General features: G+C 37.2%; 2 protein-coding genes across 11 annotated transcripts in view; both read right to left on the reverse strand.

The window, feature by feature from the left end:
• Positions 1–1,010: 1,010 nt before the first annotated feature.
• Positions 1,011–74,152, reverse strand: MON2 (MON2 homolog, regulator of endosome-to-Golgi trafficking). Of its 4 annotated transcripts, none has more exons than XM_071802648.1 (35): positions 73,908–74,152; positions 59,492–59,555; positions 55,180–55,307; positions 54,239–54,370; positions 51,260–51,389; positions 50,607–50,704; positions 49,814–49,939; positions 48,861–49,055; positions 48,017–48,141; positions 47,484–47,623; positions 44,735–44,888; positions 41,139–41,371; positions 39,996–40,104; positions 39,112–39,293; positions 38,183–38,295; positions 37,482–37,586; positions 35,150–35,230; positions 34,988–35,061; positions 34,819–34,909; positions 33,402–33,503; positions 31,143–31,253; positions 29,970–30,145; positions 27,575–27,737; positions 26,773–27,066; positions 25,804–26,002; positions 23,376–24,004; positions 18,371–18,514; positions 17,830–17,847; positions 17,435–17,563; positions 15,251–15,441; positions 6,773–6,833; positions 5,474–5,597; positions 4,443–4,650; positions 3,558–3,640; positions 1,011–1,695 (listed from the first exon to the last, which is right to left on the reverse strand). In XM_071802648.1, the coding sequence occupies exons 1-35, from the start codon at positions 74,016–74,018 to the stop codon at positions 1,532–1,534; spliced, it is 5,187 nt and encodes a 1,728-aa protein (XP_071658749.1). In that variant the 5' UTR covers positions 74,019–74,152; the 3' UTR covers positions 1,011–1,531. The 4 variants fall into 4 exon arrangements, with proteins under 4 accessions (XP_071658749.1, XP_065691888.1, XP_071658751.1 ...); XM_065835816.2 differs by having other exon boundaries at positions 39,996–40,077; positions 73,908–74,151; XM_071802650.1 differs by lacking the exon at positions 17,830–17,847.
• Positions 74,153–86,332: 12,180 nt separating this feature from the next.
• USP15 (ubiquitin specific peptidase 15) overlaps positions 86,333–144,179 on the reverse strand; it is a 70,198-nt gene continuing 12,351 nt past the window's right edge. Inside the window, exons 2-22 of one of the 7 annotated variants that reach the window (XM_065838704.2) lie at positions 139,673–139,800; positions 134,894–135,024; positions 132,105–132,231; positions 125,103–125,248; positions 122,663–122,724; positions 114,394–114,477; positions 107,804–107,948; positions 98,647–98,820; positions 98,167–98,325; positions 97,258–97,482; positions 95,528–95,611; positions 95,344–95,438; positions 95,008–95,196; positions 94,028–94,143; positions 93,628–93,903; positions 93,243–93,313; positions 92,762–92,877; positions 90,860–91,009; positions 90,310–90,413; positions 88,522–88,610; positions 86,333–88,226 (exon numbers count right to left, since the gene is read on the reverse strand). In XM_065838704.2, the coding sequence (XP_065694776.1) occupies positions 88,041–88,226; positions 88,522–88,610; positions 90,310–90,413; positions 90,860–91,009; positions 92,762–92,877; positions 93,243–93,313; positions 93,628–93,903; positions 94,028–94,143; positions 95,008–95,196; positions 95,344–95,438; positions 95,528–95,611; positions 97,258–97,482; positions 98,167–98,325; positions 98,647–98,820; positions 107,804–107,948; positions 114,394–114,477; positions 122,663–122,724; positions 125,103–125,248; positions 132,105–132,231; positions 134,894–135,024; positions 139,673–139,800 (2,857 nt within the window). In that variant the 3' untranslated portion in view covers positions 86,333–88,040. The other 6 variants (XM_071802679.1, XM_071802683.1, XR_011736696.1 and 3 more) reach the window with 6 other exon arrangements.

Genomic DNA, 144,179 nt, shown 5'->3' on the forward strand with positions numbered 1-144,179 from the left:
TAAAATGCCATTTCTTATACATGATAATCTCTTTTAATATCTACAAAAGTCTTTAAGGAACAAAAACCTAAAGGAAAGCTCCGAAATTCTCAAATCCATAGAAAGGCACCTGTCTCTCTTTTTTTTCATTTGTTTCTTTGTTTGCTTACATTTAGCCTTTGTGCTTTCACATCACAGGTTAAAAAGTATGTGAATACAGGTGAAACATTATTGAAATCATAATTAAGTAAATAAGAGTTTAAGTGCTAAGTCACAACTTTTAAAACAATACAATTAAAGTGTTTTGCTTCAATTGTGTATTATGTGAAAGTGAAACAAATTCACATTTTGTTAATGACAAATTTTACTGCACTTCTAAATGAGTAGCTATCTTCAAAAATACACTTCTCATGGTTTTATATCAGACAGAGTCGATAATTAAAAGATTAGAACAATTTGTTTGGGTTGTAAAGACATTACAAAACAAAGCACTTAAAATTATTGAACAAAATATTACAGCCAAATATTTCAGGTATTTGAAATCACCTTTCTTGAGTCATGATTCAAAGACTGTGATACTTATCAAGGAGGTCAAAAAAGGCTCACAACCCTCAAATACGTATTTTTTTAAAGCAAGGCTGCAACTACAAAAATTGATAGAGATGAGTAGAACAAGCATCTGAAACAAATCTTTTATAAAGTGAGGTATGGTAGTGTTGAAGTGCTACAGTGGATTTCTGCATATTCAAACTTATTTCAGGTCAACTACTTTGAAGTTGGAGATCAGCAGACTCCTGACTGCTTCTGCAATCCTTTGTCATATGACCTTTTGTTCGATGTTCAATGGCCACAGAAAAGATACATTCAATTAAGCAAAAACAACATGATCAGATATGAATGAGCATACCTGGCAGTTTAGAAGGCAAAGTGTAAGTAAAAATGCAAGCATACAACTTATTCATAATAAATACATTTTCAAGCATTTAACATTATCAATATTTTAAAAAGAATTTAAATAATAAATGCAACTATTTTATACAGAACTGTACCATTTATTATACACACAAGTGTATCAGTTCCCTTTGTTTACAAAGGCTGGTTACAGATATATGGAATGTTACAGTACCATCTTGCATAAAATTTTAGTACAATTCGTACTTCAAAAAAAGGGTGCAAAACACCAGCCTAATAAATCTGACTGAATTGAAATATTTTTAATTACATCATTAACACATACACAACAAGCTGTACATAAGCCCACTTTTCAATCACCACTTCAAGATACTGTAGCAAGTACATTAGATTATAAATGATTCCAACTATTCAGTTAAATGTATTAAAAGTCTGCACTGCTACTCACTCTGGAACTTTTGAGATATCGCCTGTATTCATGAATTACTGAGCTCTTGTTAGTACAGTTAAAAGGCGGTCAGCACTGGTTGCCAAAGTACTAGTCACAAGAGATTTCCTCAGAGAAACTTCACCCAGAAACAAACATTTTTGGATACTTTTTCTCCTTCAAAACTGAAAAAAACCCACAAGTCTTACGGGGTCAAGACTCTCCATTCTGTACCTTGGGTGCTGGTGGATGCATGAAGTCCTTGAAGGGAACCAGTGCCTCCTTCAGAGCAGAGCACACTTCCGAGGAGGAGCAGGTGATACATTCTACTAAAGTTGGGTACAAGGCAATAACTTGTGCCCATGTGTTAGCATCAACTGCAATGAAGAACAGATTCAATCACTTAGAACTGTCCAAACTCCTACAATAGATTTTTTAAAATACTTATATAAATAAGGGCACAGTCAGGTGCCTAAACACAAGTACCTAGTGCTACACAGACACTATGACATCTGTACAGGGCTCTCAGATATGATGGAGGATTTTTACAGGAGAGCCATACGCTTTTTTTGCAGCAGCAGCTGGAAGCCAGATGGGTTATCCATAAAATGGTGCTACACACCTGTGTTTCTACATGTGAGTCATTCACTGTGTCTTCTGGATGAAGAACTGACAAATTTAAGATACTACTTTTATTAAATCCAAAACCCACACACATTTTTTGCCCACTTTTCTCAGTTATTGACAGAAAATGGAATCGGACGCACATTTAACTTTTGGAAACTTGTCAGCAACGAGGCCTTCTGTGAATCTCAAATCAATGCAGATTACAAGAGCTACAGAAAGCAGAGGGAGAAACACTGGACCAAGACACAAAAATATCCACAGTAAAGTCTGTTAGTCCAACAAATGAAATTAAATATTGTGGCATGAATCCTAGTTATTATGTCACTTCCTTTCTTATATCTGTTTTAGCTCTGTTTTCAAAAGGGAACAAAACCCAAATATTTCAGACAATGTTAATAATCTTAAAGAAATAAAATTACTGAAAGCTAGAAGTGGGAGTAAAGTGATTCTTTAATTTTTCCAGTGGTTGTCTTCATAGGAAAGTACACAGCAAGTCTGGCAATCACTGCCACAGATGGACCAGGTGAAGAATTTCTCCCATTGCAGGAAGAGGGATGTGGGGAACAGTCCACCTGAGTTGGCTACTCTACCCTCTAAGAGAAAGGCCCACCGAAGTGACATTTCGGTTGTCTTCAGGGCTCACCAAAAAGCTTTATGTATCCTGGCACAGCTCTGCCCTCAGCCTTGGAAACCACTTTATCTGAAATGCGGCTGCTCACAGATGCTGCCAGCGAGGCATGGCCTCTTTCAGGAAACCCACCTGCCTGGGTTTTGCTGGAAATGCTCGTTTAGTTGTTTGTTTCAGGACTGAAAAGGTTTTTCTGATCCTCATAATATCAAAAGCAAGGAGGCAGAGGGAAACGTTGCACAGGCAATTCTGTCAGAGTTTCAGAGTCCAATACAGCTGGTTTAATTAAGACTCCTAAGTCTTCTGGTGGGAACTCCCTATGCATATACAGTAGGTGCAGCTTACAGGAGGAACAGGGTGCATGATTATAAATGAAGTTAAGGTTTTCAATTTAATTCAGACCTTTAAATACATCTGTCAATCGTTTACTTGGGCATCAATGAGCCAAGACATCTTTCCCAATACAGGAGACAGGAGGTACTAGAGCAGAAAGGGAGGGAAAGCAAGACCGCAAGGGTAGGTATCAAACAGCCTGGCCCTTCGTTTAACTTGTACAGCCCTGGAAGTGCAGAAAGCACCTACATGAGCCTGATCCACAGTGACCTACACAGGCATTATGAGAAGAAAAAGGATCTAGTTGAGACTACCTATATCGCAGAATTCTATTAACATTTTATGGAAGTTTTTTGTTTGTTTTTAGAAGACACCAAGCTGTATCTAATAAAAGACACCATAAATTGAAGTTTTCTATTTTATTAAACACATCTTAGGACGTTATAATTTTGGGTATATTGGAAAAACGCTGTCTTTTTTTTTCAGCTTATCTGTCACCTACATATACACAGAACTACAAAATACTGAATCTTACAGATTACACTTTTCTTTCAAATTTGCGTGAAAATTACTACAGGAAAGAATAAGTATGTCTCTGTGGCAGATAAAATGTTACCTTGTTTAGAACCCTGTTGTTTAACAATAACTTACCATTTTCTGGTTGAGTTTTTTTAAGTGAATCTATGAGAGTACTGACAGCTTTTAAAACAAAGATGATTTCTGTTACTTGTTGCCTACAGAGGGAAAAATGCAAACAGTCAACTACTCATTTTTGTCTCAAGAATATACATTTTCTATGAAACTTACACATCATTTAAAAAAACCCTCCACATAATGGAAACAGCTGCAGTGAAGACTACAAAAAAAGGATATTTAGGCATTAAGGATATCATGTGTTTTTAACTTTCCTACCATCATTGCTGTTGTCTCAGCCAGGATAGCTTTAAATTTGATATTGGAAACAGTAAGAGCATACACATCTCAATCTGAAAATACTCACGTACATTATTAACTGTAACATGAAAATAATCAGTTTCATCATTCATAATCAAAACCTTCAAAAGTTAAGTAAAATTTAAAGAAGTTCCTATTTTAAAGAATTTCCTGGTATTTTGGTCAACTTTACTGTTTCAAAATCAATTACTTGAGTAATGATTAAAAATGTTGCCATTTGGATATTTTATCTTGTTTTTGAGGAGACTCCCCCTCTCAATTTATAAACTATACAAGGCTCTATTGGGAATAAAGGGAAATCAGATTTCAGAAATATTACGTTATAGATATCAGAAACATTGTTTCGGTAACTGAAAATGTTAGTTACTGAGTCACATTCCTATTTCTATGTAACAGCACTTTTTCAACAAAAACTTGGTACCAGTATTTTATTTGAAATGTCTCACCCATAAACATTCCCCTGCCTTTTAATTTCCACAGACACACACACAGTATTTTTTTAATGACCGAGTGATATTTTGAATGCAGCCTTCTCATAAAATACTGGCAACACATTCCATTTCCTAAAGACAATGTACTTACCGTGGAAGAGGACATTTGCCACTCAGTCTCTCGTCTTCTATGTAGCGATGCAACACATCCTGTGACCTTTTCAAGAGCACAGAAAGTGCCATTCTAGAGATGTAGCCTTCCTGAGGAGTTGTGACTTTATTACTGAATGAAAACTGGAGCAGTGTCTCAAAACACACCTTAGAAAACTCCTCTCTCATTCGAATATCTATTTCAGCCTCTGTCAAATAAAATGACATATTTAATTGTGTAGTGTGCATGCCAATATGCTAAATGCTGCATTGCGATTAGTTCATTATATTTTGCAAAAACGTTATCACTTCTCTAGTATTAAAAAATAGTAACAGTAATATGAATGAATATGAAGAATACATTCTAAGAAAAAGTGACTGCAACAATCACAATTGTTCCAAAAATAAAAGATAAAATATGCAACACATTCAGTAACAGGTCACCTACGTGACATTGCTTTAATAACAAAATATTTGAAATCAATTAAGAAAAACCCAGCAACTGCAGTCCTACATCGTAAGTACTAATATTTGGTACTGTACAACCCAAATATTTTTCCCTGTAATGGCTTATATGTTCATTTTTTTCACCTTTCTCCAAAAAACTGTAGATTTTTTTTTTTCTTAAAGGCAAAGAAGATACTGGTTAGATACACCATATAGTTATGCTGAGGTCATTTAGTTTTCAAGAATGGGATATTATGCCTGTCTTACAGCTATCTGAAATTGTTAGAACTATATCTGCTGGCACAGAGCAAAACAAACTATGTAGAAAGTATAAAGTAACACAAGTACAATATTATATATAATACTGACCAAGAAGGAGATAATTTTTTTAAAATTTGCAAGGAATGCTCGGCAACTTCCATGAAATTAAATAGAGTTTATAAAAACAAGCTGGATAAACAGTCTATAATAAATACATGCCATGGAACTTCAAGTCTTTATCAGAGTAAGTACTCTCATCACTTAATTACTGTCTAGTAGATTTAAACCCCATTTTCTGTATATTTTGTCATTCAGGTACCATACCTGTAAAGGAGGAGGACTGTGAATGTATTGAGCCTTTATTGAGCATAGTCATTATTTGACCAACAAAATCCTTGGGAATAAAATTAGCATATGGCAGTATCTCTGTGCTGATAAGCTGTACCACCTAAAATACATTAAATATATTTATATTGGTTTTCTGAATATTAAAGTTGTAATTCTAGTATGAAGACGACAAACATTAAACAAAAGAGACATGCTTAATGAAACTTCACAAAATCCTCCAATGCTAGCTTTTAAAATTTGCAGATATGTCCAAAAATTGGGTGTAACATTAAGCTTGACATAATAAACTTCCCCCCCCACTTTTATCAGTTTCTGAAAGCAGTTATCATTCACATTTCCACTGACATTTGAAGTATATTGTTCAAATTGAATTTATGGTTTTGAAAAGAAAAGATCTAAAATTAGGAGTCTCCCTCTCCCTCCACCCAATTCAATATTCTCACTATGACATTAACACATATATCACATGCTTACAATGTGGCATCTGCAAGGCAGAACAAGTGAGTTAATTATCTAAACAAGCTTAAGGCAATGCACATTAACTCAAATGCTTTCTATCCTTGGTTTCGATGCTTGCATTCAGGAACAAAGTGGGTTGAGATCTCCATAAATTAATGCATTAGGTCTCAGAGTTCTGCTCGCTGCACACAGAGCCGCTCCTGCTTTTCATCCAGCAGTCTTTGTGTCCCAGCTGCCACTCTGGAGCGATGACAGGAGATCAAACCCACAGATACTGCCATGCCTTCTCTGCAACCCCCTTTCCTTTGTACCCCTAATCCCTGGTCTGCCACATCTCTTTGTCTTGGTGTGAAAGGGGACCGGTCCCTCTTCCTTCCAAGTATCATCTTCTCTTAATTTTGTTCAGCCTTATCCAACCAACCATCATCTCTTTTACACTTACAGCCTCTCTGTACTGCACAAGCAATACGTAATTTCTCCATTTACACACAAGGTTTTAGAAATTGAGAACACATCTGGAGGGCAACAAGGTCATTGCTTACTTAATGTCCACCCTCCACACAGAAAGCACTCACTTAGGTTTAATTGTCGGCTTCCTCCACGGTTTACAATTACCTGTGTAATCGCCTGGCAATAACATAATAAGTAAGAGTCAGATAATGGATTCGAGGGAGAAACACTTTCTGGTGTAGCTGCTCTGCGCTGGTGGGAACTTGAGTGGATAAGAAGTAAACTACTTCAGAACCAAACACAATCTGTGAATGTCACTTTCACATTATATTCAACAGTCTAATATATTTTTCACAGTCTCCTTACCTCAACATCAATACTCTCATTCTTCTGAAATTCTTGAATTGAGAGATTATCAGGAGGTGTACTAAAAATAAACATACTACATTATACTTTTAAATTCACAACATGTGTAAGGAGATAAGTATGGGAAAATGCATTCCATAAAAAGTTATACACATGAAGTTGGTACTACGATATGGTAATGATTAACATCCTTGAAGAAAATATAATGGATAATGAACGTAAGTATGGTTTAAAGGAAAAAAAGTAGTAAACCACAACAATTGAAGAGTTACAGCTGATGGACCTGATTAAGGACTTGCATCACCAACACCATTTTTCATATGCATCTCAAAGTAATCTTTCTTGTCTTATATTTGCAAAAGTCACAATATCTCTTCAGATGAGTCTGTGAAGGTATTATCAGGGGTTCACGGTTTATTACTTTTTACTTTTAATCTCTCTAAGCAAGAGACTTTTGATTTTCAGCAGTACATTTGTAAAAAAACTCCATTTTTATTTCACGTTTTCTTTTGCATTAATGAAATATAGTTTTCATTAATAGGACATTAATTTGTCTCTTTTCTTGATAACTGAAATGATGTATTTGTTCTCATTCTTAATTAATTTTATGAAGAGGCAAACCTATTTTACAACCAATGATTTTGAAGAAATTCAGAATTGTATATAAAGAATTATTTACAGATTGAATGTCCAGAAGTGATTCAACCATGAAGATTGCCCAATGCTTTATAAGATCTTACCTTACCTGTTTCTAAATTTGGAAAACTTGTATAATTTCACCGGAAATTTTATGCCAACCATTAGTCATGCAGTTTTCTCTGCTGAGGTTTTATCTAATTCACTGGGTCGTTCCTTGTATTTACTGGTCTACCTGTTAAGTGGATTCAAATTCCCTTTCCTTTACTTGATTATGCTTCTGCCGAATTCCTCAGCAAGACAGAAAGGGTAAAGGTCTCCTACTTAGAGAACAATCAACTACTTCAGCTGATGTGCCTCCATCAGTGTTTTAGTTTGCAGACATGGGTTTTCAAGTTAATCCTTTAGACATCTCTGTTTATAAACTCTGGTTCACATCTGGTCTTAGAACGCACAGAACTGGATTCCTTTTTTGATGAAACTAAACCAAAAGATGCACTCCAAGCATCTACAGTCTAGCTCTTGTGGATGCTTGGAGGACAGGGATCCAGACCAGAACTCCTCGGAATTAAAACACCTAAAGTGAGCACTCTGTGGGTGATGGGTCCTCATCATTAAATGTTTTGCTTTACAGATCTCCTCCTACTCTACTAACAGGAATGAAGTACCTTCGGTCCTGGGTATAATTCCTGCCTATGAATAAGGATTTGAAGGCAGGGAAACAAGCAGCAGGTTCAAAGAAAAAATAATAATTACAAAAAAAAAAAAATCTAATAAGGTAATTCATATGATAATCTTTTAAATACCTTGCTTGTAATCCCATATCATAAGGTTGCCTGATACAATCCACAGCGATTCAACATACAGTTGGCCAAATGATTAAAACAAACAGTGGATTACGAGCAAATGACAAACTGTGGTACAGGAACTTTCTAAGTTACATAAATTGGGAGCATATAATGAAAATAGCACTAGGTGTTCACCTTGCACCCTTCCTTGGGTACACTAGTGATCCAACAGAAATCAGCAGATTAGGTTGAGCTATGTGTCGGTTCTGACCTAGTTACATTGTCCTTGTTTTTCTGACACAGAGCAGAAGTTGCAATACTCATACCTATGTTCTTCTGAAATTCAAAGACAGTTGCAAAACCCACTGGATGGTGGGTTCAGTTTCTCCATACTGTCTGATTTACATAGAAGGTAACATCTTATTACAGCTAATGGAGTAACTAGCAGCACTAACAACAAAAATCAGAAACAAGGCACTATAAAAGGTCAATATAATCTCACATAGTAAATTCTCTCTTCATAATTTTACTTTTTTGTCTTTTTAAAATAATTGAGGAACCGTTTGGAAATCTGACCACTTGAAAGGAATGGTTAGAAATGCTGGAATTTGGTAATTCAACTCACTGTTCCTGTGTATGTTTGTGTGTTATGATGCAGTTTAAATGAGACAATACTTTATTTTCTCCAGAGAAACCATCTGATTAAGTACACAGGATGGCCACTACAGAGAAGGAAGGAAAATGACTGGGTCAATCTGCCACATTCCCTGCCTAATTTATGGCAGAATAGGCAGATGCGTGGAAAACAGGGCTCTTGACTGAACAAAGACCCAAGCTGTTCTGTAAGCAGAGGAATCGGTGCAGCATTGCAGTGACAAGCAGACTGGCATCCTGTGGCTTATTTCCAAACTCCCTCTCCAGCCCTAAGCTTCTTCCTGCACCCCCATGTCCCTCCCCGGGAAACAAGAGACCTGGTGGGTAGTTCAAGCTCAGCACGTGCTCACTGGCAGGGCAGCTGCCAAAGATGCGATCATGGACCTGTGCCAGCCTTGTCCTCCTAAGGGTACTCATCTGGGCCTGTCTTCTCCATCCCACTGCCCTTTTTCATTATAATGAAAAGTCTAAGAACTTTGGAGGCTTCTAAAGCTCATTCAAATCTGGCTAGTTCGGCTAACAGTGTTGATTTCTTCCCCCTCCCCCCACCCCCATGCGCCTACATGATGCTGACCAAGTCAAATAATACATTTTTCCAAGATAAACGTTTGTTGCTTTTTTTTTCTCCCATCTTGTAGGTGCTATGCATGAGTTACCAGTTGTTCAGTCTTTACAGCTACAGATAATTTTCAGTTTTGACAATTATGACAGTAGGTACCAATGTTCTTGCTTGAAAAAAATAAATGTATCTCCCTTCCTCAAAAGGATTTTATGTAGGTAACTTCACCACCATCTCTAAAACTTTCAAATGTTACGTGTATGACTACAGACGTAAAAGATGGAGTTATATGTTGAAAACCAAGAATAAAATAATATATTAAGTAGTTGTTCAGTCAGTACTGTTTGTAACATATAAAGAAGTTAACTATGCAGAACCTTTAAACAGTAATGTAAACTGTTGTGATGCACACATATGCATGTCATAATACATGAGAAGCCTTTGTTCTGACACTTCCTAATTTATGACTGGTGTGCTCAGACGAGATTTACTTTAAAGAGGTTTTGAGACCTTTCTCTCCAGTTGTCCATATCCAGTCTCTCATATATGCTACAGATTCTGCTACACACTTGTTCACGTTAGCCAATTACTCCCAAATAAATTTTTGCAAGTAAGGTGCATCTATCCAGGGGCCAAAAGCTTTACGGGTAGGATGTAACACAGTCAAACTGCAGCAGGAGGGTGCAGAGCTGGGGAAGAGAAGAGGCAGCGTGATGCTGCGTGTGGCTGTGCGGTTGCGGAGCTCCCGACACCCAGCAAACAGTCACCGCAGCAGCACTCTGCTCTCAAGCAGCTTTTTGGAGAGTATTGATTTAATTCCCTCACGTAAGCACAGCCTTCTGCTCTAGTAAATTATAGATATGTACACGCATTTGTTGAATTTTATTTTATATAATGGCTTGACATGCTTCCATAAAGCCTCTGGGAAAGAAGAATGATATGAAATAATAAACAGACCAGCCTCTTACCAGAAGACAATTTTGTGTAAATTAAGTTACATGAAATGTATTAATTTTTAAATGTCATTTTGATTTATAATAAAAATCAAAACTATTGAGCCTCCTCAGCTACAGCTTGCTTATAGAAAAAAAAGCTGAAGCTTATTGCTCAGAAGCTGTTAATTCTCTCTGACAGTAACATTTTCCTATTTCATTTACCTGGGCTCTTTTCGCCATATTTGAAATTTCTTGATGTACAAAGCTGCAGAGACCATTTCTGCTGTGCTTTGTACTTTTGAAACATCAATAAATGTCTCCTCTCATTCAGCCCCACAGCTGCCTTGAAAACTGGTTCCCATCCAAAAGACAAAGGCAAGACCATGCAGAGGAGGGGCAACATTTTAAACACAGAGGTTCACAGAGCTTTAATTGCTTTAATTTAGGCGTTTTAACCACACTGACCTCTTGCTTAACCAATGCCAACTCAGTTTCACTGGCAGAAGCAATATTACGTTATCTACACATGTGATTTCTAGCACTACAGTGATAATAAGAATTGCGAGTTAGATTAGAAAAATGTTTAAAATGTTGATTAAAAATTTAGAACATCAGTGAAACAGAAAGAGCTTTATCTTTCTACTCTACCCTCAGCCAGGTGGAGACTTGGAGAAAAATGAGACAATATGCACTGAGATATTTTAGTGAACAAAGATAAAGGGAAAAACTAGCCAGATCTGTTTTTCTAGGAGGACTGACTGCAGTAAGACATTTTTGAGTTTTACAGCAATGCAGGTATTTCATATTTAGAACCACCCCAGCAGTGCTAGGTCAGCTTTGAAGAATAAAGGTTTGAAGGGCTTGTATAAAGGAAGAGATTTACCTAGCTTTGCATGAAACCTGGACAGATGATAGCATGGAACATGTACGAGTAAATAAATGTAGGAGTAGTTACATTTACACAGTCCTGAAATTATATTCGGCCCTTTGAAGGCAACCATGAGGCTGTTGTCGCCCCTGGTGAAAATGAGTTTGACACCCCTGATGTAGAACAGTCAATAGTGGAAAGTGTGGAGTATTTAAAGGTATGCAGGAGTGAAGGAAGAGAAGTAGGTTTCTTTGTGACAAAACACTTTATTTTCCTTGAAGTGGAGAACTTAGGAGAAATTATAGAATGCTGGCACAAGGAAGTAAACTTTCAGTTCTAACTGTATTCAGGACTAACCATATATCTAAATATATTGCTGTCACAAGGGCTGACATGTTGGATAATGGTAAAAATCCAGATAACGCAGTAGTGCTGTTACTCTGTCTCACTGATAGCCTCTTGGGATGTCTACCTGAATTGTATTTTCCAAATTCTTTGTGCTCCAGAACCTTTTCAAGCCATACTGGCCTTCAGCAGCACAGCCAGATTTGTCACTTCTGCACCTGACTTGGACCCCTGTCCTGCACGGTATATTTACAAGCTGGAAAGCCACCAGGGACGCCTGACTCACGGCTGCAGTAAGGCACAGTTATGGTCAGCAGGGTCACTCAAACCAAGTTTACAAGTCACTAATCTATTTAAGAGCACAGGGCACTCTCATCTTTTCATCTGTTGCTTGGTTAGTTGATTTTAGTGATGCAGACAAAAATCCAAGTACTACCAAAAGTTTTTTAAAAAACACAACTCACTGTTAATATAAATAAATCAGGAACGCACCGAGAAACAGCTTTTTACCACCTATCTGGCCTAAAATAATGGACTGACATGGACAGTTGGAAAGGAAAGTACATTCCCATTGCCTTCTCCTATAATCAGAAGGCTGAAATGTAACTCAACTCAGCAATAAATTTTAGCTATTACATTCAAAACAGTGAATAGGTTCTCCCACATTACTCTGGAATAAGATACCACTATGATTTGTATTTATTTTCTATTAGAACTGTAACAAATAATTGAAAGAACACAGTAAATTTGAAAATTCTGAATTCAATTTACTTAGAAATGGAACAACTACAAATATAAGGGACTGACTATACTCGAATTACAATCCACCAAAAGACACAACTTAGAAAATTCTAACATGAAAGGGATTGGTTGCCATATTTGCCAAGGCTTGTTTCACAGCATCTTGCACAGAAATGTGCAAGGACTTAACCAAAGGAAATCAGAAGAGAATTACCTCAACATGAGGAACTTCCACAGCTACCTCTAGAGCCCTCCTTGCATCACAGGGAGAGAGGTACGCTTCAGGAGCATTGTGGGGAAGAGGATGAAGAGAAGGAGAAATGACTGCTATTACTAACTGTCCTGACTACTGGCATGAGACAGATGTAGTCCCTTCTTAGCTTTAACCTTTTTTAGGACCACAAGGCTCAGGCTGATAGAGGGAACAGAAAAACTCTACCTTAAAGTTACTAAGGGACAGGGATCTAACTGCAAGTAGAAGAACCATCCACTTAGGAAGACAAACTGCTATTTAGAAAAAGATGGACATTAAGGGGGCAAAAAACCCCAACCCAAACCAGAGGTTCAACAGCCATACAACACACAACTACATAAGCAAAAATCATCTACTCATAATAAGTCAGAAGAGTAATGATAATTGCCATTAATCATAATAACAGGCCAAATTATCCTGCTGTAGTCATACGGTTCTATAAACCACCAGCCTATTTTTAGTATTTAAAATTCTTTCAAATTTTAAAGCTTCTAAGTGAGAGAACAGAAAAGTTTCATCAAACTTCTCTGAGAACATTTTAATTCTGTTGAAAATGCTGATCCCTAAATCACATTTGCCTTTAAAGAGGTAAAACCAGATTAAAGTGAAGACAGACAAGTTTTAGGGGCATCACAAATATTCATAGAAGTACTATTTTTCCTTTACCTCCAGAGAATATTTCCTATGTATGACACCTATTAGAACTAATGCCATTGGTGACTGTTTCTAGCAAGCATCATATTAAGATGGAATTTCTATGGTTGGAACAACTTTCAAGAAAAGTATAAATCGCTTGCTGTAAATTAGGAAAAACAGGCAACATATTTGGCCCAAATGTCATGCAAATGATAGTGGATTATCTTGAACTACACTGAAGATCTGTGATAATCATTCATAAATCCGGAGAAGTAAGATTAATACCCTAAAACTGTAACAGTGCCAGTCTGGGTCAGCTAACAACACACAAAATGGCTAATGTTTCATCTGTTTTGCAGATATTTAGGAATAATTCATTTACAGCAAATAGTAGTACATATTCCCAAAGTAACTTCTACAACTCTCCATTCTAATTTTCTGAGCCCAACATTGGTATTGGTTACAGGGTGTTAACTGGTCTGGAGTGCCTGGCTCAGAATGGAAGCATGACTACTAACCACAGTTCAAAACAAAACCGAACAAGATACCGCAAAGATTATTTTAAATTAAAGAAATGGTGAAGAATCAAAACAAAATTTGAATGATTAAAATCTCTTATGGAGTCTTGATGAGCTTTTTTATTTTAAGGTCCTCCTATTTAATAATATTGCTCTGAAGTAAATGCAAAACCAAAAGTTTTTCATTCAATTGTCACATAACCCTATTCATGAAATTCCAAACCTATTCATTATTTACAAACATTTTCACTAACGGATGTGTCTCTAAAATTAATTTTCATTGGTGTTTATTTTTTGTCTGGTTTGGGCAAACTGCTATTTACTCATCATTAGTAAGTACAGCTGTGTTTGGTTTCTGATTTTTGTGTGTTTGAAAACTGTACACACAAAAATACACAGCATATTAGTCTTAGGTACAGAAGAACACAACTGTTTTCTGTTGAAAAGATTAACTTGTTACTGAAATCAGCATACACACAGAAATCAGGGAATTAAAATTTTCATATTCAACATTGTCCTTCAATCTGAGATACTATTAGACATACTCAAACTACTCCTAAAAGATGCTTATCCACAGAAGATGCAAATTCCACACTGCTCCAAAGTGACCTTCTACAATACCTACCCTTCCTTATAGGGAAAGGTTTCCTTGATTGCAAACCTAGATAATCTTTGTTGTACTGAAATCTATTGTTACCCATTCTCAAGGGACAATTAAAATTCTTGTCTGGAGCAATCTTTTACCATATTCTGAAGATTTATCACGTCTTCCTAATGAAATATTCTTTTGATTGAACAAACTAATAGATCAGACTAAGTCTTTGCTCATTACGATTCTTCACTTCTGGACTTTCTCAGTATGGTCACAACTACAGTGTCCCATTCTTGAGAGATTATGCATGTACTTATACATCTGCCTATCTGTCTAGTTATAAATCCAACTATCTAGCTACACTTTCCACAAAGTGTTCTAAATAAAGTGTGGTTAATTATTAAGGTGCAGTCAATTTATCTCGGGTAGAAACAAATGCAAGATAACTATGGGCTTCTAAGTGAACAGCAGTGTAAGAAATAATTCTACAGAATTTGTAGTAAGTTGAATATTTCAAGATGGAACTCAAGAGAAATACAGTTAATGGTGCTCACTTTCACAAAAAAAAAAAAATATTGCAATTCTGTTCAAAGTGAAAAAAGGAACAAATTGAGTACACATCATTAACTCTTCATCAAATCTACCCTTGAGAATCAACGCAGAATTCCTTGGACTGGTCATAAAGGTTATGCCTTATATTCAGAGGTCAGTTGAGCTCACTCTTGCTCTGACATTTCACCTTTTAACTGAAGTTTTTTCAACTACTTTATTTTGTGAAGCAGACAGGCTGGTTATCTTTTATCCTTCAATCATTAAAGTAAATTTCAGATTTCAAATATCTCTAAAAATAGGGCGATTTTTACAGAACTCTACTGACACATTTACTGAACAAATTACTGAAAAAGATTCTCCAGTTATAAAAAGAAAAACAGAAAAAAGGAAATTGTGTTTACCTTTTGGTGAATAAAAAGTCCTCAAAAGTATTTGCTAGCTCTGGCCACATACTGTCAAATTTTCCAGAAGACGCATGTTGCCTTGCAACAGGTAGTCCAATGGAGAGAACTTTGAGAAGAGAGGAAACAGCGAGCTTCCATGTGCTTTCAGAAGGGCAGGAATATTTCAGACTAAGAGGTATTCTTAGTGTCTGCAAAATGAAAGTTAAAACAAAATCTATAGTTGCTCAGACAAATCTAAGAATATGACTAATTTCTGCAGAAGATCTTGTCAAACGCTGTCATAGATGACAGCACACATCCCCCTTTTCTGCTGGTATATGAGATGCTCTTTTAAAACATAATAATAAAGATGATTTACCATATAGCAGCTGGGTAAAGCACCAGTCTGTTGCCAAGTACAAGGTTAGAAGTCAGAGATGATCCATTACCAATTACACTACAAAATTACATACTAACTTTCGTTTTCTGTATTGCCATCCACCATTTCTGCTAAGCCTCACAAATCGGCTTCCCTAACATCGAATCATAGAATCGTTCAGGTTGGAAAAGCCCTTTAAGATCGGCAAGTCCAACCATTAGCCTAGCACTGCCAAGTCCACCACTAAACCATGTCCCTAAGTGCCACATCTAACAGATTGCAGGCAGTTTGTTATCATGAGTGTATTCTGGAGAGTTTAGTCCCATTCCTAAAAAGCTATTCCAGGTGCTTCCACAGTAAAAGAAAAAAGTCTAATTCAATTTAAACTTTTCCTAATATGCAAAAGTCAAACTGTGTACATAACCACTGCAAGACATCTGCTCATTGCTGACTGTTAAACCACATGAAGTTGAAAAGCAAAAAGAGTTAATTAAATTCTAAGATACAGGCTGCATTACAATTCAAATGTATAGTAGATGAAAACACAGCAAAATATAAGTCTGTTAGAAAGACAGTTTCACTACCTAGAAAATAAAGTAATTAATGGGTTTAAAAACGTTAAGCATATGTACTATTTACACTATAGGTATTCCTTTTAACATTGTTAGTCAAACTACCTACAACCTGATACCAAGTTATCTTGGAAAACTAATTATTTGATTTACATTCACATACATAACGACTAAATTTGGGTATTACGCATATGTTTCCAATGCTTTCAGTGAAGCGTCTGATTTGATGAAAGCAAAGGGAGGAAAGAGGAAAGACTCACTCTTGCTCAAGAGTGAGTTTACTGTTGAAAATTAAGAGAACTAGGATCTAACCCTGGAGGTAAACAGAATATTGTCTTCTGCTGCTATTCTTCATAGGGGTCAAATCTAATTCCAATATCAACATGGGCTTTAGAAACATTAAAAATAATTTAAAACCCATTATCATCTATTACAATAGATCACATTATTATCAATCGAGAACATTAATGAAAAGTGGTGCTTATATCAGTTTCACTTATCCCATTAATACAGAAGTGGAAAACAACTTCATTAACTTCAAAATACAAATATTTAATTTGTAACAGATGCCAAATAATACCACATAACTATTTTAAACACATTCAGGTTTCTAAATTTCTATACAGGAACAATCTGATGTCAGTCAAGTCATTACAAACAAACCTAGGTCGCATACATTTCTTTTCCAGACATTTACTACTACTTCTATTATTTACCAAAATTATTCGTCAAAATGGAAACAAGATTAAAAAAATATTGGAAGTTTGACAATTTCACCTTAAAGGCACAACTAAGCAGCTGTAACTATTCATAGCTACATCAGCAACACACAAAGTCTTTAAAAACAAATGTAAGCAACAGGTAAAGCATGCACCACCCAGGTATATATGCCAGTCTACAGGGATTGGTCTTTGGCCTTCATTGCCATATTTACTAAGAGGCCTGCTTATTAGAATCAGCTGCATAATACTTTCAAAGATCAATATTTTATGGCCTGATACATTTGTTAGTTTTTATCTTAACACTGAAACACTGAGGCTGACATTACCCAGCTAAAGAACAACACATATAGCCTAGTCAACAGATTGCAGCTTCAAAATAAATTAGTACCTGCTGCTCACCTTCATAACAATTTCTTTACTAAAGCTTTAAGCTTCCCAGAAAGTGCTTATCAACACTAGCGCAAAATAAAACTCATGATTTTCAATATAAGCTCATCAAATTCAGAGCATACACAAGACAAACTTTTACCTTAATAATGTTCTGAAGAACCTTCTCTGTTACCACAGCTTTATGGCAAGCTGTCTTTTGGTATAAGTCCACAACAACTTCCAATGATCTCTCAGCAAATGGTACGTAATTCAATGCTACCCATTCCGCCTAGGAAAAGAAATCAGTAAATTACTGAACTATATGTGAAAACATATTAATTAAGGAACGGAAAATGTATATTTTGCATTGAACTCTCAGTTTAATGCATGCAAAGTTTGCTAAAAATATGGTCCGAGCAACAAAACTGTAAATACAACATAGTCTGACTATGAATATGTACTCTACACTGAAATAAAGTACATTCAAGTAGGAGAAATGTTGCAGTCTAGGCAAGACAACTACATTAGGACAATCTTTAAGGAAATTTAACTCACCGGTGCAAATAGTTGTATCTAGTGATTCCATTGTGTTGCAGGACAAATAGAATAAGAAAAATTAATACATACATAATAGTTACCTCTTCGATTACACTGATTCAGATGTTCATGCTTAGTGAACAGCAGAGCACACAGATAAAAAGAATTATTGAACATGTCCTATTTCTCTACAGCGCGTGCAATTAAAAAATTTGCAGCTTGAGGGAATTTTCTCCGTTCAAAATTATTGTGTCTTCCCCTTAAATTTATTATCACATGTAGGACAAGTTATTTGACATCAGTGGCTGGACACATTCACTATGTCTGGTGTCCAGACAAGACCTTTCCTACATGGAAAAATAGAAAATATAAAAGCAAAGCAGAATTCAAAGGGAGCAAATAAAGAAAAGCATGTAAAAAAAATACTAATAAATTATTATACAACATGCCGAGTGAAGCTTTTACAGATGGAATAATCACACCTTGCTAAACAACCTATACCTGAAGCTGAATTGGGTTCACGTGCCAAGTGAAACAAGTGAGATTTCTAATTAATTACCTGATTATACTTTGCATTTGCAATGTGCTTCGTTTCCAGCTGTCCATACTGTGGAGGTTTGCAGGAAAATTCTACAAAGGCCAACAGCTGGTCAAAGATTGCAGGATACATTATCTGCATACTTTCTGAACCCACACATATAGCCTATATCAAAAGAAAATACAAAAGCTTACTAGCTATCTTGAGCTTCCACATTCAAAAATGTGCAGCAGTACAAGGAGGTCCCAAAGAAAAAGTGTCTGATAAGACTATGCAAAAGTCATACTGTACAAAAAACTGTGTATAGTCCAAACAGTTTAAGGAAAGTAAGTTTTGTTATTTTATTAAAGTAAGTTAAGTGCCAACATACCTGGGCATATATAGTTCAGTAAATACTGCTATCTTATTTCGTCTAATAAAATATATATATTCTTTACAAACTCTGCTCTGACATGACAGCAAAATATAAGTCCTGTAAGTCTCGTCTGTTGATCTCAGCCACAATTTCTTTAAGTTCTACTTCAAGGAACACTTAAATCTCAGAAGTAATTCATACAAGGTCTTCATAAGCAGTTATATTTGTGTCTTACAGAAAGGAACATAAATGAGAATGATATGATTTTGGTATAGCTGAAACTCATAACCTTGTTTTAAAATGGAAAACATTTCAGGGAGGGTATACTTAGAAGATGTCGATGAAATATCATGTTGTCATAGGCTAATGATTTCCTGTTGCAATATAAATCCCAAGGCAATCTTAGGGCATTTCTTTTCAAATCCAGACACAATGATTCTGTGAAGATACTCCAATTATTTTCTGTCATTTTATATGTCTTAATTTTCCTCCCAAAGTCTCTCCTCTCAAGGCTTCATGAAACAGTCTTATTTATTGCTCCACAAAAAGACCTTGTGCTTGAATTGTCATTTTTCTCTGGGGAGGAATCAAATCCACTTTTCATTAACCACAGATCACCCATGATGAGTTGCGGTTGAAGACACTCAAGGTGCCAGCAGCTTCAAAGCTGTTGGAATGCAGCCTCCATGCTGGGGCTGTGTTGTGAGCCGTGGCAGTCAATGGGTTTGCAAATGCCCTGAGAGGGAGCAAGCCAACCGGGGCCACAGGTGCTGCCGTCACTAGGTCACCCTAAGACCTGGCTGCACTTTCAGGCAACCTACAGCAGAGCAGTTCATGAACCATCAATGGCCTTTCCCCGTCCCTCAGCTTCCTGCAATTCAAAAAGCACATCTAATGTTCAAAAGGCTTAGTCAACACTATGAATATATTGCAGCGTTCCTAAAGAGCTGTACTGCTTTTCTGGTGCTCAAGTTCAAGACTGTACTGAACCCTGAAAAAGATGCTTTGATGCTAGATACTCACCTGTGTGACAGAAGACTAAAAGGTTAATTGCTGATCTGAAAGTATTCAACATCCCGTAAAACAATTTCAGCTGATATGCTGCTGCACTACATTTTAACAGGTTAATGCAAGATTACATACCTATTAGAAAAGGTTTAAAAAAATATTTCGTGTACCAACACATGGATTAGAAAGAGAGCATCCACAACCTCCTGGATAAGGTTTGTACAGATGGAACTTACTTGCATAGATGCAGCTTACATCGCCTACATAAGACTACTTTAACATCTATAATGGCAAAACTTCAAAATACGTTAGTCATTCACTCCACATTGTTATATTTCTATTATAATTCTTCATTTCAGAATCAGTGGAAAATAACTTCAGATGCTACTTTTTCTGTATTGGTGAACAAAAGCAATAACTACATCCTATTTGAAGTTCATAAATTAGTAGCTTCTTATCCTCCATTTGTGAAACTTTTGTAGAACTTTTATTTTACAAATAGAAAAGTTTTCTATCCAAGCTACTGGGCTATTTTCAGCTCTAAAAATTGTCCATATAATATTAAGAAAAAGGAGGTTTAGGTCACTTAGTTTTGAAAAGTCATCTAAGTAGACTTGCATTTCAAAGAGGTTTATGCTTCTGACTGACACCAGGTAACTTCTATCTAAGCATATAAAAAAATCAAAAATAGTCTAGCAAGTGTGTGGTGAAGGATGTTGAAAGTATCTTTAAGATCTGCTTATAAAACAGAGTAGTAACTACTGTGATAAGTGCACTTATTTACGTTCTTAAGTAAAGGAGACACATAAATCAAGATGTAATGGTCAGGGAACGACGAAACACAATCAAACCCTAAAATAAAATACTCTGAGGATCACTGTTGTAAAAATTGACACAGTATTTCAGTTTCAGAAATTTACCCTTTAAAGCATTCTGCTAGTAACCTTCATATTTTTTTTAATAGTTCAGATTTATTTAGCAACTCCTATTGCAACTACTGTCATGGACTCCCATTTTTTGTTTTCGGCTCTCTGTAGTTAAATCTCTACCATCTCTGGCAGTGTATGTAAATACAGCCTTGAATTTACCACGCCCACAGCTCAAGAGGTTTGCCTCCACGCTGCCTGCAGAGGCAGAATTCAAATGTATCTGATCCCAAGTATGTATCTATGTTCCTCTGATGAGCCAGCTGGCTCAATGTAGAGTTGACCCAGAGCGAATGCAGGGAGGCAGTGAGAATAATCAGTGAATTTGGGCTTGTGTACAAACGTCAGCTGAGCTACAGTGATGAAGCAGGCACTTATACTACAGCAATGAAAGACTGAAAAACAAGTTCTAATAAGGAATAAAAAGGAAATGAAGAACAAAACAAAGGGCTCAACACATGGAAGTCTGAAAGAACCAAGGTTCCTTTCCAATCCTATGTTCTCGTGTTGCAATGTCCTTTGTTAGTGCAACCACATCATAAAATAGCTTTATTAAACAAGTCAAGGGTTCAGTCTTAAACATGTCAGGGTTTATTCATGCTATTCCAACTGCAAAGTGGTTTCGGAACTTCTCAGAAAATCAGAACTGACCCAAATCTTCCTCTATCAGCAAAGAACAGAACTTAATCTGACCCCACATGCAAAAATGTAAGAAACATGTTGTTTAAAAGGCAGCAGCAAATATTTACATACTATTCTTTAACTGTTCCGCTAACTCCTGTGAGTAGGCCTAAGAGTATTAATCCATTTCAACAGAGGAAGAATATTCTGTGGCCTCCAGTAAAACCATCTGACAGGTGGCCTTTGGCCCACATAGCGCTGGCCAGCTGTCATGTCATGTGAATGGTACTGTCTTACATAGCCAAGAGAAGCGATCACACAACTTCTCAGAACTTACTAATGTCCAAATATACCTTATATTTTTTTAGTGATTTCAGTGCTGTTCCGTTAGTAATATAAATATAGATGGAGTGGAAGGTACTGTATAAATTGAGGTATCTTCCTATGTAAGCCTGTATTTGCAAAGGCTTGTAACTGCCATGCTAACTATGTAGATTGGGAGGGGGAAGGCGGGATGTCTGTTTCTCAAGGGGAGTTATTGCTTTTGTTATTGTTTAAGAAAACTTCAGCTAAAATACTTTAACGAGAACAAGGCTATAAAAAACACATGTGCAGCTTTTCCTCATGTTAAAAACTCTGGTAACTCTTCTTTTGAAACACGCTCACGCCTGCAGCCTTTGGGAGCTAAGAACATCTGGATAAGGGAACCAGCAAAGAAACAGAAAAATCTGACAGATGAATATATGGAGTGATTAAGTGGGAAAAACAGAACTTGGGCAGGGCTGAGCTGCTGCAAATGGAAGGGTATAAAAGGGTCAAGCCTGACTGGAAAAGGATTAAAGTGCAGTAGATATGACTGATGTTAAAACTTCATGTTATTTGTACCCTCACATACAAAACTGACATTTAATACCAACTTCTAATCTCATACCTCTGTTCTCAAAATACATTCATGGATATTTGTTCAACTCATAAACTAAAGTAATGACTGCAAGACGATGATACTGTCTTGCTTGTAGGGTTCAAATAAGTGTAAGTCAACACACACTAAACAGGAAAAAAGATACTAAATTGCTGCTCATTAGGCAGGCACTATGCATTCTATGAGCTAAATGAGGTAGGATCCCACCAGGAGGTAGTGTGAAAGGAGAGGTATGACTATGTTGTTAAGTAAAGCAGTCATAACGTGGAAGCCCAAAAGGAGTGAAATCAAGTCACATGGATAGTTTTAATTGTGACATAACCCAAGTAGGTTTCTGTGGCGTCTTAGGTTTTGAGTTGTTTTTAAAGGTGTACTTAATATAAATACATTATCTCATTCATTATGAGCTTTGCTTCTTTTGAATAAATAAGTCTTCTAAACGAACAATGTATTTTGCAAGGAGATTTTGTAGAACTCCAGCAAGAAAGAAGCAATACCTTCTTTTTCTTTTTTTTTTTTTTTCAAACTCTCCAGTAAAAGGGCACCCAAATTTGCTGTTTATGGATTCACTTGCATGAAGGGTGCAGTGAACTCTGAGTTCTACAGTAAGAATTTCTCAAGCAGAGATGCAGCATTGTCCTTAAACAACTAATTAACAAGAGGTAAGAAGGTGGTCTGCATGAACACAAAGTTTGCATAGTCACCATTCTAGACCTTGTTTATGGCAGCACCTGGGCAACATAAGGAATATCGTGTGGGGCTATTCCCCCAACTCTATGTACAGATCTTCGTAACAATATAATACTTTAATATTAGATGGACAAGTAAATCTTAGAATATCCTGAGTTGGAAGGGACCCACAAGGATCATGGAGTCCAACTCCTGCCCCTGCATATGACAACCCCAAAATTTCAACCATGTGTCTGAGGGCATTGTCCAATAGCTACAAAGACAGCACCACACTTAAAGTACTTCAGCAATTAAGCAAAAATGTGTTTCATAAAGATTACACCATTCCTTTCAATGCAGAGCACCTGGGATGCACTACGAATGGAGATCTGATTGTTCTAAGATAGTGCACTGTGCAATTATAATTTAAAAAATAATGTTTAAGTCAACACATTGTAGTTCTGAGAAGAACTGAGATAACAGTGTAGTTTACCTTTCACCATGTATTTGAAGTCACATTATTACCTTTTGTAAAACATCTAAAGCTGTGAGCACCGCTTCCTGTAAACTTGTCAAGACTGCTTCAGTGTAAGATGGAAGGATGAAAGGGGAAGCATCAGAACTGATTGGAACTGAGACAGCACCATGCAAAATAACACCCAGCTTTTGGAGATCATCCATGCTGAAACCAGTTTTGATGTGTTGATATAGAGCCGGGAATATTTGAATCAAAGCTGTAAGAAAAGGCTGGCTGGGAATGAAAGTCAATTTATCACAAGTAATTGGAGGCCTTGTACTTTCTGAACCAATCCTGTACCAGCTGTTCCAGGCTGCCCACCAAAGATTCAAATCTTCAATCTCATCTGTTATTACAGGTGGTTCAGATCCATTGTATCTTCCTATTCTTTCTCCTATGGAGTCAGTTCTCATGAACGATCTGCCCAGACTAGTGGCTGTTGTTGTCCCTACCACCACAGGTACAGAGACATTGATAGCGGGTGGTGTCTCAGGCTTCTCTGAGTCTCGGACAGGAGAAACAATTTGTAAGATCTCCTGGAAGCTTTTCAGAGCAGCCAAGGAAACTTCATTATTTTTGCTGAGTGCTGCTGATTGGATGTGATCAAGAAGAACATCCCAGGCTTGGGAAAAGTCTCCTATTTAAACAAAAAGAGAGAGGAAAAAGAAAAAATCAACTTGCAACTGACCTCCTATTCCCCTTCCCACCCAGACTGTCTCTAAAAGGCTGTTCATCTACTTGTTATGCTAATAAAGAGGAATTTCATGAGGTTAGGTGATGGCTTGAATAACTTTCAGAATGTACCAGTTCAACCGTAACCAGAAAGAATGAATGTGATAGAGAAACAAACAAATATGAAGAACAAAACAATATATCAATGTTTATGTCAAATTTGCTACTGAAAAATTACATACCACATCCCATACCAGAAAAATATGCTTTCTTTGTTCAGGACAGCAAAACAGATTTGTTCTTACACATGTTGATTTCAAAAGCGTTAAGCACACACAAGGAATTAAGGGTCAAATCTATAGCAATGTGATGCATTTGTAAAGAACTTATTTTAAAATGCTCTGTTAATTGTACTGTGAGGAAAGATTTCATTTTTGGAGTTTGAATTTTTCATTAAACTTAGCCTTAATCTTCAGTTTTCTATGTTACTAATTACTGGGTTTGAATAATTAAAATAGCCTCGTAATGTTTTAAGTTTTAACTCAAGTTTAAGATAGTTTAAAATCCACTACCCTTAATAGCTATTAATATGTTGATATTCATATCACGAATAACCAAAATACTACAAAACACAACTTATTTCTAGATAGATTTATTAATTGCATGCTATGGGAGGGTGAAGATATATTAATGTTATGGGGAATTTTCTTTGCAAGGTATACACTCTTTAGGCTACATTTTAATTTTTTGAAGTAATATATTTAAGCAGTACTAATTAACCAAACTAGAAATAAAAGCTTTTTTGAAATGATATAAGAATATCTCTGTTTAGAAGCCTAAACTGAAACATTTTTTGCACAAAACAGGCACGAAAGCTGAATTATATTATCTAGTTCAACACATTTACATTGTTCAATTATATGTAGCCATATTTTATATTTTATGACAGCTTGGTAAATGACCTAATGTTTAACTTGTGTAAGGAGAAAGTGAAAAAGAACTAGGGAAATATCAGAGCCTAAATAAAAGGAAGAGAAAGAAATAAAGATGCCAAGAAGTTACAGAAGAAGACAAAAAAAACTTCAATGGGAAAGGTAAGATTTTTAAGGATGAAGGAGAAATGGGAAACTCACTTCAGTCAGCTGCACTAGGGACAACACTAAAGTAACTCAGACTGACACTTCTGTGTAAGACAAACAGTGGAGGAGTATCATGAGGGGAGAAAAAGAATCACTTGAATCAGTGCATAATCTCAGCATTTTTCATGTTATAAGTAGTCCAATCTTTTAATTAAAAAACCCTCTTCTTCTCTAAGCTATGTATTTCACTGACTTTACAAGCGAATTCTCTTTACATTGTAAGAGCACTGTTAGACTTGCTATACTGATGCCACAGCAGAGTTCTAGACAAGTGTTGGATAACCTTAAAAAGTCAAGAGGAAAAAAATGTTCTGACAACCAAAAGAACAGAAAAATTATTACTCTTATCAGGCTACTAAAAATTAAAGCTATTTATCACCCAGAACTGTGATGACTGAGATTTAATCTGAAGTACTGTGACATGGAATATGAAATTGGTACTTAAAATTCTTGGCTCTAAGGAGCATGAATTAAAAACTCCATAATTTTCATCACACTTGAGGTGAGATGCAACACGAGACACTTTTAAGCTAGGATTCTTGCCCAGTACTTTAATTTAAAAAAATACACAAAAGCATAAAGTTTATTACTGTATCTTTCGGTAATTTTAAACTACAAATTTTACCTAAAGGCTGCAGTAAGTATCTCCTGGTGTTAAATATTCTTGCAACTCCAGCCAGTGTCAATACCCATGTCTCAGCCCACTGTTTCTCAGCTGTATCCCTTGAATGATGGATGAGAATGTTGCCTCCTCCTGATTCAATCTTCTCTTTGTCGGCTGTGGTAGAAGATTCTCGAACCCTATCCAACAGGTGAAATAATACCTGTAATAGTCAGAAAAAGAGGAAAAAGAACAACTTTTCAAATAACATAGTTGTATCCATGGTAAAACAACACACAATAGTAATTTTTCCATTATCCTTTCTTGTGACTGTGTCACCTTGAGAATTTTCTTATTCTAAACAGTCTCTGCAACAGCTAAGGGTAAGAATCAGCCAACTGAGAAGGGTTAGAAACACCATGATCCAAAACCACTGAGAACAGTGTCGGCACTAACAGGAGGCTAAAACCGATGGACCTCGGATACCTCGTAGGTATAAGAGGCAACAGAGTCAGCTACAGCCTGACTTTTTCCATAAGGCTCAACCAACATCACTGTGATTTAGCCTGGGCATTTGACAGATCCTCTCAAATAAGAGAGCCAAAGCAGAGCGCAAAGTAAAGCTTGATTTAATATCAGATCCATCCAATTACGTGACCCTCAGACATCACCATATTTTTGCGCAAAGAAAGGAGTCAGTTATCTCCATAGGAAGGCAGCAGCTTTTTTATACAAGTCCTGAGTAAGAAAGGAATAGTCAAGATACAAACGTTACATTTATAAGAACTTTAAGGGCCAGAGAAAAGAAAGCATGAAAACAAACAAACAAAAAAAGCCAACACAGAACAAAAGATGATGTCAGACTTCTGCCACCATATCTGATCTTTAGAAAGTCCTAATAAACTAGTTAACAAATATTAAAATAGCATGTCAATGGTTACCAAAACGTGAATGCAATTTAAAAACCCTTCAGTGGAAGCTTACACATCGTACCTTCCATATTACTGTGTGCCATGTTGAATGTTGCAATAAAGTTCCATGAGCACCAATAGTGGAAAACAATGTCTGCCCAGCACTCTTTCTAACTGCAGGTCGGGGATCCACACACAGTTCTCCCAGTTTGGCATAAAGGCATAACCAAAGACAGTCAAACGGTGGTGCAGGATGAAAAGGTCTATTCAGCATCACTCCCTTTTCTTCTGCCTGTTTCTGCAACACTGCTTCTTCTTTGTTTAACTCCTTTTCAATAATTTCACCTCTTTGAAAAAAATAATCTGAAATGTTCCACTACAAAATAAATAAGACATATGTTGTTTTACAATAAAAGTATTATAATGTTCTTAATGATCATGAAATAAATAGTTTATCATTTTCATATTTAGAACTATTTTGCAAAGTACATCAAGATACTAATTTTCCTACACTGATGGAAGATCAGCACATAAATACAGCAAGGTGCAGAAAGCATTTTTCTTAGCCTCAGCTTTTAGGCCTAAGTTATACATGAAATACTACAAAGGGAAACAACATATTAAAAATAAGATACTGATGAACACGGTTACAACACAATACTATTTTTTTACCTAACCCTGGAGTCATGCAGGTTAACATAAATTGTGCTCCCTCAATCTATAAACGATTCCAAATGACAGCATGACATTTCAGTAAGAACTCAAAAAATAGGTTTTGGCTTTTATTTGTAAAACTGAGTACAGATTAATTTTCACGTTAAAAAAACAAAAAAAGGAAAATGAAAGGCAGAAGCAGCATTACTGTAGGTTAATATAAAACTCACCAACAAACCAATGGAAGTTAAGCTAATATTTAGCTCTTGATTATGAAGTCCAAAGCTTCCTGCAACTTCAACAACTATTTGAAGACAAGTACACGGCATTGTTGGAAGAAAGTCTGTCACAACCAACTGAAGACACTGGAACGCAGTCCGTATTAAGGACTCTCTTAAAAAAACCACAGAACAAAACACGCACATATTTCAAATTTCTTCAAAACCACAGGAATACTTTAAATACAATACCTCAGGAGATAGTACTATTAACAGAAAAAAAAAAAAAAAGCAAAAATACATTTAATGCTTTTGAGATGAATTTGCAACATTTAAAATGTTTCAGCTAAAGGGTTTTTTCTAAGATATGACATGAAGTTGAAGCTTCAAATTCTGATGAAGTATTTTAGTCCACGTTAGGTAGCTAGTGAAGCTGAAGTTTAGACTCCCCAGTGAATCTCAGCTAGTTTTATATAGTAAAGTCTACCTCTCTGTTCTAGAGTTCTAGGACTTGTTAGTTCAAATGTGTTAGCTAAAACATTCTAAAAAAGCCACAATGGACAAAACAAAGCTTAAGTTTAAGCATGATAATCTTCCAAAGAGTAAGCCATTCCAAACAATTTCTTATAGCAGCAGTTACAAATTACTTAAACTATGCCAAAGAGATAGGCAAAATGTATTTTTATTAGGAAAGATGCAGGTTAACATAGTGGTAGTACTACTTGCTTTAATAATATATTATGTTAGACAAAATCTTTTCAAAATATTTGCCATTAAAGCGACCTTTAATAAATACTTTGCCTTCCGAATTAAATTCTGAAAACAAACACAAAATAAAAAGGTAGTATGGAAAAGGTTTGTGAGAAGGAGGTCTCAGAAATAGCATGGTCATCTATAACTAAAACCTTGTTCAGTGAGAGACAAACTGAAGGAATCAAAAGGATAGGTGGAGTGTAGATAATATAAAACAGGAAAACTGCATTTAAATGTCACTATCGTGTTTTTGTTTGTTTTAATGCTTAATGTTTACCGTACAAAATTAAAAAGTCCAAAGGTTTGTAGCACAGAAACTTGGTTTCCTTCAGAATATATATCCCAGGAAAAAAATTCAGAATACAAATGTGTCAGTTACATATTTCGGAATCCCAAATAAAATAATGATTTTTTTTCAGTTAATTAAAAACTAAAATCAGAGGTTGGCCATTTTCTCTGTATCGCAACAGCCGACATAATACAGAGGCCAGAAGAATGGACAAGGAACTTCACATGGACAATAATAGTATAACTAATAATTCTCTACTATGATGCAGACAGACATCCATTCTACCACATAAGATCAAAGGATTTATCGTTGTTGTATTCATGGAGGAAATGCCTACACACGACTTTCCCTCATATTTGTTACAGGAGTTTATAAAATGAAAAACACCTAAAACTGCTGCAGTTCCCTCTCCACTACAAACTTTGAGAGGTATGTGACCTCTGAGGACTCTAAGAGAGAAGGAAAGGAGCCAGGAAAATATAGTTACACTACTCATTTTGAAGAGCTGAGTTAATCAGAAAGTAACCTCTCTTTCCAGTCTTCAAATGCAAGGCTGCTAGAACAAATTCAAAACAGCTCATTCCTCATCTAGTGCCTCACACTACTATGTGTTTGGAGAAGGGTTTCAAAGTCCTTCATGCAAGTGGCAACAGTAATACAGCTCTTCAAAAAGTAAAATTGTCCTTAATGTCAGAGGTGGCCACCAAAGAAGGTAAATATAAATGCAAGATATTTAAATGTAGCTCAAAAACTTAAGATCATACAGAGCTTTATCAATCCTCCAAATAAACAGGGGCATCCCATTGAAAAATTCTTCAGAGACAGACTTCCTTTTGTTTGGCAGGCTAGGACCGTACAATCAAGAAGTGACCAAGTATCAGTGGCTCTCAAAATATCATCCTCTGTACTTATAACAGCCTGGCAAGAAGTTCTCCTGGAAGGTAAATGGATTTCTGTCCTGGAATCCAGGATGTTCACTGACCAGAGGAAAGACACTGGAGAAGAAAGTCTCATGGTCAGCAACTATGATAGTATCGGCCACATCTTGTGCTCACAGCTAGAAGTGAGCTAAGAAATGTAGTTCCTTCCCAAGGAAAAGGAGGCTTGCTTAATGTTTTTTCTGCTCTAGTTGATATGATGTAGGCAAATAGCGCTATGTTGAAGAAAAGGAGATTATTCTATGTGCTTTGTAGGAGAAAACTAAGATATAACACAAGATTTTAGCAACACCTTGTTCATAAGATAAAAATAACAATTAAAATTATGGCTATTATCTAAGTGGCTATTAAAGTAGTTCTAACAAAAGTAGATTCTTTCTACTGTTCTTATCTTACATAATTTCAAAATTTTATTTCCACTACTTACCCCTGATCACTTCGGATTGCCCCCATGACTCCAAGCACCAATGGCCAACCAGGTCCTAAGATGTCACCCTGACTTTGCAAAATTTGTAGGACACACTCTAACTGCTTGATCCTGATATCAGGATGACTGATGTTTGACAGCTCCTTTAGTGGATTCAATAAAAGCAGCTGCAGTCTCTAAAAGTAAACAATAAAGTGTTTTAAGGATGCTAAAATTTAACTGCTCCTTAAATTTGAGAAAGAACTTCTTCTCAGTGAAGGTAACAGAGCACTGGAACAGGCTACCCAGGGGGGTTGTGAAGTCTCCTTCCCTGGAGACATTCAAACCCGCCTGGACACATTCCTGTGCGACCTCACCTAGGCGTTCCTGCTCCAGCAGGGGGATTGGACTGGATGATCTTTTGAGGTCCCTTCCAATCCCAAACATACTGTGATACTGTGATAATAAATGAAAACATACAGTACCAATTGAAGATTAATTTAATGAATTCCATAACTCTTTCATTAAATGCCCAAATTCCGTGTCAGACTGGCCTAAGAAACTGTCTATAAAGGATCTCAGCAGAAAATATGTACTTTTTTCTTCTCCCAAACCCCCACCCCCCTCATTCTCCAGGTCCCTCAGGAAGCAGCTACAACATGCTGTCATAGTTGCATTAAAAAAAATCATGCAACTTCATGTTCACCCTGCAAGGCAAGACTCAGCTTCCTACTAAACAGACCTTGAAAAAATTATCCATTGAGCCTCAGTAAAAATATCAGTGTGTTTTATTAAAAATTGATTGAGTAGCTGTGATTTAGGAGGTCAGGCAATGTATTTTTTACCTGCTACCACATCACATATATACTTCTAAACACTCTGGAATTGTTTTGCACTCATGAGGGTGATCCATAATTTGTTCCAACAAATGGACACAATATGCAAGCATCACCACTCTTTGTCATGCATTTGAAAAGGAAGGAGGATAGTTCATTAGAATTCATGAGGTGATTCTCATTAGTTACATCTGAATGTTATAGCTGTAGGCTTTATAAACTCGACAGTGAAGTTGCTTCAGTAAAGTACCCCCTGTTCAGTGACCTCTAGAAAACTTCCTCTAGGGAAGATTTTGATTTGATGTTCATTTTAAGTTCCAGAAAAGGAGGGAAGCAGCTGCTCTTAAACTTACTTTACCTGATTTTGAGATAATGGAGGATCATGGCTGAATGTCAGTCCTGCTTTAATGAGAGAAGTTAAAGCTTCTGCTCCCCATTCTCTCATTCTGGAGTTTGGATGCTGACAGACCTGAAAACACAGCAATATTGTGTTTAAAGTCACTTCTATTTAATCAAGATTTTAATATATGTAATATATGAAAATTGGATATTTTAATTATATTACAATTTACATACAATACTACAATATTTTTACAACAATACAGTAAAGTTCTAGATGATAAAGTCAGGTCTAAAAGTAAAAACAAATAATCTTTTGGACAGACATACCTTCTGAATTAGGAAGCAACAGGAAGCAGTGAAAGACAGAGAAGGAAACGTAATGAAAACCACAGCAGTTCAAGCCAAGACATTTTCCAAAATGAATATACTATTAATTCAGATAACGATTGATTAAAAAGCACCAAACTGCTCTTCAATTAATGCCTCAAACTCTCAGGTTTATCCTAGCCTTAAACTACGATAAAATTCAAAGTTTCATCTTTCACGCATAGGTTAACATAATCAAGTGAGGAAGCACGACAGTAGTCAACATAAGAAGTGTCTGCTCTTCTATAGTCTCAAATAAAACCAAAAACACCAACACCCTACATAGTGAATGTAAAATAAGCCTTATATTCCATTATTTCAAAAACTTGACAAAATTATAGTGAACACTATCTCAAGCTTAAGTTTCAAATGTGTCTTCATTCCTCTTTGTCTCTTAATTATCTAAACCTAACAGTTTTGCTACTTGCTTTTTTAGAACAGAAAAATTAAAAACATTGTGCAAATCCTTTGCATAGATACTTAGCATGAACTGTACTACCACATCTGATACATTACCCTGAAAGAAACAGGATGAGTCTACAATTTCATTAATGTCTGCATAATTATTTCCACCCACACTTCCAGCCATAGATCAGATGGTGTGAGAATCCAAAAGCAAAGTCCAAGGCAGGATCATAAGGAAGGCTGATGGTTGTATTTGGTGGACCATTCCCTTGTCAGCCACTAGCCAAATTGAAAAGGAGGATGATGTAGAAGAGCTAGTTTAATGTTAAAAAATGCAGACAAGAAATAGCTACTTTCCTGAATTACTGATATTTTTGTTACCATATATAAGAAAAGGAAATAACGTGAACTACTTCATGATGCTCTGAATCTGACCAGATAATCAGTTCCAGAGACAGGGAACGAATTCTTCCCTCAGGTTGTGTTTAACTGAATTTGCAACTGGTATATTCTCCTTCCTTATTGTACCTTAACAACTTTAGGAAATAAGGTAGTACTTTAAAAGAAGTTGAAATAGGCTCACAAAGTCTTAAGATATAGATGGTGAACCTTATTGTCTTGGAGGGGAAAAAAAAGACAAGAGAAAGAGATGCCTGTGCTTTAAGTCTTTAAAACCCTAAGTATCCAAATCTGTTCCCCTAGATAAAAGATTATGTGGAAAAGATCTCAATAAATAGGGTTAGAGACGACCAATCATTAACACTGTTTGAAATAATGCACTGGTTCTAAGGAAGCATCTGGTATTTCCCACAAAAGCTTTGTCCTTTACTCACTTTAAATCAAACCTGGTTTTTGAATTTCACTGTTCTACATATCTATGTAGAGAATTAAAACTTTACAATTACATTCCATCACCTGATTTTAGTTTCAAATTGAAAGCTTAAGATTTTTTTTTTTCCTGGATGGACCATTTTTTCATGTTGAAGTTAAAATGCGTAAGAAATTGAAACAGTGTTACGGACACCTATTTTTATATTTGTACAGTATAATCTTAAAGAGACCGTTCCAAATGTTAGTTTTGTTAGTAAATCTAAGGGCTTCAATCGATCTGGTAAGGACACAAAGACACATCTTAACATCTTCCTAGATATTCGTACTATGTGAATCCAGGGTGAAACCTGCTTGTGTTGCCTCAATTTTAACACATAAACAAAGCGCAATAAATTGATCATTTTAAACATCGCTGTGTTTAAAATATATAAAGACTGATGGCACCAAAAAGACAAAGTCAACAAGAGATATTAAACTACTGGAATTTAAATCTATGAATTCATTTTTAAACACAAATAATACTGTGTTCAAGCTGCAAAAATGAAGCGCATAAACCAAAACATGTAAATACAATTTAGATTTTTTTTTTAATTATGTTTTAAAAATGCATTTCCACAGATCATTTATTAATACAAAGTAAGTTCTAGTACAACTGATAAAAGCAATTAGTTACCTCCAGAAGATGACCGGTCAGAGGTCTCCAAAGAATCTCGATCCTGTGCATGTTAACTAGTCCTGTTTCCAGTAATTTAGCAACAGCAAAAAGCGATGGTTCCTTAATAAAATGGGATTTGAACACATGACAATGAGTTAACTCAGATAATTTCAGAGCCTTTTTCTACATTACAATGTCGAAATTGAAGTGCAATTAATCTCACTGAAGTACGTTTCATAGGCTGTGAACAGTAACACCAACTTAGATGGCTGGGAAGCTTCCACAGCATTTGCAGTACTTCAGGAGAAGCCACAAGGGGGTAGCACCAGCACACCATGAAGAACACTTCCTTCCGAATTTTTCATACAGTTTTCTCCAAGTTTGATAATAACCAGAGCACGGATATTCCTTTCAAAACTCTCATTTTTACACAGTCCTCCCTTCAACCAGTTTTATGACATTTTACTAGCAAAATAGCGTTTTTCCCCATCACAACTTTTAAAGTTCAAATTATATATGAACAAACAATATAGAATAATTCATTTAAGAATCCCCTTTAACTTCCTTCAGCTTCATAAATGCCCTGTAGGAACGTGATAAATTTTTCATTCACCAAATACACACACAAATATTTGTGATAGTTTTGTGGGTTTTTTCTTGTTTGTTTGTTTGTTTTTTTTAAAAATAAACATATATTCAAAATGACTGTTGTGCTCGAATTATTCTCTTTTCCCATTTCTGCTGATTTTTTTATTCTCATTTTCAACTGATTTTGAAGACAAACTTTGCCTATTTTAATTCACTCTTTGTTGCTGTAATTGTAATATAATATAAAGCATATTTTCTGTCATCATTATTTCTAGCATAATAGATCAAAGAAAACTTTGAGAAACTCTCCTCTGGGATTATAAGTAGGAGAATATATACTCAATCTTATTCAATCACAGGGCGTTTAACCTTTCTTGGCTAAAGGTTGCTTACTGAGGCTGACAGGAATACCATCATTTCCCCAAGTAAATATGAATTATCAGAGGGGGTTTTTTTTAATATCTAAATTGTCAGGCTTTTGCTGAGATATATTATTTTTTAAATAGCGAAATTAAAATAAGCACCTTGCAGAACATACTGTGCTATTCAGAATCCCTAATCTCTGAAATTACAAGGGCATTTAAAAGTTTTATCCACCCACAATCTTGACATTCCTCAGTTAGCAAAAAACACAGCAGGAACACAATGAGAATTTTCAGATAATTGACTAACCATATGAACTATTATAAATAAGACATTCTCTGGTTCATAATTTATTTTTTACTCTAAAGCACCAGATGTATTACTGCTTCAATATTAGAAATAGTTAGCCTAAAGGACAAATGTACAAGTCTTCTGCCTGTTTCACAAAAACACCTAAAAAGAAAATCAAGAACTCTTTTTATACCTTATTGTTTCCATAGGCCATATCCATTGCTTCCAAAGATAAGGAGCAAAGGGCGTTTATTAAGTGATGTAAAGACACATCGTCAAGGTATCTGAAAAATAACAGCTATCAAAACACTGCCAAGCTTGATATACACACATTATTTTAATTATAAGATAAGATTTCTTACTGTGAGCTTTCAAAAAGCCTTGAAAGTATGTTGGATATAACTGGCAGATCAGTCATAACTGCTGTAGTCAGAACCTTGAAAAAGAGACAGAAATGTGTCTTATATATTGCAAGAGAAAAATATCGCATAATCATGAACTGTAAAATGAACAATCACGCTTACTGTGCTGGGCCCTTCTGCAGCTCTTCCAGGTTTTAATGCACCCCCAACACCAGGCTTCAGCCCCAAAATCCACACAAGATGCTGAAATACAAAAGCATAATTTTCAGCAAAAAAGCTTTTAAGGCAGGAAGGAAACATTGTACTGGAAGGCCAAGGCCAGTCCAGTCTCACCTCTGTGCCCAGTAAGATCATGGAGAAAATCCTTCTGGAAACTGTGCTAAAGCACATGGAAAATAATAAGGCAATTGGTGACACCCAACATGGTTTCACTACGGGTAAATCACGTCTGACAAATGTGGTGGCCTTCTAGAGTGGGGTTACAGTGTTGGTGGACCTGGGGGTCCTGGTGGACAGAAGGACGACCATGAGACAGCACTGTGCCCTTGTGGCCAAGAAGGCCAATGGCATCCTGGGGTGTATTAGAAGGGAGGTGCTTAGTAGGTCGAGAGAGGTTCTCCTGCCCTTCTACTCTGCCCTGGTGAGACCACACCTGGAATATTGTATCCAGTTCTGGGCCCCTCAGTTCAAGAAGGACAGGGAATTGCTGGAGAGTGTCCAGTGCAGGGCAACAAAGATGATGAAGGGAGTGGAGCATCTCCCTTATGAGGAAAGGCTGAAGGAGCTGGGGCTCTTTAGTTTGGAGGAGACTGAGGGGTGATCTTCTTAATGCTTACAAATACATAAAGGGTGAATATGACAAGTACGGAGCCAGGCTCTTCTCAGTGACAACCAATGGTAGGACAAGGGCTAATGGGTGCAAACTGGAACACAAGAGGTTCCACTTAAATTTGAGAAGGAACTTCTCAGTAAGTGTAACAGAACACTGGAACAGGCTGCCCACAGGGGTTGTGGAGTCTCCTTCTCTGGAGACATTCAAAACCTGCCTGGACGCCTTCCTGTGTAACCTCATCTAGGTGTTCATGCTCTGGCAGGGTGCTTGGACTAGATGATCTTCTGAGGTCCCTTCCAATCCCTAACATCCTGTGATTCTGTGTGGATAAGGGAAGAGCAGCTAATGTCATCTACCTGGACCTGTGCAAAGCATGTGACACTGTCCCATGTGACATTTTTGTATCTAAATTGGAGACAGACGGACTTGATGGATGGACCACTCCGTGGATAAGGAATTGGCTGGGTGGTCACACTCAGAGTTGCAGTCAACAGCTTGATGTCCTAGTAGAAATCAGTGATGAGTGGTGTACCTCGGGGCTCAGTATCGGGACCAGCGCTGTTTCACACCTTTGTTGGCGACGTGGACAGTGGGACTGAGTGCACTTTCAGCAAGTCTGCCGATAACACCAGGCTCTGTGGTGCAGTCAACACAGTGGAGGGGATGCGATGCAGAGGGACTCTGACAGGCTTGAGAGGTGGGACTGTGCAAACCTCATGAAGTTCAACAAGAATCAAGTGGAAGGTCACACACGTTGGCAAGAGCAATCCCAAGCACAAATACAGGCTGGGTGGAGAATGGATTGAGCGCAGCCCTGAGGAGAAGGACTTGAGGGTGTTGGTGAATGAGAAACCCAATGTGACCCAGCTATGTGCACTCGCAGCCCAGAAAGCCAACTGGATCCTGGGATGCATCAAAAAAAGTGCAACTGGTAGGGCGAGGAAGATGACTCTCCCCATCTGCTGTGCTCTTGTGAGACCCCACCTGGACTACTGCATTCAGCTCTGGGGCCCCAACATAAGAAAGGCATGGACCTGTTGAAGCAAGTCCAGAGAAGGGCCACAAAGATGATCTGATGGCTGGAGCACCTCTCCTATGAAGACAGGCTAAGAGAGTTGGGGTTGTTCAGCCCGGTGTGGTTCAGACTTTATAGCAGCCTTCTAGTACCTAAAGGGGATCTACAAGAAAGCTGGAGAGGGACTTTTTACAAGCGCATGTAGCTATAGGACATGGGATAACTGCTTTAAACTGAAAGAGGGTAGATTTAGATTAGATAGAAGGAAGAAATTCTTCACCATGAGGGTGGTGAGGTGCTGGAACAGGCTGCCCAAAGAAGCTGTGGAGACCCCATTCCTGAAAGTGTTCAAGGCCAGGTTGGATGGGCCTGTGAGCAGCCCGGAGTAGTGGAAGGTGCCCCTGCCATGGCAGCCGGGGTGGAACTAGATGATCTTTAAAATCCCTTCCAACCCAAACCATTCCACGATAAACCTGAGCTAGCCAGTAGCCTTCCTGCCAAACAGAATCCAAAGGAAATGATGCAGTATTTACTCAAGGCAATTCAAAGTCTACCATGAGTAGAATCAAAGCTTCTTCTGTTGCTCACATAAAAACTCAGAACCAAATTATGTCAAAAAAGCAAGGCATAAACATTTCCTATTGTACCTGAAGAGTAGCCAGGACAAGTTGCCATGATGTACCAAGAACGGCCCCATGGCAGTGAGCTAAATTGAGTAATGTCCTCATACACTGGATATTTTTAGAAGTCAGCTGAAAAACAAACAAACAAATGACCACACATTTTTATTATTCTATAATAGGAGTGCTTCTAGGAAACTTGAAATTTTTTACTAAATAGCTTAAATATTACATTTTATTTGCACTGATGCAATGTATCTTTTTTAGAGTAGTAGTTCAGTATCTCTTCTTCTCTCAGTCTTATCTTGTTCAAGGTGAATACAATTTGATCACTGCCCTCTCCTCCCAGTTTCACGTTATTATCAAAGACACAAGTTCAAGTACTCCAGCTTTAAGGGCATCTTCTCCATAAAATCAGAGTCTATCTTAAAAAAAACAACAAGTGAACCTTCACATAGAGGCACATAACAGAGCTGAGACCAAGGGGTTTTCAAACAGAATGGATGGAAACTGCTGAGCTATAAGTCAGGTAAAAAACCAGGAGTAAGTCTTCTTTACAGTTAGAGAACTTTGCTGTCTAGGGCTGTTCCAAAATAAAAGCTTGGGATAATATTTCAGATAACAGATAAATAGCATTCTTACAAATACTGGTTGCTTGGTTTTGAGGCACACTGAGATACAGAAATAAGCAGTTAAGCAGGAGGAGGCCACTTACAAGTTGTACTTACCATTACTGTTCCCTGTGGCTGAAGAGCTAAGGGCTGCCCTACTGCTACAACTTGCTGATGAGACTCACTCGAGGGACTGATCATCTGCACATTCTGTCCCTGAATGGAATATGCTAGAGGAAAATTGAAAAGGAAAAAAAAAAAAAAACCACACCTAAATTTTAAACCCAGAACTTACTTGTAGTAACAACCACTTTCTGGCAAACACACTCCAGAGAAATTTTACTCCAGTGCACTGGAGTAAAGGTGCTAATCATTGTTCCCAGACTAAGGTATTTTTGTTTTTATTAAGAGGTCTAATGTCAGATCCATATGCATATTCCCCAGGCAGCTGCACTTCTTGGTACATAACAATTCATTTTCAAAATCAGAAACAGAATACATCTTCAACTGTTATATCCCATGAACTACAACATTCTCTAAGGATGTGGGAAGCAACTTGTTGTGCGCTGAAGAGCGCCCAAAACTTAAAACCTCCCGTTCACACAGTAAGTATTACCATTGCTAGAAAATTGTAGAAAAGACTGCAGTACACCAAAAATGCAGGATGTTCTAGCCAACTCTTGAATATTTGGGTTGCCCAGAGACCTTGTCAGAATTTGAATGCCTTAATTACATGTTCCAACAGACCCTTAGGATGATAGACAGACAGACAGACAGATCTCCCTAGAATATTAAATTCTGACATATGCTAAGCATTCAGGAAGTCTTAGATTTCCTAGAATGATACTCAGCAGATGCTGCAAGACTAAGCAGTTGTGGAAAGCAGGCCATCTAGATCCTTGCCTGAGGATTCTAATATAATTTAGTATAGCCAAATACTACAGTTGCATACTTCAGAATCATATTCTGAGAAATTCGGGCTAGAGGACAATACATGGAACAAATTTAAAAACACTTTAACAATTAAGGAAAACTTCTATACTTACATTTGCTGGACAGAGCTGCAGTTGTGCTGTTCAATACAGTAAGGGCATAGTGAGGAGGCAAGGATCCTTTGCAAATAGCAGTGATAAAGGCATCTCTTGATGTTACAAGACCCAGTCTTCCACAAAGTGCAGCCATGGTCAATTCTGCTTTCAGAATATTTTCAGTGGCAGCTTCATCAGTGCTGAAAGAGTACACGTTGTTTAGTAAGAATTAACCCATGGCAAAGAAGCAGGCAGCTAAGCAAAACTGAAAGCAATGAGAACATATACTTTAAGCCTGTCAACACTATAAATACTGAAGAGCAAGCACACCATTCAACAAAAGTCTTCAGAACCATTTCCTATAAAACTGGTCTTTAGTTCTCAATGATTGGGCAAAAGAAACTACCAGGAGGTATTTAACACTAATTTCAGAAAACGGTGTTTGACAACAAAAGTGTCTTTGAAAGAAACAATTAAGTAATCAAAGTTACTACCTAGTAAACAGCTTTTCCACTTCAAAGACTGCATAGTACTAACATGTACTGAGACATTAGTCTCTTATCAACAGTAATGAAGAGATGTGTAGAATCACTTCAATGTGTTGAATCACTGAGTCAAAGTAAAACGGAATATAATTAAACAGTTTAAATCCAAGCCTTTGAAAATGTAATTAATTGTTCTATACTGAAATACATTAAAGGTTGATGCTAGACTTCTGGAGACTTCTGTGTTGTTTATGCTTAACAGACCCTCACTCCATCTAGCCACTACAAACCTGTTTGCTGAGGTGCTATGAACAATACTCTTATTTAACTGTCAACCTGAGCAGTATCAAAAGTCAGTTCAAAATATAGTTGGGAATGTAATCGTCAAAAAGTCAAGAGAAACGAAAGACCAAATACCTTGCATCAAGTAGGAGGGATAAAGCAGCCAGAAGACCACACCAACAAGCATTCACCATCTCTTCCCAGACAGCTCTGCTAACTTGAAATAAATACATATACTTGTTTACTGCCAAAAGAAAATATTTTACTTCATGACTTTCAATTTTATCACAAACTAAATGCTTGCTACTGCAATACAATGCTTACTCTAAATTACATCAAAAATCATACAAAGGTACACACAACTATTTTTAGTCTTTGTCTGGAAAAATAAACTTTAAGAAGTGTGTAATTGTGAGACAAGAAACTCACTAAAGTTTTGCAGTGAAGGAAAAACACTCTCCCCCGGTATTTATAATTCTCCATATTTTTAAATTTATTTAATTTACTAGGAAAAATAAAAATATAGGTCTATAAGACCTATAATCTGCCCGTACGGTTTCCACACCTCCCACCCTGTGCCCTGCCACGTCAGGAGCCCGGGCCGGTCGGTGTTCCCTGCAGCACCATGGAGAGCTCCCGCTCCCTCGGCCGCCTGGCCCCGCCCCGCCCGGCACCACCGGCCCCGCTTCTCCCGTCCCCCGCACCGGCCACAATCACCACCGAGAGCAGAGGCTTCCCGTACATACACGCTCTTCATATGTTGCACAAATACAAGCCTCAGTTCATATTAGTTCTGCTTTTAAATAAGTTCTTCCCCAAATACTTCAATCTTACTCAATCTCTCCATTAAAACGTTCATCTTTTTATCTTGTTACTAGAAATACGTTTTTTTCTTTCAATATGATCTTAACTGCCAAATTTCTCTCTGTCAGGTTGTCTCTTGTGAAGTTGGATCTCAGTCTGCAGCAGAATTCAGGACACAGCAAGGCAGAACAGTACTTACGGAGAACCAAATGCCCTTCTCATCCCAAATACATACATGTAAAACAGTTTAATAGACCACAAAAAGCCTATGGCTAAGGTCCTATATCAAGTATTTTTCTTTTTTTAGAGATTATTGCTGTTCTGTTACAAAACAAAATCCTCCCAAAATACCTAATTAAAAGTTTTCATATATGATTAAGAAACAATAAATTTCAGCAACAAAGCATGAAGTATTTTAAATCCTGATTTATGTAACGCTGCTCTATTTTATTTAGTGTTTGCATGTTCAGATACCTAGTTCTTTCTCTGACTGGTCAGATACAGACTGCAAGTCTTGCTGCTCTGAAGACTGTGCTGGTAATGAAGTTGTCTCTGTTGTGGTTTGACTGACTGTTTCTGCTTCTCCCAGCTCCCCTTCAATCATGGTAGTGATACCACGGACAAGATCCAGTAAACAGTGAAATGCCACTGACATGGCATAGCCCTCAGGAATCGTAGGTGGCTCTACTTTGTCCAGCATTTCCAAACTAAAAAATAGAAATCACAACAAGTAAGTGTGTAACAGTACCACAGTGATTCAAAACAATAATAAAATTCCAAATTAACGTTAAGTACATATAGGCCCCAAATACCATCCTTCAAGATCTATAGCAACTCAAGATCAAGTCAGTCATTAAGTAAAAGAGTAAATGAGTCACTAAATAAAATAGTAAATGAAAGAATATAAACCTTGAGTAGAACATTTAGATCTGCAAATAAATATTCTTAAAAAATAGCACACAGAAGAAAGCATCACTGAATGAATTATTCTACTTTAATTACTAATTTACTTAAAGCCACTGCCACAGAATGTATTCAAAAGAACACAAGTACATAAGAACAACAGAGGAAATAGGTCAGAAAGTCATGGTAGTATGAATATAACAAATTGAGAACAAGTTAGATGTTCCATTATCATTATCTTTGAGTCCATGTGACTGGAAAAGCCTGTCATAGTTGGATAATATATGATCAAATATTCATACACAGGTAAACAATGGAAATTATTTGTACAAAGAGGAAATGTCTACATGATTCACTGCTGAAAACCACACAATTAAAACATCACTATGCTGGAACTGCAGCCTTGTTGCCACTTTTCTTCATATTTTACCTTAAAAGCACATTAAGAAATGCTGAGTTACAAATCCAACAGGAAATGGAGTATAGTTGCCACAGCAGTAATGTCTACACAAGGACAGACATTCTGTTACGAAAACTACCTGCTACCCCAACAACCACTATTTCATCATTTGCTCTACAAACTACTCTTAAAAAGGCTATGCATTGCAGCTACAATACACCAAAGACACTTTTACACTGTAGTACTATCATTCATTTCTGCACAATGGATTTTCCTTCTCTCAAACCTGTAACACTTCAGTTATTATCTCTCACTTCCTGAAAATGAGTGCCTTAGATATCTGGGGGCATAGGCAGTATAGGTAAGTCAAACAGTCAACATTTCACCCTCTATCCACAAATAAGTGTGTGTGTGTGTACACACACACACACATATATACATATGGCTCCGACTACAATTATTAATGGGTTTTATACGTACAACATACCTCTGAGGTAGAGGTCATGTACTCTTACCTTCAAACATGGGAAAGCAAACTACTAAATAAATGGAGTGAGTTGGTACAGTTAAATAGGAATGGCCATGAAAAATCTAGAAGAGTCAGTACTGGGGCCAGTACTATTTAGTATATTCATCAGTGACTTAGATGGGGGCCTCGAGTGCATTGTCAGCAAGTCTGCTGATGACACCAAGCTGGGAGGAGTGGCTGACACCCCAGAAGGCTGTGCTGCCATCCAGCAAGACCTGGACGGGTTGGAGAGTCGGGCGGCGTGAAATTTAACGAACTATAACAAGGGAAAGTGTAGAGTATTGTATCTGGGTAGGAACAACTTCAGGTTCCAGTATAAGCTGGGGAATGACCTATTAGAGAGCAGTGTAGGGGAAAGGGACCTGGGGGTCCTGGTGGACAGCTGGATGACCATGAGCCAGCACTGTGCCCTTGTGGCCAGGAAGGCCAATGGCATCCTGGGGTGAATTAGAAGCGGGGTGGTTAGTAGGTCAAGAGAGGTTCTCCTGCCCCTCTACTCTGACCTGGTGAGACCCCATCTGGAATATTGTGTCCAGTTCTGGGCCCCTCAGTTCAAGAAGGACACGGAACTGCTGGAGAGAGAGTCCAGCACAGGGCAACAAAGACGATTAAGGGAGTGGAGCATCTCCCTTAGGAGGAAAAGCTGAAGGAGCTGGGGCTCTTTAGCTTGGAGAAGAGGAGGCTGAGGGGTAACCTCATTAATGTCTATAAATGTGTAAAGGGTGAGTGTCACGAGGATGGAGCCAGGCTCTTCTTAGTGACAAACAATGATAGGACAAGGGGCAAGGGGTACAAACTGGAACACAGGAGGTTCCACTTAAATATGAGAAGAAACTCCTTCACAGTGAGGGTGACAGAACACAGGAACAGGCTGCCCAGGGAGGTTGTGGAGTCTCCTTCTCTGAAGACATTCAAAACCTGCCTGGACACCTTCCTGTGTAACCTCATTTAGGTGTTCCTGCTCCGGCAGGGGGATTGGACTAGATGATCTTTCGAGGTCCCTTCCAATCCCTGACATTCTGCGATTCTGTGAAGCGTCTTCGTCTATTGATCTTAAAAACACATACTTACTGTATGTGTTCCATGTAAACAGAAAGACAAAATATAGTGGTCTGGGAAGAGACAGGCCCACATTGGCAAGAAGACCTCTGCTTGCTCTGTTCACAATTCATATCTCCCATTAGGTCATTGTGCAAAAGTATAAGATGTAGCCAGTGTATGAAAAATGTAATGGCAGCAGTAGGAGAGAATCAATGCTACGATGTGACCCAAATCCACAGTTAGTCAGTCATCTCCTTACATGCAGGGACTACAGACGAAGTACAAGATAGAAGAAAAACCGCTGACATGACACACTAGTAACTATTCTGTAATCTTACACAGAACAACATTCATGGCCACTGATGGAACAGTCATGTCCACACATACATGTTAAACTATTGAAATCTGAGGATGAATTTGTCCTTCTGTGTCTCAAAGGCAGATAGAGGAGTTTCTACCTTAAACAAGTGTTAAGATTCAGGTTATGTGTTGATTTCACTGAGTATTAGTATGCCAAAATTTCATGGGCCGTACAAATAACATTCAATACAGAAGAGACTGACCCTCAAGGGTCATGACTGACATGAAAAAACTTCCACTATTTGAAAGTAATGTAGTACTCACAGCTCTAAACTGAGAACATGATCTCCATTACACAAAGTCACCCAAAACAATTGGTCATTCTATGAACCACGTACAGTCTAGCCCTCATATAAAGGTCAATACGTTTTTTGGAATGACAGCCTGGCCAATATCTGCCACAATATACTGCTCAAAAAAACCTGTAAACACAGCAAAGCTGGTGTAAGAAAGCTATTTTTCACTCCCACTGATGTCCCATTCGCTTAATGCTCCCTAATGTTTGCCATTACACAAGCCAGAAAAAGATATTCTAAAGTTGTTACGTATCGTAGTAAGACCTAAAAGCGAAGAGTTTACACAGCAACAGGATGGCAGTGAAAAAAATCCAACAGATGCTAAAGCCATAGGGGATATTTGGATCACAATCCAGAGCATTCAGACAAAACAGCAAAAAAGCAGAACACCTCAAGGCACTAACAAAAAGGAAACGCATAATATCCCTCAAGGCCAGCGAAATGAAGACCTCGATACTCACTATTAAAAAAATCCTTAAACAATCAAGTTGGAAATAAAATTATTTGTTATATCCATTTTCAAAAAGATAGAAGTACTTACTAGGTAGCTTTGGCACTGCCTTGTACAGTTACATTCAGGATGGGTATCCAAGTGCCTCTGTACTCAAAGGCAGGTAATACAGTTGCTCCTCCTCCCATTCCAAGCACCCCTGGATTAGTTTGTGCTGTGCCAGTATTCCCCGATGCATTGCTTCCTGTTCAGAAAAACAGCATGATAAAATCAACCAATCTAATTTTAACCATCAGTCAACATTCTTTTTCTGTATTTATGAATAATCTAAGTTGAAATATGTGGATTAATCTGAGACACGCTGCTTGGTAATAAAAACCACCACCAACAGAAACAACTACTTTTGAGCTCCCTCACGTGTCTAAAACATGATTTTATGTGCAAAGTAATTAGTTTAAAAGGTGCAGTTGATTGATATCAATTGTCTTGTTTTCAGTCAAAATCTTTCTGTGAAAGGTACAGCAGACTTCTTAACATTCTGTGAATTAACTGAACTTCTGTGGTCTCGATAAAACAAGAAATATTTTAGTGAAGATATCTAAAGATGATTAAGATAGATATTTAAAAACTAAGAATTATTTGAATAGTTACATCTAGAAATTAGTAGCAGGAAAGAGAAGTTAATCATTTCAAGAACAAACATCACCACAAACTTTAAAGATTTCAGAAATGCAGAAGTCACAAGAAGAAACTCAAAGAGAACTGCAATGTCTGAATTTTTTCCAAGCCAAGGCAGAAAAAAACCAAACTCCATCAGGGAAGAGATGACAATGTGCCAACCAACAGTTAGGAAGGAACAAATTCGGTTCCAATATAAGAAGCCAAAAAAAGCAGATAAAAGGACAAAGAACTCTGTGTGTATATATATATATACACACACACACATATATACTTCCGACATATAGAAGGTCTATACATACTCCTAGTATGTATATACCTACTGTAGGACTACAGACCTACTATATAAACCTACTATAGATCTACTAGGAGTAGAAACTACAAGTTTAGACTCTCAGTATAGACAATGGGGAGAGAACGGCAGAGTCCCCAGGAAGGTGACTCATACCTAATACCTCAGTGTAACAAGTGCCATTTTGCTGTGCTTGCTTTTAATACGTAGAGAGACTAAACTACTAATTTTGGCAATATGAATACACAGAACCCTGTATATGCACTTGAACGCAGTGAAGAGTAACAGATTGAAATAGAGTCATGCTGCTAAAGGGAAATTGTTAACCATGCACTGCCACTAACACAAACACAGTAACACTGGTGTCATTTTCTGTCATCCCACTGAGCAGTCAGACATAAACAACTATTTTTATATCAACATAACTCCTTTAAAGTGGTAAAAAGGCTTATATTACACCAGTATAATAGAAGTGCCACCAAACTTAGGTAGACGTAGGTTTCAATTTTTTCTTATGGAACAGCGACCTTGTTGCAAAACTGAGGCTCAAAAGCCATCTAGAGGTAAGAACCTGCTACGCGAAGACTATAATTATAATCAGAAGACTCAGCTTGAAAATTAGGTTGTATTGATCTGCTCTATGTGTGTTTGACATGGACATAGGAGGAAAACAAGCAGAAAGAAATCCATGAGAGAGTTATGTGAGAAACACTCAGGGAGAAAGTGACAAGGTAAAGGAGAAAACAAACTGGAACAATGAGCCAGAGAAACAGCAACAGCACTAAGGTATGACCCTACTGCAGTGCTGTTTCGCATGAAGGCAAAATTTAAGTTTTCAGGAGAATAAGTATTTCAGAACGGCTTTTCATATGTGTGTGTTACACAATGAAAAGTGCTTCTCTGATTTGAGTGGATTAAACTAAGGCAGAAATGCTACTAATAGAAGTGCTCTGTCACCTTTCATACAGACAGCTATTGAACACTGACTGAAGCAGATTTCTTAATGTTATCAACGCTAACACCGACTTGGAATTCAGACTTCATGAGTCAACCCTGGAAGGTGTGAGTCTAAAACCAAGCTTGTAAATGTTTACTAATTTAATAGTAGATATTATAACAATACTTTTATTATCTGTTTATTATCTCTTTTAAGAAGGTAGGTCAAAAGATGCCCGTAGAAATTAGTTTTATGTTGCATGCTGCTGAGGCCTCTGCTTCTAGAACCATGAGAAGAAGCAGAGAGTCTTAACTCAGATGTAAACATCTGCAAAGGCTTTAAGAGGAGGCCCATTTCTTCTTACAGAAATAAAAATGTACATAGTGAAATGCCAAAACCCTGGCTGCAAGCAAACACAAGTTAGTTTTCAGTAAGTGACTGTTTTCAGCTTACAGAAAAAGCAAAGATCATCTGTAAAACACAGATCTTTCTTTCTTTCTACCTCTTGGCTTCCTTGGTCCAGTTTTGTCCCTGAACACCCAGAAGAATTAGCTCTTGCCTCCCAGGAGGAAGCAAACACACACTCTGCCTTACTTCTTCAGTTGCACACTGCCATCAATGACACTCCCACACAGGAGACAGAAATCAGATAAGTATGTTATAGTCAGAAATTAGAAATAATTCCCTCGGAAAAGTTGTGAACCAAGGAGCTTAGTTGCTGTAGAGGATCACAAATGCAGGAGCACAGGATGATAAAATCACCTGTTGTGCCAGACCTGAAAACACAAGCTTGTCTCACACTACCTTTTCTCTTCAATTAACATGGAAATACAGAACTGTACCAAGCCAAATGTATATACTGAATCAGATCAAAATTTATTATTACACGAAAATGCTGGGAATTTAAGATGATAGTAAGGACAAAGCTTTACCAGTTTGGTTTGGTGTCGCTGATGTGTTCCCTGTGCTTGGTACAAGAAATAGTGACTGGATGAAGGACCCCAGTGCATTCACAATATCACGGAAAACTTTAGTGGAATGTTGCTTCATATCATATGACTGACAAAAGGACCTGGAAAGTATTTTATAGTAAGTATTTGACAAAATGCTTTTAGTCCCTAATTTAACAGCAACTTTCCACCCCACCACACCCACCCCCCTTCAAACTCTAGACTGAAAGCACATTTTAACTGTAAAGATTTAGGTGAATAATATACTTTAGTTTTAGGTAAATGCTCCTTTGATACTTGTAAGATGGAGAAGGTTTGTAATACTCAAATAACTATAATTCAGCCCTTCCTGGATAATAAACATTGCCTAATACTTTATAAAAAAAAAATCTTGAAGAGTTTATTGTATCCAAGTTTCCACATATTTATAATGTTTTAGGAAGCATTTTCCACCAAAGAAAAATAAAAATATTTATTAAATTCTATGCAAAAGTGAAACTCAATATCTTTAATACCTTAATAGCTGAGGCTGCACACAAAGCCTGTGAATAGATTCTACTGCAACAGCTCTTAGCCATTGTGGTTTGTCTGCATCCAGAAACTTAACCAGCAATGACAGAAAGATTTCACATTCTGTTACCTAAAAGATATAGTTTATAGCCATTAAATTAAACGAAAAAGCCTCCTACAAAATATTTTCTCAAAAAACCTGTTTTCATCTTAGGAGTCCTATCCCAGCAAGTTTTGCACAGGGTCTAAAAAACCCTCTCAACAAGCATTTATTCAAAATTATATTAAAGACATACCTAACACTCATAACATTTTTGCCAAGCTAACTCCACATATGTAATTGTATTGAAGGAGCTAAATTCCTCACAGGTGTTGCAGTAAAGTTCTTAAACGTACAACAGTAAACGAAATGGAAAAAAATATTTTTTAGCAAATATCTAGAATTCAGGAGGTAACAACAGCTGAACATGTGTTTTTTACGCACATTTTGTCAACAGCTTTAGCAATACAAGTCAAAGCCCCATAGCAATTATTAACAAGTCATGGCAATAAACATTAAAGCCAGGCAAACAAGACCAAAAGATTCCCAAAACCTCTACTGACAAGCAGTCAAGAAAAAACAAGACCTAATCTATTCTAAGAGTTCACACAAATCCATGTTTAATTATAGCATACATGTAGTATATATGTAAACACAAATACACATAAGAGGAAAAGAATATTCAGATTTTTCTTCCCTCAGTATCTGTCAACATTTCCCAAGAACTACTTAATACTATTACTGATCACAGTACTGGCATACACATCGAAAAACAGAATTGCATAAAGAAAATTTGAACATATTCTTACCAGCAAACTGTAAAACTGCTTAATTAAAACAGAAACTACTCTCAGCAAACGCATACAGATGGGAAAGTATGGTTTTTCCACGGGTGCTGGGGAAGATGATGTGCTGGAACCTTGCCTGAATTTGATATTTGGAGAGAAGAGTTTTATAACAAGAGGGCATACCCTCTCTTTAAGAAGAAAACTGAATTCCTGATGCTGAAAAAGAAAACAGAACAAATTATAGGCAGATAGTCTTTAATTGCTACCAGTAGCTCTGATTATGCATCTTATTTACATTCACTGTTACAATCTGGCACTCTGAAGTCATGTAAAACTTGGTATAAATTATACATTCAGGAAATTAAAAAGAAGAATGGCAGACATCATTGTAAAGCTACCAAAAAGCATGATGCAATGGCACCATGAGGTTCATACCATGCACACCCCTCTTCTAGTTTGCAAATTGAAATAGGTTGCTAATACATTGTTTATTATATATTTAATTTCTTAATTTAGCTATTGACTGATAAAACATGTTACTGTAGGATCATGGTGCATTTATATGCAGTAGACCCACAAAATTCACAGTAATAATTCCTGCTGCTTTGCAAGTGGGGTGAAGTTAATGTTTTTTTAGAAATAACAATGACACAAACTAGGTTACAGAACTGTCATAAATCATGCAGTATACGAGAATGCATCTTTGGAGGAGACATAATGGCAAAACAAAAACTGAAACAGAGTACAACATGCTCTACAAAATAAACAAACACAAATAAAGCGTATGTATGGGATTAGAAGAAAGCGGATGAAAAGCACACAGTAAGTTTCTATCATAAAAACCCAACGTGTAAGCATTACTAGTCCTTCTGAAAAGCAGTACTTACGCTAAATTAAAGAGGAGTTAATGAAGTGCAAATTTTACTACACATGTGAACAAAAGCCTTCCTATTTTCCCTTGGAGAGCTACTCACTTGTAAAAACACTTGTGGAAAGTCATTCAGGACTGACTCAAGAAGTTCAAGGCCAAATGTCCGGGTCATTTCTGTCATACCCACGAGCCAGTAGGGAGCATCAGCATTAACCAACTGACAAAGATCCTTGAAAAGAAATACAACAACATTTACATTCTCTGCACAGTCCTGTAGCAGCATAGTTTTTCTGAGTCTACAACAAAATCTACACTCTCTCCCTCCTCTGTAATTAGTAATTTTCCAATTTCAACATAATTTTTCCTCAAATACTTTCTTTATAAAAACTGTTACATAAAACACTTTTAAAAGACATTTTAAACTTTGCTGGTATCCTTGTAGCAATTGTGTTAATTCCTGCCCCCAAAAATATCTCAATAGCAGTGAACTTGCTAAGTCAAAAAAATTTTTATTGGAGTGATGAATACAACTACTACTTCTCATTATATAGTCAACATTAATATACAATATCAAGCACCATAAGCAAGGCTGAACTACAGTAGCAGTGTTTGGCTCATGGCAAAAAAACTCTTGAATTTAATGCAGACATGCATGCTTAGCTATTATTTAAGATTTATAGTAAAATGTTTTCCTAGGCCACTTTGTCTTCATTTTCTAATCAACCCCCTGGGATACAGCATATCAATGCCAATTACAATAAACGTGCATAAGAAAGCCTGAGGCTCCAGTTAAGGACCTTGTCAACATGCCAACAGCAAATTTTTGGAATTTCTTACAGGGATGTAGAAGCACACAATGGTAACTGCAAATGTATAAATATATGCTCCGTAACTACCTGAAAAAGCATGTATGCATCTTTAGCACATGGCTTCAGCGTACTGACAGATCTTCTGTTACTATTTCCTTGAACTGCAACTGGCTGGTCAATAACATCTGCACAAAGACAAAAAACAGTTTTGTGAACAACCACACTGTAGAAAACCAAGTACGCATTAAGTGTTCTTAGAAAAAGATTCTAGGAGAATGGCCAGGTAATTCTTCAGCAATTTATCATGTCTAAAGAAATAAATGTTAGATTGAATACCAAAGATTATCAATACCAAGCAGTTCTTTCCAATAAATGTCCTCTTCAAAACTACTACTGCCATGTATTTCACACACAGTAATCTAAGTTACCTTCACCTTAAATGACACCGTCGCTTCAAAGTCCTGCACAACACTAATCTGAACACCAGTTATCACAGCCTGAAAAAAAATTACGTTTTATATATATTGCTGTACCGACTTGGACTGACACAATGGCTAAGGATTCCATCCCCTTTGAATACAACTACATGTATAAAAGACAGTAAAAGCTATTAATGTCTGTATTTTTAAAATTATATTTATAGACTCTTTACTACTACTTTATCTGAAAAAAATATAAACATTAGATGTGTGTCCAAAAAACAGGTTAATACAAGCAAGTAGAGTGAGAAGTATGCCCACCTTTGTATCGTTCATCTTCAGCAACCACTCTTTCAAATACTACAGTAACCACCTGCCGTACTGTAGCTGCCGCAGTGTTATTTGTGATGTTATCTTTTGTGAAGTGCAATCGAAAACAAAGCACAATTGCCTGAAGAGAAAAAAAAATAAAAATCACCTTACAAGAATATATTTTCCCCTTTTAGCTTAGACTCAAGACAGCCGACTGAGGAACGCTTTCCACTACAGCTTATCAAAAGAATACCTGAAAAAAAAAATTGTTTAAGCATTTTAAATTTGAAGAACCAGAATAGGTTTTATGGATTACCCAAGCCAAAAACCTCTGTAGTAATCCTCCAAAAAGGTAATCTAGGAGTGGTATTAACTGAAGGCATTACGATATGCCAGTAAAACTACAATCATCATACAGAGAACACATAGTAATCAACCACATAAAACAACTTGTATGAATTTTAATGTTAAAAGAACATTAGGGTTATATGGTTAATCATGGAAAGGTGAGCCAACTCCAAAGCTAAAATGCTATTCCTCTCTTACATTAAATCACAATCCTTTCACAATCATGTTGCCTCAACTGCTATTATTCCTCTCTAAGGTGTGTACTTTAATGTGTCATTGTGTCGGCAGTGACCTGAATACTGTTTTCCATTGGATTTCATATTAACTCTAACACATAATTTAATATGTACTTATTTTATAATAAAATTTGAAAATTAACATCCATATGCATAGTGAAACCTGTCTTTCTTGTTCATGTGTCCTTATGCTGTGCTCTTGCACTTGCACGAACCTCAAGCACACGTGGTCATAGGGCTACAAGCTCTAAGCCATACAAGATTTTGAATTTTTTGCTTCTTTTTCTTGTAAATGATTTATGGACTCCGCTCAGATGGCATCCCCATGTTAGTCTGAAATTTTACAACACAATCATGCACTTCTAGACTTTCAGTAGATACTGCATGATTCTCTAGCTTGATCTAACAGCAATGCCTGTAGTAGGGGCTTTTCAGGATGTTTTACCACTAATTTTCTTAATTTAAGAAACATGAATATACAATACATGCCTGACTCAAACTGACTAAGAACTTTTCAATGTGGAAAAAAAAAAAACAACTTTCAGATATTTCTTGAAATATCTTGAGGGGGAAAAACAACGCACCATTTACCCATGCCAACTGATTCTTATATTTGGTTAACTGAGAAACTCCTTTATTTCTGGCTTTGGACACCACCAGGATATTGCTCTGTCAGAAACGTTTTTTCTCACCCCTGTCAGAGCCTGCCCAAATTTGACTGCACATATCTAAATGAACTAGATTTTAATGTGCACTGAGGAAACTGTTAAAAATACAGCAATGAGATACTCCAGTAACTGTGTTATGTGAGCATGCTTCTGGATCAGGATACCGGGCAAGAGAAAGACCTTCCCTACTTATTCGACACTGCTGTGCTCACATGCTCTTGTGGTTGGTGTCCAAAAGGAGAAAGTTTCTAGATGTTAGAGAGATGAAAAAATAAAGGATGTTGAAAAATATCTTTGGAAGACACATAACAAAGGTAAGTGAAATGTAGATACCAAGAACCTAAGAATAAGTGGGGGAAAGAAAGAGAGAGAGGGTATATGGAGGCAGAGGAAGAAGAACAAATGAAGGAAGTGATGAGAGGCAGATATGCAATATGCAGAAGGGAAAGTATGGTGGACTTTAACAGTGACTGTCTCCTTCCAGAGCCTAGATTAAAACTTGATAAAACAACAACATTGCAGGTTGTTAAAGAACATCTGCTAGACTGTTAATGACTGATATTCCTTCTTTTGAAAGTTTTTCAATTTTCTTCAGAAATAATGCTTCTGCCCAAGAACAAAGCACCTTATTTGGAAAACGAGCATTACTTGGAACAAAAGAAACAAGATAGTACTGAAGAGTCTTTGACAATTTGTACTACTCAAGCTAAAAAAGAACCTACCGACAAACCATCCAATCTGTAGCAAGTTTCTATTCTGCCATTTATGGGTTTCATAAATTTTCCATTATTTTCCTGCCTTCAGCAGACCTTTGTAGCTTAGCTTTGTTTTCCTTTCATGTTTTTCCTTTCTTTGATTAAGTAGATTAATAATGATTTTAATATCCACACATTTAACGAGCTAGGAAGCTATTTCATTAAAACCAGAAGCGAAAAAAACTGAAAACCTTCCACTAGAACAGAATGCTTTGAAAAATATTCTTCAATTCTATTCTGTCTCTCTCAATGAAAAAAAAAATTGCTCTGATATTAAACCAGTACACTGAAGGCAGCACATAATAAGGACAGCAATTTAGAATTATTTGTTTAAAAACAAAAAAATCTTTCTTAAGTTTAAGAGAAAACAACGTAAAATGTAATGCAGAAAAAGAACTTGCTTCAAACAGAATTTCACAATTAACAGATGGGCAAACAATGCTGCTCCTTGAAAGAGAAGTATCTTCTAATTTAAGATTAAAAAGGATAGGAACAGGATTTCTTTGTCTTAGTTGAAATCTAATATCCAAAATGGTCCAATAAAGTCATTTCAGTTCTGACTGAAAGAGCAATAACTGGACTGCTTCCAAAAGACATGTAAGGCAGGGTGGCAGGCAGCTTATTTTAATATTTGCTTTATTAGTGAGAACTAACACTGCACTATGTGCTCTGATTTCAGCTTGAAAACACACATACAATTAATTTAGTAGATGAGAGAGACAGGCATTAGACCAGAGTTTTTATTTTAAGTTCCTATTAAGTCAGAAATGTATTATAGTGGAAGCACTAAAAAAACAGAATTAAAAGGAAGTTAAAAGAAATCCTATTTTCAGAATCCAACTAGAAAAACAACAAGGACACAACAGAATCAAGAAAGCCCCCTCTTCTTCCATTATTCCCAAATGTTTAATACTTAAGATTTCTCCCTGTTTTTCCTCCTGGATATTGTAAGTACTATAGCTGGCACTGACAAATTCTTACCTTGGACAGTGCTTCATCATGCACAACTGTATTGGTTGTTAAAAGTACAAGAACTGTCTGGAGCAATTTAAGTTCTTCAAGACTATTTTCCATCAGTTGCCAAAGCATATTAATAATGTTTCCTGCTGCAGCCTACAAAGAAATATTTTTTGCCAACAATTAATATGTATACATTCTGGTATATCATGTATACGCATCTAAGAACAGCACTCTCATAAAAGCATATCATAACTGAATTTGTCTGTTTGTCTGTACCATAGGACTACATTGAGAATACAAAACCGCCCTCATTGCCAGAGGTTTCCCAAAATATTTTTAAAGAACTGAGTGCAGAAAACTCTTAATCTGTAGGCCAAACTAAAATGCACACTACATTTTCTACTTGGAAATACAGAAAAGACAGTACAAAGACATTTTACCTTCAAAATTAATTCATATCAGAGCAAAACCAGTGTAATTTTTCAGTACGCAAGCAGTACCATATGCAGTACCATAATACATCATGACATTTACAGTTGCAGGAAACGTGCATCCATTTTATCTTATTTTTAAAAGTAACATGTAACAAAATTATAACACATAACACACAGAGTAAAACGTAATTCTTAAGGTGGCATCCACAAAATTATCAAGGACTATTACATGTTCTGCGCCTGCAGTATAAGAATGCAAATGAAATGATCTGGTTTGAGTTTTCATGAGTTTTCTTCTAGAAGTTACTACAGGTTCCTCACCTTGTGTTGTGGTTTGTTCTTTTTTAAATATGGTCAAAAAGGTTTTCTTTTAAACTACAATTTTTTAAACACAGATACGAGTAAAATATTTTGCAGACTATGTTCATTATAATATAAACAGCCTCCTAAAAAAGCATTCACCTTCAGTTTGAGGTCTGTATTTCTCACACTTAAATATTCAGGCATTTATATAAAGATTGATCTTACCTCTGAAACAACTTCATGGGACATGAGCCTCTGTATGGCTGCTAAACACAGCTGAGTGATCTTTGGTTCCTTTGTTCCACAACCCATTAAAAAAGGCTGAACTACCTCCGAGCTGTTCTCTTTCAATGCTTTCAAAAAGAGATACGGAAGCAGTCAGCGTTTAATACTTTGAAGAATACAAGGCAAAATTTCCTTTTTGTTAATAGAGATGATCAACAACCTCCAGTCTCGGAAATTTGGGATTTACTCTTGCACCACAGGGAAAAGACAAGTGGAGACACACTGGGCTGCCACAACTCACAGGTCTCCTGGCTGAGGCTCAAACCCCAGGCACCTTCTCCTCCACACACTCAAGTGACTTACTCTTTCAAATCCAACACACCCACTTTGAGCCCATGTGCTTGGTGAGAGGCTGTAGGGTTCTGCACACCCCAGAGCTTTCTCTGGCCTTGCAGCAGTGACCAGCCTCAGGCTGGTAAGTCTTCTCCTCCTGCTCTGCTTCACCTCAGCATCCAATTCAAAAACAACACAAAGTGCAGCACAGGGACACAAACCAAAGCACATGGCACGAGAGGGAGCAGCAAATGTCACTGACAAAACAGCAGCAGAAAGAGACTGGTCTGTTCATATACTGGGCATGTACACCTGGCTGTGAATTCTTCAATTAGTATTTTAGTGAGAGAGGGCGGATTCTTAACATGAAGTTTTGTCAGGAAAAAACACAAGTTTCATTAACTTCTCTTGGTTTTTTGTTAGGAGAAAAAACTTCACAACGAATACACCATTCCGCACTCATATTTTAAAAAGTTTTTCCCCATAAAAGTAATCGATGACATTCGAGACAAATTTCATAAAATGAATAAAGTAGAAAATATTTCTCTGAGAAGAAAGGAAAGCACGACTGACCAATGAGTGCTGTTCTGCCAGCAGGTTTGCTTGTTGACTCATACAAACTTTTAAGGTTTTAGCTGCTCATCACCCTTTCAGATATTAAAAATTTCCTCACAGTTGAATGGTCAATGTGTGTTCTTACACTGCATCTCATATACCACGTTTTAGTCTATGTGTAGTAAGAGAAATGCGTTCATTAAAAAGTTTCATACGCACTTTTAGAGCGCAGATCTTGCCATAAATAAAAAATACATTTTCATATAAAAATACAAACATTATCTATTTTATTTTTTCTATTGAGCAATGTGAAGTTTGGCTCTCAAGAGGGTTTATTAAGTATCACTACAACTAATTTGGGAAAAAAAAAGAATCATCAAGGTAAGAGCTACAAAAATATATTTTAGTGGTATTTTTCAACTGAAGCAGTAACTAACATGCCTAACAAGTTTCTATGAAAAGAGTAGGCTAGCATAAATTCTAGATGTCAACTTTCTATAAAGTAGTAGTTCTTATAGGGTGATATTAACACACAGTAGTTAGTTTCATCAGCCTCTTCAGAGCCAGTACAAGCTCTGTGTCCACTTGACAGAGGCTTACCTTGCACCAAATACCTAATAAAAAACAATTAAAACACCACCATAAATGTGAATGAATACACAGGTTCACTGCCTGTTTAACAATCTGCTTGGATTTCAACAGGTTTAACTGAACTACAAAGAAAATAAACTTGGTTTTAAAATATACAGTACAAACCATACCCACCAATACCATTCTCTTATGATTTTGACTCCATGATTTTCAAATTATAACCAAAACATTGGCTATTTCATCAAAAATGGAAGTTTGTTCCCAATTAAGACACATCATTTAGGCATCTGATTATCAGTGTCCACCATCAAGCAGAGAGAAGAAAGCAAAATTCTTAAAAGGATATCATAAAACATTTATCCTTAACATAAGACTTCTGAATGGAAATAAAATGGCATGAGAGTTAATAAGTAACAAGAAAAAAATATAAACTTTTTACAGTATTTTTCCTATACTCCACTAAAAACAATAATTTAACAATGGGATTTTTACTTCATGAAGCTGAAAAATTAATGTTTCATAGATCTGGTTTAGTATTGATCACTATATTAGCTTCAGTCTTAAAATGCAGAAAAATTTTCTTATATCCAGATCTGCTTCCATTTTGCTATCAAAATTATGTAAGAATATATTAAAAAAATATCTACCATAATAAACCCCATCAAAAGAGGTTTTAGGAAAGTAAAACTTACACCTTCATTCCATCAGCAAGATTATGATTCTAGTTTTTTAAAAGAACTTCTAAAATGAAAGTATGAACTGTGCATCTCAGAGCCACATGGAAATAATTTCTCACATAATTTACCTCCTGTGATGTAAAGCACAAGATGACTTCTCTTCCCTACTCAAATCCTCATAAATAAATTATAAAGCACGTACAGACTGCCAAGAACAAAGACTTTGCAGCTGCTCAGCTTAACTTTTCCAAGAGAAAGAAGTTAGATCAATGCCCTCAGAGTTCTAGCAAGTTCAACACATCTCACCAGACATAATATTATCTCTGTGTACTTGTCATTTTAAGATTGCATCTCTTTTTGTAATAATTATAATCCTACACAGTGTAATGCTTCAATAAAGCATCAAGTCAGCTTCTTCAAAACAATCACAATTGTTCTCATCTGTTTTAGTGAAATGACAGTTTACATCAAAACGTAAAGAAAAATCATATCCTGATCAAAATATTTATTTATATTACTAGCATGTCTAGTAGATGTTCTCAACTAGCAGTCCAAGAGTATCTACTTCACTAAATTTCACAATTACAATAGCCTTTTGCAGCTTTATTATTACTAAAGTACATGTGCTATCTTCCTCCAAAAAAACTGTAAGTATCAGACAGGAGACAAGAGATCTCGACATTAACTTATCTACAAAAGTAGGTTACAGCTGACACCTCAAAAAGACAAGAGTCCATAAAACACTGGGACTGTTTAATGACATTATGTTTAAACTGTGGAATACTATGTTAATGTGCAAGCAAAATCACGTTCCCCTCTGTTATGCAGTTTCTTACCAGGAAAAAGGTTATTATCTTACTAGCAAAGGTTAACTAATCTAAATAACTTTTAGGACCTGCTAGTTTTCCAAACCTCATAGCAAAAAATCTGCACTTTTTTTAAAAATTAATTAAATAAGTACTAGCTACATTCTAGTTTAAACCTTCCAAAGGAAAAGTAGTTACAAAATTTGACCAATTACCATAAAGGGTTCCCTCAAAAAGACAAAAGACTGTCTATTCATGCCCCAAATCAACGATCTTTCACATCTCTTCACTTTGAAATGAAGATTAAAAAACAAATAATTTTGCAGGATTACAAAGTAGCTTTCTAAAATATAAAGCTGTTTGCACAGTAATATGCAAAAGAATGTTGATAGTTTCCCAAAAAGGCTAACTAAAGATTTCTCTTGTTCATTTGTGTATTTTGATATAGCTGACATTACCTGGCATTGTTTTCCCACTTATGTCAGCATTCATGACAGCAGTAAAAAAACAAAGAAAATAAACAAATAAAAAAGAGGCATTAAAGTGAAATATCGAGGGTGGGACTGCTACTTCAAATAATTCTTCAAAGTGCCTCCTTACCAATATCTGATTTACATACCTCAAAACAAGAACTAGTTTTACACCTGCTCATTTGGACCTTTCAAATAATTTAGCATTTGAAAAATTTTGACTACAGCTGGAGTAGACACTCAAGTATTAACACATGGCCATTCAAATCTGGACAAAGGCTTTACCAACAATTGTCAGGAAGCCATCAATTTACATACTATTTAATTAAGCTGAAGAAAGTCATGAGATGCTGTTTTAAGCACTTACAAACCTGCAATTCACAAGAATCTCCTGTCCCTCACAGCAATGGTACACCTTAAATTGAATGACCTTGTCTCAGATTAAGATGAATTTTTGCCTGCCAGGTACAAGTCTTCAAAGGTTAGACTCTCATACTCAACATACAGGCGATGATCACACTGCGGAACTCCACACCAAGAACTCAACAACAGCTGTGGTGAACGTAGACAGTGCAAAAAATATTGAGAATTTGGAGTCTAAGCACTTAATGTTATTTTTCTAAGAGAATGATACTTTTGTAGAGCCACAACTGAAAACTGAGACCTTCCTCAGCATCAGTATAGCATTAACATGAAAAAGCTGTAGTATCAAAAAATTCTCATGCTACTGGTTTTTTTGCTAGGTGTCCAAAAGTAAAGCATCACTGATACAACACACACTAAAAGATGTGTAGGATTATTACACAAATCCAAGACATTTTAAAAAATATTTTGATCTGTAACACCAGTTTATTTTTCCCATTGTATTGCAAATAATTACCTGCCAAAATATCACTGTTCCGTGCAGTTATGGTTTTCACTTTTATTATTCCTGATTCAGCAGCCTGGAAGAGAAGAAAATAAGTAGTTTAGATGCTATTCCATACATCAACATGTAGAAAGCAATAAGAAAATGGAAGATAAATTAGAATTTATAGTCTCAGAGCAAAAATGCTTTTGTAATGTTTTCAGTAAGCAGAGCTAATACAGAAGTGAAATCTTTCTGGTTTCTGGAATTCCTTTCCAGAACTCCACAGGAAGGGGTATATTCTGTGGTTCAGAATTTAGAAATCACAGTTCTCATGGTATTACTTTCCAGTTCTATGAATGCAAAGAAAAATCACTAGTAAACAAAAAAACTGTTAATTAGTCTCTGTACAGTTTCAAACTGTGAAACAACTGCCATGATATATAGCCTGTCACATTCATCCGGTTGAAGTGCTGAAGAAACTGAGAACATCAGTAATTACAGAAATGCTTAATACTTAAGCAATGAAATTCAGTTGATAAACTGGATGTGGTACACAACACTTGAATTTTATTACCGATCTTCTAGTTGGGTAGCAGCATTTTCCATTTGAAAGGTAACACTTTCACTAATGAGTACCAGAACAAATCCATTTTCCCAGGGATTTGCTTCCTGAATGCCCTACACGAATTACCCCAGTGCAGCACCATGACTCTCTGTTCTTCCCAGCACACACAATCCACACCAGCAGTTCCCCCACATCCTGGTAACCATGACCCGACAGACCAGTAGCCCCCTCCTCTCCCTCACACCCCTTCGGCAGGACCAGGGGCTGCGGGGACACGGGGACACAGGGTGGTTGGACCCCAGCCAGGTGCTGCGGAGCTGAGCATCCCACCAAGGGGTCACAAACCGCTGCACAGAACAGCGGTTCTCTCCTCAGCTGCCCACAAACGCTCCCCAGTGTGAATCACTAAAGTCACATTCTCTAACGAAATCAAGCCAAACTGAAAAAAATAACACTGAAGCTTTGCCTTTCAAAATTACGATTTCTGACAAGTTTTGTGTACAAAACACAAGAATACATTGCAAATGGCGCCTCTTCATTTTTTTAGTTCCATTAATATGCTATAAACCTCTGGAAACAACTAAAGAAATAATGTTCAATAAACTGTGCACCAAAATAAATGCAACAGGTTTTCCTAAATCATAGGACACATTGCTGGAAAATACTGTCCTGCCAAATTTGAAAGTACATTTCCCCTTTTATTTGAGCTTTGTATTTCTGTGTACTTCCCACGCTAAACATTTCCATTTTCCTCTGATACTACTATTTAAAGAAGAGTGCCATCACTATAAAACAGATTAGACAAGCTGTGGCAGTAGAAATAAGAAAGTGACAGTAGATGAAGCTCTACCAAGTAGTAATATTTCCCCTCCAGCAAAACACCACTCCAACAGAATTTCCCAGAAAGGCTAAGATGACTGTATAAATTAATAAACAGATATTTTCATTAAGAGTTGATATAAATATTTTTTTAAATAGCTAAATTAAACGCCAAATTGAAAATTTCAATTTTTTTTTCATTTCCAAAAGCAACACAGAAAAGCTAAACACTGCTTAAAGATCATTGAAGAGATCTGTGAAATTCTAGATAATTATTTAAGCTTTGCTGAACATAGTGTTTCTATTTCAAAAATACAGACAGAATAATATCCACAGTGCCTGAACTAACATACAACATGCTCAAATGAGCACAAAGTGACATGCAAATATATCCTTCGCATAATTAAAATGAAGAGTGCCAAATGCAGTCCTCATTTATTTTAATTACATTAACTCAATGTGTTGAAGTGTCTTAAGTTTTAAGTCAATCCCCGTTCTTCTTCAGTGATAAAGTGTCAGCTAATTAGGAGGGTGTCTTGTCACAACAAATTGTTCCTATTAATTAATATCAAGGATTTGTCACAGTCCAGTTTCAATTATCTTCCAACTAAACCTCATCACATCTAGTGGCAATCGATTTCTTTCTTGCCAGGAGTGACAAACTCACTCTGAGGCAAAGAAATATTAAGCCTGCCCACGGGCATGACATTCACAAACACCGTGCACTCTGCACAAAGAGGGAAAAAACACGTCCAAGATAAGGTCTCCCAGTTAGTTGTTTCCATGTTAGCTTTATACAAAATACCATATATTTTTTAAAACTAAGGTAAAACAAAACAACAGCTATTAGACTTTCTACTACCGCTCTAAATTTAACAGTTTTTCTCCATGAGACACAGGAAGTTCCATGATCATCTGCATTATGTTATGGTTTCTATTTATAATCCTAATTCAAAATGTTTACAGTCAGAAACTAATTACACTGCACACATCCCACAAAAAAAAAAAAAAAAGGAGAAAAAACACACTCCACTGCATATGTAAAAAACATCACATATCAACATTTACCAAAAAATTACCTCAGCTGATCACAAATAACCAGTAGAAAAAATGAGACTATAAACAACCATCTGGCTATTCTGTATAGACCAATATAAGTAAACTTGGATTGCATCCATTTCATCAATTTAACTTGGCAAATTAAAAGGGATATTACTAGATTTTAAGTTTACAAATTGACATCAATTACCACAGCCCTCTTCAGGACACTGTCCCATTATAAAAAGATTAAAAAAGGAGATGGCCAGCATCATACTGTGTATTTATGGCTACAAATATGATAGTTGACTTTCACAAAAAAATAAGGCAATATGTTTTTAAAGAAGTTACCACTTTTTAAAGTATAATAACATTATCAGTTTCCCTTAACACCACAGTTAATAGTAATCTAATGAGCAAGTCAGTTATGTCTTTAATTTTAAAAAGAAACAAATACACCTAATTCCTGTAACGTAACAAAGCTCAAGTGTACCTGAAACCTTCAGTTAATTAGATTTCCTATTTTGCTATTTTAATAACTGTGAAACAAACTGTAATAAAATGTCTCAAACATACAGTTCCCATTACTGAGTTTTGTTTCATGTTTCTGCTGAAGCAACTACAGCACCCAGTGTGGGCAGCAGAAATACTGATGAAGAACAGCATATATTCAAGTCAACCTCTTCCAGTACTCTGACTTTGTTTTAATCAGCCAATAATCTCAGCAAAATTCAACTGGACTATCTGGGCTCAAGCACTTGCCCATCACCTTTCTGCTTCTTTGGAACTTACCAAGTATTTGCTGATTACATGGAAATCACCCTTCACAGAAATCAAAGTAAAGAAAATGGAGAACTTACCACACACAGTATGGTTCCACATAGACTGAAAAGATGCCTGTGCGTAATACCTAACTCCTGGCCTCAAAGTTCCTCTCCCAAGGTATGGTCTGACAACAGCATTCACAGCTCCCGGAGAACCTCACCCTGAGGCTGCCTTATAGCCAGAGGCTCTCTACGCAAGAGAGACCAGGATGTGGAAAGTCATAGAGACTTTCAAACCAAGCTTTTAGAGTTTCTCAGATTCAAAACTCTTTGTCTCCCCATGGATTTGCCAGTCCTCAGTTCAAACAGGGAAGAACTTCAGCCTTCCTGTCATTAGGTGTGCTGTGGTCCTTGTGTAGGGCCAAAAGCACCGACCAGGTAACAGAGACAGGTAATTTTGGCTCAGACACTCAGCAAGCAAAGACCTGACCCATCCTCAAGTAGAACCAACATTTTCCAATATCCAGGTAACATTCAAGAGCTAAATTCATCCACATTACAGTTTGCATGCACATATTTAAAGATCTATAACTCATAAATAGCATATGAGGTATCAGGATAACTGGAGTATGCAGTTCTACTGTTCAGGATGACATAAAGGCAAGCCACCCCTACCAGCAGCAAAGCGGTAAGTGCATCTGAAAGGAACCGGTTCCCCAAATCTGTCTTCCACGGACCCTGAGGACACTCAAACCCAGCTGCAGTGGACAGACTACATTACCGAAAGATATCACTATAGAAAACTCCGTGATTGTCATAATGTTAGCTGGGAGCCCAAGAACAGCCACAAGGAGTAATGGCATGGTGTATGCTTGAACACATACCTGTATAATTATTTAGCAGTTTACTTCTCCCAGGCAAAGACATCATGGACCTCTACTGCAAATTGAACAGACGGGCAAGCAAGGTACCAGAGGGATGTGATCCAACTGTACATCAGTTGATCTACAGTAATACCTACGGATTTGCTCTTACTCTAGAGTACACATGGGAGAACTACCCTTCTTTCATTGAAAAATAATAACATAGCTAACAATTTTTCATAAGGGAAACATGACACAAAATTCTAACCTTGAATCTCTCTCTTACCTGTGACCCTTTTCAGAACGTGAAAAAAAAAAAAAAATCCACTATCTCTGCCATATCTGCAATTTTTTAAAAGTTACAAAAAAGAATTTTCAAAAAAATTTGTAAAAGGATGAACTTGTTGATCTACAAAGAAACTGGTATCTTACAATTAGGACCAGAAGTCACCATCCATATTTTTTTGAACCAAAAATTATATATACACATAAAGATACTTAATGTAACAACCAGGCATGTGCTAATTTCTACTATGGATTGATCTAAAGTTAAATATATTTTTGTATGAACTTCTAAATGTGATAATATTGTTACCAAAAATTAATGAAATAAAGAATTTCCACTGCCAGTGCTTTGAATGACCATTTGTGTTTTGATTGTATATTCAGAGCAAATTATTATCTCCAGAGATATCAAAATTGCCGTAACGTTTGCAGCTCTTGCTACGGAAGCTTTTGATTTCTCTCTTCTAAAGATATAACCATTCAGGAATGCTTTTGGGAATTATGCTCTGTATTGGTATCTACATCACATCATTTGCCAACCTTTCACTAAGACCTGTGGTTACTTTGATATCTATTACATGAAATAAAATAGCAATTTTTTTCTATTCATCATTATCTGCTTTTTCAACTGGAACACTAACCCCACACCCAATAGTTTAGATAAGAGATCTTCCTGTCTAAAGTACAGTTTCACTTCATTGTTATTCTGACTTGCTTTGCAAAAGCACATTCCGGACCATGACTGTATTGCTAAACTATTATTTGGAAACGGACACACAAAAAGCTCCACACTAAAACACCATGATGAAAGCACTCAAGTATATCACATTTGTACAAAAAAGCACTGTACTTGCCTTCTGTAATTTTATCTTCCTCCCCAGGAATACAATCCCTACTCAGACCCTTTTCTTTTGTATATGTTCATTCTACCTGTGATTTAAACTCGCAAAACACCAGTTCTGATATGACAGCACTGTGCACTCATGGCGATTTATTACATTGAATGATTTCATGTACTTGGATTAGAGCTTGCTCACATTCTACTGGCTTGAAGCAAAGCCTACCAGCAGAGTCTCTGGGAACGGAGCACCACCTGCCGTAAAGGCAGATACAGGCAGCGAATACACAAACCAAATATTTGTCAACTGGACACATACAAGCCCATGCACCCAAAGGCCAAAGTCATTGAAAAGACACCCTCTATCAGGGTCATGATGAGTGAGGAAGGTTATTGGTGACTGGGGAGAGGTAAGCACCACACACATTTGAGGGAGGGCATGGAAGAACATTCAGGGCACTACAGGCCAGTCACTTCATGTCACTCCCCGGGAAGGTTATGGAACAAATCCTCCTGGAAGCGATTTCTAGGCACAGGCAGGACAAGAAGATGACTACAAACAGCCAACATGAATTTAGCGTGAGCTTCACCAACCCAACTGCCTTCTACAATGAGATGATGGGCTATGTGGATAAGGGGAGGGCACTATATACTTTACATCTTCACTATAGCAAAGCCTTTGATTCCATCTCCAATTGCATCCTTATAGTAAAATTGGTAAGATATGGACAAGTGGACAGTAAAGTGGGAGGAAGATTGGCTGAAAGGGTCATTACAAACTGTGTAAAGTCCATCTAGTAATCAGTTACTACTGGTGCTCCTCAGGGATGGATACTGGGGCTTATACCATTTAACATCCTTCATTAGCAGCCTGGATAAAGGCATAGAATCTGTGGACAAGTATAAAATTCAGAGTACTGTTCAACATTCCAGGGCCAGGTTAGGTCTATTCAGAGAAATGAGCTGCTACAAACCTCATGAAGTTCAACAAAGGCCAATGCAAAGTCCAGCCCCACACACAAGTACAGGCTGCGGGCTGTGGTTTTGCAGCAAATGACCCAGAGTCTTGGTGAACAACAAAGTGGAAACAAGAGCCAGCAGTGAGCCCTTGCAATAAAAGTGGTCAACTGCATGCTGGGCAGTATTAGCAAGAACACAGGCAGGAGGTGGAGGGGAGTCCTTCCCTCTCTTTGGCTCTTGTAGGACTGTTGCTGGAATAATATGATCAGTTTTAGCCTCCCCAATGCAAGGAAGACATTGACATGATGGAGCAAGTTCATTGGAGATCTGCCAAGACAGCTGGGGCATGGAAAAAAATAAATAAGGAGATGCTGCAAGAGCTGCACTTGTTCAGTCTGAGGAAGACAAGACTAAGGGGAGGTCTTGTTAAAGTCCACAGCTTCCTAACAGGAGGCTATAGAGTTCTCATTTGACAATCAAAATATTACAGCTCAGCTGGAAAAACCACCACATATAAACCAACAGAAGAAATCAGAATGAACAACATAAAACAACTCATTACTGAACAGTACTGATGTAGACACAAAGAAATAAAGCTAACCAAGTCTTGATACAGAAGAAACACAGCCAATTAGCAGTAAACTCTTAAGTTATACTTCTCTTCCACAGTCAGAATCAGGATACCCTGTATTTTGAATTATATATAAATTATGTATATATATACTATACATATATATTTATTGTGCTGGTTTAACTGAAAATGGGTTACTTTTCTTCATGCAGTTACAAACCTTTCTTTTCCATAGCTAGCAAGCTCATTATTTGGACTTAGTTTGAGAACAAGAGATAACACAGAGATAATGTTTTTAATTGCTCTGGTCTGAGAGCCAAGGACACTCTCAGCGCTCTGCCCACAGGTGTGAGGCATCGAGGAAGGGAGGCATGGATGGGGCAGAGCTCGACTGACATCCAGATGGATCAATAAGAGTAGTCCATCCCGTTAGCATCATGGTTCATATATTAGGACTCAGGGCCTTCCAGCTGGCTCTGCTCTTCTGCTCTTCTCTTTGCTCTTTTTGTCGGAGCCAGAGGAGTTTTTGGTGTGGGATGTTTAGTCTGGCTTTCTTCATTTTTAAGAGGCCTCTGGGCTTTTATGCCTTTTTCCTCCCTTTTCTCTCTCCGAGATCAGCTTTGGGACCAGGTGCCGTTCCCTGGGACTGGCTGCTCAGTGTGTTCAGGAGGAATTGCCTTGAGTATCTTTTATTCCTATTATATATATATATATATATATATATACACACACACACATTTACAAGTAGTGTATTAGTATTTTGTTATTTTATTAAACTGTCTTTATCTCAATCCAAGTTTCTCCCTTCCCTTTTGATTCTCGCCCCTAATTAGGGGGAGGGGAGGAAGGGATAAGTGAGTGGCTATCATGGTTGTATTGCTAGCTCAGGTTAAACCACAACATTCATATATACTTAATGTACAGATATCTTGAGAGCTCATGTCTACTATTAATGGATTTCTGAGTGATCTGTCAAGTACTACACAATTGATTATAAATCACTGAAACAGAGCACTTAACTTCTTATGACATACTTTTGTCACAACAATCATCATTCTACATTAAAAAAAAAACCAAACAAAACAAACAAACAAATAACAACAACAACAACAAAAAAAAAAAAAAAAAAAAAAAAAAACAAAACAAAACCAAACAAAACACCACAAACCAAACACCACCATGTTTCAGAGTTTTAGGAGATTTACACTTGAAGTGCAAATGGGACCAGGAAACTCCTGAGGCTTTGCCACAAGTACTAAATTCAAAGTCACCCAGGCAGGCTCAGCAATGCCCATTTGCCTGGCATCTGGTAAAAAGAAATAGCAGTCAACAGTCTGGGCACTGCTTGAGAACTGGAGTCACCAAGAATTTCCAACTTCTGCTACAGGTTTCCAATATAATCTTCAGGAAGACACAGGAGGCAGATGCGGATTCAATCAGAGATTACGATGCACAAATTTAAATACTTAGACTCCCATTACAATGGAGATTTAGTTTCTGCTGAATGCTCCGTAATTCTTAAAGCCTCTCCTTAAGCTAATTCAGCTGACCTGCTAGTAGGGGGCTAATGCAGAGCTCTAAGCTTAAACCTCTGTATGTGAGACAACTACACACAGAGAGCAGAAGACCCCATGCTCTTCTGATCAGCTGCTGGAAGCCAAGGAAGAAACAATAACATATATCAAGTGGCAAAGATAGCTAATGTGTAGGTGACAGACTGAATAATTTCTGAACATATGACATTTCTTACCAAACACTAAAATGATGACAGGAAATTTAGGCTTTATAATAAATCTTGAAGCTTAGAACACATTTTAATAGATGACAGTCCCTTGGAACAGTAAGCTTTAAAAAACATACAATTTTGAAAAAATACTACTGTACATAGATCAATATTAAATTTAAAACACTCTAAAATTAAGGGAGTCCAGGTACAAAGCTACCAAACACAGCAATTCATAAAGATCAGGAATTATAAAAAGAACTGTAGGAAATATTACAAATCACCTGTTTCAAGTTACCAGCTCAGCTACTGCCTGGCAACTCAAGAATGCAAGAGAATAATCTCCAGTCACATGCACAAAACACATGCTTCAGTGCAAGCTGCCTAATTGTGGCAATATGGATTTTACAGACCATAGTTTCTACATTTCAAAAGAACCTTCCAATTACTAGTTAAGTGAATACCCATTAAAGAAAACAAAAAACTCTACAGTATCTGCATCCTTCTGAACTAACGTAAAGACCTGAAAATAAACCAACCTGGAAAGCTCAGTGCAGGTTAAGTTCCCTGTAGGCTATAGTATCAGAATTATTTAAACCTTTTAAATAAAACAATAAAGCAGAAAACAGTCTACGTACAGAAGTTTGTTCTTTGCCAGGCTGCTTGGCTCATCCTTTTGCTCTCTGAAACCATTCAATGTTAGCAATATATCAAGCAACTCAAACACCCAAATCACAAGGCATTTCAGCAAGCTGTTTTCTTTCTTAGCCTTCTGTGATTTGCGTACTGCACTACATTCAACAGATTTTCAGAAATATTGTTACTGTTACAGAACAAACAGCTAATATTAACACATTTTTCTAACTGTCCCTTCCAGTTGCATCACTTTGACATTTTAAGCCTAATTAACTGACCTGTATCTTTTTAACTTACGTTTAAATTTTGGAATACATCCTCATATTTAGTTTCATACAGCTACTCAATGACATCGCAGATGTTCCCTAAAATAACAAGCTTCCCAATAACTTTTTTGGCATTAGCCCTAAGATGTGTTCAGGATCAGTATATCACTGCAAAACAAGAATGATTTAACGCAAGGGATAAAACTGTCACATATGTCACTCACTGCAGACAGGAGTGGACTCCAAAAGAAGTAATGGATAAATAAAACCTGTGTTTAGAGAACCCAATAGAAAGGGCAAATCAAATATTTTAGCTCAGCTGGCCCACATCACTTTTACTGTAATTAAATAATGTAAAAGTTTGATCTAGCTGAAAGACAGTAAAATCTGGATTAACTTTTGCCAAAAAAAAAAAAAAAGTAAGGCTACTTGCCTGCAAATAGAGTTGCTTATTAAAAAAAAAAAAAAAAAAAGTAAAATTGTATTCTATTCTTTTTCCTAGATAAAACAAATTAATTTACAACATTTTCACAAACAAGTCTGTATGCCAAAGGCACACACAACTCAATAAATAGTTCATCAAAAGCAATGCTGCATTTCAAACAAAAGTCTGGAAAAGAAGCAGTACAGAGAGGCTGTCCAAGTTATCTTTCAGGAGTCCCAGGAGAGCACTTCATCCAACCAAAGTTCTCAAGGCTAAACCTGTGCTGCTCTTCCAGGTTGAGGGAAGTTGAATGCTGTTTCTTTATCCACCCTACAGTTCCAAATTACCACAGCAGCAAACAACCTAAAACACACAGACCCCTGCAATCTGTCATACAGCTGCTGAGCAGAGAGCACAGCCTGTCCCACTGAGGGTCTGAGCCAGGCCCAGCTGCCCCAAACTCATAGCAGCTTTTCCTGCTGTTTAAATGTAAAGCAAAATCCTGGCTCAGCATAGAGATTACGAGCCTACTAGAAAGCTGAGACTGTTGGACTGGATCTGTGTAAACAACAAGGAGTTACATCCCACTGGAAATCAGGCTGAGCATAATTTTTTATGTACACTTATTTTCCCTTTTAACTCCATTATTTCTGCTGATTATAAATATTTTCCCTGTGTATTTCTAATGTTTCTTACTCAATGAAATTGTCTAACCAAATCAGATGCAACATTTTCATTCAGTGATAAGAAACAGCAGGTAACCTGTTTAGCACACTGAACTACTTTCAATTTTGTGATAAGACAAAAGTCCTACTCCAGTTCACTAAAGAGAGCACAGGCACTAGCAGGTTAAAATAGTTTATAAAGCTTTATGCATGTGCCACACAACTCAGTCCAGAGTTAGTAGCATCACAATGCTCTAGTATAGGGCAAAGTCAGAGCCCACCATATTAAAGCCAACAGAATAATGACCAAGTGGTATCATTTTCTAGGAGAAACGCCAGATTACTTATGATAACATGAGCACAACTGATGTCTGTACCAAAGACTGCTTCATCCTCTGAAATTTCAATCTCTAAAGATACTGTTTACTCTTGCCCTGAGAGTTTCTATCACATCCCTGGTTGGTGTCTATTTTAATAAGTGTGAAAATACAAATACACTTTTTCTCAATGTCATTACGTGTGTGTCTGCCAATATAAATGGTTTTGACATACCACAGATGTAATCACCAAATAACTCCTTAATCATAGTATATTGCTTTAATGCTTAGTACAATTCTGTAGTCAGCGCTGATCTGAGCAAGTATCAAACAGAAAAAACACCTAACAACAAACAGGCATGGGTCTAAAGTCTTACGGTAACTGGTGTTCCCCACGCCCTTAAGGAAAATAAGTCCAGCACATTAGTTAATCCCCAAACATCATCAGCGACACTATTTCAAACTCACAGATTCTTTCTGCAACTCTCATTCTCAATTTATTAAGCAGCACCTCCTAGGAAAATCCTACACGGATATTATTCGTCACACAGAGCAAAGAAAGAGGCGTGCATTGCTTTGGGGACAAAAATACATTGTTATTTCTTAGTTAAAAGCCCTAATTAAGGTGAAGGAAGCTTGCCACCTATTTGTCAGAAGTTTAATACTGGGAGAAACCCAGTAATTTCAATGCTTCTTAACAGATTATCAGTTAGCAAAAACCTCAGGATCCACTGTTATAAGTGACTGGCCTTAAAACTACATGATTTCCACATAAATGTGACCTACTAAGAAAACTTTACAGACTCAGAAGTAATAGAAAAATATGAAAGTGCTTAAAACAATGAAGAATTCAAGTTCTGTTTCAAACAAGAGTTTAAGATCTTACTTCCAGCACCTGAGGTAAGGTCTAAATCTCACAGCCTGTGGGATCCCCCAGCCAGCTGTCACCTCTTCTGCTGCAGTTCCCCCCACCAAAAAAAAAACATCCAATAAAGCTCTTCAGCTGTGTTACATTTAATATTGTTTTGGTCGCTCCATACCTCATAGATATTATATTAGTTTGTAATAGCACACACGCTAGAAAGATCTTTTAAAAAAGTGAAAACTAAAACCCTATTTAATTTTAAAAAAGGGCTCATACCACTTTTTAACTCCTTACAGTATTGACTAAAAAAAAAAAGGATTAACTCTAATTAATTATTTGAGCAACAAGTATAAATTTCTGCAAAATTTTACCAGTATTAATATTAAAATAAAATATTAAAATAAAAAAAAAAAAAGAATAAATATTTTAGAAATGGCTGATGATAACAAATAGCCCTGGGCAAAACTTCAGATCACGTCAGAAACTGAAAAGATTATTAGAAGCAGTTTGCCTTCATAAAGTACGTATCAAACCTAACAACTAAGATAGAGCTCATAACCACTGATTTTGGACTAGAAATGTTTCAATAGCTTTATCGCAGCATGATAAGTTTATTAAGTGACATAGAAGCATACACATCAGCTGCGAGATAAACTCATAAATTACCCTGCATGTGGTAGTGATGAGCACAGTCTAGTTACACTGCAGGTTAAAAAGTGACATTTTAAATAGTGGGAACTTGTTTTAAAAAGCTTATGTTTAAACATGGTTTAAAAAGCTGGTGCTGTTCCAAATCAGTTAAGAAGAACATGTCATTCCTCTAGCCAAATCCAATCATGATCAGACCAAACATGCCATAGAATCTCTTTAGCAGTTGAAATTTCACAGAGAAGGATATTCATTTCCTTTAAAACTTTTTAAAAATGGCTTCCAGAAGTGAGGAAGTAAGATCGTTTCCTGCAACTGTATCATACATCCTATTGTAGGGCTGTTCTCTACTGAAATCTCTGCAAAAGCCCACAACTCACAGCAGAAAAAGTCCCACCTACTACTCCATGAATTTACCCGAACTCCACAGAACTGTAAAAAACTTTAAGTGTTTTCAATGAAGTCATGCAAATTGCTGTCAAGATGTAAAAGTAAACAACACAAACATGCTGAACAAGTACCAAGAACTGCACAGGCAGTGGTTACTCTAACCTCCAGCATGGTAAACATAAGCTAGTACTTTTAGTGAGGCTTCATTAAGAATTACACTGCCCATCTCCTTCGTAGTTCTTCAAGAAAGTGAACATGAACACAGCATGGAAACTTGTTCAGAGACCAAACAATTTACTCAGTCACACAGTAAAACACAGGAGAAAGTGGGAGGAGCACCCCCATCTCCCTCCAAAATACACACAGATTTCTACTCCATGGACCACAACTTTTTCTTATTTGCATGTGACCACCCACAACTTCTCAGAACTGATCACAACTTTCTCTTGTTTTGCTGTGACCACACACAGTTTGTCAAACACATAGGCATTTCTCTGCAACCTATAATCATAAATATTATAACATGCTCTGTTACAGTGTGTCATTTCATGCCTTTCAAAACAAGCACACCCATAGCTTCAATTCATCTGTTAAAGTGTATAATGATTTATTAAACATGCTAGACTTAATTTGAACTAAAGTCACACTACATACCTAATTCCTTCCTTCCAAATTGACAAAGTCTTTATTTTCCCAGATACCCTTCAGGTTCTGCAGGTTAATCTGAGTTAATACATTGGTATTTTTCCTCCCAGTATTGCATAGAAAAACATATGTTTTAATGGTGACAAACTAATGATAAAGTTAAACTGACTGTGTAAAAACACTAGAGAAACACTTGTATAATATGTATGCTTGAAATTAGAGAGAAAAATTCTGATGTCTCTTCAGTTAAACCTGCTTTTCAAGATTACTGAAGTCTCAAGCAGAGCACCGAGTAAACTGAGATTTGAAAAAATAAAACATACAATCCTACTGGCACAAGCTTATTAAATGGAATTTTTAGAAAGGGAGAAAAAAAAGTAGCCTAAATTTCTGTGTCTCCCGAGCCTCCTCGGTTGTAACCATACCACCGAAGAGCCACATAACCCCAAAACGACAGGTCATGCTGGCGATCACCAGCGATCCCCGCAGTTACCACCGGCGGACACAGACGTGCAACACTGAGAAATAACGCCCGCTCGGGAACGCGTGTGTGCTCCTCACACGCTCACACAGACACCCCGGAACGAGACTTGCGGGGCCCCGCACCCCCAGGCACTCCCGCCGGGCCCGCGCAGCGCCCGCCGGCGGGGCTGCCCCCGAGCCCCGGCTACCCGAGGGCCGCCCGTTCAGGCACTGGCTCGGTGCCCGCCCGCCGTGCGCCCGAACCCTCAGCACCGAGCCCGCCTGGGTGAGTTTGCTGAGGAGACGCCGAGACAGCCAAGCCAAACTTTGCCTCTTCCCCCGGGAGGGCGCTGGGGATGGAGCGGGGCTGCCCCCATGTCGCCCCTGTCAACAGCGGATCCCTCTCCCCAGCCCCGCTCTCGGAGCTGACCCAGCGCGGCCCACGTCACCCCCGTCTCCGTAACGTATCCAAAACAACCACCCGCAAGCAAACACACCAGGCAAACCCGGGGCTCGGCACAGGCTGCGCTCGGCAACCCGCGGCCATGAAGGACGGACCGCACCGGAGTGGCACCGGGCTGAGGGAGCACGGGCACGCCTGCAGCCTTCGCTCCGGCCGGGCCCCTCGCCCAGGGAGGCCGCTCCGGAGCGGCGCCCATCGCCCAGCCCGGCCCGGCCCGGCTCAGCTCAGCCCGCTCTCACCTCCTTCACGGGGGGAAATTTTTTCCGGCACTCCAGGCTCAGGCTCCGCAGGTCTCCCTGCATGTTTTCCAGCAGCTTCTTCACGGCTTCGGGGCTGCTGGTCCCGGCCATGGCGCTGCCTGGCCGGCCCCGGGCCGGGCGCTGTTCCGAGCGGGCAGGGACAGCGCTGTCGCCCCGCGGCCCCGGCCGACACGTCTGCGCCCGACACCGGAACCCGTCGGCTCCGGCCCCGGCCCCTTCCCCGCCGCTCGGCCCCCCCTGCTCCCACAATCCCGGGCGCCGCCAACGCCGCGCGTCAGGCCGCTTCCGCACACACGGCCCGGGGGCGGGGAGAGCGGCGGCTGCCGGGAGGCGGCACCGGCACCGGCCCCGGCTTCCTGGGCCCCCGTTGCGCTGGGGCGGGAGCGCTACCCCTTCCCTGCCGTGTCACTGGAATCACGCCGGGCAGGGACGGGCGGCATGAGGGGGCAGGAGGCAGTGGCCCAGAGTGAGGAGAGCCCCCACCAGCGGCGAGCTGCCGGCGAGCAGGGGACGAGCAGCCGCCTTGGTGAAGAGTACGTGGGGAGGGGGCGGTGAAGACCTTTGGCCTCGCCCCAAGTCACCTGCAGGTGTTCTGTGAAGTCGGCACTGAATGCGGCTTAATAATAATAAACTAAAAACCGTACAAAACACACAACAAGAAAAAACACACAAAACCCAAAACGCGCGAGGGAGATGGTTGTGTTTTCCCTGTGAATCGTGAAGTTCTTCGCGTTCTCCTGCAGGAGCGAAGGTTTGTGCCCATCGCCAGCCGTGTGTGCGTGTACACAGTATTCTGTGGTTTTCTCTAGGCAGAGCCAGACTGAACTCTTGGGTGAGAAGATAAACACAGGGCAAAAAGGAGGGGACAGGGGGGCAGTCAGCTCTCGGTACTGTCCTTGTCACCAGCAGTGTCCTGAATCCAGTAGCCTTCCAGCTTTAGCCCGTTCCAAAAGCAGGCACCCGAAGAACGAGCATGAGATCTTCTACCCGTACCTGGTACTTGGAGTGATGCTCCCCACGAAACTGTAGCCCAGCCTGAACGCTGCCTGGGACCTTCCTTCTGGAGAACAAACACTATTCATCATGGAACATTTCACAGAGGTTTTGGTCCCTGTTTCAATAATTATTTATCCGTATTCTGGTTGCTGTAAATCCTGTACTTCCGTGGCTGCCTACCCGTAACATGGCATGGTTCTGTTGCCCTGCCATAAACACAGGGAGTGAGAAGACATTCTGGAGTTTCTACAGTCTGCAGTTTTTAAACTTGGGAGTCTTGAAAAGGAGCTATGAAGAATCATAACAGAATAAAATTTTCCATCTTACTATTAAAAATAATTTTAAATAACGGCTTTTCTTTACTTTGCTGAAAGTCTTCAGTCTTATTCAGAGAATGTTCTAAGATTTCTTTTTATCCTTTTCCTTGTGTATCTTGTAATGAAAAAGATAAAAGAACTTCTTGTAAATTTCAGCGTCCCTACTCATATGTTGGGGTTCATTTACTGTGGGTTACATTGCAAACCCTATAGTGAACAGGCTCCCACTGGTACAGCATTGTTCACTGTACCTGTAGACACAAATCTTTCGGTGTGCTTTGTAAGCTGAAAAGTGCAGGATTGCTTTCTCAGCAATTTATTATTTTAAGATCTTTATTTTTATGTTTTCAAGTTACTGGCTGTTAACTTGACAGAACCAGATATATGGATGTGAGGTTTTAAAAGTGCATGTAATACTGGCACAACTGAACTAGGTGGACAAACTTTATATGCCTTTAGACAAGGAATTAGGATTTCACCCTTCAGTCAAATCAAACCCATGATTCTGTAACATTGTTATGCTTTCACAATCCTTTGCTCTGTACATTCTCGAAAGCTCTACACATGCTGAACTATTTACCTGCTTAACCAATAAGCATTTTGCAAAGGATTTTCCTGTCTCAGTGCTTCCATTCTGGGCTTCGATCACAATGGCAATTCACAAACCAATCCAAATATCTTCATAAAAAACACGGATGATTTCCTGGGACAATGAGTCAATTAATTATTGACTATGCTTAGGTATTTCCTAGGTAAGCTTTAATGATTTACTTCCTTCTTGTCATTTGGACGTTTCCAGCTGTTTACGTGGTGAGCTATGGGCATATTGGTATTCCCCAGATTTACTTGTCTGCCTAAACTGAAACTATTGAAATAGATTGTGGAATAAGGGTCAGTAAGCTTGTATAACACTGCCTTTCTTATGAAAAGGGAGCAAGTAATTTGGATAGAATTTGTCTGAATTTGACATCTTAAGTGAATGCATCCCGGTGTCATTATTATCCCTGCAATCAAAATTAGTAAAGTGAGGAAAACCGTCATATGGCCATATTTCCTTGATAATAATGCTGAGACAAGTAAGAAGAATTTAGGTTAATCACATTTTAAACCAGCAAATTAGTATGTATGTGCATACTAATTCCATGCAAATCTTACTGTTTTGTTTAACCAAACAAGATTACTGCAAACATTGAGTTTGGACGGGTGGCTACTCTGACATTGTGAATGCCTGATAAGTTAAATTGCATGAAAGGCAGATGATGTTTTCTTCAATCAAAGCCGTAGCAGTAAATTTGTCCACCCGTCCTCAGGGAGTAATGCCAGCTTCTGAAGTAAATAATGAGGGCATAGATGATTTGAGTAAAACTGACAACTTGTTGCTGTATGATTTTTTTTTGTTAAGGATTGTGTAAAAAGATTGTAAAAATAATTAAGAGCAGTAGTGGTAAATATTTTGGAATATAAACTATTAACACCTCTTAGAAATGTTTTGTGTATTTTTTGTGTTGTAATTTATAGTATTTGTGTAAAATGGTGGTTTCTTCAGAAAACGCAGCTTATTTCATTATGTTAATTTTTTTATCATATTAGCTTTTACCTGCTGGTTATCAATCTTTTCTTATTCCAGGTGTGTAGTGGCACAGAACTGGGAACATGCTACAGGCTTGCCGTGTTTCTAACAGCTTGATAGCAACCCTATTATTCTATTATGTGTGACATATAAAATGTTTTTTAAAGCTGTTTCTGGTTGATGTTCCACACTTTTCATTAATCTCAGCTTGATCAGTGCTCTGTTTTGTAGATCAGGAAAAAAAAGGACCGTATGCTACTCCTCTCATAAGCAAAAAACATTAACGTTCTTGATTCTTCAAATAATTTTCTCTTATTACATCACAGAGTCATAGATTTATTTGTCTGCTGAGATCCATGAAAAAATTTCTACTGCAGCTTCTTAGTTGTCTGTTACAGTACACAATCTTTAGCTTTCAGTCACCCGCTATCCTCTCTGCAGATTAACAGCACCCTTCTTTAAGTCAGTCAGACAAAAATTGGACATGCAGTTGTACTAATACCCAACTCACGGTACTGGAATGCAAAATTATTTTAGAACACTATAACAATGTATTCTGGGGAATTACATCTGCTTCTAAAACTGAGATTATGATAACTTTTTAGTATAAGGTGTTTTCTGTTTATACATAGGGATGCTTTTTGAACCAAGTGGAACACTTGTGAATTTGGTGAGACCTGCTGTCAGGATCTTAGGAAATTTGGTATAAAATAACTTTCATAGGCAACATTCCTCCTATATAGGAGGGGTTTTTGAGATCAAGTACAGTCTCCTGTGTGTCTTACCTGAAGGCCATTCTGTGTTTGATACTTAAATCTCAGTGACTTAGTTTAAAATACGTTCTATTTGCTTATTTCACTTTTTACCGTTTACACTTATCGCACGTACCTTTTCAGGTACCAGAATTGACACTCAGTCTGCTCAGCATTGCCAACCAAATACAGCAAGATTGTTCATGGGTTCAGAAGGTAATCATACAAGGGGTTGCAGAATTGAAGGTTTTCAGATCTGCTGAATACCAGAATTTGGAACTATACATGTGCCTGAATCTCAGGAGTGTCTCTTAAACATAACATGATCTTTTTCATTGTTTTGATGTATGCCTTTTGTAAATGCAAAAGATCTATTAGTTAAGCTAAACCAGAGCAGTTAAACTATTTAAACTAGCCAGGATCCTTTTAAGTGACACTTACTTGGTTGTGAATGTGACTCAACTATGGTTGCATTTCATTGCAATAGATACTATTGCACATGTTCCTATCCTTGGGTAAAAGTGCTGTCCTGTTTTTTGGTATGTTTTAAATGGCTCAGTTTCAATTCAAGTTGTTTTTGAGTCAAAAGGTGGAGCAGCGTTTGTGGACATCTCTGAGGGCAAGTTTTTGACTAGCAAGCTAAAAATGCTAGTTAGCTGTTAAGCTAACTTTGTATTATGCTGTGATTATTGTTGTTTTCTTTGTTATAAAATTATTTTATTTTGTGAAGGGCAGCGGGTGACTGAAACAATTCCCTGTAGCCTTATGGCCCTAATTGCCAACTGAAATGCTCACAAGACCTATTGTGATTCATTAAATTACCTCTTGGAAGCAGCGTTTATGTTCATTCCAAATGATGTGCATCAGTCCTTTTGATTCAATTAAACATGGGATTGTGCTGAGCTGTGGTAATTTCAGGTGTTTCAGTCCGTCCTGGTAGATGTGTGCAGATGCAGATTCTGAGTATGAGAACAGGGTCCTGTCGCTGCGTTTTACAGAGGCTGAACTATCAGATTTCACTGTGGCAGTGAACTGGTTTCATGCTGGTGGCAAGAATCGTGGCTTTTCCTCTGAGTTCACTTTTCTAATGATCCTTTATACTTTTCTAACTGATTTGAATCTATACGTAGTACTAGTACTAAACAAACGTCACGTTATGAAATACCATCAACTGTGTGGTCAAAAGCAGAGGTAATAGCCTTCCATATAGTACCTGGTGGTCTTTGTTTGTGTGTTTTTCTTTTAATGGAATAGAAGCAAAACCCTTCTTCCTTTAAGATGGGTTGTATGAGGAAGTTAGATCTACCAGCAAATTGAAAAATACTTGGTTTTCCAGCATGAACTTACTTTTTGCATAGGTGTGAGCGTGTATTTACATATTAGTACACATCTTGTTTGTATATTTGCATGTTAATACATATTTTATTTTGTTTAGTCAACTAAAAGCAATCCCAGCTGCTGACTGTCAGTGAATCATCCTCTTTGTCATTAGCAAACTATCAATAATTATATCACGTTACCTTTAAGGTGACTGACAAAAATGTTAAGTAGCAATGCCCAAAATGTCAGACCTGTGATACATACTAAATACTCAGTAATGATTCCCTGTTGGGCTACAGTGTGATCACTTCAGGGCTTACACACAAATCTCTCAACCAGAGGCTTAGATGCTTCCATGATTCCTGTATAACCAGCCAGCAAAGCTGTTTTTTCCATTTTTTCCTACTGGACTTTTGTCCAGACAAATTCTCAGAGCAATGGGTTTTGGTTTTTGTTCTTTGTTCTTTTGGACTGCCCTTTCGAATACTGGTAATTGAATCAGCTGAACCTGTTAGCCTATTTTCTGAGAAAGAACTGCTGTCCAGTGCTTGAATTAATTTATTTCTGTCTTAGAGCTAGCAGTGTAACAACGCACAAAGGGATACATGATATTCACAAATCTTATCAGCAGCTCTCATACCCTTCATACTTAAAACTGAGCGTTACTCAGGACATATTAAATGGCTTTTCCAGCTCACACAGGAAGTGTGTGGCTGGGCTGGGGAATAAACCTTACTCTGTGCATTAAGCTGAATGTGTCTTTCATTCCCTTACACAATAAATAGTATTTGTTAGATAACGGAATTATTATCTATTCAGGCTGCACCTGTGAATTTTCCATGCATGGTAACGCAGTCCATTCATGATATGTTTTTTTTTCCTGCCAAGTGCAGGAAATACCGAAACCATGATGGAGATTTTACTTGACAGTTGTTTACATTGAAAAACCCCAGGCTGGCTGTCCCTGCCGCCCTCTGAACAATCAGCACAGCCTGAGGTCATGGTCAGAGGACAGAGAAACTTCAGCGATGTTGCGCTTCTGATCAGAATTTACTGCAATCTTCATGTCTGTTATTAGGAATTCTTGGTTTAGAAATAAAGGCATAGATGCCTCAAAGCCAAATAATTTGGATTCTAGGCAGTGTTATTTGATCCAGAGCTCCTGACAGTGGATCAGCTGCACTCTTGGGACAAGTCTTCCGCTGAGTATCTCCTTCTCACTGCAGGATGCATGATGTAAAAATGCCCATCAAGAATGTCAGAAATACGCATTGTGCTACAGTCTGTTTGTTTTGCTGCTCTCTCATCTATTTGCCAAAAGCCTTCCCTGTGTCTTTTTAATAATTTATTTTTTATCTCTTCTTCAACTTGTATGAAAATTATAGAAATACTTCCCGACACCTAGCAGCCTACAGACAATCTACTGATCACAACACAACACTGGAGAGGAGAAGTGTGTTCCCCTGTGTAAAAATAATTCTTTTTGGCTGCTGCAGCAGAGAGGAGAATCTGCTGGATGCTTTCCTCAGGCTCTGCTGGATCCTTCTGCAAGATAATAATTCCAGACTGCAGCCCTGGGGCTGCTGAGTGATACTGTTACTACAGGAGAGTTTCCACCCACTGAATAGATGTTAGGTCCTGTGCATTGGGGATGGCCTCTGTCTACCTAGCCAACATTGCAGTAATATCTATAAAATACAGAAGATAACTATAAGTACTACATAAGTAGCGTGGACACCAGCACACTACCTAGGTATTCTTCTTTTCTCTCACTACCACAGCTATGCTGCCAGCATGACCAGCTTAAGTTGTAGCTAACTCTGACCAGCCTAGAAAAGACTCAGGATGGCCATGTACTTCTGAGAGTCTCCAGCACGACTTCACAAAGTCAACTGAAGTGTAACCATTCAGTTATTTTACAGGCAGTTCTTTCTATAAACTATAAGAATCAGAGCTTTCTTATAGAAGAGATCTTGATGAAGAGCTCCTTCATGTAGAGACCTTGATTTACCTAACATGGGGGCTCTGAGCAAGCTGATCTAGTTGAAGATGTCCCTGCTCATTGCGGGGAGGGGGGGTGGGCTAGATGGCCTTTAAAGGTCCCTTCCAACCCAAACTATTCTATGATTCTCTATTGCACTCATCTTTGCTGCTTTATGGAGAGTATAGACCTCTTCTTACCTAATTCAAAGGACTTTGCCTGTTACATAGATATTTGAATGGCTGCATGTGTGGCTGTGTTTATAAACAGCAGTCTGAAAGAAATGTTGTTACTTAGGTTGAGTCAAAACAGATAAACAGAATGAAGGTACTTCTCAGGGGTTTTGGAAGGCATCCAAAGAAATCCAGTCATCAAGAGCCAAATGCTTTCCTTTGCAATAAAGCAACTGTACAGCTCACCTCCACATACAAATATGAATTCCCAATACAGCAGGGCTATAATGTAGTATGTATCTAAGTCCTGGGTCATGTGTGAGCACATATGTCCATATCCAAGGATGCATGCCCGTGGCAATTTCATAGGTATTACTGGCATTTTGGGACCATTTCTAGGTGGTGTATTTGGTATTTCACAAATGGGAGCCCCTTTCTGGAACCCGCTCCCAAGGCAGGAGCCTGTCCACCTCCTCTTGCTGGTGTGGACGTGATAGGAAATTCCAGGCCTGAACACACACTGTTCCAGCTGAGAGTCAAGCCCTGGAGCTACTGGATGGATCATTAAGTGAGATGTGTAAGAAGCTCATGTGAAACTTGTTCAGCCAGTCTGAGACTTTATTTCCTTTTGGCAGTATGGTCATCAGTAGATTCCTATGGCTGTTTATTTCTAGGGGCCTTACTTCCCTGATCCAGTCTTAGCTGACAAAACCACGCCATGGCCTAAGATGATCTGATACACAATTTAATTATAAAATTAGCAGTTAACTTTTACTAAGTATTGACAAATTTTTTAGGAGATGACTGGGCTCCTGACCAGCTCCGCCACACTTTGGTTTGGGGGATACAAAAGTCTGGTGAGCTTGAGTGTCTTATTTTGTTGGACGCAAGATCACAGAAAGCCAGGACCAGCCTTTCAATGGAGTTACAGCAAGGTTTCAAAGAACTTGACACTTTGGTGTTTTTTTGCCCTTCAGGACATTTAGAGCCTTCCTTTGTAAACCTGATCCTGAACACTAATAACACATCTACAGCTCTTGATGTTTTTCAATACATGGACACGTAAGCTGCAGTTGTCTAGATAATGACTAGATGAGGATTCATGTCAAAATTAGTTTGGCTCTTCTATTACTGCCTTATTTAAAAATGTCCTAATAACCTGTAGATTGTTTCCGTTCTAGTGGTTTCCTTTATCTTTCACTAAGAAGATAAATCCATTGCTAAGAACCAAGTTACTTTTGTTTTTTTCCCCACAAGGCAACCCTTATCTATAAAAGATTTTAATTCTCAGTCGCCTGTTGGTCACTTTTGCAGTATTTGCCTTTTATTTTTTTTATTTTTTAATTTTTTTAATTGTAGGACTCTGTTTGCATTTTTTGCTTTTTTTTTTTTCCTAGAATGTATTTGAAATCCCATATCACCTCCTTATTAGTATTCTACGGCTACTTCTTCATAACATCCATCTGCCTATTGATGCAGTATAGGCTTTTCCATACTCCTGCCAGTTTTCTTAGCTGTGATTCATCATTTTTACAAACATTCACATTCTGCACAATTTCTTCCTCTTTGCCATCCGTTCTCTTGCTTTTGTCTCCTACTGGTGTAGAATCACATTGGATTACTTGATATGTTTATTCCGGAGAGAGCGTGGAAATTTAAATCTTAAATCTGGTTTCTTTCCTTTTATTTCTAACTGCACGTTTGTTCACGGAAGTTTTGGGAAAATTTTTATTGGTTAGATAAACTATGTCTATGTGGGCTTTTTATTTCAAGGAAAGAATATAATGTCTGTCAAATTCTAATAATATTGTCAAATGCTACTGGGAAAATGGAGACATTATAATCCATCACACTTGATATTAAGGGAGCAATTGACATTAAAAAAATGAGCTGTCTAGATGACAGCCTCACACTGAGCATGGTGTTAACCAGACGGAATCCAAAGATTATAGACGGACGATAACCAAATTCTTCCCATAGTAAGTAGTTCTCCAAACTTCTTTCTTTTCTCTCTTAATCTTTGCCACTTTATCTGAAAAATATTACAGGAATGTCTGAAGGTACATTTCCTGAAGACAACATCTAAGGCATTATTCCCTATACCAAAAATCAACATGTACATCTAATTTCCTCAAATTGTGCAAAAATAAGTTAATTAAACAATTCAGAATCTCTTAGAAAGAAAGTTCTGTTGTCTCCATCCCATCAGCTGGTTGTGATTATTGTGTAGTACCAACATCAGAAATCCAAATATTTTTATTATGTTTGACTAAAACTTTTCCATTGGCTTTGTTGCCCAATTGTATTTGATTAATCTAAAATGTTCACAACATTTTTTTTTTTTTACTGAGAATTTGGAAAACAAAACATTTTTAGTATATAAAGTATTTTATTTTACAGTAAAACTCAAAAACCTTCACCTAGTGTCAGTAGCCAGAAACTCATTGGTAGCAGAGGATTATTTACAGGAAAAGATTTGGACATCAAACTGCTGTTACTGACAGTCCTAGTACACTTTTGAAAAATGTGTCTGAATCTAGGTCTCAGCTCTGTAAGTTGTATTTAAGATCACGTCATAAATGTCAAAATTACACAGGACATCATTCTCACAAGATAAGGTTAATTAGACACTGCATTTAATTCATTGAGCAGCTATTAGGTCAGGCAAAATTAGTCAACATGACTAACAGGTTTTATTTGATTTTGCAAATGCAGCTATGGAGTAGCAGTGCTGTGTAACTTTTATTGAGCTATTCACTTGTAGCCAAATTATGTTAGGGTTTATGGAAGCTGCTGTTTCCTCACTGGAATGGGGGGTGAACAAGTCAAATAGGATGCAAATACCTTGTCCTCTTATTCAGCAAATTGCACAAGGAAACACATCCTTCCTGAGCAGTCCTAAACTGTGTGTTCTTTGAATACCACTGAGCAACATTCATCTGAGTTGACGGAAGGGGTGTTCTCTGTATTTGCTTTTAATAAGTATGGATGAAATAGTAACTACTGTCCCTTCTGTTTGCAGACTTTCTCCTCAGCTGAGAGACACACATTTACACAACACCCACAGCACTGTACATATTTTATAACATTGACAGATGTTGAAAACAAGCACAGCTCATCTGAATTCTTTCCAGACGCCCTTCATTGAGTTCTGGAAAATGCCTTTGTGCCACCAGAGCTGGCTGCGGAATTTGTTTCAATTGCACGATGTGTAGGTTTTAATTTTCTATTTTTCAGGAACCATGTGTTTTTCAACACTGTCATGACTTAACCGGTCGTTGTGCTTTAACAAAAATTGTCATGGCAAAGCAGGGATGCTCTTCCAGTATTGCAAAGAAGAAGGAAAAGGGGGACATGTTTCAGTTTAGGCTGTAACTGGGGGAAAGAGTCACTTTAGGGAAATGACAATAAATTGTAGAGGTCATTTGAACAGGATTTGGTGCAGCTTCATGAGTTTGCTTTAAGTCAGTAGCAATGGTGCAGGAAGGGAAGAAAAAATCATACAGTTTTCTTCCCTGAAAGGATAGCATGGGTTTTACTCCCATTTTAGCAAATTCTTGTAACACCAGCCTTCCTTCAAACCATGCTGAGCTCGGGGGAAACACCTACACATTCAGGCCTTCATTCAAAACTTGTGAATTTTAACTGGTGCCATTTGGTCTATAGAGGCAGAACATCCCTCTGAAAACAACAGGCTATACAGAGATTAATAAATCTCAAAGGCAAAGCAGAGGGCTCAGGCCAAGTCTCCATCCCGTCAGGGAACCGGCCGTGGCACTTCTTGGATTCTCCCGCCGTAACCCAGGGCTGGCATTGCACTCACCACTTGCCCCCACTGCTTCTTCTGCCAGTATCGTCCCACTCCTTGTTAAAAAGTACAGGCATGAAAGACTCCTGCGCTTATCTCAGTTTGCAGATCATCTGGTTTCAGTTTTGAACCATTAGTTCTTTGAATGTTTCTTTCCACACCAACACCCCCTGCATGCAGTTATTTCCCGCCGCATAAGGTGCCACACACACATTGAGGCACTTCCGAGTAGTCTTCTGATAAAACATCTCCTTACATCTGTTAGTGCAAAATTATTTACTCTGGGCTTTTAACTTTTTCTGTGTCTCCCAGGCTACAATCTGAACTTCTAAAAGGTAGTAACTCACATGGTGTATTTCCCCGGGATCCTTACCACACACCTAGGAAGATTAAATGAACTTTTTATTTCTGCTTATGCATTTTAGGGTGGACAGGGTTTGCTCTCAGAGCAAAAAGGCCTCATTAAATTTCTGTCTTCTCTCCCAAAGTATCAAAGAGGCATTCTGGAGAACTTTTACTGGGAACAGGCTCCAAAAGGAAGTTTTGAATCAGATAACACTGTTTGAAGAAGAAAGTCATTCAAAAAACACCAAGAAACCAGCTTGGTCAGGAATCGTGCTGGTTTTGCTTTTTGAGATTCCTTGTTTTTTTTAGTATACTGAATTATCACTACACAAATGTAGATGGTCTAAGCCAGGGGTGTCAAACTCATTTTCACCGGGGGCTACATCAGCCTCGCAGCTGCCTTCAAAGGGCAGAATGTCATTTTAGGACTGTTTCTAAGCAGTCTCATCAGTCTCCATTTCAGACAAGGCACAGATTCTGCCAGCTTAACAAAGTGTTAGGTTGTACAACACCCTTTTAAACTCTAAAGCTCCAGGCCAATGTGACATGGGACAATCCACGGGAGTATGAACATAGGGGAGCCTTTTGTGTGTGCTGTTCAAAGAGACGATCACTTCTCTAGGATTACTTCCTCTACTCCACAGATTAATCTCATCTCTCAAGCACTCTGATTAAAATAACCAAGTTAAACTCCCAAGCTATTATATTTAGTACACAGCTTTGCATTGGGTTACTGTATTCTACACCTAAATGCAAGGTTTGAAGCCAAAAGCTTGTATCATTTTCCCCCCACCATATGGGTTTGTCTAATCTTAAATATACAGTCTCATTTCACCAACCACCCTGGAATTACTATCTTTCCATTTGATTAATTATTGCTACAGTATTACTTCTGAAAAATAAATAATAGGTTTTTATGTCTCTCTCTCTTTTTTTTTTTTTTTAGCCTTACAAATGTTTTTTAAAGTCAGAGAATGACAGGAGAGAATTCTTTTTATATATACTATGTTTTGGAAATACTATTATTCCGTGCTGGTCATTAAATAGCCATTTTGTAACCGATAATAGAAGCCTTAGACAAAAAGCCTACCCACTACACAAACATTGTGGGCAATGAATTTGTAAGAAAATGGAAGACTAAGTAAGGCCTTGAATAGCTTTATTGAAATCTGTATAAATAAACATGCGCATTTCAAATGTAAACCCAAGTGAACTCAAGTGCAGACAAAATTTTAACCTCTGTCATGCAGGAGGTTAGTTTACATTTAAAGAAAAAAAAAACCTCAAAGCAGCTTTAAAATACCAGGATGGAACACCAGTTTTAATATCAAGGTATAAAGCAAAGCCATGTCCAACATACCTCATTTATATCCTGGTCAAATGCAATTTTTTAAACTTTTTAATGCTAACATAAATAAATAATTTACCAAAATGTGCACTCACAGAGTGAACTTTTATTTACAATACACAATTTATAACCTATTGTATTTGATTAGTTCAAGTGAAGAACATCATACTTTTTGCTTTTTCTTTTTTAAATTATTTGTTTAAACAGTGGGACACAAAGCAATTCTCCAGGTAGTAGATATGTGAAATGTGCCCCCGCACTTAAGAGCCCCTCTCAAAGGCAGTATTGTATACCAATCAACAATACATTCTTCCAACTAGATTAAAGGGAAAGCAGCAAATTAAAAAACTGTCACACTTATTTTGGCATCCTGGACCCCTGAACAGAGTTAACTAAAATCCAATTCAAAGTTTGTATGCCTTATATACTGTACAGGTTCTGACTTAAACATGCAAATGCCAATTCTCTTATGAGTTACCTTTTCAGATATGCTGTAAGGCTATGGTGAATTCCATCAGGAACACACAAAGAAAATTAACAGTCCCACCTTTAAAGTCTTTCTGTTCATTAACAGTTTAAAGGCAGGGTATACTGAAAAAATTCTCATCTAAGCCCAATACACAGTCATTACTATGGATACAGAATACTATTAACTCTGACCCTATTACAGAGTAGTTTGCAAGCTGTCAAACTACAAAAACTGGGAGGAGAGAACTTACAGCACAATTTTAAATTTTGGACTGACACCAGATTAAAATTATGCATGTCTTATAAGCAAGATAACAGGAATTACGTCTGCAGAGTAGATTCCAACAAGCAACAAAGGATACTTACATTTACTTGAAAAACTTTTTGTTAATGCAGCATGAAATCCAGAACCTGTTCCACAGCAGCAGTAAGATGAACATAATATTCTGGATGCTCAACTATATCACAAAAGGTTAAAACACCTTTTCAAGCTATTTCTTCTATTGTGACCGAATTGAAAAGAAAAAAAAAAAACATAGGGAGAAACAAAAATTTGCTCTTCCAAGAAAACTACTGCGTATGTATTTATGACATTTTTACTTGTAGCCTGTGTGACAGCCTAAGGAACATGTATATATCCATTCAGAAACTAGACTTGGCAGTAGTATTCTTGCAGTACTAAGAAAATAAATGTCAGAAATCCACAGATTTAACATTTTAGTTATGAACTCACATCCAAAACAAAAGAAAACATAATCCATCAGAACAGCAGCAGAAAACTTAAAAGGGGTTTATTTGTGATTTCCTATATATAGCTTGTGAATACAAGACTGTAAATGCATTAGAGAGAATTTCTGTTTAAGTTTTTATTGTTTCACTTCAAGTACTGCACATGTTAAAATGTAACAAAGATTTACATTCTGTTATCTGAAACTCCCCATCTCAGATTTTTATTCTTAATTTGGTGGGCAATTTCACTCTTCCAATAGGTATCCCCAGCAGGAAAGTCTCTTTTATGGCTTCTAGTTCTTCCATTAGTTAGTGTGCATACAATTTTCATTTTCTATATCATTATCATTTTCGTTGCTGTCTTCATCACTTTCTAGTGGGATGCCCGTGGCAGCTGAAGCACCTTGTTTAGTTTCCCGGTCAAGAGGGAAAAAGCCAGTTCCACTGATCGTGTCCTGTCTCTGGTAGAAGAGCACATATGCTGCTTTGGACTGTAAAAGAGACAAGTGTAATATGCTCATGAGACTCCAGACAGAACATTTACAATCCAAGTTTTTTGTTTTCTTCCAACTCTGTAAGGTAAAATTACAAAGAAATCCAAAGCTTCCATAGAAGTTACTTTTGCATGTTGGAACAAACCACTCTTGTTTTGTACTGTCCTTTGAAAGAACACAAATGACTACCTGCAAATTTACTGCAAGGTTCATGATTTACTCTTCATTTTTCTTCCCTCAAGAAGAAAACATCATCAACAGTCCCAATTTTAGAAACACAAAAGGTACTTGCCACTATTTGGTCCTCACATGCAGTGGACACACTACTGTCATCAAAGTAGTACCATTTTCCATCATCCTTATTTTTTGCAAAAGCAGTATCTAGGACAAAAAAGTACAATGTCTAAGGTCTTGGTGTCTTCACAGATGTAATACAGTAAATTGCTAGAGTCACAGTATCACAGTATGTTTGGGATTGGAAGGGACCTCAAAAGATCATCTAGTCCAATCCCCCTGCTGGAGCAGGAACGCCTAGGTGAGGTCACACAGGAATGTGTCCAGGCGGGCTTTGAATGTCTCCAGGGAAGGAGACTCCACAACCTCCCTGGGCAGCCTGTTCCAGTGCTCTGTCACCCTCACTGAGAAGTTTTTTTCTCAAATTTAAGTGGAACCTCTTGTGTTCCAGCTTGGTCCCATTACCCCTTGTCCTATCATTGTTTGCCACTGAGAAGAGCCTGGCTCCATCCTCATGGCACTCACTCTTTATATATTTATAAACATTAATTAATAAGGTCACCCGTCAGTCTCCTCTTCTCCAAACTAAAGAGACCCAGCTCCCTCAGCCTTTCTTCATAAGGGAGGTGCTCCACTCCCTTAATCATCTTTGTTGCCCTACACTGGACTCTCTCCAGCAGTTCCCTGTCCTTCTTGAACTGAGGGGTCCAGAACTGGACACAACATTCCAGATGGGGTCTCACCAGGGTAGAGTAGAGGGGAAGAAGGACCTCTCTTGACCTACTAACCACCCCCCTTGTAATACACCCCAGGATGCCATTGGCCTTCCTGGCCACAAGGGCACAGTGCTGGCTCATGGTCATCCTGCTGTCCACCAGGACCCCCAGGTCCTTTTCCCCTACACTGCTCTCTAATATGTAATTTCCCAACCTATACTGGAACCTGGGGTTGTTCCTGCCCAGATGCAGGACTCTACACTTTCCCTTGTTAAATTCCATCAGGTTATTCCCCGCCCAACTCTCCAGCCTGTCCAGGTCCCGCTGGATGGCAGCACAGCCTTCTGGTGTGTCAGCCACTCCTCCCAGCTTAGTGTCATCAGCAAACTTGCTGATAGTACACTCAATTCCCTCGTCCAAATCGTTAATGAATATATTGAATAATATTGGCCCCAGTACTGACCCCTGAGGCACTCCACTAGATACTGGCCTCCAACTGGACTCCACACCATTGACCACCACTCTCTGGCTTCTCTCTTTAAGCCAGTTTGCAACCCACCTCACTACTCTATTGTCTAGACCACACCTCCTCAATTTAGCTGTGAGGATGCTGTGAGAGACTTTGTCAAAGTCTGTTACTGTCAAATACTTGACATTTAACTAAAAACTATTATTGATGTTCGACTCATAATTTAATACTTTTTTTAAGCAAAGAAAGCTTAACCAATAACATTTCCCTTCTAAAGAGAATGCATACTGAGAAAGGACAGTCAAAATCCCTCAGCCACGCTTTCATTTTTCTCTCTTCTTCCAAGCAGATGCACAATGCAGAAAAATACAAAGAAGTAAGACAAAATCAGTTGTCAGACTACAGTAACTCTTACAGAGCTCTTATATTTTCTCGTTTTCACAATATGCATAGCTGGAAGTATAAAACAATCTACAATTATCCTTGAAAACTCATTTCATATAGATTGTGTTATAATACTTGTGAATGCATTTCAAAGTAATGAAAAAATGTCCCTCAAACACTAAAAAATGCCATTGATTCAAAGTGATATGTACTTAAATAAAAATAAACATGGAAAGTAAGCAGATATGGAGAATGATGACATTTGAAATCAACTTACAATGCCCTCCTCCCATTCCTCCATAGTGGTTAGAGACAGCAATCAAGTTGTAGCGGCAAGGCCCTGCATTGGGATTAATAAGGAACTCTGACATGTCCAAGTCACTGTTTAAAACAAAACAAAACAAAAAACAAAACACACACAAAAAACCAAAACACACACAAAGAAACAACCAAAAGAAGGTTATGTTAATAATAATATTTTTAACCATTTCACATTTTGGTGGTCTTTGAACCATTTCATTTACTTTCTATTCCCCACAAAAAACACATACAGCAGACTACACTGACAGGGCATCTCTCACTCTGTGAGGAGCAGACCACGAACCAGAAATCTTAGCCAGAACTACTGATAAGAGTTCCTCCTTACTTATCTACTATTATTATTTTTCCAAGTTCATACTTTTCACCTACAACCATTTTGTCATCAGTGTTTCCTGGATCCACACATGGAAGCTGAGAACAAAACCATTTTACATAATTGCTGGATTAAACATGTGCCCTGGTCATGCTTTTTACACTTCTAGCACCCAAATATTTAAGTTTCTTACTTGATTGGAAAGCCAACCAATGTATCCAACTTGTCCCTCATGTATCTGCTGTAGGAAAAGCGCTTTAGATGAACTACCAGTACAGGGGGCAGTGACCACAAGTCTAACTTCTTGGTAGCTTGCTGATGTTCTTTACAGTTTGGACAATACCTAGAAGAAAAAAATATCAATTAAAAATAACTCCAGTCTGTATGTATGTTAAAATACATTTCCACAGAGAAAGCCAGTAACATGAGACAACTGAATGAGCAAAAGCTGAAACAAAGACATGTATTCCATCTTCTGTTACTAATGCCATTTATATCACTTCCAGTTTAAAATGTGAGGTGCTAGTGTGCAAGTGCACTGACAGTAAAGCTCAACAGTATTCTGAACACAAAATTAAAACCCGGCAGTACAGGATTCTTGTCTCCTATAGTAGTCCCTGTATCTTTAGTTGAAAAACAGTTTCTTCTCATTTTATTAAAAAAACCAAAACAAACCATTATGAAAATACTTCAGGACAGCTGACTATATGAAAAGTCATAAATAACTGTCATTCTTCCAAGTTTCAATTTTCAAATTCATCTGCCTCCCAACCCATCCCACCTACCACTAAAAGTGGGTAACAGTGACTACTGGAACCTGAAAAACTCCTTACTAAAAACTACTTGCCTCCCTAGTAAGCAAGTATTACACAGGCTGTGACTTGTAAATTTCTGTTCCCTGCCACGCATACTTGAGTCTTTCAAGAACTATGGCTCAAGGGAGAAAGGTAAGTAAGAACAATGCATAAAAGCAAGTCTTCTCTGAAGTAGCCCACACATATTCTACATCTTGGTATCTAGCAAGTAAACATCTATGAAAAAAAAAGAGATGAGCCCTAATTAAAAAGGGGATGAACTCTCATAGATTAGACCTGCGAAGACCTGACAAATGAACAAAGAGTGTGGTTAATGACCTGTGGAGAGATCTCTCTAGTAGCAACTGCTCCAGTGCATTTTGTAGTTTAAATACTCTACTTAAAAGGTGCTGCAAAAAATGGAAGCACTTCACCATACTTGAGTTATATGGTATCTCAAATAGTCTATCCAGTGTTGTATAATCTGGTCAAGACAGGAAAAAAACGGCCATAATTTGGAAGTCAGCCCCCCTACCTTGACCAAACAAGGGAAAAATCTCTGGTGATAAAGTCTGGAAGTCTCCAAAAGACTTCACAAAAGAAAAAGTGGCAGACCCTCTTTTTAAACTTAATTCTGAGCTTCAGGTGTTGATGAAGGATCCTTATCTGCTAGAAAATTCCTGGAGAAGAAGGATCTTACAGGAGCTTCCTATAATTGTGAATATTCAGATATGATTCTAAATCATAGTTTGGAAGAACTATCAATCAGAATAAAATCTCTGCCAAAAACTTAATGTTTGGAACATTAACTTGGGAGGTTCTACTCACAACAGACATCCCTCATCTCACAAACCCTCTCGTGTAAGCACACCTCTATTTGACACAACAATGCAAGGTAAGTTAGGTATTTGCATAAAAATTCTTCAGTATGCACCAACCTTTCTCATTTGAGAAAGGAGTATTTGTTTAAACCACTGCATTGGATTTGGCACAATATTATTTATTTGCTGTGGATCACAGCTCACAGACTTGAATACCTTATGGATCAGCCTCTTCCCCCTAATTCTAAATGCATTAATTGTCTCCCATACAAACACAACCTTCTGTATATTGTAACAGTTTTAGTTAAGCAACGTATCAAAATAGAAAACACTGAGAATTTTTAACTATGCTTTGAAATACAAGATTCAAAATACCATTAAGAAATCAATTAGGTATCTCTGCTAACATTCAAGTCTGGTTTTGATTACATTTTGAGAAACACACCATAGAACGTAACAATTTTATGTTTTTGTCCTTACCATGGGTCTTCAGCACCTAGTTTTTCCTTTGTTGTGAACAGCTCAATGCAATCTTTTAATTTCACAAAAGGCTTTTTGGGAGGCTTATATTCCACACTTTCATGTTTTTCAAAATCCTAAAGAGAAGTATTTCTTGAGTTAAGAGAACAAATGAAATAAAACTCATTTTAGTGATGTCGTCTTACTATAAACAGTAACTACAAAGCTCCTACATATGGAAAAACTCATCAGAAACCATTCAAGCAAAAAGCTTTCACAGCTTCAGATTTACTTCCAAATTAGTAAGCCTAAAATTTCCTAATTACTTAGATGTGTAAACGAATTTTATTTATGACAACATATTTACTACAAATAATGTGAAAAAAGATATATAGCTTCTTCTTTTGAAGACTTACAATCTCTTATGTCACATTAATGAAGTTGTATTTTTCACATTTAAGTTTTATTGGTGCTGGAAAGGGGAGCAACATAAACAGCTTACCTCTGCTGCACTATCATCAAAATATCTTTTCTTCAATTCAGGATCCCAATCCAAAGCAAGGAAAGATCTTTCTAAGATTAAAAACATGTTTTTTCTTAATACTATTTCTTGCTTTACATGAAACTGTATTAACTTTGGGCAATCACTCTTCAAAATAAATTACACAATGCTAGCATGAATTTAAGATGAAAAATTGCAGCACACACCATTTCTGCATTTCTAATGATTAATTACAATAACAAAGTAATTCTTTATAGAGAATTTACTGTTGGAAAAAAAGATATACCAAATAGTACACAGAGAGAATGAAACACTATTCTATGTAAGTGGAGTCAGAAAAAAGAATCAGAGTCAAACGTTGTCCGAGCTGTTCCCCATAACTTACCGTCAAGCCTAGGTTGCCTATCATCGAATCTAATATGCCTGGTATCATCTTTGATGTAGTTTATGTCAGTATTGCCTAAATTATTGAACTGGAATGTAAACAATCGCTTTTTGTGTCCCGTGAGTGGTTGACCTTTGCAAGTATCCTCAGTACACAATCCATTTTCGGAGTCATTGTCACCTCCAACTGAGTCTTCTGACTGGCTGTTTTCATTCTCTGAAGGAAGTTCCTGATCCTGGCTGGATTCGTCATCTTGTTCATCTGTTTCCATTTCACCTGAAACAGTTGGAAGAAGGAGGAAGAAATGAGGAAGAAAAAATAATTGAAAGACACTACAGAACTGACTTCAGTTTCAAATTGAACACAAAATACTGAACCAGTCCAGATATTCCAGTCTTACTTGGCGATCCTTCTTCGTGTATTCCATTTGGGCCATTTCCATTGATACCATGGTCCTTACAGCAATGTAGGGATCCTTCGGTGTCTTCACTTTCAGTACATGTTTTTACATATCGGCTAAACATAACAAATGAAAGCAACAGTTAGAATCAATGGATGATTTAAAAACATTTACGTTGTTCAAAGCAGATAATTAAATGGTTACAGCAAATCCATTCCAGTGTACTGTATTCCTGCGCTCCTTTCTGATTTATTCTAAATGAATAGTTTTATTGACTAACATGTCTACTGTTACAGACACATCCAAAATTCTGCTTGTCCATGATCTTGTGTTTTTGGCAGTTCTTGATTTCATGCAACTTAAATCTCTGTGTTAGTCTCTGTCCAGAAATCACTTATCTATCTGTTCATTAACCATATACATTTTTTTTATGCAGAAAAAAATATGGGTTCACTTACTGAGAAAGTTACATCAACAGAAAGTGAAAGAGAAATTTTAACTGGAGGTTGTACAATTTCTTCCACATAATGACACCTATTCCAGTGTAGTTTCAGAAAGTTTCTACCATGTATATTTACAACATAAATTAGTATATAAACTTGTATAGTAGAGACAGGAGATATAACCATAGCAGAAGTATTGGTAAAACATTTCCATTTTACCAAGCCCTAACAAACACCTTTGTATACAGCAGAATTAATTCCCCTAAACTGACAATACAGATTGACTCTCCATGATCTTCTGGAATATTTTTTGCATGAGGTCATGCTAACAAAAAAATCAAAATAAAAATCCAGAATAGTTCACATCTAAAATTTTAGCCACTTTTTGATTTACTATATTTAACAGAAAGCAAATAAAAGACTAAGTACTCAAATCTAACTGGCTGTTAGCAACACATGTAAAAATAAGTGCCTAGTGATTCCAACTCTTAGGATTATAAATGACAAACGTGTTTTTTCTTTAAACAATAATCTTACCACATTCTTAGCAGCAGCAGGTTATACAATTTATCTTCAGTATTGTTTCTAGGCACTGCTATGAGGAAAGGTTGACCAAATAGTGAAGAACCACTATGGCTGTAGCTAGTGTGCCTGCACTTTTCCCTTAAACAAACAGGAATTATAACTTGTTCTGTATCTTCTGTTCTATTGATTGGAATTTCAAATCTAAAAGAAAAACAATCAGAAATACAAAGGACAAAGGTTACAAAGGGGAAAAAATTAAAAATAATACAACCCCCAAGGTTTGTCTTTATGTCTAGATTTTGAACTTTTGCAAATAACTAAACAGGCTGCAAAGAGACATGTACTTACACATAAATGTCATCACGTTCCATAATATTACTTAGATTTTCATCCATGCCAAATATCCTGTGGAACCTGTGATTGTATATATCAGTAACAATCATCTAGAAAGAAAATGGGAGTATACATCATTAAACCAGGCTGATACGTGTCAAAATGTTTGTTGTTGTGCTTCGTAAGAAATCACTCTTACCTTATCTGCAGGAACACCAGACAAAGCAGACAATGCTGTGCAAAGATCCAATATATTTCCAATTTTGGGAACAACTACTTTGTACTAAAAAAATAAAAATGCCATGTTAATTTCTTAAGAGAACAAATATACATGAGAAAAAAAAACCCCAAACAACTTATCACATGTTCAAGATACTTCACATATTTCTTTCAGATTCTTGAACTTAAGGTGTAAAGTATGTAAATCAACTAACACAAATTCTGAAAGTTGCTGAAGATGTAGTAGTTAAGTTCACAACTTTACTCATACAAACACACACATTTTGAATACTACATTTATTAGTTTATACAATGCATTTTTAATGTTATTTTACTTTCTCCATAAGAAGACTAACAGCACCAACTACTTAGATTTATATTTCAACAGCACCTACTTATTTAAGCATTTAAATAGTATGCATGCTATGGGCTAGGTTCTTAAATTTGGAATACAACACAAGTAGTTTACAAAGTATTGTTGGGGAAAAGAGCAATGGCAGGCAATGGGTAAAGACTGAATTCTAATTTCACATGCAGAGAGAGAACCTGACGATTAACAAATAAAACCTCTCTGTGGCTTCCCTTAGTGCTGTACACCTGCAGTTGGTAATGAAATTCCACACAGGACTCTTACCTGTTATTTGCATAACAAATAAAGACAGGATTAATTAGAAATGAGGTATTTTAACTTTGTAATGAATTGCCAAGTACAGCATGTGTTCGGTATCTCCTTAAGTCTTAGAGTTACTTAGATTCACAAGAGCTCTACCGAACCCGAGCTCTTCCCAAACTCTATTTATCCCTGCAGAACCATCTCACACGTCACACATGGTCACCTTTAACTACTGTGTGTCCCTCATGCGAACCTGTTCTCACAAATAATTAAATTTCTGGCAGGCTCATCTCCCACTAGTTACTACATGTTCATTTATCTTTGACTTCCCTAACTTATATTGCCTTCAAGAACACTCCCTTTTCCCCATTTCTTCTGACAATACTCTGATTTTACATGTTAAAGCCTTTTTGCAAGTCTTCCTAACTGCTCATGTCTTTCTTATTTAACCTATCCTTGCTTACCCCATAATGTACAGCTAGAACCATTTCATCCTTATTTTGTTACCATAACCTATGTACATTGTTTCATGCCATTCTAGGGTCTATAATACCATCCTTCCTTAAAAAAAGGCACAAGAGATAGCCTTTACAAAGAAATCTCATCTGAATTTTTTTCTTTTTACTATTTTGTACAATTAGCACAGAATAATTCAGGACTACATAATATATTTAGTACGCTGCTTGCCTTTTTTTTTTTTTTTGCACACCTTATTACCAATATTTGCCTTTTGAGGGTAAGAAACTGAGGAATTCAGTTTGGATTAAGTGTATAAACATTGTTTTTATAACCATACAAATTAATGATAGAAACCCTAAGATGATAAATTAGGAGAGCATACATTTTAAAGATTAGGAAGCGTCATTAATACAACCATAAAGAAATTACCAATATCTTCCTTGAAACTCACAGAAATATAAGAAGGTATATACAATCTTCCTCAGGCTTTCTAAGTAGGACTTTAGAACACATACCAGAAAACCAAAGCTTTTTGGATTTGTTTATTGTACTTCTAAATTTAAAAAACGTAAAGGAACTCAGGTTCATTGTTAATGCCACGTGAATCAGGAGTTTTGTACATTAACTGAGAGGCTTACCTGCATAGGCTTTGCAAGTGGGTCCATTCTAACTAAATACACTTCCAAAGTGCGTTCTTTTTTCATGGGCAATGGAAGCGTCAAGTAACAAAAGGGATCAAAGGTTACAGATATCTTAGCGCATTCAGGACAAACTAGGGTGGATTTAAAAAGGCCGTGAAATATATCTACAATGATGGAATCATTTCTTTTCAAATGGTTTTCCCAGGCTTCTTCAGCAACCACCTGTAATTAAAGCATGAGCTGGGTTATGACAAAGTAGCAGGAAATGAATAGAGAGAATTACTAGTAATAGTACTCTCAACATTCTCAGCTACCACCTAAACATATTAATCTCCCTCCAAAGGACTCTGTAAGATATGTTACTATCAGGATCACAGGATAAAAGGTGTAAGGTTTTCCCAGGACAGAGATTCCACCAGTGTTATTGCATAGTCTGAGAGAGACCTGAAGTGGCTTGAGGCAAGACAAAAGCTAAAACTAAAAATTCCATCTGAAGTAGCACATACTTGTTACAAAAGAAGTTATCTATAATATGCTTGTAGCTCAATGCTAGAGGAATTTCCCTAAAGTAAGAATACTGAAGAGAGACAGAACCATGCCTACTGTAGATACAAGAAAAAAAGAATAGAATGGAAATGTTTTTTCCAGCTGAACTCAGCATTGAACAAAAAGGTCTTAACAAAGCCTTAACACCCTCCCACCCCTACAATTATCTTCCAAATAAACAGGAATTTACACAGGTACTTGAACAAGATCTCGCTTTTGAAGTCTTCGCTTATTTTCTGAAATCTCTTCCAGAAAAAGCAACACATGACCAATATCCCAGTCTTTCAGTGAACAATCATGCAGAAGTATCTTGCAACATGGAGCCTTGACTAAAATGAAGATCAACACCAAAAACACTACCTTGTCTGGTCTCCCGTCTGCATCCTTTAACTGAATGTAAGGCTTTTTCCTAATTCGATTCAAATCCTCGTGTAATCCATCCAAGAGAAAAGCCAGTAGCTCCTGACAATCTTGTTGCTGATAACCAGAAAACTGTGGTGCAAATCGTCCCACTTGTGTCTAAAAAAAATAAATACAAATACTTCTGGTACCTTACTTGCTATAAAGAGCAGATACTTCTGAGATGCTACAGCAGAAAGCTGAAAAGGGAAAACTTATAATGTTATAAAAGATAAGCTTTTCAATGGAGACAGGAGGCCAAGACTAATTCTCAAAGACAAAAGCACAAGGACAGTTGACATTTACTTAAATATCCAAGTGTTTTAACAGTTAAATGAATGGACTGCATTCAAATTCTTATTGCATATTTCTGTAAGCTTTGCATACTTAAACGACAAAACCAAATTAGCGATGTAAATTCAGGTTAAATTCCTTACTGACCTTAAATGCTCTTGGGGTAACGTAGCTGTATTTTCCTGACCACATTTGCTTGATGAGCTCTGCATAAGATTTTGCTATTTCACCTCTCATTCCTAAAGGATTGTCAAAATTCAGCTCTTCTTGGTATTTGTCATTGAGGAAGTATTCTGTAAGTGGAGGTGTGTTGCTCAGACACTGTAAACAGAAATAAGGAATTTTTAGAACAGTGATTTGAATTACTTCTAAACAAAGAATGTTTGAACTTTGTGTCTCATGCCCCCACACAAAAAAAGCAAAAACAGCAACAACAAAAAGGCAGCAAAAGTCTTTCCCAGAAACAAATAATGGTTTTAAACCAAGACTGGCTGTAGCTATCATTACAAGGTATAGAGAGATAATATTTTTCAAAAGTTTTATGTCAGAATTTATTAAACATAACAGTTCAACCAACCACAATGTGACAACACAACTTACACAACTTCTATCAATGTTCCAAGCAAACAAAAGAAGGTGGTTCTTGATACATGAATAGTAACTTTATGACACTCCTTGCTGAAAATTGTTATAGATGCACAAAGTTTACAGGGCCTCAAGGACAGACTACATACGTACTTGGAAAAGAGAGCCAATAGGGCTTCTTAAATCAAATTACACCATATTCAGAACAACATGTGAGCAGAAAATAGTTGAAAACAGAGAGAGATTTTTTTTTTGGCAGGGGTGGAATGAAAGGGAAAGTGAGGATGTTTACCCTATTCCTTCTCTCCTAGGCATCTGCTTAAGAATGCTGTCGAAGAGAGCAACCTATACTAGACCCTGAATTAGAATTGGTGCAGCCCTTCCTATGTTCTTCTAAATTTTGTGAAGCTGTTTAAAGCTGAAATGAGTCCAAGGAAAGCAAGGGCCTTGGTTTAGACTGAGATAAGGACTTAACGCTGTATGAGTTTGTCTCTTCTGTCAGCACTTAGAGATAGCAGGATGTAATCACTGAAGTATAATTTACAATATTAAGAAACCACTTTGACTTTTTGCGTGCTACTCCTCACATTCTTTTAAACAAAAAATTTTCCATCACTTGGAAACGATCCCCATGCCATGCCTTAGATTTAGCAAAGTTTCTTCATTAAATATTATAAGCTTTTCTGCATTCTTCCTCTATTAAAGATTCCAAGAGAGGTCAAGTATTTCATCAGTCTCAGCTGCCCCTCTGCAAACGAGGGGAAGAATAAAAAATTTAGCTCCGCATACACTACTGTGTAAGTGGCAACAGTGGAGACTGTAAGAATTACAACTTTATTGAGTGGGGCAAACCAGGTTATTCCTACTTCTGCCTATCATACCTGTGTAATATTAGAAACCAAAACCAGTCACATACTATAGAGAGCTGAGTTTCATGGCCGTATCACACTCATTTCTTTCTCTTCCTCCTTACCTAAAGCTTTCATGAGCTGTCAACACTGCAAAAAAATGCAGGCCCTTTTGGACACTGAGGACTGCAAAAAGTGCATTTTCCCCCTCCATAGCAAAGAGCTTTTATTCATAGTAATGGTGATCCAGACCTCCCCTTACCACACAGATCTGTGTTGCCAGTTAAAAACTGATGCCTTATGGAAAGTATAAATTAAAAACAAAACAAAACAAAAAAAGGACTATTAGATGCAAGACAATCTACTAGACAGCAAAGTAATCATATTTATGTGCCCTGTTCAACCTAGTGGTTTTGGGGTTTTTGTTCACTTGTTTTAAAACACAGACACAGGTAAATAAACAAGTATACTGACAGATGAAGAATAACAGAAATGAAAAAAGTTAAACAAATACAGTAAAGCTACAGAAAACCATTTGTGAACCAAAGAGGTAACAGAATGGCATTTCATTTCAGGTACTGCAGTTTCCACAAGCTTTTTTAACAAAAAAATTTCTGTAAAGTGCTCCGTCTCTGAACCGAAACGTGTCATTTAGCTACAGGATCACAGGAAAAGATGGAACAGGCTGTAGAAACTACAAGACCAACTATGAGACAAACTACAGAAGAGAAGGATTGGTCTTCAGCATGACAAAGGTTAACAGTGAAATTACACAGTTCCATGTTACATTTTAATTACTTGGTGAAAAAAGGATAACAATTGTTTATGTAATCACTTCCATAATCAACCTCCAAGAAAATTAGATAAGTAATGTGACTGGACAAAACAATGCTTCATACAATTTGTGTATCAACAGTATTATGCAACACTGCATGCACTGTTGATGTCCATACACATGTGTACACACACCCTGGAAGAATTCTAAACTACTGAGTCAAAAGGAGACCTGATCACCTGTAAAGACACATATAGTTTACTGTTTAGAGAGCATACTGGTAATTAGTAGGGTGTAGGAGGCACTGTACAGAAAAATGAACAACAAATAATTTTTATTTTTAGTGCCTTATATATCAATGCTGTAGCCTTACTGGATACTGTAATTCCAATACTAGACTATGATCTTGTTAGCAAGTCTACCTGCCCTATGAAACCTTCATATAGGTGGAAAAATCATAACAAAAATAGTGACACTCTACTTCTCTAAATCCAGATAATTTAAGTATGGGAAAACTCCGATGAAAGAGTTTGCAAGGACTCTGATTGTTTCATTGCTAAAAAGAAAATAAAACTAATGAAGAAAGACAGCCACTGAGATGGTCAGTGGCCTGGGAGAACTTGACCTGTGAGAAACGGCTGAAGCATTGAGACTTGTTCAGTCTGCAGAAGCCACTGTTTCAGGGACACTCAAGGGCAGCCGTTTAATACCTACAAGGAAGTTAAGACTGAACCAGGCTCTTCACAGCCGTGCATAGTGGGAAGACAAGGAACAAGAGGCATAAGTTGAAACAAGAGAGGTTAAGGATATAATGAAAAAGTTTTCATTGTAAGAACAGTCCAGCAGTGGAGTTGAGAGGTTGCATGGCCTTCCTGGAGGTTTTCAAAACCCAGCTGGATCAAGCCACAGGCAACCCCATCTGACCTCAGAGATTATGTTCTTTAGAGCAGGCTGCACTAGAAACCTCCTGAAGTTCCTTCTAACCCAAATCATCCTATGATCTTCAGGTAATGAGGAAACATTTATTCACATCCCATAAGTGATATTACATAGAAATGATGATAAAAATAAAATTTCAAAGCAAACATCCTTACCTATTATGCCAGTGAACTGGAGAAATGAGATGGAGACAATAAGATAATGAAATTGAGCTAAAAATTGAGTGTTCCTGTAAGTATCATGGTTCTTCACCTATTCTACTTAAAAATTGCATGCAAGGCACATAGAAAGTTTGCATTTCAACATTCTAATAAAAGATGAAGAGCTGACTGACTGAAAGAAAGATCCAAGTAACAGGAGGAAAAATGAATTACTTTACACCTGTCTATCTGACTTTTGTCTGAAGTGCTTAGTGTCAGACACGGTGAAAAATGCTCAGCTAACAAACCTCTTAACCCAAACTTCGTGTGCCTACAGCAACTGAAACAGAGCACTAAAAACTAAATCACTTCAGGTTCTTGTGAAAGATGTTTTGTCTGGATAAACTCACAGCGGTAAGTAACCCAATAGAGAATGTTAATCAGCTTTCTGAAGGAAGAAAATTGGTGAAATACCCCATTGCAAAGCTCTGAACAGCTGTTGTTCGAAAGTCAAGTCTATATAATCACACTGACAAAAATTTTGAATCATGAAATAAAAACATTGTGAACTCTCAGGTTTTCACTGCAAAAGGAAAAAAAACCCAACATTTCACACGGAACTCTAATCACTGCTATCCCACCAAAATGGCAAAGCAATACTTAGGAAACATCCACAGGTGGCAGCACAGCAATGCTTCAGGAGATTCATATTTTTCCAATTTTTTCAGCTTAGAACATAGCCATGTACATAAGTGAATATGAATAAAACTTCTATCTGCCAAATACTTTTTCCGCTTGATATGTGTTCAAGCATTTGTAACAATATATTTAGATAAAGTTCACAAGCTTCCTTATGTCTTTCCAATTTTATTTAATGTTCAGATCTGCAAAAGCAGACATTTAGACCTCAATAACAAAAATCAAGCCTTAGGTGTTAGCACTGAATTAAAAATAGATGCATGGGATGCACTTTCAGAAGAATCTGAAAAAATCTATACAAAAGTTCGAATAAAACCAAAATATGAAATAACACTGTATTACTGCTTTTTTTAAAGAAGAAACAGTGAGAAGACAACAGCACTTGGGAGAAATGGTATCTTGGCCTTACTCCTGCTCACCTTGCAGCTGTTTGTGGTAACACAAAAGACCGTACCCATCTTTTCACCATCTCTCCTGTAGTTGTCTTGAGCTTTGTAACACTGAAAGCCCCTACTTGGAAAAGGAAAGGTCTCTTTACAATTATCACTTAGAAGGATGAAGGGCCAAGCATAACCTTACAACAGACTGAAGAACTATTAATGAACTTGCAACAAAACTTAAGGAACTTCCAGGATTATCACATTTCTACCAAGTGCAGTTAAAGGGCAAAAACCTTCAGACACTGGAGACTCCTGCAACATGTGCAAGGAACTGGCCCTCCTCTTCAAGGAACACTGGTAACAGTTCTGATGCAAAACCTCTTCACTGTACATGAGATCAGAGCAAGGAGCAGCTGTCTCAGAAATAAAGTGGTTTCTGAAGCAGAAATGGCTCTTATGTGAACACTAAGGTGCTTCAATGATGTCTGGGAAGAATGAAGATGTGAGAAAAGTAGTAATCAGCAGGAGAGTGGCTAAATTAAACTGTTGAAGGAAGCTACATTGATTATACTCAGCACTGACTGAAGGGAAGGGATCAAAGTAGAGCTTTTGGAACAGAACAGGAATAGAATTCGAAACTATTTAAGAGTCTAAAATTTTGTTTAAAGATAACAGTGGTAACTGTGAACTGTCACAGAATCGTTGAGGTTGGAAGGCACCTCTGGAGCTTGTCTAGTTCAATCCACCTGCTCAAAGAAGGGTCACCTAGAGCAGGTTGCTTAGGACTGTGTCCTAACAGGTTTTGAGTATCTCCAAGGATTGAAACTCCCACAGACTCCCTGCAAAACCTTTTCCAGTGTTTCATAACCCTCACTGTAAAACAGAATTTCTTGCATTTCAATAGAAGTGCCTGTGCTTCAGTTTTTACCCATTGCCTTTTGTCCTTTCAGCGGGCACCACTGAGAAAGAGTTTGGCTCAGCTTTCTTTCCTCTCCTCCATCAGGTATTTATACCCATAAATGATTGCTCTGGAACCTTCTCCAGGCTGATCAGTCCCAGCTCTCTCAGCCTCTCCAAGTAGCTCAGATGCTGCAACCCCCTGATCATCTTCGTGGCCTCTCAACTGGCCTTGCTCCAGGAGGTCCCTGTCTCTCTTGTACTGGGGAGCCCAGAAGTGAACCCAGCACTCCAGGGGTGTCTCACCAGTGCTGAGTGGAGGATCACCTCCCTTCACCTGCTGGCCCTGCTTTTCCCAGTGCAGCCCACAAGGTGTTTAGCCCAAGAGCACATTGCAGGCTCACGTCCGGCTTTTTGTGCATCAGGACCACAGGTGCTTCTCTGCCAAGCTGCTTTCCATGCCCTGCCCCAGTGTGTACTGGTGCCTGGGCTTATTCTTCCCCAGGGGCAGGTCTTTGCACTTCCTTGGACTGAATTTCATGAGGTGCTTGGCTGCCCTTTTCTTCAGCCTGTTAAGGACCATGTGAATGGCAGCACATCCATCTGCTGTATCCATCCTCCTTCAAAATTTGTGTAATTTCCAACCATGCTGAGGGTGCACTCTGTTCCATCATCCAGGTTGAAGCCCAGAGCACCCAATATTCTCAAGCAGAATTCCTTAGTTTGCCATCCACATACTAGCTGGGCCCATCCTTTCATCGCTTCCAAGACTAGACAAGATCAAACGTGTTCAGAGTGCTTCAGCCACAGGCATTACACGTCTAGCCAGAATAATCCAGTGTTACTCCAATAACAGCAAGAGGTGAAATTAATGGCAAATAAGTGCAGTGAAATGCATGCTTTCAGTGTCATTGGAATAAACAGAAGTGGCAGCAAGAAGAAGATGACAGCAGAAGAGAAGTCTACAAGACCTTAGCGTATTAAGAACATATCATACTTTTACTAAGGAGCACTTTCATGGATTTCTTAGATGACACTAAACTCTGAACAATACTCTCCTTGAGATAAAGTAGGTGGAACTGAGAGATACTTTACGCTTACTTGCTAAGAAAGCTGGCAAATAATACATTTGAAAAAACAAGGGCGTACTAAAGGTACTATGCCAAACTAAAAGCTGCCCTGCTCAATAAACACCTAATTTTCTTACAGAGAGCACTGTCTTGTGAATCAGCAAAACTGTGTTTATTACTTTACAAATTCTCAGAACATATTTGAAAATTTGATTCCCTAGATATAACTGAAAACCAATTAAGTCAATGCTGACATTATTTAGAATGCAAACCTCAGAATTAAATCCAGTTACCAAAACGGGATCCTGATGCGTAATGTAGTAAGTTTGTTAGGACGTATAAGATTCCTAAAGGCAATACACCATGCTTATTAACTCTCACATACAAGGTTACTTTTAAATCTACATACATGCAAATTCATGTACGCCAGTTTAACAAAAGTTTGAATAAATAATCAAAATTATCCTTGTTTTTAATCAGTCTAGCCTGATGAACAGTGTAGCATCATTAAATATTTCATTATGTATTAAGAATATTATTTTAATTCAACTTTTGGAAGACAATTCTGGTTCGCACACCAGATGCAAAAATATTATTTTTCTTTTCCTTTACAATAGCGTAATTATGCAACTCAGTAATCAAGAGCAGTTACATTTAGCATTTTTACTCAGGATGGATGCTGCAAAATGTGTGTCCCTCTCCCTTTTAGTTTAGTCATCTTTGGTGCAGCATGCTAAAGTAAGATTTGAATTACTTCCTATACTGTTCAACTTCTCGTCAAGTATCCTCAAGAAAACATTTTTAGAAACAAGAGTAAATTGAATTTTATGGATGCCTTATATATGGGATAACCTTAGAATAATCCCATATACCACTAAAGACTGGGGACTGACTGGCCAGAAAGCAGCTTTGCTTTATGACCCAGCGGTCCTTTTGTGAGGAAACGAGGAAGAGCCAGCAGGGCATCCTTGTGGGAAGGGTGGCCAGTTGTAAGCTGGGCTGTATGAGCAGCAGCAGTCAGAAGCCAAGGGAAGCAAGTCTTCCCTGCTATTCGGCGCTTGTGATTGCTGCTGCTGGAGCACTGTCCTGTTCAGGCTTCTCCAGTGCAAGAGTGGAAACGGGCCACCATCATGGTCAGGGCTGGAGAACAAAAAACAAGGAGAGTTTCAGAGCTCAGATAATCATAGAATGCCCTGAGTTGGAAGGGACCCACAAGGATCATCGAGTCATATGCAGGGACAGCAGCTGGACAACTCCGCAGTTCATACCATGCGTCTGAGAGTGTTGTCCAGTCTCTTCTTGAACACCATCAGGCTTGGGGCCGTGACACCTCCCCGGGGAGCCTGTTCCAGTGCTCCACCACCCTCTGGGTGAAGAACCTTTTCCTAACATCCAACTTTAACCTCCCCTGGCTCATCTTCCTGCCATTCCCTTGGGTTCTGTCATTGGTCGCTAAAGAGAAGAGTTCGGCACCTGCTCTTCCTCCTCCCCTTGTGAGGAAGCTGTATGCCATGATGAGGTCTCCTCTCAGTCTCCTCTTCTCCAGGCTGAACAAGCCAAGTGACTTTAGCCACTTCTCATGTGGCTTCCTATCCAAACCCTTCAACCATCTTGGTAGCCCTCTTCTGGACACTCTCCAGTAGCTTTATATCCTTTTTATCCTGTGGTGCCCAGAACCGCACACAGAGCTCCAGGTGAGGCTGCACCAGTGCAGAGCAGAGCGGGACACATTTATTAAATCTGAAGATGACAAGGCTAAGGGGAGAGCTCATTGTTGTCTCTGCAGCCACCTAATGGGTGGCTACAGAGAAGTGGAGCCAGACCCTTCTCAGACCTGAACAGTGACAGAACTAGTGTCAATGGACACAAACAGAAGGTGGGACCCATGATCATCCTGGGGTCCCTTCAACCCAAATTATTCCCTGATTCTGTATACAAAGGAGGGATAGAAGATCTGCACAGACTAAGAAACTCTGGAATATTTATTCTTTCGAACAATTTTCAACAACTTCATAAATTTTGCTTAAAAATGTGTCTGAAATGCCTTTTTTTCCTGAAGAGGTAGAGAAGGAATTCAACATTTTTTTTTTTAATTTCACCTGAAGAAAATCACAAACATGTCAGGAACCCCTGTGATGACAAAAAAGGAGACTAACTCTGAAGTATGCTTTGTTAGGATCTAGTATCTTTATAGACAGCGGGAAAAAAAATGTGAACAAGAACTTAAACGCACTTTACATTTTTTTTTGACATTAGACTGCTTTGATGACAAAACATGAGTTCCAGAACTAAACAAAACCAACCAAATCAAACTATCAGTTCCTTCTGATCATTAGTTAATCTACTACTGCACCTTCCACTTAAAAGGACTAAGCTTTTTTTTGTCTTGGCAAGAGTAATACTAGGTATATTAGTATTTCTCTTTCAATCATAGCAAAGCAACAAGCTATATTTTACATGAATGTTATCTTAACCATTAAACAGCAGCTATTTAAAGGGGAAAGGTCAAAGGGAAATAAGTTCCAAGGTTCCCTGTGTGTCAACCTGTGCACTAAAAGTACATAATAATTAGTTAGAAAAAAAGGTCTAGTAGTCCACTGGTCATTTACTTTTTGACATTTCAGCACTACAATCTGTACTCAATGGCATTTCAAAATGACAAAGTATTTTTCATGACATCCATGCACGGCAATCATTACAAAAAGCAAAAAATCACACTTAAAGTTTCACTCATACGCTGGTCAAATCTCTTTCTGACATCGATCACCGTGCAAAAACAGGGGAAACAATGAATGCAGCTATGTAAATCAGATTTTCTAGTATACCAATACAGACGTATTATTTCTTCACTTTCAAACCTATCCTCCTACTTAACGGAGTCTCTTAATATTAGTTACTAAACATGGTAAAATGTAACAAAATATTAGTTTCCAAATAAGAAGACAAGCTCATTTTGTTCTGAAGTACGTACCTGAATTGCTGAATTCATGAAACATGTGTTCCCCAAGTTGCTCAGGCCACACAGGCCTGGCTGCTCATTGTGTCTTCCTGGTTCTGAATAATCATAATTCTTATAAGCAGTATACGATTGGAGACAATAGTTTGAATTTTTCACACTGTAAAAAAACAAAACATCTTTTACAATGTAAACATGTACTCTATTGTTCTTTAATATATACGGTTACTTTATAAACCTAAATAATTAAAAATGTTAAAGTAACTTCCATGAACAAGAAAGGATCCTAAAGAAGTATTTAACTTTCATAATAATGTTAATTTCAAGTTAAAAATCACCTGTGCAAATAATCAAAATCTAATGTACTGCAGTAGCAGTAATTATATCCCTACCCCTTTTTGACAGGAGCAGCTTCACAGCTTACTCTATTCTTCATTGCTCCATCAAATTTAATACACTCAGATTTTAGACACCACCAGCAGCAATCAATCATTTATGTCCCTTTTGCATCCTGCTACTGCAAGGGTGAGGTCGGTGGGAATGGGAATGCAGAGTTACAGGTGAAAGCTGAGATTTCCAAGGCCACTGTGGCATAGCTGCCTCACTGCATCAGAACGTCTATTTATAGCCGCCCTGCTAGGACAGCACAATCCAGCATACGAATGCAGGAAAGCCTTGAGAGCTAAAAGAATGCGCAAAACGCCTTGAAACAACTTCATTATAAATCTCTATGATGTATCTGTTTGGAGAAACTGGAGAAGACTGAAATAGGTAAAATGGTAAAATTTAAAGCAATTTGTTTCCAGCTGAAATCATGCAAATACTAAATATAGAATGACCCTCAAAACAGTAAAGTAAGCATATCTGAGAACACCAGAAAGGCAAGAATCTTCTAAGAGAATGCTCCGTAATGCTACAGATGTTAGAAAAAACAACCAACCAGAAAGGTTAAAGTCTTTCTTACACTATTTCAGGCATTGATCATAATGAAATCTGTGTGATAGTAGCTTTGGCTAAAGTTCAAGAATATTTCTGCAGTCACCAAGCATTATTCACATTAGAAGCAAAACTTGAACAAAAATTTGAAAGTCAATTGCTAAGAATGATATGGAAAAATGCACAGTGCAAAGAAATAATTCTGATAAATAACTGAAATTTATAATTGTAAAAGTCTGAGGATGCAAGTGCACAGTGGTACACTCCAGCCATTATTCCTGAATGGTATCACACGCTCTACATCCAACTGAACTGCAACTGTTCCCTCAGTGCACAAATACTCACTTTTCATTAATAAGTTGTTTTGTTTTAACCACAAGATTTATAAAAAGTTTCAAACAGAAGGGGAAGAAAATTTCTCCATCTTTTGTCAGCCTCAGAAATCTGTGTAGTTTACAGGTCCACTGTCCATAAAGCTCCTGATCTCAATCTTGCTCCTGAACCAGCTAAGCGACATTGTGTTTACCGGTCATTCTCACGAAAAATCCGTGTAAAATTGGTTTTGCCCATTCAGTTTAATCCTATCTTAAATGCTTCACCCTAGTTTACGCAAGATACTTTTTGAACTCCAGGGCCCACATGCCCTTCCAAGCTTGCTTCTGTGGTCAACTCTTCTCTATCATTAGTCCCTCCTTCACCCATGCACGAGATCTCCAGGGAAAATCACCTTCCATCTCCCTTTGTAGCTGCAGTCCAGCTACTGCAATCAATTCAAATTCTCTTAAATTGGGAAACCTTACTTCTCCCAGGAAAAAAAAGAACAAGCTTGCCACTGGTGCTTAATGCAACCTCCACAATCCCCCAGCACAGCTCAACAGCGTGCAACAGCAATCAAAAGACGCACAGAGAGGACATACAATAAGCTTCGACTTCCAACCCTGCTTTCTTCCTACCACTTTCCTCGCCTGATTCAACGATTACACTTTTCACATGGTTAACAGACATCTCTTTTGCAAATGTAGGAGCTGTAGGGGTACTAAACAGACTGAATGTAGTTTTTCTGGTGATTTTCACTCCCCTTCTTTTTCCTTCTCTGCAGCTTTCCCCCCTTCACAAACTGCCCCCTCAGCAGGCACACTAGAAAGCCAGGAAATGCAACTGGTGTCTTTTGGTTATAGTGCATTCACGTGAAAGACTTGCTCAAATTAAGTAACACCATGATAATTTAATTCAAGATAATTGTAATGTAGATAGATCCCCAATGTTGGTTTGCTCTAAGGGACAAAGTGTCAAGAGTTTGCTTCTCAAGAGGGAAAGCCATTTCTGAGCTCTTTTATCTTCCATACTGGCTCACACAAGTACATTTGACGAGTTTAAAGATACAGTAACCACACACATTCTGTGAGTCAAGTCTATTCATCCATTTTTCTCCCAGGCTTCTGTGATGTTTTACTAAAATGTATCAAGCAGAATACAGAGCCTACTATGTGCAGGAGACTAGGAGATGTCTCCTTACAGCTTTATCAGTCTGCAAACTTGATTTTTTACTGGAAAAATTATTTTTATTTAAATTACATTGTACCTCTGCTTTTCATGCACTTGAGACCGGACAAAAAATAAAGTATTATTAACAGTCAGTAGTAAATGGTTAAGAATGGAAAGTAAAGATGCAAGGCAAGTCTACAGAAATGCCCTAGAAAAAGTACATTGTGATAGCATGTCCCCAGCCTCTATCTGCTTTTCCTGCAAAAACTTTAGAAAGTTGCCTTTAACAAAGGAACAACGCATGGAAAAGCAGAGAGATAGTATAAGAATGGGGCAGCCAAGTCAGGGCAATAATGAAAGAGAACACTGATAGCTGATGGCTCTTAGAAGAAATTCCTGCTTAGAAACTAAGGAAAGGCTTGAAAAAGCAAAACCATCTTCAGACCCTTCCTGAAGTAGTGAAAATGGTAAAAGGAGGTTTCCAAATCAGATTTTATTATCTGTAAATCTATAATTTTTGAGTTGCATGTGACATATTTGAAATGACTTACATGTACTCTCTCTATCCTGCCTTTAAACCCCAAAGCAGCTTTCAGATGATGATGAATCCAAAGCACTCACTGTGTAGTTGGAGTTCTGGGAAGCATGGATTTGGAACATAGAAGTCTGGAAAAGCATCACTAGCTTTGGAAAGGACACAATTTGACCGTGGAGTGCCATATAGCAACAACAGGTGCTGCAAAAGGAATTCGAGTTGCAAGAACGAGCCCAGAAAATTAAAAGCCTGGAACACTTACTGAGCTCTGTAGTATTTCAACCACTTTCATGCACTGCCAATGTGTTTTTGTGACCGGCCACTTTAACAAACATGTAATTGGGTTCCATCAATTTTTAGAGATGCTTGAAAGAGCAGGGGAGGCCTATGTCACTACACAAAGAGTACTGTCTTTGTTATTAAAGAGTACTGTCTTTGTTGTTGCCCATGATCACCATCAAATAAAGGAAAAAAAAAAAAAAAAAGAAAAGACCTTCCTGATAATATTTGCCTACGTGTCAGGTGCAACATGAAGAAATTGTTTCTACAGGTGATGTAATTAACATTTATACTTCTTGAAGTAAGTGTATTGAGATATACCAAGCATGTGAACAAAGCTGCCAACTGGCTGTCTTCTGACAAGTTGACACTACTGAATGATGAAGCAAGTTATTTTAGGAGCCTGAAACAATTGTTACAAATGATGAAAACAAAACAACTTTTCTCTTAAATCCCAAAACAAAATCCCTATTCAACTGTTTTTTTAATGCCCTCCCCACATAATTTTAAAAATACCACGTGACATGAAATGTATTGCTTTATAATAGCAATAAACAGAAATTCCAGTAAGACCCAAGTGATGTGTGTCTTTCCCTGCTCTTCTAAATCCACTAACATATAATATGCTAATCCTCCTATGTTATTCTTTCAACAGGATCACCTGAAAAGGCAAAAGAACATCAATGATCAATTACTTGGAAGCCTCCATTTCATCAAATGCAAACTCACATTTACAGAAACTAAGGCTTTGGACTTGGTAAAATTTGCACCAGCTTTTTCTATTATCTAATGTATGACTAGCTAAAACCACAATTAAATATTTATGACTTTGAGGATTACTATTACTCAGAACAGTTCCTGGATTGGATAAGTATTACAGAAATGTGTACCATACAAAGAAACATGATACTTTTCAGAGCTTTAACATAATTTCTACTCTATAGCTGAAGCTATAAAAATTGCAAAACCAGCCTTGCAGTGACTACCATTTATGACTATTACTGCACAGAACCTGTTTGCTTTTTCTGCTTTACAAATCAGCTTTGTCAGCTCAAATTATCTTCAAAACAAATCTTGGTATTTCTTTTAGAGTCACAGCATCTCATGTCCATATGGAGGAACCAATGAATCCTGGAAAGCCACAAATGTGTAATTTCGCTACTGTGCTAAAGATAACATGCAATGTAAGAGACAGTAAGGCAGAAATGTGAAAATAAATTCCAGGCAAAGCCAACATAAGTAGTTAATTAAGAAAATAATGAAAAGAAGATAGCATTAATTAATGGAAAACAAGTGCTTTCTTAGACGAGGAGATATTTGTGAGAAGAGTAGAACATGGGAAGAAACCGATAACCCAGAATGATAGAATACAATTAAATAGAGAGATAGATCTTTCCATATACCTTTTGAAGACAAAAATACTTAATGCAACAGTACTTTAAAGTACGTAGTGTATTAACAGATATGGCTTATCTATTCCTGAACATGTATTCTGACAGAAATGCTGCTAAAGATTCTACTCTAATACATATTGTAGTGAATTGTACATTTGTGATTTTAAAAATATTTGTGTTAAACTCACTATAACTGTATTATTGCATTGTAAGAAAAACTATATACTTCTGCACTGAGGATCTGTCTTACTAAACATCCACATACACAGTCATTTCAGCTACAAGAGAAAAATGGCTGGTATTTTGTAACACTACAGAGAACATGTACCTGCTATCTGATTTACAGATGCTTAAGTTATAGTTAAGACATTTCAAAGGACCAATTCCTTATCAAATGTGAATTTTATATAATTTCATTTTAAACATATAATTCTGTTGAAAATCCTCAAATTAAAAAAGAAGGTAAAATTCTGGGATTTTTCTTTAAGTTCTAAAAGCTCCCACTTCAGATCCAAAACAAACCACAAAATAAAAATAAAACCAGCTAAAGCCAGTGAAGAAACTATCTTTAGATATGAAAGAGCTGGCAAGAGGTTTCATAAGTACTTCCTAAAAATAACTCCAGCATCACTAGGGAAAAGCTAACATTAAAAAAAAAAAAAAAAAAAAAAAAAAGAAGGAAAAGAAAAAAAGAAAACCTTGCTGTCTTGATTTAAAATGATGGCTCTCTAGGAAAATGTATTTCATAAGCTCTGGTTTTGGCGCTACAACTGCCTTCTGTATAAGCAATATGGGAAGGAGAGATTAGTTCCCAGCCAGAGGCTCAGCTCTGGTCAAATTATTTTTCACACAATCATAGATACAATATACTTTTTATTGACTGTACATTCACAGACAGAGTACAATACACTGCAGTTAAATACATGGATTTCAGCTGTTTAACAGTGACAGTTGGGGTTACTCACAATTGGTAGAAGCACAAGTGACACTTCACCCCTTAGGAAAAATCACTTCTGATAAATGCAGTATTTAACTGGAAGATATTGTATAAGATATTAAATATTTATGTCACCTTTTTAATATTTCACATCTTCACGTTTGATCACAAAATGCATATTTGGAAAAATATTTTAAATTTGAATGAATTGTAAGAATAAGCCTCTTCAATTCCCCCCAGCTTGCATTAAAGATGAGTGCTCTCTGGTTTCAAGCATTTGAAAGATGCTCCATTTTCTGTCAAAGTGAAATAATTCTGTGTTTTTCTATATTCACCAACTTTTTTCACAGTTGTGTACAACAAAAAACGGTTACACACAAAGTCGGCCACTGGAATATAAAAGCTCTTATTTGACAGTTTTATCACATTCTTTATTAAACTTCTGGTTTAGAACATAAAGGAGAAAACCCTTAAAAGAGAGAAGCCTCTTTTCCTAAGCCTCTGCTCATTGTAATATTCAAGCACACCTATCAGATTGATCTCCCTCAAATCTTCTAGCACTAAAAAACAGAAGTTGCTGATAATAACCAATGGCTATAATCACTATGAAAACCATTATAGTTAAAACAATTCAGCTGTAGTGGTCTCAAGTCAATGTGCAATATCACACATGCTGCTATACTACCTTAGCATCAATAAATACGGGAAAACCTGATCAAGTAGTGGGTTTTTTTTGTTCTCCATCTAAATTCAGGTGGGATAATAACAACAATAATGAATTTTTAGCACAATAAACTCTAAATAAAGCATTTATATATTTTCTGACAATGCTCAACACTCTTTTTAGTGTCTGTTCTACTGAGGACTAAGAATTACCAAACACCTTTAACTGTGTTTGATTGCCTGATATACGAAATAGTGACCAGTAACAATTCACAATCCAAATACTGTAAAAAAAAAAATCTAAATCCTTAAGTTAGGAGTTATAAAATATCAAAATTAAATTAAATTAAATAATGTTTTAAGGTATATTGCTTACTTTCTGTTGTTCATGTTGTTATAATTATTTGATAGAGATGGAGACATCTTTGGTAAAGTTGAAAAATTGGATGCACCTGGGGACCTTTGAAAACATGAAAATTATCAATTAGATAAAAATGCTAAGATACTAAAAACTGTGAAAGTAAGCTAACAAATGAATAATGCCTATAAACAAGCACAGAAAATAAAGGTTTTGTTAAGTGAGCAAAGCACTAAAAATACCCAGAACATGCAGACCTCAGAATCCATATTTTGAAACTTGAAATGCTTCACAGTACTTTAAACTTTCAAATCATGTTGAAGCAACAGAGCTATTAAAACCAAAAGTAAACAAACAAACAAATCAGAGGCCCCTGTGCTAAAAAAATTGTTTTCTGTATGACTACAGATATTCTGATGTTCTAAAACCTACAATGTAAGGTTTCTAACATGGAAATTTTATTAATTTTTCACTTAACCATAAATAGATACATGATTAAGACACATGCTTCAAGGTTAGTTTAAAAGCAGTATGAAATAACTGACTTAAAATAGTCTTATTAATACTACTAAAAATTCTAGGATATTATGCACAACACTAAATAACCTTTAAAGAACATTTTTAGTCAAAAGTAATAGTATTATCACTCATGCCCATTGTTTGAGAGTATTCTAAACCATCAGAATACTCACAATTTTTATTACAAAGACCCTCTGAATGTAAGAATTAAATAAAATATGCCACTATCTTGCAGTGTATTTTTCTGATCAAATCTTACAGATAACCATGGAAAAGTCTCTGAATACTGAAAGGAATTTAGGCACCTCCATGTTTTTATGGGAGCAATGCAACTCTGACTGGTTTGCAAAAAGTTCCAGCTGCCCTTGGAAAGCTCTGAAATACATATTCTAATACTAAGAATTCTGCATACTCAGGATTTTTTTAAGCATCTTTCAAGAACTAAACTCTGTAAGGAGATAAACATTTTTACACAGGGAATTTTCCCAAGTATATTTCACATTTATTTTCAACTTTTTATTAATAAACCTCTTCCAAAAGAAAACATATATTGCCATATGAAGAAAGTGTTAATTTTTAAAATATTCTGACCAACATTCATAAAGTTTTCCTGTAGATTTCCTTTATCAATGTAAATCCTCTTATTTGAAAATTATCTTCAAAGAAGTCAAATACACAGACTGTGTCCACAAGAAAGATATAAAATTGAAGTTAGTTTAACCCTACTTAAATTCAAGGCAGTAATTAAATTATGCACATTCATATACATAATTATTTTAGAAGAAGATATTTGAATGGAATCATTTTTATCTGAAATTGAACTTTTCAAAACAAACTTCAATCTTTTATATAACTTAAACCAAATTCAAATGCAATACAGTTTTAAATTTTAAAACTCAATGTAGTTTTGTTGTTTAAAAAATTAAAAGAAACCAGAATAAGCTACGTAAATAAAGGTCTGGTTTTCACCAAAATCTAAAAATAAGTTAATCTGTTTCTTAGAGAAGATGACAATCAGTGGTAATAACAATAACATGTAAACCAGTAAGAGATTCCCCCTACTCTGAGGTGTGCAGCCTCACAGAAGAATGTGGAGCAAGACACTTCTCAGTGGTGCCACTGAAAGGACAAAAGGCCATGGGTCTAAGTCAAAATATATGAAATTCTATCTGAACACGAGAGGATGTTCACCAAAAAAAAAAGTGATAAACTGTCACCTTTTTTAAAGCGAAGGAGGTCAAAAACTGGAACAGGTTAACCAGACTGGCTGTGCAGTCTCGATCCCTGCTGATATTAGAGCTGTGCCTGGACACGGTCCTGGGCAACCTGCTCCAGCTGCCCCTCCTTTTAGCAGGGTGATTGGATGAGATTATCTTGAGAGGTCCTTTCATCCTCAAAGGACTCTGATCTATGAAGGTGTGACTATAATCAGGCTACCATAAAATTGAGTCTTTTAAAGCAAGCTTAGAATGTTTAGCCTGCTTCAGTTTAGACTATTCTGTTCTTACAAAAAAGTATTAGTTTGGTTAATCATACTTCTTTGGGGGGCGTGCATGAAAGGTTGACATTTTAAAATTCGGCAATCAAAAAAACTTCAATGTTCAGGGCAAGAGTTTCTCAACCCCGCATTAACTGCTATTAATGAACATGTTTGTTAAACTAACTTGAAAACACCTTTTGTACATTACCAGTGTGTAGTGTTTACCCACAAGGGCTCAGACACACGGTTACTACAGTCTAACAAGTTATTTTGCACTAGCAAACAGCAGTTCAGCTCTTAACTGGCAGACAAGCTCTGACAGCTCTTGCTTTTACAATTGAAGACAACAGAGTAAGGCCCCAGTTAGTTCTATTCCGCACAGCTAAGTCAGTATAAAGGCACACCTGTCTGCGTATCAACTGCTTCAAGATAAAAAACCTAATTCTAAATCTCTTGGTTAAGGACGATACTTTTAACTTCAACAGACAAGCACTTTTTCTTTTGAAGATTCATGTATATTTTTTCCTAAAAAACTTGGATACACAAACATTACATTATTTCAAAAATGATAGCTAAGCATCTTTTATTCAATTATTTTGTTTTCTCTTAAAAGCATTATGAGATCCAGCTCAGAAACAAAGAAGAATCAAGTAAGAGCCTTTAGTGTTTTTCCAGGATAAAAAGGCATCCAGTTTTGAACTAGAAAAAATTATTTAAAAACTTACTATATGACAAATATTGCAAGAAAACATTCATTATTATAACAAGGAGAAAACACTATGAAAGTGTAAAATCTCCAATATTTGTATGGTCAAAAAAATTTTCCATGTATACCTTTTTATCATACAAAAAATGTTAAAGTTAACAGCAGATCATCTGTAAATTATGCAAAGTAGTCAACTATTTGTATAGGATGATGTATTCCACAGAGAAATCTAAAAATAAGGATCAGAATTAAATCTGTTATTTTTAATACATACACAGATGTATATTTACAGATTAAACAAAAATTCTTAGTTTTTTACCATATAAGAAGCGTTTCTGAAGAATATTATGGATCAATAGATTTAATACTTTTAATCAAGTTTCCCAAGAAAACAGCAAACAATACCTTTCTAAAATTAGTAGGAAATAAGTTTCTAGTTAACAGCTTCTTTGTATGCTTCTCTAACTTGCTTTTATATTTGCACATAAACATGTAACATCTTCTTAATAGAAAACTAATAGAAAAACTGTCCCTGCTATTCATTTGGTAATTCGTGGAACTTCAAAACTTAAGATCCTTCCTTACCCTTAAGTTTTATGATCACAGATTGGATGAAAGGTTTTAATTGTTTTACAGTTTTTTCCTGAACACAAGTAATTTAATTTTGTAGTAAAGCTGCTTCATTTAAATGAACTATAACTTTACTTTTTTTTTTTAATATCTTAGTTTAAAACATTCTGTCCTGGTTTTGTTAAAAAACAAGTTTCTCTTTTAGTGAATTCTGCCTGTCAGCTAAAGCCTTCATATTAGCTGCATTTTCCTGCAGAACCAGACACATGTTTTGGTAAACCTAGCAATGGAATGCAAACTTATTGATAAGCACGGATGGACATCTCGCGAGAGAGGCAACGAGAAACTGGTGACCAAGGAACTGACCAACTGTGTATAACATTTCATTCACGTGAATACTTCATATAAAAGCGGGAGATCACGAGGATCTCGCCCTTTGCCCTTTTTCCTTTTCCCTTCTGCTTATGGCCGACATTAGGAGAGGACCTTGCTGGTCGTCCCTGTGAACTGAGGCCTAGTGAGAGACTGAATCCAGCTCTGGTTGGCTACAGAGGCTAATTCAGGACTTTGGGTGCTGGCTCTGCAGTTGCTGAGACTTTCAAGATTTGTTTTGTATATTTTGTATTATTTTCTCTATTCTTATTAGTAGCATTAGTAAAACATCTTTAATTTTTCCAACTCTCTTCTCTCTGTCCTTTTTTTCCCTCCCGATCGCCTGTCCTGAGTGGGAAGGGGACAGAGGGAGGGGGAAAAGGGGGAAGTGGGGGGGAGAGGAGGTTAACGATACATCTGCCAGGGTTTTATTGGCACCCCGCAATCTTAACCCTCGACACGTTCTCATGATGATAATAAACCATTCAAATAGGGTTGGTTAGTTGTTTTTCTGCCTGCAGAATAATCTCCCGGCAAAAGAATACAAAAATGAATAAAAAAATAGGCTGCACAGAGTTCACAAGTCTTCATTCGAGGTCTGGGATCAGCAGGAAATGAGCCACCAAAGCAAATAGGATCTCTGTGTTTGGATGAGTTTGTCACATGTGTGACATTGAGGAGACAGTTATTCACAGAAAAGTTAGTATAACACAATTTTTTGCAGATCTGTCCAATAATGCTGAGTAATGTCTATTTTGGGAGCGGATGACAGCAAAGACATTCCAGGATAAGTCACTATGAGCTCCCTAGAAAACGTTTCACAGAAGCCAAGCTTCTGGAGCAACAAACAAACCAGTAGCTGATATAAACAGTTTATATAAACAGAACCTCTACGAGACTGAAACATCCAGCTACTCCTAAGCCTGACTGACCCTGTGCACATTTTAAGAATGTACTCCATGTTCAGATACTTCCAAACAAACAAAAAAAACCCAAACACCACAACAAACTTTTAAAGTAGCATTAAATATGAGACAATAGTAGATATCATTAAACTTTAAAGGGGTTTTTACAGCAGATCTTGCAATTACTTCCAAAACTAAGTAAATTCAGATGTTGGAAGAACAGTACACTTAAAATTAAAAAAAACACTGACAAGCTTGGACACAGAGCTGAAATTCTAATTTGCACAGCAGGGTGTCTAGTCCTATATAAAAATTATATCAAACCTGATATAATTTCTTCATTCTTTCTTCAGAAGAGACAATTATTTTGATAATCAATCTTTTCACTGATACCGATTCATTAGACATTTAAGGGAAACAGAACTATAATTTTTGGAAGTGTTCCTTCCTATCCTGAACTGAAGTCTCAATTTGGCCACTTTCAAAGTAAATATTTTCTCTTTTTGCAGTAGAGTAAGATGCTCACACCTTTAACATGTTTCTCATTTAAAAAAACCTGCCAATGGTAATCACCTGCAGTAGGAAGAAAGAAACATTCTAAAACAAGTAATCAATACAAAGATCGCTGCTATGGTCTGTTAAGAGGCACGGAAAATGTGCAGAACATCTTATTTGCTCTCATTTTCAAATGTCACAACATAGGTTGTGCTGCCATTCTCAGACACCTCAACAAGTTGGAGAAAAGGGCAGCCAAGCACCCCATTAATTTCACCTCCTGCTGTTATTGGAGTAACACTGGATTATTCTGGCTAGACGTGTAATGCCTGTGGCTGAAGCACTCTGAACACGTTTGATCTTGTCTAGTCTTGGAAGCGATGAAAGGATGGGCCCAGCTAGTATGTGGATGGCAAACTAAGGAATTCTGCTTGGGAATATTGGGTGCTCTGGGCTTCAACCTGGATGATGGAACAGAGTGCACCCTCAGCATGGTTGGAAATTACACAAATTTTGAAGGAGGATGGATACAGCAGATGGATGTGCTGCCATTCACATGGTCCTTAACAGGCTGAAGAAAAGGGCAGCCAATCACCTCATCAAGTTCAGTCCAAGGAAGTGCAAAGACCTGCCCCTGGGGAGGAATAAGCCCAGGCACCAGTACACACTGGGGCAGGGCATGGAAAGCAGCTTGGCAGAGAAGCACCTGCGGTCCTGGTGCACAAAAAAGCTGGACATGAGCCTGCAATGTGGCCTTGGGCTGCACCAGGAAAAGCAGGGTCAGCAGGTGAAGGGAGCGGATCCTTCCCCTCCACTCTGCACCGGTGAGACACCCCTGGAATGCTGGGTTCACTTCTGGGCTCCCCAGTACAAGAGAGACAGGGACCTCCTGGAGCAAGGCCAGTGACGAGGCCACAAAGATGATCAGGGGGTTGCAGCATCTGAGCTACTTGGAGAGGCTGAGAGAACTGGGACTGATCAGCCTGGAGAAGGTTCCAGAGCAATCATTTATGGGTATAAATACCTGATGGAGGAGAGGAAAGAAAGCTGAGCCAAACTCTTTCTCAGTGGTGCCCACTGAAAGGACAAAAGGCAATGGGTAAAAGCTGAAGCACAGGCACTTCTACTGAAATGCAAGAAATTCTGTTTTACAGTGAGGGTTATGAAACACTGGAATAGGTTTTGCAGGGAGTCTGTGGGAGTCTCCATCCTTGGAGATACTCAAAACCTGTTAGGACACAGTCCTAAGCAACCTGCTCTAGGTGACCCTTCTTTGAGCAGGTGGATTGAACTAGAGAAGCTCCAGAGGTGCCTTCCAACCTCAACTATTCTGTGACTCTGTGAAAACCTTAGCTGATTTTCTGAAATAATCCTGCCCATTTAGAACACTGTGAGCCTTTCATACTTTCCAATATTCTGCATTTTGACCTCCTAAACTACAGCATTTTATTCCCTGTCCTCACAATTTACATTTACAACTTGTACTTTTCTTAAACAAGCACTATAAAGCGGCAGTCTCAGCAGGAACTGGTGCAAGACCAGTGTGTGACCAACGACAGGACTGTAGGAAGGTATCTTGATGTATACTCTTAATATTTGTGATGACAAACTAATACTAATGCATCTCACACAGAAGACTTTAAAGCAAGTGTTTAATATTTCTGCCCCTTTAAACATTTATTAGGTTTTTCATAAAGTTTTAAACAGATGTAAAAACCTGCCCCCATTACTGTTTGTGATAGTTTCTATTTGAATCCACTAAATTTTGCAAAACTTCCAGTATTACAATGCATTTGAATACCAAATTTCATTTATCTTCCTGATAGCTGCCAAGCCTCAAAAACATACCCCAGCTTCACAGTAAAACTATTCATCCTCATTTGCTGGTTTACTTGTAGCCTCTTCTGACACCAGCATTTTCTATTACCATTTTTCTTGTCCTCAAATCAAACATTCCAGGAGATATTCTTTAATTTGTATACTGCTCCTGAATGCTTTTCATAAAGTGGAATGGAATTTCGCAGAATAAAATCAGGTACCATCATCAAGAATATCTTCCTACCAAAACTTCCAAAATAACCTGTGACATTGAGTCATCTAAGATCTTTTAACCTTCAAAATCTGCATCTAAAATTTGACTAAGAATTTACATTTCTACTAGATGTTTTTTGAGGTCAGAGATTAAACTTCTAGTATTTTGCATCCCATTCTTTCTGCTGCTCTACATTCTTATTCTTTGTGCCATAACATCTTGCTGAGCAAGGTTATACTGTTCATGCTAAGCTTAAATTGAAATTAGACTCCCTTAAGAAACTTCATAGAAATTAGTGTTCCTAATTGAAGTGCTTGAGATAAAACACCAAAGATAAAGAATCTCTGTCCTTCAAGTGATAAGCAATGATAGTATAAAAATGTTGTTAAAACAGTGAACCTCAATTACATGAATGCAGACTATCAAAAGAAATAGAAGGAAATGAAAAGAACTTTTTATGAAAGATCTGCTCAAGAACCAGCCAACAAAGGGAAAAAACACAGTCAACAATTTATAAGGCTGACATCATGTTAGTTTACTAGTAACTAGTTCCAACTCTTCTTCAAAACAGATAGAACCTGATATTTTAAAATATTTTAAGAAGTTTATCCATCTAGATAAGAAAAACCACCCTCAAGTCTTTCTACTCACTCGCCATTATCAAGGTGTTGTTGATAATGGTAGCAGGAAGAATACTCTGTTAACTGATGATGGCTCAATAAAGAACAAAAGCAACATGCTGATAATGTAGACTGCAATTTAAATAATGCTTACGTGTAAATATTGTGCTCTGGAGATCAAAGGACAAACTATCCACAAAAACATTTACATATAACAAAAACACTGATAAAAGACATATCCGTTCATCTAACAGATACACTATACTTTGAAACAGAAATAAATAAGCTAAGTTTAACAGTTCTCTACTATGAATTTTTTTTCTATTTTTAAGCAGTATAATGTATATCACTGGTTGAAATTAACAAAATTAAACGACTTCTGTGCTGGAATTCACTATTATTATGTCACGTTCTGCAATGTGTAGCACATAGCAAGTACACTATTAGGTATATTTTCAAGTAAAATATCTGAAAGCTTATTTTCTTAAAAGTGACATTTTATTTTGAACATTTTTTTCGAAGATAAATAACATGTGAAAATAGTTAAGCTATATATAGTGAATAACACGACTTGAATTCAGAACTTACTTAGGAGTTGAAGGACCTCTTGGCCATGTTCCATCTTCATTCTTCTGTTCTATCACCAGTACCTACCACAAAAAGTATAAGAAAACTAAAATAGAAGTATCAGTAAATTGCTTTCTGTTCTAAATTTTTAATGGATTTGCTGACATGCGACTGAGACAGAGAAGACTGATGTTTAAATTACTATTCCCTGAGATTCAAGAATATTCCATTCAATTACACTGTATCTTCCTCTTCCTCTGTTTTTCTCCCCACACCTTAATTTGTATAACTTTGAACAAGCCACTTAATATTTCTGTATCTCAAAAATCCATGGAAAAAACCGGCAAGACCTTATATCTCAAAGAAGTCAGAAGATGACTTGCAATGCCTAAACAGCATCTATGAATATATATTAAATCCCATGTCTATACAACAGTCCTGTTGAGGAAGATATATTTCCCTCTCACACAACACAGATAGGTAAGAAAAAAAAATCCAAACCATACCATTTTCTGCCTTGAAATCTTTAAAATCATATCAGTCTGTTTACTCCTGTATTTTCTGCAAAAGCCTTATTGCAATATTTATTTTTCAATGGGATAGTTGGCTAATGAAATTAATTTCATTCAAGTTGTTATTGGTACAAAAGAGAGTACAGAACACTCAGTCCTAACACGGGCATCAAGTGCCATTTGAAACCCCTTTGGGTATTTCAGGTATGTGCCCTATACTGGCAGATATGACAGAGGATCTACAAAAAGCTCATGCCTGTCTGGACTGACAGCTGGGATAGCCTAGATCATCTGAAATGGCAACTAAACTCCAATATTTAAACGGAATCTAACTCTTCATTTCCAATGCAACTAATTCTGCATAACTGTACACTGATGTGTCATGATCCTAATTAACTGCCATGCTATGCCTGTTTCTGTCTACAGTGACGTACACTCATATACGTACTTATGTTCAAAACTTTACATGCAAGTTGCACTGCCACTTGAAGATGTAATCACATTTTCAGTTTGAATACGCATTGAAAACCAGCTTTCTTTCACGACCTGCTTTCTGTCTGGAAAAGGGTAGTCTGCTATCTTTGGTCACGAATGGCTGTAAGACAGATTCTGCCTTATTTATTTCCACTGCTTTAAGAGACTACTAAATAAAATGAACATTTAGACTTAGAAGTTCAATGGAATCCCTAAAGGCTCATTTCAGAAACCAACTAATAAATTGAAAACATTAATTTACTCAATCACATACATAGTTTAGAATTACACAGTAAAAAATTATTATTAGGTCAGATAGACTGTAATAGTCAGAATAATTATTAGATTAGAACGTTCAGCAAGAAAAATAACAACCTTGTGTGTCAGCAGGTGCACCTGACCAAACACACATGATCTACCATGACATTTCGCATTTTCAGAAACCATGGTTAAGCTCAGCTTTGAACAATATTTGTTTTGCTGAAAGTACAGATGTCACCTAGACACTTTTCATGGCTATATTAGAACATGCTTGCTTCATAGTTAATGTTTCACTGGGAAAGAGGTACTCTGCAAGTTACATCTTTGAAGCAAATATTTTATGGGGAAAGTGGGCTCTTCCAGCAGGACTTCTGCATCGTTAAAATTACCTTTCTGAGGGCTTAAGTGTGTGCAGCATGAAGGTAAAGGGCACAACAGTTCAAGCTGTATTTTGGTGCACAGATTACTTAACTTGCATGCCATAAAAGAAAACTGAAGCATAACATAAATACTGCTGGTAAGCAGGTTAGAGTCAAGTACTTTAAGGCAAAAGGAAATATTTTAATATAATCTTGCTTACAAATACTGCCATCAAATTTCATCCATTCATATTTGTAGCACAACAGCATGAGCTACAGCTGTTGAAAAAACATCCAACTCTATTTGAAGACTAAAGAATCCACATAATAATCTGAAAAGTTATTCTAAAGAAATCCTCCCACCGAGTGATTTTAAAGTGGTGATACAGTCTCCTGCTAAAGCAGGTTTTCAAGCTCTTTTGTCTCTATAGTTCTTATCTGAAATAATTTCATTTTTTCTTAATTTATTTCCAAAATATGGACAGTAGAATTTGAGTGGAAGACATTATTATTTTAGAGTACCTAAAAAGTTCTTCAAATTTGGGCTTTCATTATGGGAACATATCCCAGATCCTAGGAAATTTTTTTTATTTCAGGTTTTACCAAATTCAAGTCAGCAATGTTACGCTCATCTACTTCTAATTCACCAAGAGAGTTAAACTCATCTTCAATCCTGAAAATATACTCAAAGATTACTTTTATTTTGATTAATTTGTTTATAAAATCCTCTATTATTAACACAATTTATCAGGTAGCAATTTTCATTTCAAAAGAAGGAAAATTTATTGCGCACAGCTACATTTTCATAAGTAAAAACATAAACGTATTAAAAAAAGAAATAATATTACACTGTACCTGTCCCTGGTATAAACCAGCATCCTGTATGGTACTGTCTGGTTTATTCAAAGGTTCAAAAGTATTACTCATGTATTTGTTCCACAATCTGGTTTCTTTTTCACCTGGAATATTGAAGATTTTTCTTATCTCTTTTTCAATTGTATCTGTTTGAAAGAAAGAGAACACAAGTTTAGTATTTGACTACACAAATAGCATAAGGCTGAATAAAGCACCAGAATCACCTACTCTTTTCTTATAGTCAAAATATGAACGGAACTGTAGAAATAGCCATGCAACCACATCACACTATAGGACAAGCAGGACGTTGCTAGTTCACTTGCCTTTAAAATGGAAACACACAGAGGACTATTTTGTTCCCTCCTGAATCTCTTAGCAAAGCAAACCAAATAAAGACAAGTTGATAAATAACACATGACAGGAGCTACCTAGGTACCCATCTACTCATCTCTCAGTGTGGGTAGGGAATGATTAGAAGCAAGACTGGCAGCAAAAACAGGCGCAGGAAGAGAAAACCATTATATTCCTCTCCCTAAACCAAGCAGTTTTTGGTTTTCACTCGTCTACTACCCATATCCCAGTGCAACTAGCACTGACCACAATATACATGCATGAAGTTTTATTTACATGCTCACCGAAATTAAAGACTGTATGAAACTGAAGTGCATAAATTTGTTTTAAAAGGACAATGAAAGATTTTCTGTCCCTGAAAGATTTTACATAAAAAGGTCTACCAGCTCCTAATCTACCTGACAGAAATATAACCAGTGTTACATAATTTTAAGGTACTATAACCGCTGTGTACAACTGCAATTTAAGGAGTTCATCATTAACTCCATTCTCCTTATACAAAAGTAGAGTTTATTAAAGACCTCTTCAATCGGAAGTAATATGTGCAATGCTTTACCATAGCAACCTCACTTAGATTTTTATTATTTTTTTTTAAATTAGTACACTAATAAAGCCCCACGGCAACCAAGTCTCCTAACAGCTAACACGGAAAAATAAAAAAAAAGGAGTCAAGAAATGTGCAGTTTATTCCTGATGATCACTGAAAATACAATTATAAAAACAGGCACTCTAAGCTCTTTGAGAGACATTCCCCTGAAGTCTCAGGAAAAAATACCAGTCTTTCAGCTCCTTTAGAATTAATCTAACCACCTTTTACTTAAGCTTATTATTTTATCTTCTAACACCAAGGACTATGTTAAATATGAAAAGCCAAAATGAGACTTGAAGCTTAAAAGTACGTTGCAAAAATCCATCCATGGGCTTGTGAAATGCATGGCAATATTCACAGATATTGCAGACAACTGAATACAACTTCCTTCTCTACTAGTTAACACACATTTTAGTAGGAAAGCAGGTGGTAGACTGGATCATGTTTCTGTAATAGAGATGATATGAAGGCAAGGTAGGTGCCATAAACAAGGCAACAGGCTGTTACTTGATTTGTTGACTTCCTAAAAAAAAATAATGTACTGTCAGATTCAATTCTCAACCAACGATTTCAAGTAACTATATTTGAACGTGAGAATGAATCTCATCGGCAACAACCTTCAAAAAAAAAATCTAGATTTATCAATGGCTTTCACTAAGAGAATTTACAGAATATAATTTTTCATTATCTTATTAATACTATGACAATCAATTATTTGATCATTACAACTTGTATTCTTTGGAAGTACTAAAGTACATTTTTGACATATTCTCATTTCACTAACAGAACTCTTATGTGACAGGAAGCGTCAATCCTATCAGACAACTACACAAGATGTCCCAGACTCTGGGAAGAACATGTTCCACTTGACCATTATGCTAATTTTGAGACTGTGAAATTAATGTTCTTTTACATACTTCCATGAATGTAACCAATAAACACTTCATAATTCTTCCTCCCAGCCCCCGGCAAGTATCACTGAAATGCTGGCTTACGATTTTAAGTGAAAGTGCCTTTTCCAGTATAAATGAAAACCCTACACTCAAATAGGTACAGTCTGAGGCATATTGTGTACAGGGTTCTCCTCTAGCGATGTTATACACATCCCTTGTATGAGACAATTAGTACTAGGATGACATCTAAAAGAGACAGGAATGACTGCCCTTTAAAGATGCCTCTCACTTCAACAGCTGTAGAGCCACAATTTGAGATAGTTCGATTTGAGATTTACATATCCCATGTAAGACCTATCCCGTATCATTAAAAATCAGAAAATAATTAAAAAAAAAAAAAAAAAGCTGTTTGATTTAAGTACTATTCTGCAAGACTATGTGGAAGAGTCTTGAGATGGTGGAGAAGATCAGTGGATCCTAAAATGAACAAACCCTGGCTCCTAAAGGCTGGTGCTATCACAAATACTGGCGAGAGGGGTCAAGGACAGCAAGAAGAACTTTTTCAAATACATAGCAGATAAAACTAATACCAGAGGCAATGTAGGCCCACTGATGAATGAGGTGGGTGCCCTGGTGGCAGAAGACACAGAGAAGGCAGAATTGCTGAATGCCTTCTTTGTCTCTGTCTACTCCGCTGGAGGCTGTCCTGGGGAACCCTGTACCCCTGAGACCCCGGATGAAGCCAGGTTAATGGAGGAGTTTGCTTTAGTCGATGAGGACTGGGTTAGGGAACAATTAAGTAGTCTGGACGTCCATAAATCCATGGGTCCAGATGGGATGCATCCGCGGGTGCTGAGGGAGCTGGCTGAAGTCATTGCTAGACCGCTATCCATCATTTTTGCCAAGTCTTGGGAAACGGGAGAGGTGCCCGAGGATTGGTGGAAAGCAAATGTCACTCCAGTCTTTAAAAAGGGCAAGAAGGAGGACCCGGGTAATTATAGACCGGTCAGCCTCACCTCTGTCCCTGGGAAAGTAATGGAACAGCTTGTCCTTGGTGTCATCTCAAGGCACATCAGGGATAAGAGGGTCATTAGGGGCAGTCAGCATGGCTTTACCAAGGGTAAGTCATGCTTGACCAACCTCATAGCCTTTTATGAGAATGTAACAAGGTGGATGGATGATAGCAGAGCGGTGGATGTGGTCTACCTTGACTTCAGTAAAGCCTTTGACACAGTCCCTCACAGCATCCTCACAGCTAAATTGAGGAGGTGTGGTCTAGACAATAGAGTAGTGAGGTGGGTTGCAAACTGGCTTAAAGAGAGAAGCCAGAGAGTGGTGGTCAATGGTGCGGAGTCCAGTTGGAGGCCAGTATCTAGTGGAGTGCCTCAGGGGTCAGTACTGGGGCCAATATTATTCAATATATTCATTAATGATTTAGACAAGGGAATTGAGTGTACCATCAGCAAGTTTGCTGATGACACTAAGCTGGGAGGAGTGGCTGACACGCCAGAAGGCTGTGCTGCCATCTAGCGGGACCTGGACAGGCTGGAGAGTTGGGCGGGGGATAACCTGATGGAATTTAACAAGGGAAAGTGTAGAGTCCTGCATCTGGGCAGGAACAATCCCAGGTTCCAGTATAGGTTGGGGAATGACCTATTAGAGAGCAGTGTAGGGGAAAGGGACCTGGGGGTCCTGGTGGACAACAGGATGACCATGAGCCAGCACTGTGCCCTTGTGGCCAGGAAGGCTAATGGCATCCTTGGGTGTATTACAAGGGGGGTGGTCAGTAGATCGAGAGAGGTCCTCCTTCCCCTCTACTCCACCCTGGTGAGACCCCATCTGGAATATTGTGTCCAGTTCTGGGCCCCTCAGTTCAAGAAGGACAGGGAACTGCTGGAGAGGGTCCAGCGTAGGGCAACAAAGATGATTAAGGGAGTGGAGCATCTCCCTTATGAAGAAAGGCTGAGGGAGCTGGGGCTCTTTAGTTTGGAGAAGAGGAGACTGAGGGGTGACCTTATTAATGTTTATAAATATATAAAGGGTGAGTGCCACGAGGATGGAGTCAGGCTCTTCTCAGTGGCAAACAATGATAGGACAAGGGGCAATGGGATCAAGCTGGAACACAAGAGGTTCCACTTAAATTTGAGAAAGAACTTCTTCTCAGTGAGGGTAACAGAGCACTGGAACAGGCTACCCAGGGAGGTTGTGGAGTCTCCTTCCCTGGAGACATTCAAAGCCCGCCTGGACACATTCCTGTGCGACCTCACCTAGGCGTTCCTGCTCCAGCAAGGGGATTGGACTAGATGATCTTTTGAGGTCCCTTCCAATCCCAAACATACTGTGATACTGTAAAGGAAACCGTAGGAAGGTGTTAATCTGCACTATGAAACAGTAATCCAGCTTCCTAAAGAAGGCACAGGCTAGTCACAGGTCTCAGAATAAACTGTCCTCAAGCGCAACAAGTTTCACATTCTTCTATTCTGCAGGAAATTAAAGGGGAAGATGGATCAAAGCCATTTGCCAAGATAATTTACTGGTAAAAGTCCAAAAGCCCATTAGATGCAGAGCCACTGGTGTAATCTTCTACAAAGTTCACCAGCTCAGTTTTGGAACTGTTTTATGGCATTGCAAATACAACCTGATTCTTATTCATCCATAAGAGAGGCTACAGACAGTCTGTCATTTTGTGGTTTGTAAAAATCTTGAATAAAGGTAGAAAAGACCCACACATTAGCTGAGCACCTAGTTTTAATCATACTTTCACATGATCAAGATTTTTTAATAGATCATTAACTCATTTTTACGCAGAAGCACTGATGTTCTCTAGGATCAGCAACAATAACTAGACTGAAATGCTGTCTGAAGTACATCCACTGTCTAGCTCATTTTCTTTTTAGAATGAAAAAGCCACACCCCCAAGAGTAAGTCATCCATCAGTCTCAAAGTTAATATGTGCTGCCTCCAAGGTGACAGTCCTCAATTGCAGGAGATCCCCAAGAAAATCCAAAGAACACATTAGATATTTCCAGTACTACCCCAAGAAAATTATTGTCATTATTAGGTCTGCCCTTCATAACTAATTTTTCCTACTTTGTACTAACTTACTGACAAACAGCTTAGCTTAGTTTCTATTTGAATAGAGAAGCAAAGGTATTCTAGGAATAATACACATTTGAAGATTTGTAGTTGAATATTATATTGTGCTCACAGTACTTAGGGTGCTCCAAAACTTTCTCTCTTTATGTGAATTAAGGATGGTCTTGTCCTGATCTTTTGCTCACCATAAATAATAGAATCAATGATAGTGGGCAGGAAAATTAAAACCTTTTGAAAAGACCAAAGACCATAGTACCTTACGTTCACTCACTTCAGTGGGGCTGATATTGACTCTTTTGTACTACAAGTCTTTTGCAACCATAATGAAAATGTATCCCTTCCTGGCCTATGCAAGGAAGAGTGAAAAATAATAATGATTCTGTCAGATTCCTCTTCCATATTATTTATTGATATAATGAACATCTATGCTACGTATTTGATGAATTTCAGAAATAGCTTAAACATACTTCAGGTAAGGAAAAAAAAAGGCAGCAAAAAAATCACCATCTTTATTAATGGATAAGACAAAAACGTCAGGGGTTAGTTATTCTTTCCCTCTTAAAAGTGGTTTGAATTTTTTTTAGCTCTTCTTCTAAGATATAAATTCTTTTGGATGTCCTGGCTAGGATGGCCCTGGTTGGTGCTCTGCATAAGAAGATTCAGCTCCAGAAAGGGCATGTTCTTAACACTTCCAATAACATCATCCACACCTTAGGAAAGCAAGTAAGGCCAGTGTCTGAAAAAGTGTTGCCAGTGAGCCTGTCTCTCATTAACCTTTATGATAATTTTGTCATAATTGTAATTCTCTCTGCAAAGAAACGTGAATACACCTCCAAGTAAGTAATTCCAAAATGCCCTACTTCTGATTAGAGAAAGAAAATATGAGGAATTCATTCATTACCTATAATTCCAATGATACAATAAAAATTCAGTATAGCTGCAAAATGATTTGTACTTGGTCCTCAGGGAAGGATAATGTTAAATTGTTTTTTCTAAGTTTCTGGGTTTGCTTAGAGAATAATGAAGTACATCTTCCTAAGTTAAACCAGATCTCAAAGAGGACAATTAACGTACAACACTGAAGCTTCATCTCAGGGACAAATTTAATAATTTTAAAGTGTTTATTCCGATACAAGCAGATGATTAATTGTTTAACTTAAAGAATATAATGATTATTTTTTTAAAGCAAGTAATTTGTAAAGAATTAAAGGGTGGAAAGTATAAGTCAGTACCCGTAATGTAAAGAGAAGCAAAACCTGAAAAAACTACACTGTTGTCAAAGAACGTAAACAAAGAGTAACGGCTGGGCATAAAGTGCCAAGGGCACAAAGTACAATTCTAATTGCACAAGCAGAGCTGATTGAAATACCCTTATCTCAGATACACATGCCAAAATACACCAAAAACTGAGTTTATATGATCAGCAATATTTTTGCTATGTTCTGATTGTTATTTTCAGAGACAAATAGGTATCAAAATATGGTTTCAAACAATGACATAACGCTCAAAGAGTGGGCAAAAGAACTACAAATAAAGATAAGTTAAATATATAATACAGGACTTAGTTACTATAAAAGATTGTGCCTGGTCTGCCACTTCACAGCCCAAAGAATACTGCCTTTGTAGGTCACCTTTAGCCACCAATGATAAATTCAATTAACTCTTGGGTTTTTTAATATACCATTCTCTTTATATATACGACTTAAAAGTGCTGTCTAATGAAAGACACAAATAGAAACACATGAAAAAAATATATTTCTTATACCCCCAAAGCAAAGAAAAAGCACTATGGAGAATCCAGTAAAGATAACGAAAAACGTAACACTGTTCGCTTCCTAAAAAGTGCAAACGTCTAGAGTTAACACAGATGCCTAGATAATAAAAAACACATTTAAAAAAAATATTCCAAATCATTTAACTTCTAATTTTGACCCAAATAAGACCAGTCCCATCCTTTTTAATGGTTACAATACCCATCTATTATTTTATCTAGAGACTTATTTATTCAGAACTTGCTACCAAGTCCTAGTTAAACACAAGAAACAATCATATTGTTAAAAATATTGGGCATACCTATTGTATCAGCTTTACTAAATCTTCGTGTGACAACATTGTTCATATTTCCATTTTCACAAAGCTTTAACTCTGTTAGATATACTTCTACTTTGCAGTGCTTTACAAACATACCCTGTTCAACAACCTGAAAAACAGATTGGGATCAAGTATCAGTCCACATACGTTTTCAAATACATGCTTCAAAATATTTTTGAGAACTCTTCAAGAAACTGAAGTTCAGGGAATGTAACACAATAAATCACAAAAATTTGAACTAAAATTCTCCAATAATTTTTAGAAATACAGTAAACTGAAAAAGTATTTTTTTCCATGATGATGACGTCTTACCTGTGTAGAAGGACATCACCATGACTTTCAAAGTGTTCAGTAAATTGGAAATCACAAATATGCATACTTAACCAAAAGATAAGATACTTGATCAAAAGATAAAAAACACTAAAAGTTATTTTTTATTTCAAAACACATTAGTTGTATGGTACTTCCTTCAAATATGAAGAACTAATGTACACAGTTATAGAATACTTATCAAAACCAGAATACACACTACTAAAAACTGGATATCACATTTTTAAACAAATCCTGTATTTTAAAAAGACCTAAATATCTTCCACTTACATTCTGACAACGAATACATTCATTTGAAATTTCACTTACTCAATACAGTTGCTTATTATATCTTAATTTTTTAACACCTATTACAAAATAGTTAATTATACAGGAATTTTTAAAATATAGAAGTAAAATGTAGAAAAAAGTATTCAGGGTCACCTCTTAAATGTTTTTCCCTTGGATCTTCCAAAGTGTAACTGCAGTACTTAGTCATGTAGACTGTTCCAAAAATAACCATTGGCCTGATATGTGATACATCTGACAAATACGGTTAAAAAAAAAAAAAGCCACCAGCTAATTGCTGGGAGAGATCTGCTATGTGCTGTACAAATATAACTTGTATGCATGAGCCACAGGAAAAAAAAGAAGTGAATGATTTCATTGCTTTTCAGTAGTTTTTCCTAGCTTTAATGACCGCCAACCACGACATTTCAATAAAAATGCATCTTAATTTAAGCAGCTTAGTAGGGTTTTCAGAATTACTAGAGTAACAACAACACAGTTGCAGTAAACAGAACTGTGCAGCATGGCTAAGACATTTCTGAGAACAAAACTGACACTGTAGTGGTAGTATTACCATGTCCTATCACATAAATTCATAATGTTATTTGACATTGTATCAGTTTAAAATCTGGATCCACATTTCAAAAAAAAGTTGCTGCAACAAAGTGCATGAAAGGAAAGTATCATCCCACCTCCATGGAAAAACATTAAGGCAGATGGGAGAAAGAATCGTGAACAAACGACAAAAACATTCAAAAGAAAAAGTCTGAACCAGAATATGCATTGCAGAGGATAATTACTGTTCATATTAGCAGAAAATAATGAAGCTAGGCCAGTTTACCTGGCCACTCATTGCACTCCATGCATTTTTTCCAGTTAGTTCCTTCCAAGCAGAAGTTACTCGAATTTCCCTTTTCTCTCCTTCCATCTTTCTCCCAAAGCGAAAAACTTACAGAACTTTTACTTTAGCATGATGATGGAAGAGCATTCAGTTTGCTGAAATCCATCTTAAAGAAAAACAGTAAAAAAATGATAACAGCTCTATCTTTTAAAGAGGGAGAGCCATTTTAATGTATTTCAGTTCTTACAAAACTAGAGAAAAATAGACATTCCAGGGATGTCTCTTTAAAAAAAGATCTCTTTTATTGAATTAAAGAGAATGTAAAAAAAAACCAAGCTACTTCTACTGCTGACCAAATGAATCTCGAAGATAGAAAATATCTTCTATAACTAAATCTGGCATTTGTTTGAAAGGAATGCACTTCAAGTAAGCAGCCAGCATGCATGTAGTTCGACCATACTCGTGTCATAGGAAGGGAAAAAAGTTATATTACACCAGAAGTCATAACACACTAAATTCTAATAATAATATTATTTCAGCACTTTTTCAGGAATTCAAATAAAGATCCCTTTAATTGACAGAATACGCCCTAATGGTCAATTTAGAAATGGCAAGTACCAAAATGTATTTTAAACTTAAGTAATACAGTCCAGCAAAGATGCAACCGTAATCACTAACCTGAAAATCTTAAGAAACAATAAAACCAAAAAAGACTATCTGATCAATAAACTGGTAAAATGTCATATTACCTTAATCATAAAGATGGATATGTGCTGGAACAAACAAAAATTAACATCAAGTGTGTTAATTTTTAAGTATCACAAACTGATGGAGGGCCAGAGTGTCCACCATACCATGGACTGCTACTTGTGTTAAGCTTTTTGCTTAAAGAAAAAATTCCCTTAGCAAGCTGCTGAAGACAGAAGACTCTGCTTATCAAAGGAACTACCAATTACTCTGCCAGTGTTAAAATTATTAGAGCTAGGTTTTTCACTAATATAGTCAATACAGTCTTAGGGCTTTATAATTAATTACAAAATCATTTGCATTAATAGACTTAGAAGCTTCTAAAGTTCTTGAAATATTAGAGGGCTTATTTCCAGAAAAAAAAAAAGTATTATATCCTTTGCATCCTCATCTCTCAATATTAAAAACTTAAGCCTCTAAAATCTGAATAAAAATGAGATATCTGTAAGCAACTAAAGCGGGAATTGTCTACACAGTTATCACAGGCCACAACTTAACAATGTTCTAGTAAATTTCCGTGCAGTTCCTGAATATTTGCAGGACCATATCTGAATCACCTTCATCCCAGTGGGTAATTTAAGAATACCTTGCGTGCAATTGGCTCTTGACCTTCCATCAGTGTGTACCAGCTAACTAGCCTATTCCAGCCTTCAGTTGGCAAAAGGATGTAATCCAGCTCATCAATGAGATGTTCCTTGAGAGACTGAGAATCACCATCTGCAAGAGAAAGATATTTTTACTTGAATACTCTAATTCTGCTACTTGAATTTCTAATGCAACATTTTTCATACAAATAGCAAACAAAACATTTCTGGAGTCACAGTTATGCTGTCAGTATTACAGCGTCCAAAGCAAAACTCTTCTGAAGCTATTTAGACAAGCTACCCAGTTCATGCATTACAGGTAGTATTCCTACACTCAGGAATCCAAGTGACAACCCCATATCCTCATGCAATCATAAGCACCTAACTTGTTATCACACACCATCACAGTCTTCAGAGAAACCAATCCTTTTCTCCACCCACTTCACACTTATTCCCACATCACCATGGATACTTCCATTTCATGCTACAGTTGCATCTTTAATTGAAAATGCAGCAATGGGTAGTTACAGTAGATACAAGACGAATTTCAAAGTCATTCACTCCATGTCAGATTGGGAAAATAACATGGTACAACCCTCCTACTTAAAGAATCCTACACGCTCTGGAAACACAGTCCCCACAAAATTCTTCACAGGGATGGAGAGATGCAAAACTTGAAAGAAGTACAACTTGGCAACCTCTTCATGTAAGTAGCACGCTTTTAGCTTTGGTTCTATCCTTGTTACAGTTGTAAGAGAGCAGCTATCTTATATGTGTAAGAGGTGACTGGAGATCTGAGCCCCTGTGAGCCTCAGACAATTAGAGCACCTGTCCTTCCATTCGGAAGGACCCAACAAACATCCCTCTGTACAGAGGGAGATCGAACAAGGAAACCTTGTTTGAGAAACCATATTCAGCTCCAAATAACGAATCAGGATGACAAATTTAATGAAGTTTGAAAATAAATAGACAACGTATAAAGAATAAATAGATTGTAGTAAATATACAGTCTATTGATTTTCATTGTCCTATGTGAATGAACTGCAGAATTACACAGTGCACAATTAAAACTGAGCATAAAAGTAACCTTAAATAATCAAGTATTGGTCTTTCTCTTGGACTATTTTTTAAGTAATACTTATAGGCAAAATTAATTACCAACAATTACCTACATTTTTCTACAAGGACAAAAATAACTGTGTACTATGCGCATAGGAAAGCACCAGGGTCCTCTCATTTGATTACATTTCCGTACTTCTCTTGTTTCTCCTTTGTACAGATATAGCAAACACAGCATAATGTGACTTCAATAAAAAAAATATCCCTAGCATTAAAAAAGGCATACTTAAAAATTAAACGTCCTTTAAAAATAAGAACTGTTCTTTTTTTTTATATAAGAATTTCACAAAACATGCTTCAACATGACCTTTTCTTTAGGAGAGCAACACTATTGAGAACTTTTATGAGATGTTTGAGATGTGTTCACTTCCGGGTGAGAAGAGTATGCAAGATTCAGCTTACCAAGGCTCTAGAAATCTCCCTACTCGCACTTACTACACCCTCAGTTGGTTTAAAGGGTTTGTGATTTTAAGGGAAAATACAGGAAGAAAACCAATGCTTTTTGCTTTAATCACCCAAACACTGAAAATATAGGCAATGAAGGATGCACAGCTTTCTTGTGCTCCTGTTATCACTGGTGCTGATTCCTTCTTTCCTTGTTCAACTAAGTACCTTGATATGTGAGCAAAACATGGGAGACATGTACCGTTCTCAGTTCATGTATTTTAAGTGTGTAATATTTGTTACTACCCTTAGCTGCTCAGAGATGGCAAAAAGATGCTGTTTCGATAATATGTAATCTGTGCAGTTGAGAGCTGACTTCATGCAGTCAAGAAGGAACAATATGGCTTGCATTCATTTTCTCCAATGAGAATCATCAGTGTGGGAAGAGCTGAAGAAAAAAAAACGTAACGACGACAAAACCCCAAGAGAGAGCCAGGTAAGTATTAGAATTATGAAGTTATTTCAGAAAAGGGGATAATCAAGTTCAGAAATAGCCAAAGTATTTGTTTCAATTTTAGCAAGAAAAAACACAAAGTCAACACAGAAACGCAACAAATAGAAGAAAACCTCAGACTTTGGATTCCACTTTGGCAGCCATAGTACATAAATTCCTCAAGCAAAAGTAAAATGGAATTTCACATTATTATCCTTGTGAACATACACGTAAATATAAATTCAGTTCTTCATGGAGATAAATACAATCAATGTGACCTAATTAATGAGACCTCAATCAATACCCCTATTTAAAAGGTACTTTATTTTTTTAAATCTCCGTCTGTTTCATCCTATCTGTAAAAGTAACAATTTTCAAGACTCAAATTTTGGTTCACAACTGTCTTTTTCAATTAGGAAGAAATCTATATGCAAGAACTACATCCAATAAATATTTGCTGAAACAATTAATGACTTGCACTATCAATTCTTACTTGGCCCACCCAACACTATGCATATGGGGGTTCCATTGTCACTGGGAGCAAGGTGAGGCGAGAAATCCATAAACACATCTTCAGGTCCATGTGTCTCTAAAGAATTCATACTGTATTTCTGCACTGATCTGATACTGCTATAGGAGTTTATAGAGAGAAGATATAATTTGGATTCCATTCTGTCTTCCTAAAACTCCCAACATATTCGCAAATATTATTTTTCAGAGCCTTATTCCATCAAAGCAGTCCACTGACTCAGACAATTCAGTCCCTCATATGCGACACTGTTTTCTACAATAAGCTATCAGCTATTCTAAATAACTACTTCCTTGTGCTAGCTCTGCTAATCTAAACTCAACTACATATCTCTTCCTCTGAAGACAGCACATGTGAATTCCATTACACACAACAACATTTTAGCATATGCTAAGATTAACTGAAATCTCTGCCTGTTACTTTTTGCTGCTTTCGCTTCATCCAAGTATTCTGGAAATAAGGGAGCAACATTTAAGTAACCGAAGTACAACACAGTCCCTCAGTTTCCTGGAATCAGTCTTGAATTCAATAGTAGTTTTCCTTATGACTGCATTACACTGCAGAATATCTGAGAAAGCACGTTCATTTTATTTATATTCTTTAAATTAGATGTAAATTTTCAGATTTAACATTTAAGGAGAGCAGTCTGAGAGTAACTGGTGCAAACTATGTGCCAAAGATGGGATTAAAACCCAAGCATTTTCAGATTCAATTTATGCTACGTAGGAGATCTCGTACAGAGGATTGCTGCTTTGCAGCAGGTGAAAGAGATAGCTACTATTTGCTGAACACGAATGCCCTTAATTTTAAAATGGCCTTCACACAGGAGGAGTAGATGTCAGGTATCACTGCCAATGCAGAATCATAGTTTTAGAACCACGAATGAACAAAAAGTGAAGTTCATAAAACCCAGTGCTGTGTTTATTTTTAAAAGTGTACTGGCAGTGTCAAAACGATAGTAAGAATACAGGTTTTCAAGAGCTTTTAGCAAAATGGGTAACATGACTTTTGATTTGGACAGCTAACCTTAACAAAGACTTCATATCCATGACCATGTATGTAGATTAAGTTACAAATTCTACAGATGAACTAGAACAGTGCTTTGCACAAATCAAATCACCTGTGATACAAATAACCTTCTTTTAAAACAAGTAGACACAGAAGAGATAATAAGCTGATGCAGTCTCACTGAGGATAAAAAGGATCTTGCTACACCTGATTTCAACTGAGAAGAATAGTATCACCTGAACATGCCCACTTCACTGCAAGATTTACTATAAGAATGTACAAAAGATCTAGATCCTCACATGTCAGAAAACAAAACATGTCACTCACCTGGAACAAAAAGACCCTTTAAGTTTGTGGATGGAAGAGAACATACAGATGCACATGACAACACAGCACCTTCCTCAAAAGCACTGATACTAGTCCCTCTCAGACATGCACACATACTGACAACTAGTTCAACATGGTATGACAAGTCCTACGAAAAAGGCAATCATCTCTAACATTTACCTTGTAACATAATGAGACAGTAAATAGAGTTGAGAAGTTTTGAATGAAGAAAGTCAGAGTTCATCATAAACCCCATGAAGTCATAAAAAATTGTATTATTACGTGCAAAGAAATAATGCAGTACTATTACATTACCTGGAACTGCAAAGAAAGAAACCCATTACCCACTAGATTTTGTATCCACCAGATTTTGCAACTTACATATTAACAGCTCTAATGACATTCAATACTGGACATTAAATATAGAAGACTACTTAGAAGACCAAAAAAAATTCGGAAATCATCCTCTATCATTTCAGGTCACTTTATATTACGACTGAACTGCACAATACCTCTTTGAGTGTCCCAGAATCAAAGTAAGGACTTGGGACTCATTTAAAAAAAAAATTTAGAGTTCAACCTAAAAATGTTATTTTAAATGAACCAATTTAGTTAAGCTAAAACAGTCCTACTGAATTCAGTATTTGTCAGCTTGACCAAAGTTCGGTTCCCAAGGTATCCCAAACTATCATCACAAATCAGTAATTTGTACATTATGATATATTCTGTTACAACTGCAAAGAAGTTCCAATCATTTTATTTATAAAATTGCAATTTTTTAGGGAAATCTATTCCAGTTCTCTTGTCACGGACTGAAAACAAACAAAAAGTTTTACCTTCATAAATGCTGAGATTCGCTTATACTACCAACTACAGAAGAACAATATGTGACAGATTAATTACACAATGAGAAGCAGTTACCTTTGAGAAGTCCAGAATTATCAATAGGACCAGGGTACACATTCTGATCCCCCATCTGATATTTGTCCCAGCTGTCAAAACCAACATATTTTTTCCACTGTTTGAACCAGCGACTATCCACTAGATACCTGAAATGGAAGAAGATATACAAGTTAATTATTGGTATGCTATACTTCCTACAGTACCAATTAATTCATACTAATGCACTTGCATCCATCAGCCTTGCAAAACAGAGGACGTTTTTCTATCTGGTCTGCTAACCACTATCAGCATGTCCTACCAACAAGGACTTTCATTGTGGGTAATTAAAGATCCCAGTAATCACAGTGGGCGAGTATAGTTTCGCAAGACTGCCAATGCAGCATATCAGAAGTTGAAAAATGGCAAGTTCAAAGAACATCGCCCTTTTTGGCATGAAATATCATCAGATTTAATCCCTGTTCTCAATTGATAAATTCAGGAGATTCACATTAAACCTTTATAATTATACACTCCTTTAAAAAAACGAGAGGAAACTTTTAGTAAAATATTTTTTCCTGCTGAAGTTTTATTTATAACATTCATGTGCAAGTTGAAAAACTTTAGAACTCTGATGTCTTGTCAAGAACCAGAGTCTAAGTGTTTTCTTCCTTTGAGTCAGCATCAACACATAGAGTAAATGTTCTGCTCTAGAGGCAGTACTAGATGTTCCTCCTATGTATAATTATCAACTTCACACTTCCCTATAAATGGATATCTCTGAACTCAGCTACACAGTATTTCTACCGAGATGAAACTGTTGCCAGTCTGGCTTTTGCTAAGTCCAGCGATATCTACACTTTATACTTTTTTGTCCAGAATTTCTTTTTAAGATACCAAATTTCTTCTGTGATCCTCAAATTTTATTATATATTTCTTTAAAGACATCATCTTCATGATCCCTCTTTCCTAAAAGTATTAATCTCCTTCTGCCTGGTCTGTACTAACCTTTTTACTACTACCGTAGTACATGTCAGAATATCACTATCAGGATAAAATGCTTGGTCAAACTAATCCTCACTCTTTTCTCCAGCACTTGACTGCTGACCTCTTATTTGTACATACCAATAATATTCTACTGAACCTTTAAGACATCCGAAAACTTCCTGGTGATTCAAATACTAGTCTGCTAATACATATAGCTTTATTATGCAATCATTCTATAGGAGTTACTCATGAACACCACAGAAAAACACAGAACAAAAACATTAACACCCACGATTCTTGTAACCAAAGAAGTACAAAAACATTGCTTGAGTATTGTCACCATTTATTGCTGGGTAACAATAAACTTTTCACTGAAGAGTTTTAAAAAAAATATATTAGCAGGGCCTTATATTTGTGCTTCTAGATGATTTAACTACAACAAGAATTAACAAACCTAAGACACACAAGTTTTAATTATTTCTTCTTCTCAAGTCCAGTTTTTCTCTCTTACACACACAGATCAAGTCTGGAGTCAGCCTCCAGAAGTACTGCTAGCAAACCTCTGGTAAAGTAGGAATTACTACTGAGTAGTACTCAGTAACTAGGATGCTTTTTAGTCAACTTATCAGATTATCTTCTCGATAAGCCCCAATTTCTGTTTCTACAGAATGTACTCTTAAACTTGTTAATCTGTAGGTAAAAGTCCTTTGGTAACAGAGGAAAACAGCATTAAAAAGCTATGCTTACTTCCCCTACATTCCTTCAAAGACATCAAAGACTGGTCTCAAAGGCAGCTTTACCTCTATGACAAGACCATCCTAATTCACATGGTAAACAGTCTTGATTTGAAATATGATTAAATCAACAGTAACGAGTTTATGAAAAAATTACTCCTAGCCCTAGCTTGTAACTAAACTAAGCGAACAACATAAATAGCAAAGGCAGAGCTGTGTCTCAGCTGCTACAGAAATGGTTCTGCCAGTGTAAGAACTTTGGGTAGGAACCAAATTTCTCCCTCACTGCACACCAATGGCAGCCATACTCTGGAGCATGTACCTTGACCACCTCCCAGTCTAACACTTGGTCTCATATCTATTCTATTGTCACAACCTGTTATGGCTGCTTAAAAGCCATCACTGCTACGAGTTGCTATATCTTCTGAAATTGTTCTGTACACAACTTTGTCTTTGAGCTTGCAACACAATTTCTTTCTGGAATTTTAAACACTTAATAAAGTAGCCAGAAAACAGTCCCAAACTACTTTTCAAACTGAAACTACATAGAAAAGGAGTTCGGTTTTAAACACTGTTAAGGAAATGTATATGAGGAGTACTTTGCTGCAAAAATGCCCCTTTCCACTTCCACCAGACTCAGAAACAGTGATTCAACAGCATGTTTCAGGCACGATGCATCCTCCCCAAATGCATAATGAAACAGCATGGTTGAAGTCCTATTCCAGAATGATGAGATACTTAACATCACCACGATGTTACAATATTGAATCATTCTAAAGTAGTCTGGCCCAGCACTAATCATTTCAGTCTTGTGGAAGAATTCCCTTGACATACTTTGTTTTCTTTAGAGCATGTTTAGAATGTAACTGGAAACCACCACAACGTTAAGCTGCATTAAAGATGGTGAAATTTGGGATAAGACACAGTAACAAGATAAAAATGCAGGGTATTACAAACATAAACAGATTGAAACTTTATTAATGCTGACAAAATTAAAACTTATCTAGTTCAAATCTAAGTTCCAGTCCCATACACATTTCACACTTCAAAAATCATGCATTTAGAATACACTCATTTCTTGACCACTTTCAACTGTCTGTACTGCTCAGTGAAGTTGTAAGCCCTACCTAACAAAGCAGTGAGCATCACAAAGTAATTCAGATCTCTGTGTACAGAAAACCTCATTTTGTAACACAAGAAAGTATCCAAGTAAAACTTTACCGTCCTTTGTAAACGCCTTTTCTGAAATTAACTTTTCACTGTTCTACTAATGCAGTAGACAAACTAATGATCACTGCAGCAAAACCTATGAAGCCAGAAATCTCAAACTGTTGGGAAATTAAATGAGAAACATCTGGAACTATAAAAAATTACCAGCTTGTGAAAACAGGTATATAATGTGACAATCCACATGTAATTTAAAATTTGGTATTATCACCTGTTTAAAACAAGCATTCCGTTAAAAACACCCCCGACAAAACCCTGTAACTATATTTTTTAAAATAGCAGACAAAAGCAAAGATTGAAACTTTAAAACTTGAATAGTTGCTTCAAAACACCATGTTTGCCATCAGGAAATAGAGAGAGGAAGTGAAGCAATGCCATACCAGCTTCTCAGTATGCTTTAAAATACTTAGCATGTTTGTTACTAGAAGCTTTCAATTATAATTTTTACTATCATAAAGGCCTCCTAAGCAATACTGCAACATAGAGATCGAAAACACTTAAATCAGTTTTAAATTTTACAGCGAGAACATGTGCTTCCTTTTCTACAATCAACAGTCAGCTGCAGATGTCTCTAGATATGACCTGGTTCAACGAAGGTAAGAATGTTTTTGGAGGCACAGAATAAACAGGGGATGCAGGAAGGTCTTGAAGAGTTTCCTCTAACAGATTCTCTATTCAATTCATGCCCAAGTTAGGCCACATTCATCTATTACCTAGAAATGGGAGGGGGAAAGAGAATACAGCAGACAGAAGCCTGCAATATGCAATTTAGCCTATTTAATTTAAAGATCACATGAGTAAGAATTTAAGAATTCAGGGAACACCACTAAGATAGTCCACTTGAAAATTAAGAAAGAAAAATCAGATCTCTACACATTTTCACCAAACAATAATTAATTGTTGTAATTAAATGAGTGTTAACTTCCACTCCCTGGAAGAGAAAAACAGACACTAGACTCTACCGTGGAGTTTGAATTGGTATCACCATGTTAAATGGAGTGACTTCATTCTACACAGTCCGTATGTAATTGAATACAGAGTCTTATATTAAAGATTATTTTTCCTTTAGCCTGAGTCTGCCAGAACAAGGCTGATATTACTATGACTGAATCACTGGTATTTGTGTTTTTAAAATACAAGTAGCAGCAGTTCTTTCCACATTAGAAAAAATCCAGCTCTTTCGCTGTGCCTGTACAAATCCCAATTCTTCTTACAAACAGCCTTTTAATATTAGACTCATTTTTCTTTAATAAATGGAAAAAGGCATATCGACTTGATTAATCTGACACGCCAGTGCTTTTTGCTTTATACACAAAGTTTTCAGTCTTATGAACATAATCAAAGCCAACAGCATTCTCATATTTCTCGTCTGGTGTGGCCATCCTGCTATCCATAACAGCCACAACTGCGTGTCATTACAAATGCCATCACCCTCAGGCATCCATTCTACTGCCAAACCTGCCAGCCTTGGCTCCTACTCCATCCCATGGTCTCTACTTTCTTGATCTAAATTTGAATGAACTATGAAGCTCTAATAAGAAAAACTATAATTTTACACAGAAGGGAAATTATCATGTAGGCAAAATGCCCATCGTTTTAAT

The sequence above is a fragment of the Patagioenas fasciata genome, chromosome 1, assembly GCF_037038585.1.
Source record: "Patagioenas fasciata isolate bPatFas1 chromosome 1, bPatFas1.hap1, whole genome shotgun sequence".
Lineage (NCBI taxonomy): Eukaryota > Metazoa > Chordata > Aves > Columbiformes > Columbidae > Patagioenas > Patagioenas fasciata.

What these genes read in the sequence shown, in the direction of transcription:
- MON2 (XM_071802648.1), bottom strand. Translation starts at nt 74,018, where the DNA reads ATGGCCGGGACCAGCAGCCCCGAAGCCGTGAAGAAGCTGCTGGAAAAC. An exon ending in AGCAGTTTTACAGTTTGCTG is followed by an intron (nt 48,142 to 48,860) that starts GTAAGAATATGT and finishes TATATCTTTTAG; the next exon opens with GTAACAGAATGTGAAATCTT. An exon ending in CTCCATTATCTCAAAATCAG is followed by an intron (nt 30,146 to 31,142) that starts GTAAAGTAAGTT and finishes GTTTACTTTTAG; the next exon opens with AGACTGCAGCTGCTTTTATT.